The 103,004-nt window shown below is 31.6% G+C and overlaps 12 protein-coding genes and 3 long non-coding RNA genes across 35 annotated transcripts; 9 read left to right on the forward strand and 6 right to left on the reverse strand.

Moving 5' to 3' along the window:
* Positions 1 to 2,413: 2,413 nt before the first annotated feature.
* Positions 2,414 to 3,303, forward strand: LOC108452346 (uncharacterized). Its single transcript, XR_001866376.2, has 2 exons — positions 2,414 to 2,660; positions 2,948 to 3,303. It is a non-coding gene; the product is annotated as an uncharacterized LOC108452346 (long non-coding RNA).
* Positions 3,304 to 10,508: 7,205 nt separating this feature from the next.
* On the forward strand, positions 10,509 to 11,930 carry LOC108449908 (uncharacterized). The gene is made up of 3 exons (XM_017747286.2): positions 10,509 to 11,100; positions 11,190 to 11,422; positions 11,513 to 11,930. Exons 1-3 carry the CDS (start codon positions 10,630 to 10,632, stop codon positions 11,760 to 11,762), a joined length of 954 nt encoding a protein of 317 aa, XP_017602775.1. The 5' UTR covers positions 10,509 to 10,629; the 3' UTR covers positions 11,763 to 11,930.
* A 1,126-nt stretch (positions 11,931 to 13,056) lies between these two features.
* LOC128286667 (uncharacterized) lies at positions 13,057 to 15,667 on the forward strand. Its single transcript, XR_008277287.1, has 2 exons — positions 13,057 to 13,230; positions 15,412 to 15,667. It is a non-coding gene; the product is annotated as an uncharacterized LOC128286667 (long non-coding RNA).
* A 4-nt stretch (positions 15,668 to 15,671) lies between these two features.
* On the reverse strand, positions 15,672 to 18,236 carry LOC128286668 (uncharacterized). The gene is made up of 3 exons (XR_008277288.1): positions 18,080 to 18,236; positions 17,521 to 17,607; positions 15,672 to 15,920 (listed from the first exon to the last, which is right to left on the reverse strand). It is a non-coding gene; the product is annotated as an uncharacterized LOC128286668 (long non-coding RNA).
* Positions 18,237 to 23,635: 5,399 nt separating this feature from the next.
* Positions 23,636 to 26,644, forward strand: LOC108449909 (uncharacterized). Its single transcript, XM_017747287.2, has 3 exons — positions 23,636 to 24,248; positions 25,192 to 25,424; positions 26,227 to 26,644. The coding sequence occupies exons 1-3, from the start codon at positions 23,778 to 23,780 to the stop codon at positions 26,474 to 26,476; spliced, it is 954 nt and encodes a 317-aa protein (XP_017602776.1). The 5' UTR covers positions 23,636 to 23,777; the 3' UTR covers positions 26,477 to 26,644.
* Positions 26,645 to 28,205: 1,561 nt separating this feature from the next.
* LOC128286678 (stomatal closure-related actin-binding protein 1-like) lies at positions 28,206 to 29,990 on the reverse strand. Its single transcript, XM_053024044.1, has 4 exons — positions 29,884 to 29,990; positions 29,282 to 29,416; positions 28,826 to 28,975; positions 28,206 to 28,704 (listed from the first exon to the last, which is right to left on the reverse strand). Exons 2-4 carry the CDS (start codon positions 29,399 to 29,401, stop codon positions 28,660 to 28,662), a joined length of 315 nt encoding a protein of 104 aa, XP_052880004.1. The 5' UTR covers positions 29,402 to 29,416; positions 29,884 to 29,990; the 3' UTR covers positions 28,206 to 28,659.
* A 1,102-nt stretch (positions 29,991 to 31,092) lies between these two features.
* On the reverse strand, positions 31,093 to 41,007 carry LOC108453579 (stomatal closure-related actin-binding protein 1-like). 3 transcript variants are annotated; one of them, XM_017751766.2, is made up of 14 exons: positions 40,770 to 41,007; positions 37,274 to 37,581; positions 36,340 to 36,468; positions 35,246 to 35,338; positions 34,994 to 35,134; positions 34,655 to 34,723; positions 34,260 to 34,343; positions 33,828 to 34,008; positions 32,855 to 32,971; positions 32,668 to 32,726; positions 32,066 to 32,200; positions 31,616 to 31,762; positions 31,423 to 31,494; positions 31,093 to 31,164 (listed from the first exon to the last, which is right to left on the reverse strand). In XM_017751766.2, the coding sequence occupies exons 2-12, from the start codon at positions 37,559 to 37,561 to the stop codon at positions 31,709 to 31,711; spliced, it is 1,350 nt and encodes a 449-aa protein (XP_017607255.2). In that variant the 5' UTR covers positions 37,562 to 37,581; positions 40,770 to 41,007; the 3' UTR covers positions 31,093 to 31,164; positions 31,423 to 31,494; positions 31,616 to 31,708. The 3 variants fall into 3 exon arrangements, with proteins under 3 accessions (XP_017607255.2, XP_052880003.1, XP_052880002.1); XM_053024043.1 differs by having other exon boundaries at positions 31,135 to 31,494; positions 37,274 to 37,390; positions 37,493 to 37,581; XM_053024042.1 differs by having other exon boundaries at positions 31,135 to 31,494; positions 37,274 to 37,565.
* A 1,883-nt stretch (positions 41,008 to 42,890) lies between these two features.
* On the reverse strand, positions 42,891 to 45,100 carry LOC108449939 (60S ribosomal protein L7-4). Its single transcript, XM_017747331.2, has 7 exons — positions 44,946 to 45,100; positions 44,440 to 44,618; positions 44,227 to 44,324; positions 44,083 to 44,140; positions 43,699 to 43,778; positions 43,516 to 43,618; positions 42,891 to 43,334 (listed from the first exon to the last, which is right to left on the reverse strand). The coding sequence occupies exons 2-7, from the start codon at positions 44,614 to 44,616 to the stop codon at positions 43,119 to 43,121; spliced, it is 732 nt and encodes a 243-aa protein (XP_017602820.1). The 5' UTR covers positions 44,617 to 44,618; positions 44,946 to 45,100; the 3' UTR covers positions 42,891 to 43,118.
* Positions 45,101 to 46,293: 1,193 nt separating this feature from the next.
* On the forward strand, positions 46,294 to 51,415 carry LOC108450628 (uncharacterized). Its single transcript, XM_017748343.2, has 16 exons — positions 46,294 to 46,551; positions 46,651 to 46,779; positions 47,259 to 47,318; positions 47,452 to 47,565; positions 47,773 to 47,860; positions 48,094 to 48,239; positions 48,325 to 48,426; positions 48,573 to 48,644; positions 48,730 to 48,829; positions 48,909 to 48,991; positions 49,506 to 49,583; positions 49,678 to 49,776; positions 49,861 to 49,911; positions 49,998 to 50,054; positions 50,174 to 50,215; positions 50,938 to 51,415. Exons 1-16 carry the CDS (start codon positions 46,387 to 46,389, stop codon positions 51,019 to 51,021), a joined length of 1,470 nt encoding a protein of 489 aa, XP_017603832.1. The 5' UTR covers positions 46,294 to 46,386; the 3' UTR covers positions 51,022 to 51,415.
* A 680-nt stretch (positions 51,416 to 52,095) lies between these two features.
* LOC108489976 (elongation factor 1-beta 2-like) lies at positions 52,096 to 54,896 on the forward strand. Its single transcript, XM_017794752.2, has 6 exons — positions 52,096 to 52,458; positions 52,563 to 52,679; positions 52,764 to 52,833; positions 53,381 to 53,498; positions 53,639 to 53,752; positions 54,486 to 54,896. The coding sequence occupies exons 1-6, from the start codon at positions 52,373 to 52,375 to the stop codon at positions 54,647 to 54,649; spliced, it is 669 nt and encodes a 222-aa protein (XP_017650241.1). The 5' UTR covers positions 52,096 to 52,372; the 3' UTR covers positions 54,650 to 54,896.
* A 1,578-nt stretch (positions 54,897 to 56,474) lies between these two features.
* LOC108452935 (NADH dehydrogenase [ubiquinone] 1 alpha subcomplex subunit 2-like) lies at positions 56,475 to 58,701 on the forward strand. Its single transcript, XM_017750749.2, has 3 exons — positions 56,475 to 56,671; positions 56,762 to 56,868; positions 58,279 to 58,701. The coding sequence occupies exons 1-3, from the start codon at positions 56,586 to 56,588 to the stop codon at positions 58,380 to 58,382; spliced, it is 297 nt and encodes a 98-aa protein (XP_017606238.1). The 5' UTR covers positions 56,475 to 56,585; the 3' UTR covers positions 58,383 to 58,701.
* Positions 58,702 to 58,861: 160 nt separating this feature from the next.
* On the reverse strand, positions 58,862 to 73,119 carry LOC108452934 (E3 SUMO-protein ligase SIZ1-like). Of its 7 annotated transcripts, none has more exons than XM_053024248.1 (19): positions 72,813 to 73,119; positions 72,616 to 72,653; positions 71,931 to 72,011; positions 71,527 to 71,569; positions 70,912 to 70,984; positions 70,322 to 70,484; positions 69,380 to 69,510; positions 68,539 to 68,607; positions 68,268 to 68,355; positions 68,104 to 68,179; positions 67,776 to 67,849; positions 67,439 to 67,546; positions 66,148 to 66,309; positions 65,057 to 65,161; positions 64,899 to 64,979; positions 63,633 to 64,827; positions 63,410 to 63,500; positions 63,158 to 63,283; positions 60,569 to 60,921 (listed from the first exon to the last, which is right to left on the reverse strand). In XM_053024248.1, exons 2-18 carry the CDS (start codon positions 72,637 to 72,639, stop codon positions 63,280 to 63,282), a joined length of 2,568 nt encoding a protein of 855 aa, XP_052880208.1. In that variant the 5' UTR covers positions 72,640 to 72,653; positions 72,813 to 73,119; the 3' UTR covers positions 60,569 to 60,921; positions 63,158 to 63,279. The 7 variants fall into 7 exon arrangements, 6 of the variants coding, with proteins under 6 accessions (XP_052880208.1, XP_052880209.1, XP_017606236.1 ...); XM_053024249.1 differs by having other exon boundaries at positions 72,808 to 73,119; XM_017750747.2 differs by having other exon boundaries at positions 63,158 to 63,500.
* Positions 73,120 to 75,998: 2,879 nt separating this feature from the next.
* On the forward strand, positions 75,999 to 87,203 carry LOC108453018 (E3 SUMO-protein ligase SIZ1-like). Of its 13 annotated transcripts, none has more exons than XR_008277464.1 (18): positions 75,999 to 76,311; positions 76,471 to 76,508; positions 77,106 to 77,186; positions 77,676 to 77,718; positions 78,310 to 78,382; positions 78,533 to 78,713; positions 79,507 to 79,637; positions 80,412 to 80,480; positions 80,649 to 80,736; positions 80,827 to 80,917; positions 81,162 to 81,235; positions 81,425 to 81,532; positions 82,672 to 82,833; positions 83,801 to 83,905; positions 83,983 to 84,063; positions 84,133 to 85,336; positions 85,508 to 85,837; positions 86,951 to 87,203. XR_008277464.1 is itself a non-coding variant. In XM_053024438.1 (17 exons), exons 2-17 carry the CDS (start codon positions 76,485 to 76,487, stop codon positions 85,645 to 85,647), a joined length of 2,655 nt encoding a protein of 884 aa, XP_052880398.1. In that variant the 5' UTR covers positions 75,999 to 76,311; positions 76,471 to 76,484; the 3' UTR covers positions 85,648 to 86,146. The 13 variants fall into 13 exon arrangements, 9 of the variants coding, with proteins under 9 accessions (XP_052880398.1, XP_052880399.1, XP_052880400.1 ...); XR_001866497.2 differs by having other exon boundaries at positions 76,000 to 76,311; positions 78,551 to 78,713; XR_008277465.1 differs by having other exon boundaries at positions 76,001 to 76,311; positions 78,551 to 78,713; positions 80,827 to 80,902.
* Positions 86,815 to 90,802, reverse strand: LOC108453019 (uncharacterized). Its single transcript, XM_017750894.2, has 7 exons — positions 90,479 to 90,802; positions 89,530 to 89,585; positions 88,519 to 89,438; positions 88,159 to 88,357; positions 87,878 to 88,060; positions 87,409 to 87,782; positions 86,815 to 87,074 (listed from the first exon to the last, which is right to left on the reverse strand). Exons 1-7 carry the CDS (start codon positions 90,664 to 90,666, stop codon positions 86,934 to 86,936), a joined length of 2,061 nt encoding a protein of 686 aa, XP_017606383.1. The 5' UTR covers positions 90,667 to 90,802; the 3' UTR covers positions 86,815 to 86,933.
* A 1,985-nt stretch (positions 90,803 to 92,787) lies between these two features.
* LOC108451843 (protein transport protein Sec61 subunit beta-like) lies at positions 92,788 to 93,449 on the forward strand. The gene has a single exon (XM_017749532.2). The coding sequence runs from the start codon at positions 92,890 to 92,892 to the stop codon at positions 93,211 to 93,213; it is 324 nt and encodes a 107-aa protein (XP_017605021.1). The 5' UTR covers positions 92,788 to 92,889; the 3' UTR covers positions 93,214 to 93,449.
* The last annotated feature ends 9,555 nt before the right edge of the window (positions 93,450 to 103,004 follow it).

Raw genomic sequence — 103,004 nt, forward strand, 5'->3', positions numbered from 1 at the left:
ACTACTTCATCTCATCATCCCAGTGACTCCATAATTCTTTCAACTCCTGAAGATCGTTCTGAACCACACTAATGCGAGTAAAGTCCCATAACTCTGACGTGCACTCCTTTGTCAAACTGTCACCTTTCTCTAACTTTGCATTCTCCGACCATCTTTGGACAAACGCGTTGTCTTTCACTTTATCAAGGAATTCATTCTTCATGGCAAAACTTTCTATTAGTAACCTAACCGTATATCGACACCTCCTTTTATGATGAAAATGATATGCAAACTCTATTAAAGAAAGAAGTAAAAGCACAAGTCAGAATCATGCGTAAGAATATAAATCAAAGCAATCAAGAAATTATCAAACGCCTATTCGGGAAACCACTAGGGCTAGGTGTAATTCTACCTAACAGGTTCCTACAGCTCACTATATATGGTTTAGTTCTAGAGTAAAGGTACCTGAACCGCAGATTCCTCGACCTCGCCCATTATAGGTTCATATGGATCAAGTTAAACTCTGGGAATACATTTCCTTATGCCTGCGTGAGGTGAAAACCTCACGAAGACATAAGTACAGATGTATTCCGTAAGCGATCCCCTAGCCCATGCGGAGGTGAAAACCTCACGAAAGCATAGTTTCTCACTCCCACTTAAAAGGTGCGACCACAACGGTCATGCAAAATGATGCAAAAATATATCGAAAGACTCGACAAATAAAGTAAAACCCACATGATAAAAACTGACAAAAACATAGAAAATACAATGAGAGGATCGTAGATTTAAAAACCAAATTTCCAATTTTTGACAATAAGATAGAAAACAATCAATTTACAGCTCGACTCTCTGAACTCCCCAGTGGAGTCGCCAAGCTGTTTAAACCGTTTTTTTGAAAATGGGAATCGACTTTTGAAAACGAAAATTGGGAGTCGCCACCAATCTTTTCCAAGGTGAGATTGGGCCACCTTAAAATCAATCGTTTTAATAAAACATTTGGGCCTATTAAAACAATAATTCTTTTTGGTCTGCTAAGTTTGAGAAAATGGGCTCGGGAGTCGATTACGTACGAGGAAGGATTAGCACCCTCGACACGCCCAAAATTGGTACTTGATTGATTATCTAGTGTCTTAATGTCGAAAATTAAAGATTTGGACAGAGTTCAAAATGCGATCCTCCTTTTATTGGCTTTTAAAACATTTAGGTAAGTCAAATGTGTATTAAAGACCATCTCACCTCAAGGTAAAACATTACATCCAGTACGTTAGGGCACAACATTTTTGACCCTCAATTGTGAGCTTGCCTTTAAAACGTGCGTTTTAGCCTTAAGAGGATACTCGAATATGCAAAACAAACAAAGAAAGCGAAACCCAGTATGTTAGGGCTCGATTCTTCGAATTCTTTAAATACCGAACATTGCCTTTATTTTGAAAATTTCAAATGAAATGTAATAAGTAAATTAAATGTATTTTTATAAAAAAAAAATAGCTTGATAACATAAGGAATAAAACGCGTGGCAATAACATCTCATGAATAATGTAAAATAATAGGAAATGCATAAGAAACCAATTTTAAAAGAAGTTTCAAATAAATCACTCAAATAAAATATAACAAATTTTTAAAATAAAATAAAATAAAATAAATAATAGGAAAAATAAAATTTGGAAATATAACTATATAAACTATAAGAAAATTTTAAATAGGTAATAAATATAAGAATTTTAAAAAAATAAATAGGGAAAAATAAAAGAAATAATATATCATATAGTAATGTACAAATGAATTTTAAAATAAATATTACAAAGTAAATAATTTGAATGAAAGCTTGAACTGTATCAAAATAAAAAATAAGGGAAAAAATAATACATATGCATAAAAGATTAAAAATAAATAATATGAAAAATATGGAGGTATTTAAAACAAACAAAATATACAATCAAAATAGGATCCCCAAAGAAACCAATTATACATGAATAAAAAAGGGGGGATACGTATAATAAATTTAAGAGGGAAAATATATATATATAATAAATATAAAGAGAACATTTATATAGAATAATATGAAAGCAATAATCTATTTGACACAGAGCTAATTTTATCATAAATTATATATGTATAATAACACATAAGAGCTATTTAAATGTAAAATCATACAAAATTTAAAAAAAACCTCCATCGAAACAAAAGCGAAATCTAGAGGATAGTTTTAAACAAATTGAATTATTAAAACAAAATCAAGGACTTGAACTAGATACGCACAAACAAGAAGGAACCAAAAATGCAAATTCCCCAAGTCCCAAAGCGCTTCACCTAGACGTGGACTAAACTGGAATAACACGCAAGTTCTAGGAATAAATTTAAATAATCAAAGAAAGCATAAATAGGGCCCAATTGACCACTGGCACAAAGGGGGGGCTCAACGCATAAATTCCCCATCTTGAATCAAAGTGTGTGGGTCTAGCACCAAACGGTGCTTTTCATTTGCCAATTAAAAGACAAAAGCCATTGAATGGCATTTCTTCAGCAAAACCCCACCCTTCATTTTCTCTGCCATTTTTAGAAAAAGAAAATAACACCCCCCACCTAAATCTCTACTAGGATTTCAACCCGAAGCGCCGCAAATGGAGGGTCATCGGCACTTCCATGCCATCGCCTCTAGTGCCGATCCACGGCGAACCCAGGTAAGCTTCGTTACTTCTGATTTTTATTTTAAAAAAACAAATTGCAAAGTAAAGAAAAAGCAAAAAGGGAAAAATGCGAAACGAGAAAGAATCAAAAAACAACCTTCTGAGTTTTTGATCTCTTTTATTGCTATCACTTGCTTATGTGTATTCTCTGCTGTAGTCTGTGAAAAAAATCGAAAGGAAAAAAAATCCCCAAAAAAAGAACCCCCCATTACAGTGTTTTCAATGGCTTTTTATAGCCTAGAAATAAAATGAAAATCTTCTACTGTTGTTTGCCCTTGCAGATATCTCGGAGGCGTGGGAGCGTGGCATGAAGTAGAGCACGATTCGGAAGCTTGGCGCGCGTCGTACTCTACTTGGACTCGAAGCTTGCGGCGCCGATTTCCTTCTGCTGCTAGGGTGTTGGGTTGGCTCTATGTTTTGTGTATTGGGCTGAGAGATGTGGGTTAGGTTTTGGGTAATCTGTTGGGCTTTGGGTTTGTTTTAAATTTGGTCCTACAGCTATCATATTGATTATTCTTCATCCATGATTAGGAAATTGATAATATTTTTAGATTGGTGGAATTTGATTGTTATCTTGTTAGTTGATTAAACGAATTATCTTATCTCCATTCATCAATCATAGTAACTCATACATGTATATTATCTCGTGTTTTTATTTCATTTCCGGTTAACAAATATCACTCTATAATTTCTAACTCTTTAAAATTAATTATTTCATTTTATTTTAAGTCAAATTAGTGCATTTCAAGCTGGTTTTATAATTATTTGTTTAAAAATTCCTTAAAACGAAGGTAATATTCAATGTTTGGCAATTCGGGAAATCGTGCCCTACCGTGCTGGGTTGCAATTTCCCATTTGTTCGAAACGATTGAATATTCCTTCGGTATTTCATTCATGTCTTTAAAAATTTTCTTTAGAACAAAGGAAATGCTCGATGCTTGGCAATTCGGAGAATTGTGCCCTATCGTGCGGGGTAGTAATTTTCCGTTTGTTCAAAATAATCGAACGTCCCTTTTGAATTTCACTCATATTTTCTAAATCCTAAAACAAAGCAATGCTCAACGTTTGGAAGTTTGAAGAATTGTGCCTTACCGTGCTGGGTTCCGGTTTTTCGTTGGACTAAATAATCGGACATCTTTTTGTAATTTTCGGGGTATAAATTTTTGGAAGCCCAGATTTATAGTGTTCTCAAGGGAATAAAGTATCGTGTCCTATCGTGTTGGATATGATGCTGCACTCCTTTGAAACAAGATAATTTTGGCGACCAACTTGAGCTATTCAAATTTTTTAAAGAATCATTTTTCAAAAATAGTTTCAAATCTCAGACATAAGGACAGTATTTAATCAATTTGGTACCAATTTTGGGCGTATTGAGGGTGCTAATCCTTCTTCATACATAATCGGCTCCCGAACCCGTTTTCTCAAATTTACGTTGGCCAAAATTGATTTAAATAGAATAAAATATTTTATCAGGTGAACCAATCACACCTAAACAAAAGATTGATGGCGACTCTACGATTTATTTTCAAAAATTGAATCCCCATTTTAAAACAAAAAAATGGTTTCGACACTGGTAAAGTTACTTTTAGTTAAGAAGTAGTCAGGTTGTCTAAGTACTGTTTGTTTTCAGTTTCTAATTTGTATTGGTTTGTTACTATTTATTTTTCCTATAATCTATTTTCGAGGCAACGTGTAGTGGTGAAGGTACAAGGGTTGACAGGATTCTGACTCTCTTAAAATAATTTTTTTATTTAAGTCTATTTATAATTTATATTGAAATAATAAAATTTTGATTTAAATCTATAAAAAAAAAATTCCAAAGAAAACAAGGAAAATGCTGGGTGAAGGACTCAAAAAACAACGTCTTCTTTGATTTGTCAAAAAGGGTGGCTGTGTTTTTCCTTTTGGTTTGAAATTTGTGGTGGCTTTGATTTATTGGTGTTATATATATATATATATATATATATATATATATATATTCTTTTATTTTTTATGTAAGATAATTGGATCCCTGTTTTAAAACACAAAAAATGGTTTCGACACAGGTAAAGTTACATTTAGTTAAGAAGTAGTCAGGTTGTCTAAGTACTGTTTGTTTTCAGTTTCTAATTTGTATTGGTTTGTTACTATTTATTTTTCCTATAATCTATTTTCGAGGCAACGTGTAGTGGTGAAGGTACGAGAGTTGATAGAATTATGACTCTCTTAAAATAATTTTTTTATTTAAGTCTATTTATAATTTATATTGAAATAATAAAATTTTGATTTAAATCTATAAAAAAAAAATTCCAAAGAAAACAAGGAAAATGCTGGGTGAAGGACTCAAAAACGTCTTCTTTGATTTGTCAAAAAGGGTGGCTGTGTTTTTCCTTTTGGTTTGAAATTTGTGGTGGCTTTGATTTATTGGTGTATATATATATATATATATATATATATATATATATATATATATATATATATATATATATATTCTTTTATTTTTATGTAAGATAATTGGATCCTGTTTTAAAACACAAAAATGGTTTCGACACGGTAAAGTTACTTTTAGTTAAGAAGTAGTCGGGTTGTCTAAGTCTTTGTTTGTTTTCAGTTTCTAATTTGTATTAGTTTGTTACTATTTATTTTTCCTATAATCTATTTTCGAGGCAACGTGTAGTGGTGAAGGTACGAGGTTGACAGGATTCGACTCTCTTAAAATAAATTTTTTATTTAAGTTTATTTATAATTTATATTAAAATAATAAAATTTTGATTTAAATCTATAAAAGAAAAATTCCAAAGAAAACAAGGAAAATGCTGGGTGAAGGACTTAAAAAAACGTCTTCTTTGATTTGTCAAAAAGGGTGGCTGTGTTTTTCCTTTTGGTTTGAAATTTGTGGTGGCTTTGATTTATTGGTGTTATATATATATATATATTCTTTTATTTTTTATGTAAGATAATTGGATCCCTGTTTTAAAACACAAAAAATAGTTTTGACACAGGTAAAGTTACTTTTAGTTAAGAAGTAGTAAGGTTGTCTAAGTACTGTTTGTTTTCAGTTTCTAATTTGTATTGGTTTGTTACTATTTATTTTTCCTATAATCTATTTTTGAGGCAACGTGTAGTGGTGAAAGTACGAGGGTTGACAGGATTCTGACTCTCTTAAAATAATTTTTTTTATTTAAGTTTATTTATAATTTATATTAAAATAATAAAATTTTGATTTAAATCTATAAAAAAAAATTCCAAAGAAAACAAGGAAAATGCTGGGTGAAGGACTTAAAAACAGTCTTTTTGATTTGTCAAAAGGGTGGCTGTATTTTTCCTTTTGGTTTGAAATTTGTGGTGGCTTTGATTTATTGGTGTATATATATATATATATATATATATATATATATATATATATATATTCTTTTATTTTTATGTAAGATAATTGTGTTTTATAGAAATTATGAGTCTATTTATTTCACTGAAAAATATTTTATGTATTTTCATGTGTTTGTTTTATGAAGATTAATTTATTTAACGGAAGATAACATATAAGTTAATAGAAAATAAGTTATTTGTCCGGTAAGATGATCTATTCTCTTGAGAAACATTAGTCATTTTTGAAAAATAGTTTATTTATAAATAACTTTATTTTTATATAAAAATTAACTTAAGTCAAGCTTAATATTATTATATTAATTAAAAATATTTAAAGTTAATAAAATATTAATATAAAATAGTATAATTTTCAATATTATTAAAGATACATATTTAATTTCCTGTATCTAATCATATAATATATTATTATTTCTAATATATTATTTTTATTTTAATAAAAATTTAAATAGTACTCTTCATATATTATTGAAAAGTGTTCAATTTTATTACAATTATAAATATATTAATAATAAATATTTTGTAGTATAAATGTTAAAATATGTCATAAGTCTATATACTTTTCATAAATTTGAAATTCAACCCTTGTACTTTTATTTTCTAGAATTTAGTCCTCCACTTTTCAGATTTGAAAATCAAGTCCAATTATTAATATTTTTCAATTTTTAATCAATTTTTTTATATTACATTTTTAACTAAAAAGTACTCCCATTTATAGATTTCCTCTAAAGGTTAGAGCAACGCGTCTTAGAACAGTGTCATTTAGTGAACCATAAAATTTTGGGAATTATAGTTGGGAACCCAAATTTAAAGGAAAAGAAAAAAAAAGTGAAAATAATGTGGGGAAGAGTACAGAAAAGAAAACAGTGGAAAAAACATGGAAAAGAGGAAAAAAAAGAAAAAGAAAAAACATGGATGGTTTGAAGAAGAAAAAAGAAAAATAGAGTAAAGAGTAGAGAGAGAATGAAAATAAAAATATTTTAATTTTAATTTTCTGTGAATGATGATGTAGGGACCATAATGGTTACGGAATTATAGTTTACGTATTAGTTTGACAAAAAAAAAAGGTATAATTTATGAATTAAACCTTATGATTATAGGGTAAATTATGCTAGTTGTTGCCCAATTATTGTAAATTTCTTTTGTGGTCATTAATTAGGGAAAGTTACAAAATTGTCATCTTAGTCAATTTCTTTTTTGGTCATCAAACTATCAAAAGTTACAAAATGATCACCCAACTATTAATTTTTTTCTTTTTTGGTCACCCAGTTATCATGATTTTCAGGTGTTTTCATTTTTACGTCAGCTAATTAGTGACAAAAAAGATAAAATTTAATGGTTAAATTCTACAATTAGTCATTGTGCTTTGAAAAAGTTATGGATTTTAGTCCCTATAATTTCATCAATTTCAATCGTTGTACTTTTCTAATTGATCATTTGTAGTTCATGTACTTTTCAAAATTTGAAATTCTAGTCCTGACCCAAACCATAACAGTTGAATTTGTTTGGTTAAATTCAATTACTAGCCTTGTACCAGGCATACAGTTATAGATTTGATCCATATTCTCCAATTAAATCATTCTAAGCCTTTATACCTTTTGAAATTTGAAATTTTAATATTGATGCAAATGGAAATCGTTAATCCATTAAAATGATTTTTAGTGAGTAATATGTGGAAATAACAAATTGACATGGCACTACACATATGATAATATTCAGCGCACCAGATTTTGAAAAATAGTATAATTTAATGAATTTATCAATTTGGTTAATAAATAATTTTTTGTTTTGTTTTATGATTTGAGTGCGATTTTAGCTATTTTAATAATTAAAGACTTGTCGTAAGGAAATCAAGTGGCTCATCTCTTGGCAACTGAAGGATTTAAAGGGGAGAGAAATACTCATCTTCTTGAATGACTGTCGGAGTTTGCAGTGGAGGTGGTGGATAAGGATCGTTGGGGGATAGCATCATCAAATTAACCCTAGGTATTTACAGATCGGAAGCCAGTTGTTGTCTGAGCTTAGATCGTCGAGGACAGTGAAGAAAATATGAAGGCCAAAACCAAAGGTAGAAATTGTGGTTTAAAGGTTATTGGAGACCGATTCAATTCCCAGAAGAAAACAAGATTTGGTTTCCAGAAAGGAAATGTTTTGGGAATGAGCTCCTGAGTTTTTATTATCTGACGTTTTGGTGTTGGGAGTGTCCATTTATTAGGCTAGGGTAAAGTTATTTTTAGTTAAGAATTGATCAGATTGTCTAGGTACTGTTCGTTTTCAGTTTCTAATTTATTTTAATTTGTTACTCTTTATTTTTTCTATAATTTATTTTTGAGGTAGCGTGTCGTGACAAAGCTACGGGAGTTGACAGCGTTCCGACTCTCTTAAAATATATATTTTTTCATTTAAGTACATTTATAATTTAAATTGAAATAATAAAATTTTATTTAAATCTATGAAAGAAAAATTCCGAAGAAAACAAGGAAAATGCTGGGTAAAGGACTCAGAAAAAACAACTTTCCTTCTATTAACGTATTCTTTGATTCGTCAAAAGGGTGGCTTTGATTTATTGGTGTTATATATAATATATATATATATATATATATATATATTTATTTTATTTTCTATGTAAGATAATTGGGTTTTATAGAAATTATGAGTCCATTTGTTTTACTAAAAATATTTTATGTATTTTTATGTATTTGTTTTATGAAAATAATTTACTCAACCAAAATGATATATAAATCAACAGAAAATAAGTTATTTTCCTAAAAATAACTCATTTATAGATAATTTTATTTTATATGAAAATTGACGTAAATCAAGCTTAATATTATTATATTAATATAAAATATTTTTAAAATATTTAAAAATAATAAAATATTATCATTTTAATATTATTAAAGATACATATTTAATTATCTATATCTAATCATATAAAAACTATTGTTTTTAATATATTATTTTTATTTTAATAATAAAATTTTAAATAATATTCTTCATATATTATTAAAAAGTATTCAATATTAATAGTTTAATAATAAATATTTATTACAATTATAAATATATTAATAATAAATGTTTTATAGTATAAATGTTAAAATATGCAATGAGTCAATGTACTTTTTATAAATTTGAAATTCAATTCCTGTACTTTTATTTTCTAGAATTTAGCTCCTCCACTTTTTAGATTTAAAAATCAAGTTCAATTATTAACATTATTCAACTTTTTTATCAAATTTTTGATATCACATTTTTAACTATAAAATACTCATATTTATAAATTTCCTCTAAAGTTTAGAGTAACGCATCTTGGAACAGTGCCACTGATTGAACCATAAAATTTGGGGAATTATAGTTCGGAACCCAAATTTAAAGGAAAGGAACAAGAAAAAAAAAGTGAAAATAATGTGGGGAAGAGTGCACAAAAGAAAAAAATAGAAAAGAAAAATGAAAAATGGGAAAAAAAAGAAGAAGAAGAAGAAGAAGAAAATGAAAAGAGAATGAAAATAAAAATAATTTAATTTATATTTTTAATTTTAATTTTAATTTTAATTTTATGCAAATGATGATGTATGGACCATAATGGTTACGGAATTATAGTTTACGTGTTATTTTATGTATCTAATTATAAAAAGGTATAAATTATGATTTAAGCCTTATGATTATAGGGTAAATTACACTAGTTGTTGTCTAACTACTGTAAATTTCTTTTGTGGTCACCAATTACAGAAAGTCACAAAATTGTCATTTTAGTCAAATTTTTTTTTGTCATCAAACTATCAAAAGTTACAAAATGATCATCAAATTATTGAATTTTTTTTGTCACCCAACTATCTTAAATTTTCGGGTGTTTCTATTTTTATGTCAGCTAATTAGTGACAAAAAAAGATAAAATCTAATGGTTAAATTCTACAATTAGTCATTGTACTTTGAAAAAGTTATGGATTTTAGTCCCTATACTTCATCAATTTCAATCGTTGTACTTTTTTAATTGATCATTTGTAGTCCATGTACATTTCAAATTTTGAAATTTTAGTCCTGGCCCAAAACATAACAGTTGAATTTGTTTAGTTAAATTCAAATACTAGCCTTGTACCATGCATATAGTTATAGATTTAATCAATATTCTCCAATTAGATCATTCTAAGTCGTACACCTTTTGAATTTTGAAAATTTAATATTGATGCAAATGGAAATCGTTAATCTATTAACTGAATTTTTAGTGAGTAATATGTGAAAATAACAAATTGACATGGCACAATACATATGACAATATTCAGTGCATTAGATTTTGGAAAATAGTATAACTTAACGAATTGAGAAATTATAGTAGGTGATAATTGATATTTTAAAAATTGAAAAGTATAAGGACTAAAAAATAATAAAATTAAAGTACATGAATTAAATTCATAACTTTTAAAACTACAGGGACTAATAATAAAATTTAACAAAAATTAATAGTTGGCGTGGTTGGGTGACGGAAGAAAATTCATAGTGAGGTGACAGTCATCGTACCATCCGTACTATAAAAAGAACACACGAAGAAGACGATGTAGAAAACCAGAAAAATCAAGGTATTTACGAGAATTAAGCAATAACAATGGAAGGGATAGAGCACCGAATGGTTAAAGTGAATGGCACAAACATTCACATAGCTGAAAAAGGTGAAGGTCCAGTCATCCTTTTCCTCCATGGCTTCCCTGAGCTTTGGTATTCATGGCGTCACCAAATCCTCGCTTTATCTTCCATGGGTTACCGAGCCGTTGCTCCCGATTTGAGAGGCTACGGCGACTCGGATGTTCCCGACTCAGTCGACAGTTACACTTGTTTCCACATAATCGGCGATCTAGTGGAGTTGATAAACGTGGTGGATCCGGATGAAGGGAAGGTGTTTGTGGTAGGGCATGACTGGGGAGCCATACTAGGATGGTATTTGTGTATGTTTAGGCCCGATAAAGTGAAAGCATTGGTGAATTTGAGTGTGCCGTTTTTGAGGTTTCATCGGGAAATCAAGCCTGTTGATTTCTGGATATCTTATTATGGCAGTGATCATTACATGTCTAGATTTCAGGTAACTTATTTCTTGTAGTTAGATCGAACTGTTAGGAATTATACGTGCTCATTTTTATGAACAGTATGAATATATGTATATGATTACAGGAATATGGAGAAATAGAAGGTGAATTTGCAGAGATTGGAGTGGAGAGAGTTGTGAAGGAATATTTGAGTGATTTTCCAGTATTATTGCCAAAAGGGAAACTATTTAAACGTCCATTAGATGAAGCAATTACATTGCCTTTTTGGTTATCTGAGGAAGAAGCCAGTTACTATGTCACCAAATTCCAGAAAACTGGTTTCACTGGTCCACTGAACTTCTACAGAAACCTTAACAGGTATGTGTGTATATATACACATGTATGTATATATAAAATTTTGGGTCGTAAGCAGTGTTGATGTTTTGGGGTGTTGGGTTTTGATGGCAGAAACTGGGAACTATTGAAACCATGGGTGGGCAGTAAGATCAAAACACCAGCCAAGTTCATAATGGGGGATAAGGATCTGGTTTATGGTGTGCCTGGTATGAAAGATTACATTCACAATGGTGGGTTCCAAGAAGATGTGCCATCTCTGCAGCAAGTGGTGGTGATGGAAGGTGTTGGCCATTTCATCAACATGGAGAAACCAGACGAGATCAACCAATACATTTATGACTTCTTTACACAGTTTCATTGAACCCAAATAACAAAAAGAAAAATAAAAAGTCCTTTCCTTTGCAATGTGAAAAAAAAATCAATAAAGTTCAGGGGTTAAATATGTTATTATCCCAAAAGTCAAAACTAGTTTGGAGTGCCTGTGTTATTTTTCGATGATATATTAAATTTATACATTTGATACCTAAAATTTAGGATGTTAACTTTTTAGTGTTTAAGTGTTTAATATAGGTTTTAGAATTGATTTCATGAAAATTCATAATTAACAAATAAACTCTAAAATCTCGAATTAAACCACATTCATTAAATTATATTTGACAAATAAAATTTAAAATTAAACAAATTCACAATCAATACTAAATTTATTCTATTAACAAAATAATAAAAGTTCAAACATAATAATATCGACAATTAACTTTTTTCAAATCAACGTTAAAACTCAAACTAAATACTAAAAAGTTAACACAGTTATTTTTAAGAGCAAAATATATATATAATTTTATCAAATATGGATATCATACTAGACCAAAATAACACGGGTAACACATTTGAAAAAAAGTGTAAAATTCAGTTACCAAATTATATATTAAATCTTTTTCTCTTAATCATTTTTAATTTTGATATAATGATAAATTTAGCTCTTAACGTGTGTATATATTCTCAATTTGGCTGTTATTATATTTTTGAGCTAAATTTGGCCCACAATATTTTAAAAACAGTCAAATTATTATTTTTTAAAAATAAATATTGATTAATATGTTAAATTTTTAAAGATGATAGCATGTTAGAGGTGTTCATGGGCCTGACCCAACCAAACTATTAGGCCCGTTTGTTAGGCCCAGACAAAAAAGGGCCTAAATTTTTGTCCAAGTCCAGTCCGGATAAAAATGTTAAAACCAGAACCCGACTCATATTAATATTTTTATATTATTTTTTATATAAATTTTTTAAAAAAATATATAATACATAAAAATACTAAAAACATTAAAAATATATATATGTTACTTAAATAATACTAAAATTGTAACAGCCCGATTTTGGGCCTAGTCGGAACAGTAGTTTTGGGACCACTATTCCGAGGCCAGAGAAAATTATTTTAGTATTATTTTGTGTTATAATATAATTTTATAAGTGCATGTAAATTTTGGTAAGTTAATTTTAGCGATTTCTAGTCCAATTTCGAAAAAGTACTAAATTACGTAAAAGGTAAAAGTTGAGTTTTAATACCTAAAGGTGTTAAATTGCTTTGTATTTTAAATTGGGGGTCTTTAAAGTGAAATTAGGCCATTTAAAGAGTGATGGCCGGCCATGAGACAAGGAATGAAATGGTCAAACCTGTTAGGTAAGTGTTGGGTGACTTTTTGACAAATAAGTAATAAAATAAAGAAAAGAAAATATCATCTTTTCTTCATCTTCTCTCCACCGAAAAAAATGGCAGCAAAGAAAGGGTTTAGAAGCTGGAAACTTTCAGTAAAGAAACTCCCTTTATAGTAAGTGATTTTAATGCTTTTTCTTGATGATTTTTACATTTTTGGAACTCCTAAAGCATGAGCTTTCATATGAGGGGTCTATTTTGCAAAATGATGAAGAGTCTAGGGTTTTGCCATGAGAGTAAATGTGTTGTTTGCTGTGTTTTTATGGAAGATTATGAGTCCTAGTTGTCTAATAAACAACTTTTGTGAAAGAAATTGCATGAAAACACCTTAAAAAGGGCTAGATTGTTAGGTTGTAAAATGAGTTGTAAATGTGTGAAATAGTTGAAATTATGAGTTGCTATAGTTATGAAAATGGTTCATTTAGACTCAAGGAGTAAAGAAATGTGATAAAAATTATTTTACGAGCCTAGGGGTAATTTGGTAATTTTGGCAAAATATAGGGGCAAAATTGTAAAAATTTGCCCAAGTGTGTCAATGGACTAATTTGATCAGTACATTATTTTAATAAGTTGAATGTGATATTTTAGATGATGAAAATCGAGATTTGGACCTAGGACGGAAAGAAATCGATTAAGGGATAATTACGTCTTTTTTTTCACCTTTGTGGTATCGAGTTAAGTTCATGTGTAAATAATGTAGCATAATTGTTATTTTTAAGTTATTGATGCTAAATATATGATATGCTGATTTTATCATGAAATATATGCTTTGTGGTTATTTTGAATAAAATGCAAGTTATGTGTATTATCATTAAATATAAAGTGCTACCGAGTATTGGTTTCGGTATTTTACGGAAGATGGCAAGGATATGTGTTCAAAGAAAATCCCGTTTGAACCTTAGGAATAGATTAGGATACAAGTGACATGTCACTTGGATGGTTGAGCATCCGAACTCGTTGAGTTGAGTCCGAGTTCACTTATGGATGCGAATGTTCAAACTCGTTGAGTTGAGTCCGAGTTCGTGAGATGTAACTAGGCATTCGAGCTCGTTGAGTAGAGTCCAAGTTCACTTATGGATGCGAATGCCCGAGCTCGTTGAGTTGAGTCCGAGTTCACTTATGGGCGGGTTACATGGTAGCTTGGCTACATATGTGGCACTTATGTGCAAACTTTCCATGTATCCGAATTATATTCCGATGTATTCAACGGGTAAAATTCTACTCAAATGGAAGAATACTCGAGATGAAAGGGACGTATTGGTAAATGTTGTGAAATAGATACTTTGAACAGGTATGTACTTAACCCTCGGGTTGAAAACTCGACATAACAACAATATGGTAAGATGGTAAATGAAAATGTGATATGAATGTCTCGGTGATGATTATACAAACGATGTTGTATTAATTTTGTGAACAATGATCATGAATGAGTAATTTAGCCTTGACAGATTTGAGTTACTGCAGTAGTGTAACTTTGAAAATACACTAAAAATAGTGGAAAATGAGTTAGAGGCAGAATAATATATGGGATTAAATCTCAATGAGTCTATTTTCACATTAAAGAAATAGGGGAAGAAAAAGAATTCCATATTGTGTGATATTTGAATTCTTGTGAAACAGGGTCTGAATGAATTCGAGATCCCCTGTTTTGACTTTAGAAATTCACCAAAAATTGTAAAAAAATTATTAAGAGTCATACCTTACATGCATGGATTCCTTATTGAGTCTATTTTTAGAGAAAATAAACGCCATGGTCGTTGGAATTTCGTACAGGGAGAAATTCGGTTTGTAGTGCACAGGGGTCAGAGTGGTCATACCCTGAAACAAGGGAGAATTTAACTAATAAACTGTATTAATTGGCCCAACCAAAAATTCTAGAAAAAAATTAGTAAGTATACATATGAGTATAGTTTCAAGAGAAATATACGAGAACATTATTCGAGTCTTGTACTATGAGATAATTGAACTTTAGTACAGAAGGGTCAGAACTATCAGACAGTGAATCAGGGGTAACTTTGAGGAATAAACTGTACTATTTGGCTTAACCAAAAATTCTTAAAATTTTATGGAAGAAAGGAAAATAAGTCTAGTTTCATGTAAAATTAACGGAACTTAATTTGGAGTTTCGTAGCTCTAGATATAAATAATTTAGTGACTATTGCTCAGAAAGACTGCTTGTAGTGAACTTGAGAATATGTTGTAAACATTGATAAAACAAGTTAATGAGTGCTTATTGTTTTCATATGAACTTACTAAGCGAAAGCTTACCCCCCCTCTTCTTTCCCATGTTTTCTAGAGTTTCCAAGTTAGCTCGGGTTGGAGGCCGTCAGAGATATTATCACACTGTCAAGCTAACGCTATTGGTGTAGTGATTTCAAGTACTTTGAGCCTATGGCATGTATAGGAGTTTAAATATTGGAGTATGTGATATGCTTTAACCATATGTATTGGCCTATTTTGATTATGGGGTTGTAAATCTATTTTAATTATGCATGCATGTGCTATGGTGTTATGTGATGAGTTTATAATGATTATAGTAAGAATGTGAAAAAGATGTGAGTAAAATCTATGATATCTATTGCATGTGAAATTGCCATAATCATGACATGCATAATTAAAATAGATTTACAACCCCATAATCAAAATAGGCCAATACATATGGTTAAAGCCATATCACATACTCTAATATTTAAACTCCTATACATGCCATAGGCTCAAAGTACTTGAAATCAATACACCAATAGCGTTAGCTTGACAGTGTGATAATATCTCTGACGGCCTCCAACCCGAGCTAACCTGGAAACTCTAGAAAATATGGGAAAGAAGAGGGGGTGTAAGCTTTCGCTTAGTAAGTTCATATGAAAACAATAAGCACTCATTAACTTGTTTTATCAATGTTTACAACATATTCTCAAGTTCACTACAAGCTGTCTTTCTGAGCAATGGTCACTAAATTATTTATATCTAGAGCTACGAAACTCCGAATTAAGTTCCGTTAATTTTAAATGAAACTAGACTTATTTTCCTTTCTTCCATAAAATTTTCAGAATTTTTGGTTAAGCCAAATAGTACAGTTTATTCCTCAAAGTTACCCCTGATTCACTGTCTGACAGTTCCAACCCTTCTGTACTAAAGTTCAATTATCTCATAGTACAAGACTCGAATAATGTTCTCGTATATTTATCTTGAAACTAGACTCATATGTATAGTTACTAATTTTTTTCTAGAATTTTTGGTTGGGCCAATTAGTACAGTTTATTAGTTAAATTCTCCCTTGTTTCAGGGTATGACCACTCTGACCCCTGTGCACTACAAACCGAATTTCTCCCTGTACAAAATTCCAACGACCATGTTGTTTATTTCCCCTAAAAATAGACTCAATAAGTAATCCATGCATGTAAGGTATGACTCTTAATAATTTTTTTACAATTTTTGGTGAATTTCTAAAGTCAGAATAGGGGATCTCGAATTCATTCAGACCCTGTTTCACAAGAATTCAAATATCACATAATATGGAATTCTTTTTCTTCCCCTGTTTCTTTCATGTGAAAATAGACTCATTAAGCTTTAATCCCATATTTTATTCTGCCTCTAACTCATTTTCCACTATTTTTAGTGTATTTTCAAAGTTACACTACTGCAGTAACTCAAATCTGTCAAGGCTAAATTACTCATTCATGATCATTGTTCACAAAATTAATACAACATCGTTTGTATAATCATCACCGAGACATTCATATCACATTTTCATTTACCATCTTACCATATTGTTGTTATGTCGAGTTTTCAACCCGAGGGTTAAGTACATACCTGTTCAAAGTATCCATTTCACAACATTTACCAATACGTCCCTTTCATCTCGAGTATCCTTCCATTTGAGTAGAATTTTACCCGTTGAACACATCGGAATATAATTCGGATACATGGAAAGTTTGCACATAAGTGCCACATATGTAGCCAAGCTACCATGTAACCCGCCCATAAGTGAACTCGGGCGTTCGCATCCATAAGTGAACTTGGACTCAACTCAACGAGCTCGGATGCTTAGTTACATCTCACGAACTCGGACTCAACTCAACGAGTTCGAACATTCGCATCCATAAGTGAACTCGGACTCAACTCAACGAGTTCGGATGCTCAACCATCCTAGTGACATATCACTTGTATCCTAATCTATTCCTAAGATTCAAACGGGATTTTCCTCAACACATATCCTTGCCATCTTCCGTAAAATACCAAACCAATACTCAAGAGCACTTTATATTTAATGATAATACACATAACTTGCATCTTATTCAAAATAACCATTAAAGCATATATTTCATGATAAAATCAGCATATCATATATTTAACATCAATAACTTAAAAATAACAATTATGCTACATTATTTACACATGAACTTACCTCGATACCACAAAGGTGAAAAAAAAGACGTAATTATCCCTTAATCGATTTCTTTCCGTTCTAGGTCCAAATCTCGATTTTCATCATCTAAAATATCACATTCAACTTATTAAAACAATGTACTGATCAAATTAGTCCATTGACACACTTGGGCAATTTTTACAATTTTGCCCCTATATTTTGCCAAAATTACCAAATTACCCCTAGGCTCGTAAAATAATTTTTATCACATTTCTTTACTCCTTGAGTCTAGATGAACCATTTTCATAACTATAGCAACTCATAATTTCAACTATTTCACACATTTACAACTCATTTTACAACTTAGCAATCTAGCCCTTTTTAAGGTGTTTTCATGCAATTTCTTTCACAAAAGTTGTTTATTAGACAACTAGGACTCATAATCTTCCATAAAAACACAGCAAACAACACATTTACTCTCATGGCAAAACCCTAGACTCTTCATCATTTTGCAAAATAGACCCCTCATATGAAAGCTCATGCTTTAGGAGTTCCAAAAATGTAAAAATCATCAAGAAAAAGCATTAAAATCACTTACTATAAAGGGAGTTTCTTTGCTGAAAGTTTCCAGCTTCTAAACCCTTTCTTTGCTGCCATTTTTTTTGGTGGAGAGAAGATGATATTTTCTTTTCTTTATTGTATTACTTATTTGTCAAATAAGTCACCCAACACTTACCTAACATGTTTGACCATTTCATTCCTTGTCTCATGGCCGGCCATCACTCTTTAAATGGCCTAATTTCACTTTAAAGACCCCCAATTTAAAATACAAGGCAATTTAACACCTTTAGGTATTAAAACTCAACTTTTACCTTTTACGCGATTTAGTCCTTTTTCGAAATTGGACTAGAAATCGCTAAAATTAACTTACCAAAATTTACATGCACTTATAAAATTATATTATAACACAAAATAATACTAAATTAATTTTCTCTAGCCTCGGAATAGTGGTCCCAAAACTACTGTTCCGACTAGGCCCAAAATCGGGCTGTTACATTTTCTAAATTTTTCATGAGTTCTCGGTTGGGTCCCGAACCACTCCGGATGTATGTTTTGGGCCTCGTAAGCCCGTATATGGGACAGATTGTATGTGAAAATAAAAGTTTTTAATTATTTGGGATTTCATGGCCCTGTTTAGTATGGAAGTGTTAGTAAAAGTCAAGTAGCACCTCGAACCCCGTCCCGGCGTCGGATGTGGGCGAGGGGTGTTACAAAAATAGCTACAACTTAACAAGTAAATGCCTCTAAAATAGTAACAAAATTAAAAATAAAACAAAAGTTATACAATAACAATAAAATAGTAGCAACATAATAGTAAAATAGTAGCAAAATAGTGAAAAAAAAACAACAAAATAGCAACAAAAAAAACTACATTTTTTTTTACATATTCGGGCCGGTCTGGGCTCAGGCAAAAAAGGCCTTACTCGAGGCTCGTCCCATTTTCTAAATGGGCCTTGTTTTTTTCCAATTCTATTTTTTGGGCCTATATGTTTACCTAAACCCTCCCACTTTTCAGCCAGGGAGTAAGTCTATAACCTGCTATACTTCATGCTATTTTTAAAAAGAAATATTCATGCCACCGAGGTTGGCAAAGCTCCGACCCTCCTAAAATATTTTTTTTCATTTAAACTCGTTTTATAATTTATACTAAAATAATAAATATTTGATTTAATTATTTAAAATGAAAATTTAAATTAAAAAAAAAGAGGAAAATGATAGGTGAAGGACTCAGAAAAAAACAACTTTCCTTTGATTAAGGTGTTCTTTGAATCGTCAAAAATGGTGGCTTTGTTTTTTTCCTTTTGGTTTGAAATTCGTGGTGGCGTTGATTTATTGGTGTTATTTGATGTACGATAATTGGGTTTTTTGGGAAAATTATAAGAACACCAGAGAAGATGGTAGAATAGGGAGACAATCATTGGGAATCTAACCGATTCACGCTTTTGAATAAAACTTTTATTATTTTTGCTTTTAAGATTTACAAAAAGGTATAATTGTTTCCAAGTCCCTTTGTTAGACTTAGTTGATTCTTTTTGCTAACACATAGTAAAATTGGGCTACGTGGCAAGTAAAGTCAGAATTCAAAGGTATCTCATTCTCAATGATTAATACTAAAATAGCTACAACTTAACAAGTAAATGCCTTTAATATAATAACAAAATTAAAAATAAAATAAAAGTTATACAATAACAATAAAATAATACAATAACAATAAAATAGTAGCAACATAATAGTAAAATAGTAGCAAAATAGTGAAAAAAAACATGAAGAAAATAGCAAAAAAAAACTACATTTTTTTTACATATTCGGGCCGGTCTGGGCTCAGGCAAAAAAGGCCTTACTCGAGGCTTGTCCCATTTTCTAAATGGGTCTTGTTTTTTTCCCAATTCTATTTTTCAGGCCTATATGTTTACCTAAACCCTCCCACTTTTCAGCTAGGGAGCATGTCTATAGCCCGCCATACTTCATGCTATTTTTAAAAAGAAATATTCATGCCACCAAAGTTGGCAAAGCTCCGACCCTCCTAAAATAATTTTTTTTTCATTTAAACTTGTTTTATAATTTATACTAAAATAATAAATATTTGATTTAATTATTTAAAATGAAAATTTAAATTAAAAAAAAAAGAAAGAGGAAAATGATGGGTGAAGGACTCAGAAAAAACAACTTTCCTTTGATTAAGGTGTTCTTTGAATCATCAAAAAGGACGGCTTTGTTTTTTCCCTTTTGGTTTGAAATTCGTGGTGGCGTTGATTTATTGGTGTTATTTGATGTAAGATAATTGGGTTTTCTGGGAAAATTATAAGAACACCAGAGAAGATGGTAGAATAGGGAGACAATCATTGGGAATCTAACCGATTCACGCTTTTGAATAAAACTTATATTATTTTTGCTTTTAAGATCTACAAAAAGGTATAATTGTTTCCAAGTCCCTTTGTTAGGCTTAGTTGATTCTTTTTGCTAACACATAGTAAAATTGGGCTACGTGGCAAGTAAAGTCCGAATTCAAAGGTATCTCATTCTCAAGGATTAACAAATTTAAGGAATATAAATATCAAAATACATTGCTGATTGAGTTTTAGTTCAGTTGGTATTGATATTGTTGCCAATATAAGAGGATATGAGTTTAAGTGCACTGAAATACATTATCCCCTTATTTAAGGGTTGGTGACAAACTATGGGTAATTTTAAGTATTGTATAAAAAATAAACCCAACAATTTAACTTTTTATCTAACACTTTGCAAGATTGGTTGTCTCTTAATCTACGGGTTAACCTAAGTTCCCATGATGGGGAAAACTGGGTGTACCTCTTTGGTTTATTGGTTTGGCACCTATGGAAGAATCGTAACCTCTTCATTTTTCAAGGAAAATTGTGGAGCCCAGAGGAGATAATTAAAACCTTGGTGTCTTGGGCCAAGCATTTCTCCTTGGCAATTAAACAGGTTTCGGACGTTGAAATCGAATTGACCCGTAGAGAACCATTTGCAAGAGAGTGGACTTACCTCAACATAGATGGTACCGTTTGAGTGGACTTCGGGGCTACAGTTGCAGGGGGAGTGTTGCACGACAAAAATGGAGAGTAGATCCTAAGTTACAACATGTGCGTAGGTAATTGCTCGATCCTTAATGCGGAACTTTGGGGCATTCTTGATGACCTAAAACTCATCTAGCGAAGAGGTGATGCCAAGGTTGTAATTCAATCTAACAGCTTAGAGTCAATTAAAGCTATTCACGGAAGTGCCTTGAGTAGAGTGTAGAAAAAAATGTGGGGGAAGGGTGAAGAAAAGAAAACAATGAAAAAACATGAAAAATTGAGAGAGAGAAAAAAAGAGTAGAGAGAGAATGAAAATAAAAATAACTTAATTTAATTTAAAATATATTTTTAATTTTATGAAAATGATGATGTAGGGTCGTAATGGTTATGGAATTATAGTTTAAATATTAGTTTGACCCTAAAAAAATTTAGGTCCTTAATTAGAAAAAAGGTATAATTTGAGGTTTGCTTATTGAATTAAGCCTAATAATCATAGGGTATACTACATTAATTGTCACCCAACTATTGTAAATTTCTTTTCTGGTCACCAACTACGAAAAATTATAAAATTGTCATCTTAGTCAAAATTTTTGTGGTCAACAAACTATCAAAGTTACAAAATGAACACCCAATTATTGAATTTTGTCTTTTTTGGTCACCTAACTATCATAATTTTTCTAGTGTTTCTATTTTTACGTTAGCTAGATATTGACAAAAAAGACAAAATTTAATGGTTAAAATTTTCTATCAATCCTATACTTTGCAAAAGTTATGAATTTAGCCCCTATACTTTAATTTAATCAATTTTAATCCTTATACCTTTCTAAATGATCAATTGTAGTCTCTATACTTTTCAAATCTTGAAATTTTTAGTCATGACTCAAACCATAATAGTTGAATTTGTTTGGTTAAATTCAAATACTAGCCTTGTACTATGCATATAGTTGTAGATTTAATCCATATTTTCCAATTAGACCATTCTAATCCCCTATACCTTTCGAATTTTGAAATTTTAATATTGATGCTAATGACAATCATTAATCTATTAATTGGATTTTATGAGTAATACGTGAAAATAACAAGCTGACATAACATTGCATATATGATAATATTCAACTTGTTAGATATTGGAAATAGTAAAACTTAATGAAATTAACAGTTATGCTTGGTGATGATTAAAATTTTAAAGCTTGAAAAGTATAGGACTAAAAATAACCAAATTAAAGTATATGGATTAAATTCTTAACTTTTGCAAACTATAGGACTAATAGTACAATTTAACCAAATGTAATAGTCGGTGTAGGGGAGAGCAAAACTCGATTCGACTCGAACAAATCGAAAAAAAAATCTAAATTTTGAGTTAAACGAATCGAGTTATTTAAATTTTTTTTGAATTTTGAGTTCGAATCAAGTTGAATTTTCGAATTCAAATAACTTGAATAATTCAAATAAACTGAATATCAAACTATAATATTTTACTTTTTTACCCCAAATCCCCAAATATTTTTACTTTTTCTACAAAATTTTTACTCATTCCCACCTTCCCTCAAAACTTTTACCCCCTCTCATCCCAACCCACCCCCCATCTACCCCAAATTCATTTCTTCCCAATTTTTTAAAAATATTTTCCCCAAAAATTTTACTCTCCAAAAATCCTCAAAACTTTTACTCCCCTCTCATCTCAACCCACCTCCAATCTACCCCAAACTCATTTCTTCCCAATTTTTTTTAAAATATTTTCCCTCTAAAAATTTACTTTCCCCAAAAATTTTACTCTCCAAAAACCCTCAAAACTTTTACTCATCTTCTATCCCACCCCCATCTACCCTAAACCCATCCCACTCCCCCCTTAATTTTTTTTTTTAATATTTTCCCTTCAAAATTTTACTTTCAAAAACCCCCAAAAATTTTACTTCACACCCTTTACCCCAAATCAAAAATCAAAATCATCCAAAAAAATCCCTAAACTCAAATAATAATAGTTTTATTTATATATAGTGTTGTAACTTGAATTTTGATATGAATTATCCTAGTGATATCCATAAGATTGTTATTTCGGATGTAATTTAATTGAGGTCATTTTATTTATATATACTATTTATATTATTAAATTAAATTTAACATTTTATACTGTTTATATTATTGAACTTTTAATCATATTGAATGTTTATATTAAAATTGAATTATTTATGATGTCATAAAATATCTATGTTAAAATTTTTATGTTGGTATCAATTTTACATTTTATCTTTAAAATAATTTTTATTAAAATTTATATTTTTATATTTAATATATTTTTAATTTCAAAATGCATAATGATAAGAATCGAAGATAATTGAAGCAACTAGTAAGCAAAGAAGCTAACCCAGTATATAAAATATTAATAAATAAATTATGAGGTGATGAAAGTTAATAATAAATTTAATTACGGGTAACAGTGGTTACAAAAAGTTAAAAGTTTTTTTTTTAAATTTAACTTGAACAAATATATTCGATTCGATTCGATTCGAAATTTACGTCACTCCAAAAATTTTAAATTGAGTTAATAAAAAGAAAATTAATGGTGAGGTGAATAGTTTACTCGTTATTATAATATATAGTTTCTTCCATCGTATTATCAGTACTATAAAAAGAACACACGAAGAAGACGATGTAGAAAACCAGAAAACTCAAGGTATTTACAAGAATTAAGCAATAACAATGGAAGGGATAGAGCACCGAATGATTAAAGTGAATGGCATAAACATTCACATAGCTGAAAAAGGTGAAGGTCCAGTCATCCTTTTCCTCCATGGCTTCCCTGAGCTTTGGTATTCATGGCGTCACCAAATCCTCGCTTTATCTTCCATGGGTTACCGAGCCATTGCTCCCGATTTGAGAGGCTACGGTGACTCGGATGCTCCCGACTCAGTCGAGAGTTACACTTGTTTCCACATAATCGGCGATTTGGTGGAGCTGATAGACGTATTGGATCCGGATGTAGGCAAGGTGTTTGTTGTTGGGCATGACTGGGGAGCTTACATGGCTTGGTTATTGTGTCTGTTTAGGCCTGATAAAGTGAAAGCTTTGGTGAATTTAAGTGTGCCGTTTAGAAGGTTTGATCGGGAAATTAAGCCCGTTGATGTCCGGAAAGCTAATTACGGCGACGATTATTACATATCTAGATTTCAGGTAATTTTATCAAACACCTTAGATACAGAAATAGTTATTTTACGGTTTTGACCTTTTTTTTTCTATAGAATCTATGTTATCGCTAGATTTGACGAGGATTCTTTAGCACTTGAATTTTGTAATTAGGTTGATTTTGGTATTTGTTTTCTTTTTCACTTTTATTCCTAAACTTGTCATCTAAGTCTAGTTTGATTATCGAACACCTTAGATTTATAAATCGTTTTTTCGCAACCGTAATTTAAATCCCGAATCTAATTTTACATTAGATATGTCCAGGTTTTATATATATAGAGAGAATTAATATAACTTTTAGTCCTTGAATTTAATAATTAGGTTTATTTTGGTACTTATATTTGTTTTGATCCATTTTAATACCTAAACTTGTCAATTAAGTCTATTTTAATTTTTAAATTTGTCAAATGTGACTTGACACTCTTCAGAGTGTCATATCAACAAAATTTTGATGAAATCTAAATTTAATGATCAAAATGAACTTAGTTGTAAAATTCAAGTACCAAAGTGAACTTCAGAAAAATATACAAATACCAAAATGGACTTAATCATCAAGTTTAGAGACTAAGAATTATATTAAACCATGTATATGTACTCCCTCTAGATTTCAACTGTTTCAGCTATGGAGTCAATGTTTATCTTCACTAACTATGTGTCCATATCGGCAACCACAATTTAAATCCCGAGTTTAGTGAGGTTTTATACAAGATTTCAAGTAGAATTATGAAGAATACAAGTTGCATACAAAGTTCTTATTTGTTATTTCGATTTTTTTTTCCTTATCTTAGTTATGATATCTGCATCCACGACAATAATTTAAATCCCGGATTTCAATTCGATTTTGCATTGGATTTGGCAAGGTTTTCTTATTGGAACTGAGAAGACTGTTTGATGTATACATGTATGTATACGTATATGAATATAATTACAGGAATATGGAGAAATAGAAGGTGAATTTGCAGAGGTTGGAGTGGAGAGAGTTGTGAAGGAATATTTGTGTGATTTTCCAGTTTTGTTGCCAAAAGGGAAACTATTCAAACGTCCATTAGATGAACCGATTACATTGCCTTCTTGGTTGACTGAGGAAGAAGCCAATTACTATGTCACTGTATTCCAGAAAACTGGCTTCACTTGTCCAATCAACTATTACAGAAACCTTGGCAGGTATGTGTACGTATATATATGGGATAATTGTTGGTAAAAGTATTATAGGGTAGAGTTCCCTATATTAAGAGTGAAATTGTATTTTATCTCTTCTAATGAAAAAAAGAAAATTAATCATTATACGTTAAATTAAAGAGCAAAACGGTCATTCTGCTAAAAGTTTCATCTATTTCTATTGTTAAAAATAGATTCTTGTATGTCAGAATGAGATATATGAGGCATGCTACATATCACCGTTTGATTTTTTTGTCTACCATACCGGTTTTTAACCGTACGATGAAATTTTTATAAAAAAGGACCAAATTGCTCTTTAAATTGACATGCAAGGATTAATTTGTACTTTTTTTTAGTAGAAGTGATAAAATGCAATCTGACTCTTAAACCTCCATGGTTATTTTACCGATAATTATTCAAGTTTGTGCACCTATAAGCTTTTTCTTTGTTCTCATAGTGTTGGATAAGGTTAGACTTGTCAATTCTGATTCAAGCTCAATCAGATCAATCCAAATTCAAGCTCGACTCAATTCAAATTTACTGTAAATATTAAAAATCTTAAAACTAAAATGACTCAGACTTAAAACAATCCAAATCCAACATGGTCAAAAAGACAACTCATGCTAAATGATTCGAACAAATAACCCTAACTAACCCAATGCTGATCCAAACACGTAATGTCCTAACTCAAAAAATCCAAGTTTCAAATCCATATGAAGTCGAATCCAAAATAGCAATATTGATAAATTTGTTTGTTGAGTAGGTGATGTTGAGATTGTATTTTGGATGTGTTTTGTTTTGTTGGCAGGAATTGGGAGCTCTTGGGACCATGGGTGGGTAGTAAGATCAAAACACCAGCCAAGTTCATTGTAGGTGATAAGGATTTGGTTTATGGTATGGCAGGGATGAAAGAATACATTCACAATGGTGGGTTCAAAGAAGATGTGCCATCTTTGGAGCAAGTGGTGGTAATGAAAGGTGTCAGTCATTTCATTAACATGGAAAAACCAGAAGAGATTAGCAGCCACATATATGATTTCTTTTGCCAATTCCATTGAATAAATAAATAAAAATCTGGTAAAAGTACTATAAAAGTCCTTATATTAGGAGTTGAATTGCATCTTGTTCTCTCTACTAAAAAAATGAGTAAATTAGTCCTTATATGCTAGGTCAAAGAACAAATTGGTCTTTTTGTTAAGAATTTCATCCATTTCTTAGTGTTAAAATTGGTCCTTGTGTAATAATTTAATTATTTTGTTAGCCATACCAGTTTTTAATAATAGAAATGGATAAAAAAAATTTAATTGAAAAAACTAATTTGCTTTTTAATTTAATGTGCAAGAACTAACTTGCTCATTTTTTAGTAAATAGGATAATATGCCATCTTAAACTCTTAATATAGGGGTATCTATGGTACTTTTACCATTAAAAAAATCATGTATTTCAAGCCTTTTGTGTAATAAAAAACTTAGCTAAAATTCAAGTGACCAAAAGTTTATTTATCATTGACGTTAAAACGTGTTATCAGAACTTCGACGTTTTGACTTGTGTTAAAATCTCACTATAAAAAACATGGTTTGATTAAAAAAAAAAAAAAGTCCTTTTTTACTATTGCTTTTGACTTGAAATCATGTTTTAGAAACATGGTTTGATTTGAAAAACCTTAATGTTAATATTTTTTTGGTTAATTCTATCATAAGTCTTCAAACAATAGATTTAATTCTAGATTGATCCTAAAAAACGTTTTAATTGAGTCCTTTTATCGTATTAATTATGCTCTTTTGTCAGTTTAACTATTAAGCTCAAATTTAACATGAAATTACATTTGTTTAATTGTAAAGACCATAAATTAAATCCAAATTTTTAATTACATGACATGAAGCATATTTATACTTAAATTAAAACACTATTTTTATTTACACGGGTAGGGAGTGTTAAGTCGCTTGGTGAATTAAAAATAATTTTATAAATTAATATAATTATAAAATTTACTTTTGTCCTTTTAAATTGTCTATACTCTCCATAGAGTAAGACCTTAGTCAAATTGTTGTAAAAATATAACATATGTCATACCCAACTTGATTGTTTAAAGGCTTAATAACAAATTTGGCCAATAATATTTGTATATTTTGTTAAAATAACCCTAATTGTAAAATATTTTTAATGAAATGTAATTTATTATTAAAATAACTCGATAAAATAATTACATGTGAAAATAATAAAACAAATAAATAATACATTAAATTAAAAAACAACTCTTAACTTAAAGAAAATAAACATAATTATCTAAAAAAATAACTTAGTAAAAAACTTCTCAGTAATTAAACATATGAAAAATTGAAACCTTTTGAAAGAAAAGAAAAATTGAAACCTTAAATTTATTCATTAAATCTGTTAGAAAAAGCAGACTGAAAAAAAAAGTTAATGACTAAAAAGACTCAAATATACAATTAGGATCATTTTGACAAAACATGCAAACTTTAGTAGTCAAATTTATTATTAAACCAAAACTAATCTAAAACCATTTTTTAAGATTAAGAAATAGAAGCATAATAGATTAAATAAATTAAACAACCCTTTAGACAAACTCAATGAATAAAATTAAATTAAAACTCAGATTTGAGTCTGACATATTGAGATTTCCAAGAAAGAAGCTTTGACTTTTTTCCTTTTTTTTAAACCTATAAACAAACAAAGAGTGGGTAGGGATCTTGACTATCTAACTGCTGTTTTTCTATTTATAGTTAAAAAAAAATTCTAAACCTTCCAATCTAAATCTACACGAAATTTAAATCAATTGGTTCATACAAACAACTATCTATCCGTAAAAATGACATTAAGTTTGATATTCGTTCGGTAAGAAGATATCTCAATGGTGGTACATAGAAAAAACCTAACAATGTGGTGCAATAATATACATAACATCGTTGTCATGGCAAACAGGGAATACATAGAACCTGAGGAAAAACTCGAGTCAGGCATGGTCCAAACACCGACATCGACATTCAGACATTGTTTGTCCTAAATAGATTTAAATCGATACAAAAGGCAAACAACAACAACAACAACAACAACAACAACAAAAAAAAAACAATGCCTTGGTAATTTTAAGCGGAAAAAAGGGTGAAAAACACCAATGCAGAATCAAAACAATCATGTCCTACTAGTACAAACTTATGGTACATGATAATCGTTAAAAGCTCGACATACTTACAATTAGTAAAACCCGGGAGGAGGTCTGTTAGGTTTCTAATGAAGTTCTATCGTCTGGACCGGCAAGCATGATCTGGAAGATTTGTTTAGCAGCGGAAAGAAAAACGTGGTGAGCAAATTGAATGGATTTCATTGGTTTGTATTCAAAACATGATGGATGTTTACAAGCAAGAATTTGGAGAACTACTACTTACATTGCAGTCAAAAGCAAATCTCCGGGCAAGCATGATGGCTGCATTTCGATCTCTCTCTGATTCAAATGCTAATACAACCGAAAATCCTTTCTTTGCTAGCCAAAACAATGCCTGAGCGGCTGCGTTTCCGCCACCTCGGACTCCACAGAGCTAAAGCATAAGCATAACACATGAGAAACTAAACAAAGTTATGTGCAACGGATATGAATGTATCAGAAATGTCATGTTTCGTATCGATGTGTTTGCATGCAATTCTCGTTCTATTCCTTTTCTTTATTCTTTATTCGAACTATTCAGTAAATTTCTTCTAAAAAATAAAACCCAATAGAAAAAGGAAACAACGTAAAGGATATACGCAGAACTATCTTCAAAGCGAATATTTCTCCATTTTTCGCTTTTTCCATTAGAGAAACATCAAAGCATTTCTTTTTAATGAGAATTTATGAGACTTGGTACCTGCATTGCGCTGGAATAATATTCTTTAGCAATTGCAGTCTTTACTTTACGTAGCTTCATCCTCATCTTTCCTACATGTAGTACATGAATGGATTCTGATGGTTGATCTACACCATTCATTTGGGTAACAATGACCTACAAAATAGTATAACGGTGATGATATAAAATATTAGAAGCTGAAATAGATTGTTAAAAATCTTTACAGAAGATATGAGAAACATTTTTGCGATCCATTCATTTATGGAACAACTACCTATAAACATCAATAAAAAGCAAAAACAAAGGACTAAATAGTTAAAATTTTCACCAAATACAAGCAACATATTTTGATCTATCCAGTAAGATTATAGAGCCTATTTAGTCAATGAGAAGGGTAATGACAAAGAGGTCTGAGGGATTGCTTATGGTTCAAAATTCAACACTATTTTTCTCAAAATTTTAAGGTTTCAAGGTCCAAGGGATCGTTTAGGGTTCAAATTTCTAACAAGGACAAGAAGTTTAGCTAAAAGAATCAATGACCAAATCCAAGTCAATACTGAAAAATAAAGCCTACTATACATTTAGCTATATACAGGAGGACGTTTTAGAGTAGGAAATCATACATTGAATTCAACATCGTGTTTCCGCACAAGTGCCTCCACATAGTTTCCCAAACCCGCAGCTGCATTCACCAATAAAGAAACTAAAGTTATAAATTTGAACAAATAAGGAGAAATAAAATACAAAAACTTGTAAAACAAGGTTTTTTTAAATAATAATAAAGACCATAAATTAAATCCAAATTTTTAATTACATGACATGAAGCATATTTATACTTAAATTAAAACACTATTTTTATTTACACGGGTAGGGAGTGTTAAGTCGCTTGGTGAATTAAAAATAATTTTATAAATTAATATAATTATAAAATTTACTTTTGTCCTTTTAAATTGTCTATACTCTCCATAGAGTAAGACCTTAGTCAAATTGTTGTAAAAATATAACATATGTCATACCCAACTTGATTGTTTAAAGGCTTAATAACAAATTTGGCCAATAATATTTGTATATTTTGTTAAAATAACCCTAATTGTAAAATATTTTTAATGAAATGTAATTTATTATTAAAATAACTCGATAAAATAATTACATGTGAAAAATAATAAAACAAATAAATAATACATTAAATTAAAAAACAACTCTTAACTTAAAGAAAATAAACATAATTATCTAAAAAAATAACTTAGTAAAAAACTTCTCAGTAATTAAACATATGAAAAATTGAAACCTTTTGAAAGAAAAGAAAAATTGAAACCTTAAATTTATTCATTAAATCTGTTAGAAAAGCAGACTGAAAAAAAAAGTTAATGACTAAAAAGACTCAAATATACAATTAGGATCATTTTGACAAAACATGCAAACTTTAGTAGTCAAATTTATTATTAAACCAAAACTAATCTAAAACCATTTTTTAAGATTAAGAAATAGAAGCATAATAGATTAAATAAATTAAACAACCCTTTAGACAAACTCAATGAATAAAATTAAATTAAAACTCAGATTTGAGTCTGACATATTGAGATTTCCAAGAAAGAAGCTTTGACTTTTTTCCTTTTTTTTAAACCTATAAACAAACAAAGAGTGGGTAGGGATCTTGACTATCTAACTGCTGTTTTTCTATTTATAGTTAAAAAAAAAAAAATTCTAAACCTTCCAATCTAAATCTACACGAAATTTAAATCAATTGGTTCATACAAACAACTATCTATCCGTAAAAATGACATTAAGTTTGATATTCGTTCGGTAAGAAGATATCTCAATGGTGGTACATAGAAAAAACCTAACAATGTGGTGCAATAATATACATAACATCGTTGTCATGGCAAACAGGGAATACATAGAACCTGAGGAAAAACTCGAGTCAGGCATGGTCCAAACACCGACATCGACATTCAGACATTGTTTGTCCTAAATAGATTTCGTCGATACAAAAGGCAAACAACAACAACAACAACAACAACAACAACAAAAAAAAAAAACAATGCCTTGGTAATTTTAAGCGGAAAAAAGGGTGAAAAACACCAATGCAGAATCAAAACAATCATGTCCTACTAGTACAAACTTATGGTACATGATAATCGTTAAAAGCTCGACATACTTACAATTAGTAAAACCCGGGAGGAGGTCTGTTAGGTTTCTAATGAAGTTCTATCGTCTGGACCGGCAAGCATGATCTGGAAGATTTGTTTAGCAGCGGAAAGAAAAACGTGGTGAGCAAATTGAATGGATTTCATTGGTTTGTATTCAAAACATGATGGATGTTTACAAGCAAGAATTTGGAGAACTACTACTTACATTGCAGTCAAAAGCAAATCTCCGGGCAAGCATGATGGCTGCATTTCGATCTCTCTGATTCAAATGCTAATACAACCGAAAATCCTTTCTTTGCTAGCCAAAACAATGCCTGAGCGGCTGCGTTCCGCCACCTCGGACTCCACAGAGCTAAAGCATAAGCATAACACATGAGAAACTAAACAAAGTTATGTGCAACGGATATGAATGTATCAGAAATGTCATGTTTCAGATCGATGTGTTTGCATGCAATTCTCGTTCTATTCCTTTTCTTTATTCTTTATTCGAACTATTCAGTAAATTTCTTCTAAAAATAAAACCCAATAGAAAAGGAAACAACGTAAAGGATATACGAGAACTATCTTCAAAGCGAATATTTCTCCATTTTTCGCTTTTTCCATTAGAGAAACATCAAAGCATTTCTTTTTAATGAGAATTTATGAGACTTGGTACCTGCATTGCGCTGGAATAATATTCTTTAGCAATTGCAGTCTTTACTTTACGTAGCTTCATCCTCATCTTTCCTACATGTAGTACATGAATGGATTCTGATGGTTGATCTACACCATTCATTTGGGTAACAATGACCTACAAAATAGTATAACGGTGATGATATAAAATATTAGAAGCTGAAATAGATTGTTAAAAATCTTTACAGAAGATATGAGAAACATTTTTGCGATCCATTCATTTATGGAACAACTACCTATAAACATCAATAAAAAGCAAAAACAAAGGACTAAATAGTTAAAATTTTCACCAAATACAAGCAACATATTTTGATCTATCCAGTAAGATTATAGAGCCTATTTAGTCAATGAGAAGGGTAATGACAAAGAGGTCTGAGGGATTGCTTATGGTTCAAAATTCAACACTATTTTTCTCAAAATTTTAAGGTTTCAAGGTCCAAGGGATCGTTTAGGGTTCAAATTTCTAACAAGGACAAGAAGTTTAGCTAAAAGAATCAATGACCAAATCCAAGTCAATACTGAAAAATAAAGCCTACTATACATTTAGCTATATACAGGAGGACGTTTTAGAGTAGGAAATCATACATTGAATTCAACATCGTGTTTCCGCACAAGTGCCTCCACATAGTTTCCCAAACCCGCAGCTGCATTCACCAATAAAGAAACTAAAGTTATAAATTTGAACAAATAAGGAGAAATAAAATACAAAAAACTTGTAAAACAAGGTTTTTTTTTTAAATAATAATTAGCAATAGAAAAGCCAAAAGCAAACCTGGATCAATGGCACCAGTAGTAGTCAATTTGATCAGCTGGCCATCATAAATAATCTCAGCCTGCAGGCTTCGACCAATGTCAAAAGGCTCTGGAGCATAAACAGATTTGCAAGCACCTGGATATAGCAAGGTAGATGAACGAAATCAGATCCAAAAAGGAAAAAGAAAAGATCATTCGTTGCCCACAACAGTCGGACATTAGCATCTTGATCTAGTAATGATTACTTCATTAACGTTCTCAATTCATCCATGACTTAGTCTTCTTTCTCCTATGATAAACTATTCGATTTTCAGTATCATAAATAAAATGTTTTCGCATTGGATAATATATGCGTTCAGACCACTTAATGGCTAATGGGATACTTGAACATGGAGAACAATATTTTGCATACTTTACCTACAACCTTAATTAAATAAATCAATAAAAGTTATTTCTACGTCCACAAAGGTGTTTAGCTTCAAGGAATAGGAAGTGTTAACATGACAATTGGCTAACAACCGGTAAAAGTACCCTGGAGGCCATTGTACTAAGAGTCGGAGTGCATTTTGCCCCCTCTACTAAAAAAATAAACAAATTAATCTCTGTATGTTAAATCAAAGACTAAACTGGTCCTGTTAAAAAATTCATTCATTTCTACTGTTAAAAACTGGTCTTTTGTACATTGCCATGAGGTACATGTGGCAAAGCCATGTGTAACTGTCTGGTTATTCCGTCAACTACACCAATTTTTAACAGTAAAAATGGATAAATATTTTAACTAAAAGGACTAGTTGGCTCTTTAATTTAACGTACAGGGACTAATTAGCTCATTTTTTGAGTAAAGGGAGCAAAATGCAACCTGATTCCTAGTAGAGGGACTTCCATGGCACTTTTACTGCTAACAACCTAATTAAATATTGCACTACAGGCAACAAATTTAAACATATTGATTAACGGTAATCAGCAATGAAGACAGCCCCTCCTACCATTACCTGATATAAGCTCTTTTTTGCCACCTTCAGATGAAACACGATACCACTGAATTGAACATTTCGAAAGTTCGGGAGCAATATCAGAGCAAGGTTTGATCTTCAAATATGAACCTAAAGTTTCAGCGCCATCCAATTCAAATAAATTAGATAAATTATCCTTGACTTCCTTGCTTCTTGCTAGCTGCAAAAAAATAGGATAAGGAAAGCAGAAGGTTAAGCAAGTGAAAGATTAAAGAAAAAGAATGGAACTATAATATGTGCCAGTTCATTCCACACAAACTCATTGATTATCTGTATCCGAAATGGAATAACGATATTATGAACTTAGGAGCTGGTGCATAATTCAGGGAAATAATCTACTAAGGATGAATTTTAATAGAATGGCTAAAGAAAACTGAAAAACTAAATGGAATTAAGAGGTAAAAGGAAAACCTCTTTTTGAAGCAACAGGGAACGCTTAGACTTCTCTGCGAGTTGAATCCTTAATGCACGAAGCTCGTGTTCCATATCCATAACCTGCATATGGCTACTAGTTTAATCCATTCACTACTTCAACTAGGAAAAAAGAACGAAATAATCAACTTGCAGAAATGGTGTTAATTTGATCTGCCATGCTGCAAAGCATCCGTATGTTAGATGAGGCTTCTAGACTAGCCACATACAACTTGAATCACGGAAAGAAATTAACCAATGTCCATGGATAAAAAAAATTTGAGACAGCAGCATGCTATAAATACACAAGTGACTTATAGTAATTTGAAAGAAGGTTTTTGAATATTAATGATGGAAAAAAGAGTACAAAAATCAGTAACAGATCTTAGTCAAACCTTGCTTGGTTGGTGCAGCATTATGATCCGTCTGGCCTCTTGAACTTCCTTCATTAATTCTTCCAAATCCTGAAATCCATGCTAATATTTGTTCAAAAACTGCAACACTGCTACATGAGAGCATGACAATAGAACAGCATAAATATGAAATTTTTATTAACAGATAGTCAAATTAACATATGTCTAATCAATAGATATTTTAACAGTTTAATGCAATATGGAATGACAAGAGTATCAGCATAGAGATAGCTGCATTTAGCAGGTTGATCTTTAACAAAGCAAATTTCATATTACAGAACTTTGAAAGTTGATAAACAGAATATTAAAAAAAACAAAAACCTGTTTGCCTGTAGCTCGAGACATCTTCTCATGCTCCTGAAGGGCCTCTTCTACTCTCTGAACAGCTGCTCTTGCATTCTCAATTTCAGCACGAGCAAAAGCTCTTTCCTCATCGACAAGTTTCTTAGCATCTTGAGAAGCCTATTTGGAGACACAAGCATGCAAAAGTAAAGGTTGTCAGGGACGCAGGGTCAAGGCATTTTTGGTAGTTTCAAGAGGAAACCAGCTAGCATTAATCATAAACTATATTACCTGCTTAAGGAAATTTGCTAGTTTCTTTACTTCTGCCTTTTCTTGAATCAACTCTCCTTCTCGTTGAGTCAGCTGAACAGCTAGAGCTTCCACCTGGATTAGCAACCGTAATTCAAAAGTCATTTTTGCCTCACTTGAAAGTTGGCAGGCATTATACATCAATCAACCGGGAATCCAAATAGATAGTTTGAGAGGAACCATGCAAATGGGGAAAGATATAACCAGGGGTCAAAGACAACATTTCAAGCATTCAAAGGCAACGTGCCCCCCCCCCCCCAACCCCAAAAAAAAATGAAAAATTTCAATTCAGTCCCCTTAGAAATAATAAAATTACAAGTAAATCCATGGTAAAATTGCTCTTTGCCCCCCAATATGAAAAAATTATGTTTGGTCCCTTGAAAAATGATGGAATCATAAATTTAGACATGATAAAATTACATTTTGATCTCTCAAAATTTTATAATTCAGTTCCAGCTCCCCCCAAAAAAATTCTGCCTTCGCCCCTGCAAGCATTTTAATATTTTTCCCTTTTGTTTCTTGCCTTTATCCATTTCTCCACCCCAAAGGTTGGGGGAAGACATGCATCCTCAAAGCTGATATATTCAAAGAATGTGAACAATTTTCTTCCAGAAAATGAAGTTGGTTTCATACTACCATACTGTAAATGATAACTTTAGGACTTGAATCATTATTACAGAAGGCAGAAGATAAACATACACTTGCCATTCTTTTTCTAAAACCAAATCCTTCTTTACTACAAGGCAGTGATGGATACAACATATCATATATAAGGGTAAATTAAGTTCCTGCCCTAGTGTTTTACCGATAATTTACAACATGGAACAGTGTTGATACAAATGATAATAACATCTCAGACCTAACAAAGCCAACAAAATACAACAAATTGGCAATCATGCCCTTAAAGTTATGGCATTTTTTTCCTCATCTTTCACCATGGAAGTTATTTCTCAATGCAGGAAGACTGATAGCAAGGTTTTATTGAATTAAAACTTAGTAATACATTTTATGGCATCATTTTTATAACCTTATAGGTAATAAATTCACCGGTAGAAGCAAAAGAGCAACACACTAACCATGGAAATAGCTTCCACTACATCATCCTTGTTTCTTCCAGCCACACGTCCTTTTAAAGATTCCAGGGCATCTCTAAGCTTCTTCAAAAGAACATGTTTCTCCAGTGAAGCAGCCTCTCTGAGTTTAGCCTGAATCCAATAAAGGACTAGCTTAAATTTCTTCACATGACAATCCAGATTAATTAGAAATAATAGTCCCGAGGCTTCTCAACTGTGAATAGAAACAACAAACACAGATAGTACAATCACTTGCATTAACAGTACTCAGCCACCTAACATGCATAACAAAATGATAATAACCATGAAAAAGAAATTTGCTATTTCAACCAACCTCAACTGTGAATAGAAACAACAACACAGATAGAAGAATTACTTGCATGACCAGATTACTCATTCAACCAGAGGCGACACCGGGGGGGTGGCAGGGGCCTTCCCCACCCCCCCCCCCTTAAAAATGAAAAATATTCAATTCAGTCCCTTTAGAAATAATAAAATTACAAGTTAATCGATAGTAAAATTGCAGTTTGCCCCCACAAAATATGCAAAAATTCTGTTTAGTCCCTTAAAAAAATAATGGAAATATAGATCAATACATGATAAAATTACATTTCGATCTCTCAAAAAATTTATAATTCCGGCCCCCCTAAAAATATTTATGGCTTCGCCCCTCCTTTCAACCCACCTATTTCTTCAATCAGTGATGCTCTAAGATGCATGACAGAATGATACTAACACATAAAACAGAAGTTACTGTTTTTTCATCTTAGAGACACTCATGAAAAACAGAGCTAAGCTTTCGTTATTAAAGTAAAATACAAACCAACTTATAAGTAGATTCAAACAACCTATTCCAAGGATTCATCATAAGGCTAAAATACATCAATCTAATATTAAGCAAACTTGTATAAATAAATGACAATAGAATGAATTTGACCTCTTCAGATAACTTAGTAGCAGCAGCTAACCCTTTCTCGAATTTACTAGCAAGATCACGAACTGAGAGGCGTTGTTGCTGCTCCAACAACAACGCGGTCTCACGTGCCACAACCTCCTTCATAGACAAAACTTTAGGATTTTCTTTGGCATCAATGATCTGATTATTTGACCCAATTCTGTAACTGGGAAACCGACTGGAAGTCGAAGCAAATATTACATTAGCTGAGACAGCTGGAACTGCTTCCTTTTGCATTGTATCACCAAAAGTCCGACTTATCCTTGTCATTGCTCTGAAACTTAAAAACTCTGTTAAGATCACAAAAACAATAATAATAATGTTAGGGTTTTGAAAAAGAAAAAGGAATTTAAACTACCATGAAAGTATTAAGCATGAAAAAAAATCATTACGAAAAATGACTTGTTAACAGCTTAAACCAAAAATGTCAGTCACTATCAAGTATCAACCAACCTAAATTGAATCTATAAGATGAATTAATTATCAAATTAGTTGCCAAACATCTAACTAGAACAAAAAAAAAAAACAATTTTAATCAGATAATTTCAAGTTCAATGATCCCAAATATTTTTTTAAATACATTTTTTCTAAATGCCAACCAAATAAAAACACCACATTAAACACCTACAAAGTAGAGGAAATAAAGGGGAAAGAGAGAGAATATTTGGTTATCCGAAACCTAATTCAAGAAAAAAAGTTAAAAAAGAAAGGGAAACTTTGAGAATTGGAACTTACAGATCATGAAAATGTGAGGGGAAAAGGGGAAATTACATAGAGGAACTAGATTGTTGGATCAAGCAGATTGAAATGGAAAGGAAGCTTTGGATTATCTACAAAAATAATATAAATAATTGACAAATAAAATAAAAGGAAACTAAATAAGAGTTGCAGGTTTTTTTCCTGCCTTTTTATAAAAAGGTGAAAGCAAAAGACGAAGAGAAGAAGTTGCCGTCCAGTCTACGGCCCTCACTTTTTAGGTTAAAATATGCTAATATAGTACCTGTACTTTGATAGAATTTTAGATTTAGTCCCTATAATTAAAAAGTTAAAATTTAACTCTCTTTTTAAATCTCAGTCCAATAGTTGAAAGCCTAAGTATTTTTCATCAAAATTTGTATAGCTGATGGACAATAAACATATTAAATTGATTAGTTTTAATGAAAATTATCATAATACTTGGACTAAATTTTTAAATTAGAAAATAAAAAGATTAAAAATTTAACTTTCAAAATTCATGGATTAAATCTCAAATTTTATAAAAATACAAATATATAATAGCATTAGCTATAAAATATATATTATTTTCGTTGTACTTGCCAATAATATATATTTCTTTTTGTCATCTAATTATTAAAAGTTACAAAATTATCATTTAACTATTCAATTTTATCTTTTTCTCTCACGGGCCTGCTAATGGTGGCATCCTTTAAAATTTGTATAATAGCATCTTTAACCCTTAAATATTTATAAATTATGTCAATTTAGTCTTGATTCTAAAATGTTAACTCTCAACATTTACACTTTGTTATTTTTTCTTTTACAATTTTGCTCTATTTTTTTGTGACATTGAATGTTAAATTTATAAGAATGAGAAACAATGAAAATTATTATCGTAGATATTTTGGATGTTTTCATTTTTCTTTGTATATTATCAACCAAATTAGCTAATAAATTTATTTATTTTTAGCTTTTTAGGTGAAAGGTTCATCCAAAAAAAAAGCATAACTGCAACAATGTTTAAATTACATAATGTGTAAATGTTGAGGGTTAAAATTTTTAGAATCAGTACTAAATTAATACAATGCATAACTGTTGAGGGTTAAAGTTGTTGTTATGCCAATTTTATAATTTTGTAACTTTCGTAATTGGATGATAAAAAATTATTAATAATTGATTTACTACTATTAAAATTTAAATTGGGAATGTAAATAGATTATTTAATATAAAGTTTTGAAAAGGAGAGTAAGAAAATAGTATACCATATATATATATATATATATATGTTTAAAAATATCTTTGACTGATTGAGTTTAACTTAGTTGACATTAGTGTTGTTATTAGTGCAGGAGGATATAAGTTTAAACGTGTTAAAAGCGTTTATTTTGCTATTTAATAGTTAAAATGAATTATAGATAATTCTAAGCATTATATCAACTTTAAAATATTCAGATTATTTCACATTGCCAAATTATTTCAAATTTCAAGAAAGTACAATTACAAATTTAATTACTAAAATTTAAAACAATCATTTAGAATGCAAATTTGAATTATTCAAAATATTTTATAATTATTTGAGAATTTAAAATATATTAACTTCTAAATATTTATTTATTATCATTGGTTTTAATTCGAATCCCTTAAAAAATAATGGAAATATAGATCAATACATGATAAAATTACATTTCGATCTCTCAAAAATTTATAATTCCGGCCCCCCTTAAAATATTTATGGCTTCGCCCCTCCTTTCAACCCACCTATTTCTTCAATCAGTGATGCTCTAAGATGCATGACAGAATGATACTAACACATAAAACAGAAGTTACTGTTTTTTCATCTTAGAGACACTCATGAAAAACAGAGCTAAGCTTTCGTTATTAAAGTAAAATACAAACCAACTTATAAGTAGATTCAAACAACCTATTCCAAGGATTCATCATAAGGCTAAAATACATCAATCTAATATTAAGCAAACTTGTATAAATAAATGACAATAGAATGAATTTGACCTCTTCAGATAACTTAGTAGCAGCAGCTAACCCTTTCTCGAATTTACTAGCAAGATCACGAACTGAGAGGCGTTGTTGCTGCTCCAACAACAACGCGGTCTCACGTGCCACAACCTCCTTCATAGACAAAACTTTAGGATTTTCTTTGGCATCAATGATCTGATTATTTGACCCAATTCTGTAACTGGGAAACCGACTGGAAGTCGAAGCAAATATTACATTAGCTGAGACAGCTGGAACTGCTTCCTTTGCATTGTATCACCAAAAGTCCGACTTATCCTTGTCATTGCTCTGAAACTTAAAAACTCTGTTAAGATCACAAAACAATAATAATAATGTTAGGGTTTTGAAAAAGAAAAGGAATTTAAACTACCATGAAAGTATTAAGCATGAAAAAAATCATTACGAAAATGACTTGTTAACAGCTTAAACCAAAATGTCAGTCACTATCAAGTATCAACCAACCTAAATTGAATCTATAAGATGAATTAATTATCAAATTAGTTGCCAAACATCTAACTAGAACAAAAAAAAAACAATTTTAATCAGATAATTTCAAGTTCAATGATCCCAAATATTTTTTTAAATACATTTTTTTCTAAATGCCAACCAAATAAAAACACCACATTAAACACCTACAAAGTAGAGGAAATAAAGGGGGAAAGAGAGAGAGAATATTTGGTTATCCGAAACCCTAATTCAAGAAAAAAAAGTTAAAAAAGAAAGGGAAACTTTGAGAATTGGAACTTACAGATCATGAAAAATGTGAGGGGAAAAGGGGAAATTACATAGAGGAACTAGATTGTTGGATCAAGCAGATTGAAATGGAAAGGAAGCTTTGGATTATCTACAAAAAATAATATAAATAATTGACAAATAAAATAAAAGGAAACTAAATAAGAGTTGCAGGTTTTTTTTCCTGCCTTTTTATAAAAAGGTGAAAGCAAAAAGACGAAGAGAAGAAGTTGCCGTCCAGTCTACGGCCCTCACTTTTTTAGGTTAAAATATGCTAATATAGTACCTGTACTTTGATAGAATTTTAGATTTAGTCCCTATAATTAAAAAGTTAAAATTTAACTCTCTTTTTAAATCTCAGTCCAATAGTTGAAAGCCTAAGTATTTTTCATCAAAATTTGTATAGCTGATGGACAATAAACATATTAAATTGATTAGTTTTAATGAAAATTATCATAATACTTGGACTAAATTTTTAAATTAGAAAATAAAAGATTAAAAATTTAACTTTCAAAATTCATGGATTAAATCTCAAATTTTATAAAAATACAAATATATAATAGCATTAGCTATAAAATATATATTATTTTCGTTGTACTTGCCAATAATATATATTTCTTTTTGTCATCTAATTATTAAAAGTTACAAAATTATCATTTAACTATTCAATTTTATCTTTTTCTCTCACGGGCCTGCTAATGGTGGCATCCTTTAAAATTTGTATAATAGCATCTTTAACCCTTAAATATTTATAAATTATGTCAATTTAGTCTTGATTCTAAAATGTTAACTCTCAACATTTACACTTTGTTATTTTTTCTTTTACAATTTTGCTCTATTTTTTTGTGACATTGAATGTTAAATTTATAAGAATGAGAAACAATGAAAATTATTATCGTAGATATTTTGGATGTTTTCATTTTTCTTTGTATATTATCAACCAAATTAGCTAATAAATTTATTTATTTTTAGCTTTTTAGGTGAAAGGTTCATCCAAAAAAAGCATAACTGCAACAATGTTTAAATTACATAATGTGTAAATGTTGAGGGTTAAAATTTTAGAATCGATACTAAATTAATACAATGCATAATGTTGAGGGTTAAAGTTGTTGTTATGCCAATTTTATAATTTTGTAACTTTCGTAATTGGATGATAAAAAATTATTAATAATTGATTTACTACTATTAAAATTTAAATTGGGAATGTAAATAGATTATTTAATATAAAGTTTTGAAAAGGAGAGTAAGAAAATAGTATACCATATATATATATATATATATGTTTAAAAATATCTTTGACTGATTGAGTTTAACTTAGTTGACATTAGTGTTGTTATTAGTGCAGGAGGATATAAGTTTAAACGTGTTAAAACGCGTTTATTTTGCTATTTAATAGTTAAAATGAATTATAGATAATTCTAAGCATTATATCAACTTTAAAATATTCAGATTATTTCACATTGCGCCAAATTATTTCAAATTTCAAGAAAGTACAATTACAAATTTAATTACTAAAATTTAAAAACAATCATTTAGAATGCAAATTTGAATTATTCAAAATATTTTATAATTATTTGAGAATTTAAAATATATTAACTTCTAAATATTTATTTATTATCATTGGTTTTAATTCGAATAATGAATTTAATAAACATTTTATTTATTCCATTCACGGATCAAATAGTTAATCCTATATTTTTGACCCTGACTACATTCTCCAGGTAATAATTTTGCTCTTTCATAATTTCATTTATACTTGAATTTAAAATTGATATAATTTAATATATTTTACAATTTTATTAGTTTATTTAAATTAATTAACATTAATTATTTCAATATTGATGGATAATCTAACTGATCAATCGATCAAAACATCAGCTGTTTATTCAACTTTTAAATTAAAAATACTAAGGGAAAATATAAAAGAACATAAATATCATTTTATAAATCATAAATAAAATAAATGTTTAAATTAACTTAAATTTGATAACATTATTAAATATTTAGATTAGTTTAATATTATTTAATTAAATATTTAAATTAGTTTAAATCAAAATTTTAACCAATTGAAGGTACCTTTTTTTTTTCAAAAATCACCTTATATAATTATTTGAGCTAGAAGGGCAAAAACCATAAATTGACCAATAAATAACATATTAGTTATAAATTCTAAACCAGAAGAACTTTGAGAAAGCTCTGAGTCACAAAGTATAACACTGGCAACACAAACCAAAAATATCCATGTCTTTGATAACAAAAAAGTGATTCTAACTTCCAACAGAAATTAACATCAGAATCCCTTACAAAATAAACCAAAAAAGACATCAACCACTAGTTTTTTAAAACAAAACCCAAGTTTAGTTTTTTAATTCATTCTCCTAATTAACTCGTTGATGTAATTCTCACGGTTGCCGGCATCTCCACCTTCGACGTAATGGTTCCTCTTCTTCTTCAGACCACCCAATGGTGCCTTGAGCTTAAATGGCCAAAGGAAGTTGTTGGCTTCCTTGAAATGAGGTCCCACAGTCATTATCTCGTGGATGAGATCTTCAACACAAATGATGCCGAACTTGCCTAGTGCCTAAAAACAACAATTTGCGATAAAAAGCATGCTTAGTGTCATCGTTTCTGTTAGTATATGGCACACATCCAATCATGGATGCAAGGATATGTGACGATAAGTTCTACCAAAAACTATCCAAATACACTCACATCCAAAAACAATCCAACATGAAGTTGTGAATGCAAAAAAAGATACAAACCTGCTCAACAATTGCATTGTCGGTCAAGGCAACTCGCTGCTTGTTCAACTTTCCAAAACCTCTTTTGTAAACGAGTTCCCTAACACTCTTGAGATTCGGGTATCTAGAAGCATACGTTGTTTAGAAGTAAGATACGGCAAGTATATAAAAATACTAGGATAGAAAGAGAGGCTGCTGTTATACCCATAAGTCACATAAGGTTCAACAAGGTGAAGCATGTTCATTGTTGCCTTGTTCACTTTAAGAAAAACACCATTGAAAATCTGTATTTGATAAAAGAGCAAACACAACAATTCAGATTCAGGTTTTGTTATAAGAAAATTTAATTTCTGAATCCATTAACAACTGTAAGTTCATATCAAAATGTGCTAGTCTGACGGCAAGTTAGTAATTACAAGCAAGCACATTAAATTTGCGTCAACACAATCAAAATGAGAAATCATCCAAAGTATCAACCACTTCGAACTATACGAACATCGTAATCATGTTTAAATATCAAATCAAGACACGAGAAAAATGGGAAATTGATTCTCACAAACCATATTTCTCTAAAGTTCCGGTAAGTACCTGTCTCAAACGTAGGAGCTGCAAGATCTTTCTGGTCCTTGGGTGCATGGCATTGATACTGAAAACAAACATTCACATAACATGTTAATATTTAAAGTTTCGGTAAATAAAACCCAATGATAAAATGCCACAAGAAACACGTACCCGCGGATTCTAACAATGAACAAAAGCTTAGCTTCTGGATCAACATAGAATCCTCCTTTCAACTTTGCCTCCCGCTTCAATTGAATCAACTCTTTTTCCTAACAATTACCAACCACACACACAAAAAAAATGATTCAGACACTTCAACGGTTTGATGGAACATATATTTACATAAATCCGAAACAGAACATCATGAATTCATAACATATATACCTGAGCCTCGTACTCCTTTGCATATTGCTTAGCCCTGTTGAAAATCAACTTCCGGTTCTCGACATTCTTCTTCTTGGCGGCTTCGAGCTCCTGCTTTTTGGCAAGCTCCCATTCTTCATTCCTCTTGTTCTTCTTCAACAGTGACTCAGGAACCAAAGCCTTTACTTCCTCACCCATTGCTACACACAAAAAAAGAAATCGCATTAGAAACCAAATTCCACATAATATCTAATAATTCCAAACAATAAAAAGCTCAAAACATAAACCCTAAACTATAATCAATAAATAGGTTCTCTTAATTTATCTTGTCAAGGAATGAAATCTTATATATATATTTATATGAACAGATAAAACCTATTTCAACTAATAATGGAAATTGAGGGAGTGCCGAGTGATTTCATTAACTGATAAAGCAATATCAATGTAGAGAGTAATGAATAGTTAATAAGATTTTAAACATTGAATCCATGGAGGGTTTAGTGAGATAAATGGATCAACGCGAGTACCTGCGATGTGGAGTGTCGGATCTCAGCTGCGGCAGCTCAAGAGGATTTTAGGGTTTTTGCGTAAAATGCAACTAATATAAAGAGTTGCTGGTATTAGGGTTATTAAAAGTACTGTGCGAGGGACAAGCGGCGGCCATTTTTGGGCTGGGATTGAGCTTTTTGGGCTAAATAGGGGAAAAGGACAAGGATTTTATGCTATAGTCCAACTCAAAGTTTCTTCTTTAAAGCCCAATTGCTTTTGGCATCTGGTATATATATAAATATAAGTGAAAGTATTGATGAGGTCCCTCTAATATGGGATCGAATCAAATTAGTCCCTATATTATTGAAAATAATTAAATAAAAACTAAATTATCTTTTACGTTTGTGGTTCAGCTTTAAACAAAAGATCTCATCTCTGCACTCATAAAAAATTTTAAAATGTTAACTTCAATAATTTTCATCAAATACTCAAGCTATCATCAAAGTTGAAAGCATGGTTGCCCACAAATTCCAACTATGATGTAGGGCATGGGCTCAAACCGCAACTAAGTGCATCTCCACATTTCATTAGCAAGTAGTCGTGCACTGTGTATGGTTGGTCACGATGAGACACTCTTAATCCGTTGAATTTACTTCTTATTCAGACAGCCACAAGCACTCGGGCTATTTTCAAAATTAGGAGATAAAATCTCAATTGATGACGATTTTTAAATATTTTTTAAACAGTAAAATGAACTTTTAAAGTTTAATGGGTTGACCCTAAATCATGTTCAGACTTGAAATTTATTTTAAAACTAAGATTGGCCCATAATCACGTCTACTTTTCACACATATGAAATTTAGTTCATTTAATCTTAAAAAAATAATTCCTATACTTATTTCGATTTAATAATTAAAATCAATTGATAACATTGTCAAGAGATTTCGCTTAAATGTATTACATGACATTTTAAAATTAAAAAAAATTATTTATGTGACCAATATTACACGCATAGGAGGCAAACTAAGTAAATATAAATGCTGGCCTTGCGTTTTAAACTTTTCACTTCTAAATTTGGGATCAAAATGAGTGTACAATAACATTGAATATTTAGTAAAGTTGGGTGACTAAAATAAAAACGATTGTTAATGGCATTGCTCAATTTGTAATTTATTTATTTATTTTTGGAGCCTAAAATGAAAATTTACGAAAGTTAAAGTAATTAATTCTGTAGTTTAACCTAAATCAAAAGAGCATATGGATTAAATTTTTGGAATTAAAACTAAAAAGACTAAATATTAAAGTTGCAAAGAGTACAGGGACTAGTAGCGAATTGCACCCAATCAGATTAAACAAAAAAAATTGTGATTATTTTTCAATATCCATTTTTAACTAATCCAACGTCGTCACCAGCGCCGATATGTATGATTTTTAAATATTCATTTACTTATTTATTTATTTTCAATCCTGGAAACCAGCATGAGCTTCACTTTGCCGCGTTACTTCCTCAGATTCCATTTCAATTTCACTGCAAGAACCGAATCTACCAGAGCTAAAAACAACCATGGCTATCTATTCTTAGCTCCCAAGGCCAATACAACGAAATTTACCACAGCTTCCATCCCGGGAGACAAACCCCAGAAAGTAAACGAAACGTTTTTGCTGTACTTTTCATTGTTTTTTGTCAGATTTGTTTTTCTTTTATTGGGTTTTTCTTAAAGTTTTGATTTTTGATATTGAAAGCTAAGTGCGGAGGAGCTGTTGGTGGTTGTGGGTGGTGGAGCCGCCGGAGTTTATGGGGCAATTAGAGCTAAAACTGTTGCTTCCAATCTTAATGTTTTGGTCATTGAGAAAGGAAAGCTTTTATCAAAGGTTTTTAGTCTGTTTTAATGTCTTCTTTCTTTTGTGTGTGAAAATAGGGTGTAAATGAAATATAGGTACTTACATACTTCTCGGGTTTGTCTCGAAAAGAAACTCGAATTCTGATATTGTGATTATCTAGCTGAGCTGACCTGAGCTTGAGCAATCGGTTAAGCTGAATTCGAGCTTCGTAATATTCGACATGAACGGCTCGTAAGCCTTATTAAGCTTAGTAATTATTGAGTCGAACTCAAATATGCATGAGCTTAATCAAGCTTGAGTACGAAAATTGATAAAAGGAGCTTAACTGAGCTACTTGGCTCTATTATATCTCGAGTCGAGCTAGAGCTTAAAAGTAGATGTTCAATCGAGCTCAAGTTGAGTATCGAGCTCCGAGTTTCGAGTCGAGCTCAAGCTCGACTTAGCTCAATTACACCCATAGATAAAATGTGCAAAATTTCAGCTATTGACCTGTTTATGTTTGTTGGCAGGTTAAAATTTCTGGGGGTGGAAGGTGCAATGTCACCAATGGCCATTGTGCTGACAATTTAGTAAGATATATATATATGTATGTATGTATGTATATTGTTTTTTATCAGTTGAGTGAGGAATTTGCAGGTTTAGATTCTAGACAGATTATTCTGTTCTGTAATAAATGATGAGATTAATTTAACCCCTTGAAAGGTTTTGGCAGATCATTATCCTAGAGGTAACAAAGAATTGAGAGGCTCTTTTTTCAACGTGCATGGCCCTACAGATACCATGTCTTGGTTTGTTGATAAAGGGGTGGATTTGAAGGTTATTACTTCTATTTTTCTTAAACTATTCGAGTTTGATATCGTGTTACATTAATATTTGGACCAAATATGAGAACGGAGGTATGCCCCTTTCTAAATACATGGAAAAAACTCGAAGAAAAATTGAATATGCCCATGTTGGATGCGTATCTGTATTGGAAAGTTGCTTGTCTTTCTCACATTTGTAATGTATATGTATTTGTCACAGACCGAGGATGACGGAAGAGTGTTTCCGGTCAGCAATAATTCTTCTTCGGTTATTGATTGTCTTTTATCCGAGGCAAAGTGTAGGGGAGGTATGTCTCTTTGCCTGCTAACCATAATAACAGGCTATCTTGTTCCTGTTTTTCATTTTTCTTGGAGTATCCATGTTCCGGCACATGTCTAGCCACGAGTAAAGGGCTATAACGCTCTAATGACCCTTACATATGCTGGTATCTGACACTCACATCTAAGTCCAAGTAACATAACATCTTATGGCATATTAAAGTAGCTGTATATGCTAAAACGGTACGTTTCCATGGACCAGTTTCTTTGCAAACCGGGAAGCTTGTGACCAGTGCATCAGCTAGCGCTAGTGGAAAATTCCTTCTCAAGATAGAGAAGCGTACACTCAAGTCTGTTGAACTTGTAGAAGCTGATTATTTGTTGATTGCTAGTGGAAGTAGCCAGCAGGTGTGGATCAATGGATGGATGGTTATTAACATGCTCATCGTAAAGCCTCGAGTTTCCTGATAAATGATTTTTGCTCATGTTGCAGGGTCATAATCTTGCCGTCCAGCTTGGTCATTCGATTGTAGATCCGGTGCCAAGCTTATTCACTTTTAAGATCGAAGATGCACAATTGGTAGAGTTGTCAGGGGTAACTTTCTCCATGAATTGGAAAACCCTTAATTATGCTATTCTAGATTTCAGTATAAACATGCATGGTATTTGTCATTGATGTCCATTATTGTATTTTCTTGCAAGCTCAATTCGTTATTTCATTTTCATTTTCTATGTGCTCAGGTTACGTTTTCAAAGGTTATTGTGAAGCTGAAATTAGAAAATGTTCAAAGGAACATACCTCAACTTACCCAGGCATGTTTTCTTCTGATTTTTTTGCGTGTTAATGCTCGATAATTTGTATTGTATTAACTACTAACTGGTATTTCTGGACTATTAGGTTGGCCCTATGTTAGTCACTCACTGGGGTCTTAGTGGACCGGCAATTCTTCGGCTATCTGCTTGGGGTGCTCGATACCTGTATAGCTCGGGTTACAAAGGTGAGTACATTTTATTTTGCCTGGCCCCATAATATAAAATTTACGGTTGATCTCCTAAGTTGATAGTGTTTTGATGCAGGGAAACTGAGTGTGGATTTTGTACCTGATTTGCATGTAGAAGATCTAAAATCCATGCTGAGTCAACAGAAAAATAGGTTTCTGGTAATTTGAATCCATATATTGTCTACCTTTAGGCATATAGTTGGAACCATGAATCAGTTCTGTTAACATTTGATCTTATTCCAAGGTCTGAATAATTAGTCAAGTCGAGCTCAGCTTGGTATATTGATGCCATGCTGAGGCATGTAGACTTTTTATCTACAGCTTGAACCAGGATAATAGCATAATCTATACTATCCAACATAACAGATCTTTGTCTTGAATGCTTGGTATTGCAAAAGTAGCCGTGTTCGACATAACAGATCTTATCCAACATATCAGAATATACTTCCTTTTTCTCGAACTACCTGTGTCCACAGCCATATCTGACGCTAATCTGGACATGGGTATAGGGACATGAAATCATAGAAAAATTGAACCTACCTATGTCGAACACTTAGATTAAAGTTGATATATTGACTTATCCGATGTAACTTATGATCCTGTGGGCTTGATAGTCTATAGTAACAGCATGCTTAATAGAAATTGTTTATTTCTTTATCGATTCTTTTTCCAGAAACAAAAGGTGCTGAATTCATGTCCTATGGAATTACAACTCGTTAAGAGATTTTGGAAGTATATATTAGACCGCGAGGTTCGTGAATGTTTTGATTCGAAAGTTTATAGCTTGTCTTTTATATCCGTTGTTTTCGAGTTGAACTCATAAACAATACCCTTTTCATTCATAGGGTTTAGTCGGAGATACTTTGTGGGCTTCGGTTTCGATTAGTTCTATAGTTTCTATTGCTAATCTCTTAAAGCATTGCACATTTGAAGTGAAAGGAAAGGTATGTCTTAAACCTGTTAAATCTGTTCGGTTTTTTTGTTGTTGGTTATTTTTCTGAGTGAACGTATCTGTTGTTATAATGAAGGGCCAATTTAAGGACGAATTTGTCACTGCCGGAGGAGTCCCGTTGTCGGAGGTTCACTCTTTTTGTCTTTCTTTATTCTCTGTCCCTTTCCTGTATATCTCAGAAATATGACTTTATTTTTTCTTGCTTGTTCAAAGATCCATCTGAATACAATGGAAAGCAGAATTCAACCGAATCTATACTTTGCAGGAGAGGTAATTAAACTACATGCATGGTTCTGAAGATTCGAGTCCTTAGTTTTGTGAGTCCTGTGTTTGTGTCGTTAAATTTTGAGGATGTTCTTGCGCTGATTAAATTTGAAACTTGATTGCAGGTACTAAACGTCGATGGGGTGACTGGTGGTTTCAATTTCCAGGTGAGGAAGCTAACATTTATATTCAGAGTAGCATCTCTAGGGGACCTAATAACATATTGTAAATGCAGAAGGTAGATTTTACCATTGTAGTTGAGCTTTGAACAAATTGAAAACTACATCTAAAGTAACTTTAAAGCCGTCAAGCTGACACATGGGTATGGAGATATGACTAATGAATACACAAAAAAAATTAGAAAAATCTGACCATACTTGTGTCAAACACATACATCCTATGCTCTCACTTGTGTTCTAGTAACATAGGCCGAGGCATTTTGACCTCGTCAAGGTTATGCTTGACAAAACCAATTTGATCTTATAAGGTGGGTATTCCTTGAAAACAAGGTTCAGGGCACGATGGAACTTTAAGGATTGGGTTGGGTGGTTTTAGATCAAAATTTCGGGATGGAATGTGTGGGATTAGGATTGAGGACCCCTTGAAAATCGGGTTCAGGGCACATCAGGTCGTTTTTTTCTTAAAACTTTAAGGGTTGGGTAGGGGTGGTTTTAGACCCAAAATTTTGGGACAGAATGTGTGGGGGATAGGGTTGAGGACTATCATGACAGATTTCAGATATGTATACACGGAAGTCGAGTCAGGCTTGGGGTTAGTAAAAAAAAGTCTTTCCCTGTTGTCAACCTAGCGGTGGCCCTCAGGGACGGGGAAGAGTGTGGTCTGTTTTTATTGCATATAATCACGTTGGGTTTGATCGTTGTTTTCTCAGAATGCTTGGTCTGGTGGATATATTGCTGGTTCCACCATTGGTAGACTTGCAGCAGGCAATGCTAATCTAGTGGGAGCCCTATGATTCAATATTGTTTGAGAATTTTGGGTTTATGTACTACAATTTCAGTTGGTGAAGGCAGAGGCTCTAGGTCCTGAGTATCCATACTCGAGATTTATCATGCGCAATTATATACGTACGTCTTCGAGTCCGTCATGTGTGGATTTTAGTTCGTTGGTAGTCTAGATTGTACTAATTCATGGTCTATTTGTGCTCAGATATATATTTATATTTGTATTTCGATTATACTGTTTGTAACACTTTAAAATGTACTAGAATTTCATAGATAACCAAAGTTTTGTATGAAAATATGTATAAATTGGAATTGTTTCAATCACAAAATAGAATTATGTAAAATTTGACCTTTTATAGGAGTTGTTATTCAAAATTTTGATGAATTTTACTGAGATTAAGAAAATGATATATGTTTCATTTAGTCCAGTTTCATTAATTTTATATTTGGTAAAAGCATTATGAAGATTTTTATATTAAGAGTCAAAGTATATTTTGTTTTTTTTTCTTCGAGGAAAATTACCTCTTGAATGTTAAATCAGAGAGCAAATTAGTTTTTTGGTAAAATTTTTATCTAATTCTAATGTTAAAGCTTGGTGTGGTTGATGGAATAATCAAATATGTGTATCTTATCTTGAAGTATATAGTTCAATTTTTAATAGTAGAAATTTGATAAAATTTTTAATAAAATTTGATTTAATATACATGAATTAATTAGATCTAACGATATATAGTACGATTTTTATAATTTTTAATGAAATTTTAAATTGTTCATTTAATTATTATTAGCCTAACGATTTAACCAATTAGAATTATTGAATCTAGAATTGATGTTCGATCGATTAGATTCAGTTATTAAAATATTAGAAAAGTTATTTAAAGTTAAAAAATATTATAAGTTCTTGTACTTTGTAAATTTAAAATTTAATCTTTATATTTTTATTTCTAATAATTTAGATACATTAAAGTTTGGTAGGACTTTTTTAAAGGAAAAAACTAAATTTTAGAAATAAAAATATAATGATTAAAATTTGAATTTGAGAAAATTACGGACACTTAATAAGGCATATTTTAACCTTGATTAAAATCAAAGAATTCAGAATCTGACATCATAGAGGAATAAAGGAACTTGTTCACTATCTATCCCACCACCACCGGCATTAGTGCTGTCTAGTGCAATACTTTGATCTACGGACAAATCTAAGATTTCATCGCTTTGCAGAAATCTAGGGTTTTTGTATCTCATAAATTGACCACATAAATACTCAACCCCCACACTCAATTCTCCTCTCTTTTCAGCTTTGCTTCAAAATTCGATCACATTTCCCCTAAATTCCGTCTTTTTTCTTCAAATTCCCCACAAATGGCCATCACTTTCTCAGATCTCCACACGGAATCTGGCCTTAAATCCCTTAATGACTTCCTCACCGGCAAATCTTACATCTCTGGGTATTTCAATTTTTATCCCCATTTTTTTCCCACTATTTTCCCATATAACCCTTTTTTTTTCTCTAACTTTTATCAATCAAATCTTTATGGGGTTCTTTTTGTAGGGATAAGCTGACTAAGGATGACATAAAAGTTTATGCTGCTGTTTTGAAAAATCCTGGTGATTCATTTCCCAATGTGAGCCAATGGTATAATTGTGTGTCTTCCCATCTCGCTTCTAGGTAAAATTTCTTTTCTTATTACTGAATCTTAAGATTATGTATTAGAAAAGCTTATGTTGTTCTTTAATGGGGATTATGTATTAGCTTCCCTGGGAAAGCTGTTGGCGTTTCACTTGGTGGCAAAGCTGATCCAGCTCAATCTGCTGAAGCTAAGGTGTGTGTCTCACAACTGTGTAAAATTTTGTAAAACTTTTAGGGATGGCAATTGGGTCTGGTCGGGTTTTTGCCCTTTCTGCATTCGATCCGAGAGCTTTATTTTGGTGTTTTAGTAAATAGAGACTAGAGAGCAATGGATCGGTTTGGTTAAAATCGGAAAATTGACTTAATCTACCTAGCTGTGTGTTTTAACTGACTATATCTCAACTGATTTGCTTAGTTTGATTGATTAAGTTGGGGACTACAAGCCAAACTGATTAAAAAAAATAAGTATAGGGGCCAAATTGAAAAAATTAATACAGGTACCAGAGTGATAATTTAGTTATAGTACAGGGGCCAAAAGAGGTATTAAGCCTAGTTTTAATCATGGTTGTTGGAATCAGACCAGTCGATATACCAATCTAGACAAAGGGGTTGAACCAGTTCTTGAGTGAACCATTCGAATCCGGGACAAAAAACGTGATTAAACTAGTGGTTGAACCGATTTTCTAATTTTTTTAATATATTTTTAATTTTTTTTATGAAATTTCCCTTTTTTCTGCTAGTCTCCTGCTGCGGACGATGACAATGATGACTTGGATCTGTTTGGCGATGAAACGGAGGAGGATAAGAAGGCAGCAGAGGAAAGAGAAGCAGCTAAAAAGTCTGCTAAGAAGAAAGAGAGTTAGTACTTGTGTCGATTAAGCTTACGTAGCCTCCGAGTTGATTGAATAAATATATATCCATAACATTTATGTTCGAATGCTATGTTTTGCAATGCATTGATTTTGTCGTATTTTTTGGACATTTTTTGGTTATTTTAGGTGGAAAATCTTCAGTACTGATGGATGTTAAACCATGGGATGACGAGACCGACATGAAGAAGTTGGAAGAAGCCGTTCGATCTGTTGAAATGCCTGGACTTTTATGGGGAGCATGTACGGTTTGGTTTTAAAATTCTTCGTTTTTCTTTAGGGTTATCACTATACGCTTGTAAACTGCGACCTAGATTTTAATTGAAAATTTTAAAATATTAGTATCATATTGATTAGGTCCTTTCGTCGATGTATATGTCAATCTGGGTTTTAAACGCCCATCTAAATCTACCATGGATGGCATGGATTTACCGTGTTAAAATCTAAGTTGTCCATGTGGTAGATAAGCAAATGCTTAAATTTGATCTCAGGTCAGATAGCTAGTGGCAAATCTTGGAATTAAGTTTTTTTTTTTTTGGGGGGGGGGGGCGGAGCTTAACTAAAATTTAGGAGTTTAATTAGATTTTTTCCAAAAAATTGGTGGGTCAGTAATGAGAATTTGGAAAGAAATTTAGTTGACTTAAAATTTTCAAAGAAATTAAAAGACAATGAAATCTTTCAAAAATTTTGGGTGGCTTCCATCACGGTCCGCTACTGGATATCACCCAAGCTAACAGGTAAGTTGACGGAAGAAATTGATTAATACGATACTGATAATTTCGGAGTTCTGAGATAACACCCGACACTTCTATCCATCATAGGTATGAAAGTATGTTAGTCCAATTTAGCCTACTATACATATTCACATCCATATTTGTCACTAACATTTGAATCTGAGTAACATAGTCGATTTCACAACTGATGCTTACAATCCTTTCCTAGCATTAATGCTGAATTGCATAACGAATACTTGCAGCAAAATTGGTTGCGGTCGGATATGGGATTAAGAAGCTCCAGATCATGCTTACAATAGTTGACGATCTTGTTTCTGTTGATACCCTTATCGAAGAACACTTGACAGTCGAGCCTCGCAATGAATATATTCAGAGTTGTGACATCGTTGCATTCAACAAAATTTAGACAAGGACGACCCGGTTTTTCTTCTTCTTCTTCAAGAAATGTTGAAGCGTAAGCCGATTTTCCGCCATGTTTTAACCTTTTTGTTCCTTGCTTTACCCTTATTATTAGTTTTATTTTGCAATCTGAATTGCTACTTGATTTGCTTTAGATTTGAGAATTAGATGTATGGGTAAAGAACAACTTCTTGTTTTTGCTGAAATGGTGGTATTGTGGTATTAATGCTCAATGTTTTGTATTATTTTTAAAAGAGGTTAGAATTGTGTATGGACTAATATCCGAAACATCGGAGCCAAACTAGAATGGTTCTGGAAATCGCCCGATATGGTGGGATATAACCAATGTTTTTAAAATCGAATCGATGATCAAATCAGTCAAGTCACTTACTTGTCAATTCGATCGGTTCAATGAAAAGAATATTAGAAATTCAATAAAAAAAAAGAGTTAAATTGCTTGTTTAACTGATTTTTTAGTCGGTTCAATAATTCCAATTGATCGACCTAGTTTAATTCCAACATCATTGGATTTAAAGATGAGGTGAGAGTTGAACTTGAGTCATTAAAATTTCACGGCCTTAACTTTTGCCTGTGAAGTTGTCGATGTATCATTTTTACTAGAACTAGAACATGAGGTTAAAGGGTGATTTTTTAATTTTTTAATTATTATTTCAAATAACTCAGATGTTGTATGCGTAAAGTGTGGATTTAGTCTTTTAATTTTGTTATTTTTAAAATTTATCAGGTAAATAGGCTAGCATATGCAAAATATATTATGTCACTTACCATTTTAATGCCATACTTAAAATAATTTACATTATTTAATTAATGGATTTAACAACTACTGATTTGAATTAAGATTTTAAATTTAAAAATATAGAAATTAAAAATGATAATTTTAAAATATGAATTAAATACATAACTCAAACATGGTATTAGATTAAAACGAATTTAATTGTTATAATTTGAGTTAAGATTAAAATTTTAAAATTTAAAAAGAATAAGTACTAAAATTAATAAAATTAGAATATATAAATTAAAATTAGATACTAAATTTAACCATAATTATAGTGTAAGGTCACCTGGTAAAACCTATAAAATCAGATCAATCCATAAAAATAATAATTTTATTGCAAATATACAATGTTTTGTTCTCAATATTTTCTCATATTTAATTCATATTTGAATTATGAATTAAATAATATGATTTAATTTTAGTCCTATAATATAATTTTAACTTTTTATATGCGTATTTATAATTTGGAAAATAATTTTCTTATTAAATTTATTAAATAATCTATAATGTCCTATATTTTTTTGAACATTGGATGATATATACTATACACCTTGATAATTTTTTACAGTTTAAAAATAATAATTTGCAAATTACAAAATAAAAAGTCAAAATATATTAGGAGGTTTCTTCTCGTATTTATTAAGTATGATTCATTAATGAAATGTATTAGAGATAATTAAGTGCCACGTGTGACGAGACGTTATCTCTTTTAGAGGTGACACACATCTTTAGTTGCCTTTGGAGTATGTTAGCAAGTAGAGCAACGATGAGAGGTTAGATTTCAAATTAAACATTCGATCGTGTTAGGACGCTCCCAATATATGGCGTGCTCTATATTTTATACGTAACAAAATATATTTTAAATTACTTGATGGAATTCAGGAAAAAAAATTGCCCTCAATACTGAAAACCCACGCTTCCAAAAGTAGAGCCATTTGAAGTGAACAAATTATAGGAATGCTAAATATGCAAAAAATAAAAAAACCTATAGTATAGGGACCTTCCGTAGAATTTGACCTTTTTCTTATTGTATTATCACTCTACAGTCTAACATACACTGTTGGCTTTTTTTTTTATTCTCTGCGTTCAATCGTTCCACCACTTTCACAAACCCTAATCGTTAAATTCCTTCATCAAAGAACTACGAATGGCGTGGAGGAACCAATTATCTCGAAATCTCAAAGAACTACGGATTCTGTTTTGCCAAACATCTCCTGCCAGTGCCCCCGCTAGGTTTATTTCCGCTTCTTTGCTCAATCCAATTTTTTTAATAAAAATTCAAAATTCGTATTATTAATTCCTTTTTTTTTTCTCTTGTATTAGATCGTTCGTGGAGAAGAATTACAAAGATCTCAAGACTTTAAACCCTAAGCTTTCAATCCTCATCCGTGAATGCCGTGGGATTGAGCCCCAAATGTGGGCTAGATATGGTATTTCCCTTTTTTCCCTTCTGAAATTTGCTCTTTTTGTTTCTTTCAAAAATGCATTGTTGAAAAATAGCTAGTTGTCTATACGTATTAGTTCAAAAATGCTTCAAATTCTTCGCCCTGGCTGCAATCTAATGTTGGTCAAAGTACTCCAAGCATTGCTAACTTAAGATGCTAATATATATACTTGTATCATAGGTAGTTTCGATTCTAAATTTTGTTATGGTATCATAAGAATCTTGGATGTGTAATTATGAGATCAGAGAAATTTTAAGGGAGCAATTAGTGATTTACTAGCTCTTTGAATGAAAAATGTTGTGCTTTGTCTATTTTTGTTAAAACACAATAGACTGTTTGGTGGGCATTTGGCTGATATATGACGAATTCGAGATAAATTTGCCAAAGTGGATTTAGTTGGCTTTGGGAAGTTAGGGAGTTTTAGGTTATAGTTGTGGTAGAATGATTTTGAGTTTAGTTCAGTATAAACTATAGATTTGATCACAAAATAGTGGCTGAAAATTAAGAGTGAGATTGTAGGGATTTCATGGCTGCTGCTAGATCATGTGAGCTTTGGATCAATTTGATTGAGCGATTCTAGGGAAAAACGGGTTACAAAACATGAAGAATTAAAGCTTGTGAAATAATATATACAAGAGATAAGGTCTAGGAGTGAATTAAGAGAAGAAAGGATGCAGTCTCGGATAGAAACTTAAGAAAGCATTAGAGAAAGATATGAACTTGAAGAATTTTCCAATCAAGTTCCTGTATGTTTTGATGTAAATGAACATCCTAGATTTCGAACTTCCTTGATTAAAGATATGTGGTTTGAGCATTGTGTGTTTTTGAGAGTGAGTCTGTTGCTGTGTGTACATAAGATAGAAGCAAAGATTCCGTAAACATTGAACAAGTCCTGCGATATTGGGAATTTTAATATACAATTGTATGAAAAAAGACCTGCCTTGGAAATGGAAAATTGGAGTAGAAAAATAGAAAGATAGAAAATCTAATTTTTCTCTCCATAGGTGTGCTCGGTAGGTAAGATGGAAAAAATGAAAGAAAAATAATTTTCTTTTCATTCATTGCTTGGGAGGATTAAAAACTCAAAGAAATGAACTTTTGAAAAATGCATAATTTTGAACTAATATACATCCCTCTCTCATTTTCCCTCCTCTTATATATGCTTTTATGCATTTTGATGAAAAATAGTCATATCTCATATTTTCTTTCCTTCCAAGTGCACTCAACCAAACACACCCTAAGAGACTGGTTTCACCTTGTGTTGTGTTCATGACAATTAAAGTTTCCACAGTATCAGCATGAGATGCTTTCATTGCGCACTCTATACTTTACTCCTAGTCAATTTTGCGCTGTTTGTGGCATCCAATTAACCAATCCTCTTTGATATCGATGTAGATATGGGTGTCGAGAAGGGCATTCGCTTGGAAGGTTTGAGCGAGCCACAGATTTTGAAAGCACTAGAAGACCTTGCCAAAGCAGGGGCATCGACCAAAGCCTAACCATATCGCTACCATTGAATCCAAAAGGTTTGAAATAAAACTCATGTCTTTTGAGGAATTGTTTCATTTTAATGGTTGTTGTGTTCTTCCCTCTGTTTTTAGCCATCATAACTGATTTTGTGAGATGATTGTTGAAAGTTGTCAGTATTTGTGTTCTTTCCCTTGCATTGCCTTTGGCTTGTAAGGTTTCAAATACCCAAGAAACTTCCTCTTGATTACTTGTTTGCTGTTATTTTCCTTTGTCCTTGGTAGCAAACATGTTAATTATAAACACTTATCAATCACCAATAAATTCCAATTTTTTTTATCTTTGATATAATATGATTTTAGAATAGTTTTAATACATAATTTGGTACGACTATGATAATATTTTTCTACATTTTGGTACATAAAAGTAATAGTGGTAATTTTTTATTCTGGTTTTGGAGTTGAGTTGATTTAAATTCATAATTCATAATTATAAATTTTCATCAAATCAATTCGAAAATCCAAATTAAAACACATCTATTATATTGTATTTGACAATTAAACAAATTCATAATTAACGTTAAATTTATTCTATTAACAAAATCATGATAACTTATATACAACTGATACAACTGTACGTCGGACACATGAAATTGAGCATATGGTTTTCTCCAACTTTAGCCCATTAAGCTTCTTTTAGGCATTCGAGTGAATAGCATAAATAAAAGGCTTCCTCCATTTCTAACTGGAACCACTGTTTCTCTTCTTGAGATGTAATTCTCCACCGACCAAAACAAGTACGATAGAAAAGATCGGATAATTCAGCATCCACTTCGATGAGTACATTGCGACTTGAGAGTAAACCGCGAGCCTCGGATCGGATCAAAGAGGATTGGAGTTGTGAGACAATTTTATACATGGGATCAGTACTAGCTTTGGCTTCTGAGCCTTTTCCTTTCCATCTAGGCTTCATTTTTAGTCCTGCAACATATAAAAAAAACTCCTAAATTATTCAGATAGTCACTCAATTATAATTTTATTTTCACTTTAAGTATTTAAAATAAAAGGTTACAATTTAAGCACCTATATTATATAGTTAGATCAATTATATAACGTGGGTAGTTAAATTATAATATTTTTTTATTTTTAGTGTCTAAAATGAAATTTTTTATAGTGGGTGGACTATCTGTGTTAATTACCCAAAAACATTATGTCCAATAGTATGATATTAGGAATTATTATGAAATTATTGATTAAATTTTACATCGTCAACTCAATTAAAAATTTGAGTCGTATTTTTGTAGCTTAAACTTAGAAATTAGGTTGATTTTGATATAGTTGATTTTGTTTGACTTATCTTTATTAGTTAGATTTGATAATTTTGTTTATATGACATTCAAATATCATATTATGTCATTACTTAAAAATTTTAAAAAATAAATTATATTAATTAAAGGTTTATCCGTCCTTAAAAAATTACCTTAAAGCCGATCGAGTCTTAATTGTTACGTTAAAGGACATTATTCTCTTATTTATAAGTTGAAATTTGGGAGGTATTATGGATAGTTTTAGACATTATGTTAAAAATAATAGACATGATCGTAGCCTAAACCTTAAACTTATAAAATTTTATTTTTAAATAAAAACCACCACTCCCTAGAAAAAATTAAGCAAATTTTTTTGTGTGAAATTTTACCATTCCATTTTTTTAAATTTTAACTTTACTTCAATAATAATTCCTTTTAAAAAAAAATCGTTACTTAAAAACAAATTAAAGCATAACAAAGGAAAGGAGAGAGAGACAGAGAGATACCTTAAAAAACCAAGAAGCAGGGGATGCTTCGATTTAGAAAGCTCAGCAGCTTGATTTATGAACTCGCGAACTCAGTAGCGTAACTCGACTAATAAAGCACTGAGTTGATTTGCCGCTGAAATGGGACTCAATTATGGGTTTTAGGGTTTTAAAAAACACACAGCTGGGGAAGAGGAAAGGAGTGAGCCGAAACCTTTAGACTGTTTAGTTTAGGGTTTTTAAATAATTAATAATAATTAATTTTTTCAGGGTACTTGAGTTTTTGTAATTTATTTGAAATTAGTCTCTTTATTTTTATTCCAAATAAATATTATTTTAGCTTTCAAATAGGAGAATTTAAATTTTGAAATCTAAAAATAGAAAGGATTAAATTTCAAATTTATAAAAGTTTGAGGACTTAAACATATTTTAATCTCAAGTAAAAATAAAAGTAGAACTACTAAATTACAAATCTATAAAAAGTACAAACACTTAAAAGAAAATTCAAAGCCAAATCATGCAAAAACAAATAGTAGTTTTCATGTATTTATTTATTTTTGTTTTTACTTCGTTAAAAAGAAAAACTATGCAGCTTTGGCTGTAGTACAAACCAGGCAACTACACGACAGATACTGAAAAGCACTGCCTCCATCATCATCAACCTCGCCTTCCATGATCTCTTCAAGCACTTTTTCAAACCTCCGATCGCTACCGCCGGCTACACCGCTGCTAGATCTTCGCTTTTTCATGGCTTCTGTCCTCCGTTCATGATCTGCCATCCTTTTCTCAAAAAAAAAAAAGTATCATAAGAACAGTGCCTTGAAAAGAAGAAAAAAACAGAAAAAGAAGAGAAGAAAATAAGATGATGAAATTTATTTAGGTACTCTTTGGAGAAGATAAAATGTTGGGTTATGGTTGAAATAGTAAGAGGAAGACCATATGTTGCATTAAGGTTTAACATTGTCTGCATTTTTTTTTCAAAAAAAAGAAATCAATTTATTTTGTTCTAAAAAAGAAGTTGATTCAAAGTTGAGAGGGGTTTTGTGTTATGGGGAAATGGATGGCTCATAGTAATATAATGTAACGTATTTGTTCCCCTCTTCTTATCTCATTATTATTATTATTATTAATTATTGTTGGTTGGGACTTGGACTGGTATGCTAGACTCCGTAATTTTTACCCTAGCGATTTATATCAATTTATTACTTACAAATTTAGAATTTAACCACAACAATTTTTTTAACAATTTTATTATTAATTCGGATCATATTTATTTATTTTTTTAACACAAAATTTAGAATTATTTAAAGACGAAACTAAATTTTTTAAATTAAATTTTAAATTTTAAATTTTAATAATTTATATCTTTATATTTTTAAAAGATTAAATTTTTATTATTTTAAGAAAGCAAAATATAATTTTATCTTTATTAAATTAAAATTTTAAATTTTAAAAATTTAAATAGACAATTTTCATATTAAAAGAGACGAGGTCCCCGCCAACCCTCTTGATACGCCACTAAAACTATCTATAACCCTTCCTCAACTCATAAATAAGAAAATAATACGCTTCATCACATTCGAACCAACTTTCTCTTACAATAAGTATAATGCAGTTTATTGTTTTTTAATATATTAGTTTGACGTTTTAAAATAAAAATACCTAATAACAATTTATAATTAAAATATTAATATTATAAAAATAATCAAAATTTTAAAACTATAAATGTAGAAAAGTTGGATTTCTATAAATAAATGTATAAAAATAAAATTTAAATTTGTAAAGAGTATCGCATATTATAACCTATATACAATTATTTGGGAAAAAAACCGATATAAAATTAAGAAAAAGGTGAAGTCTTTAAATTAAAAAATAAAGAAATTAGAATCAATTATATAACCCAAAATTTGCATAAAAGATCATCATTTTATATTTATCTACTCTACCAAAACTCCCACTTAAAAATCAATTTCTTAATTGAATTACCCGCTAATTTATTATTAACATAAATTACTCGTTACTATTCATGTAATTTTTATAGTAAACTATTATTATTTTCAAAATGAAATTTCCTAAATGAAAATCCTTTAATTTAGACATCGATCCAATTAAAAGAGCATAGTTATAAGAGGAGAGTAAACATTAATAAGTTTGATTCAAACTTTCAAACAAATTTCGACCCTTCAATTTTATATCGAATTCAAGCTTCTAATAAGGTTAAAAAATAATTTAATAAATAAGAAACTCCCTACTAATTTTCATTAAAACCTGTTCGCATTTCTTATTTTTTTAATAGAAAATTACTATTAACTCAGCACAAGTTTTTATAACATATTTTATATTTCCAAAGTGAATAAAGTTAATACAATATTTATGATTATAAAAAAGATAACGACGATCCAAGATTTAATAACATAATTTGAACTACTTTATATTATGATCGAACCAGTCAAACCTGGCTCCCCAATCTAACTAATTCAATTAAATAAATTGTTAAAAGAATCACAGAAGAAAAACGTTAAATTCGGGCAGGTCAACAGGTCTAATGCCTTTCTCCATATCAATAACCCTACTAAGTCTCGGACCATGCTCCACTAACCCCGCTAATAATAATAAAATCAGAGCCGAAGTGTCATGCACCATAACAAAGCTACTCATTCATGTATTCAAAACGTAGCAGCAATGGCAAAGGAAAATTATCAGCCAAAAGGAATAATATTAAAAATAAAAAATAAAAAAAGGGGTTTCTCTATGAATTTAAGTGAATTTACAAAGCTATTTGATCCCAACCATCTTAAAGACCAAAAAATAGACAAAATGGGTGGATTTCTTTTGTGTTCATTTCACCCCCCAACTGCATGCATATCTATTTATCCAATTCCAATTTAACTGTACATTTTTAATCAAAAACGACCTCCCTCACCTGTGTTTTTTAACCCTAGGGTAAAAACTGCTTGTTTTATGCTATCACGCCTAGAATAAAACTAGAATTAGAATTTGAGCATTCAACACTTACAGGTATTAACGGCCTCAAGCTCTGGCCTCACCTTGGAAAAGTCGTCAACACAGCAACGTTGAAGCTGCCCCCTTCTTTTTAATTTGGCGGCACTTTCGTATTGAAAATTTTAATTTCGTGTTTTAACTGAAATGCCAGTCCAGTTCTTCATGAGTGATCACCAAAATTATCCACAAGTTGCAGTTAAATTTAAGCAAACACAATTACTCGGTGTCTGAGTCGATAGAGAGATATAATCTTGGTCGAACTGACCGTTTTTGCCGAGGAAATGAGAAAGGGCTCTCTGTTCTTTGCCTACTTGACTTCCCATTTCTACTGTCGTTCATACCAAGCAACAGAGAAGCTGCAAAAGGAAGTAACAATCAATGCTACAAACTACAAGAAAAAAGAGTAATGCAGTGAATTACGAGTCTATACAATTTCATCTTTCAAATATTTAATACAGCATTTTTTCCAAAAGGGCAAGGAAACTAACCAGCATCCATAGCACGCTCTTTGGAAGGTATCTGCTGCCTCGAGTTCAATCCATTCACAATTGTTGAGTCTCCATGACCACCAGTTGCACCACCTCCAAGCCTAAGGGAGATCCAATCGTCGCCATTCGGTACATCAGCCTGATCTCTCAAATCAGCCTCTGCTGATGCACCTGAAGGATGCGTTGGAAGAAATATCTGAAGTGAGGGATCTTCTCCACCAAAGAAGGTATTGTCAACCAAGCTGTCATTTAGATTTGTATCCACCTGACCAATGGAAGAAGTAGGTACTAGATTTGTAGATCCCATAGTTGTCTCAGGAGCCAATGGATAACCATTCATAGTCGAAGGGCAATTGAGAGAACTACGCTGCAGATCAACTAAGGTATCTGCAACATCGGGATCTGTATTAAATAGTTGAAACCCTGAGCCATCTTGTGTTCCCGTAGGTAATGACCACAAAGGTATGTCAAATTCATCATTGGTTGTAAAAAGACCTAAATTAGCAGCAGGCCCAAGAGGTGGTTCTTCTGAATACGGATGAGAAATTCCAGGAGGTGCAACAGGAAAACCAAGTCCCCCACCATCATTTTGGTTGTGATTATCCTTATACACAGTTGGAGGAGATATCAATATTTCATTCTCTTCATCTGAATCACTAAGAACAATAACTTCTGCATTTCCTGCTGGTGCCGATTGGTTTGGGTCAGTAAATTCATATGCTGCATCTACATTCAGAGACACAGAATCAAGTTCAATCCCGTTGCTTGTAAAGTCATAAGTTCCACCAGCATCCTGATTTACACTGGGATCTTCACCATCCTTACCACTTCCAGTAGCACTGCTGCTCATTGGTATAAGTTTTTGCTCATGACGAAGCCTGTCGTGTAATCTACTAGCAGAAGAGGTGTTCAAGTCTTCAGGTTTGCTAAAATGCCAGTACCCATTTTGATTCTTCTTTATTCCAAGTTTCAAACCTGTATGCCCTTCTGAAGGACCTTCAAGTTTGATCTGCTTTGAAATTTCAGCTGTCGGCTTATCCTCCACACTGCCCGATTCACATAGGGTACTGTCAGGAGTGTGCCATAGTGCAAGATCACCAAGCTCTCTGCGTTCATTCTCACTTTTAACCTTTGCACGCCAAGAACCATCAGGCTTGACCTCAATCTCAGTAATGTCTTCGCCGCAATTTCTCATCTGTATGATAGCTGATCATCAATATCACAAATTGACATCATGGGATAAATATAGAACAACAGGGTACCGACCTTGGATGTGATGCGATTAAAATAAGGATCAATTATAACATGTTCCAGCGAGTAGTTCTTCAGGCAAATTGGGCACTGCCACTGCATTCATGCAAACACTTGTCAGAAAGCCTGAAAGAATTACAAATAATAACAAACACTGTAATATTGTAGCTTGCCTTCCTAGAGCGTTGGTTAAGCTCCACAAAAACTTCAAGATCAAAACAACCCATGTGAACGCAAGGCTTAAACCTTCCAGCGACCTTCATTCTTGAGCCGCTCATCTGTCAAGGATATGCAAATAAAAATGAATATCACGAAGCAACGGTAAAAGGAGAGCACAGTGAAGAAATAGTCCATCCAAATTCTTTGCCACTGAACATTTGCGGGAGAAAAAGAAGAGGTAGTAGAATCATCACCTCTTACATGACTTAAATTAGAATAAATTGCATATTATACAGATTTATATATACAAACACGATAATATAAACAGAGGTCATAAGATAAGCACAAAAAAACTAAGAACAACTGTTGCTATGATAAAGTTAAGTTCTTTATGGAACAAAGCACAAGCATGTGATCGCACATATTCTCCATGAACACTAATACTTCACGTACGCCAGACCATCACCTTTCAGAAAATAAATCTAAAGTAGTATTGGCCCAAACAGTAGAAAGGAAGCATGACGCAGCTCTAAAGCAGAAACCATGATAAATGAGCATAAGCAGTGTTAAGAAAAGAAACAAACCGATTGATTTGACCATTTCAACCAGGAAAATCTGGCCAATCAACTTAGGAACTTCTAATTTATCATATATAAAGCTACATACAAATTATTATAGACTAACAACTTGTATTTAGTATTAATTTAATATCAAAAACATATATTTAACATTAAATTATTTTTAATTGAACATATGTTTAATATGAATTACTTTTGCATCATTATGTATACCTTATTGACCAGGAAGGATAACCTCAGCCAACGTTAATACAACCATGTATTGTACACACAATGAGGTTAGATACCTCCGCTATTGACATTTTACAGTAACTATGCAGACACATAAGTCATGCTACAAGAATTTGATCTACAAATTCAGTAGGGTACAATAACCATCTATTCCAGACGTGCTTCACAAGATAAACTAATTAAACACTTGAAAAATGATGACCAATCAAGTACATGTAATATTTTTAGTATAAAAATCATGCACATCTGAATATAGGCAATAGATAGTTAGCATATTATAAAACTATATAGCTCACAGGGCAGCGTAGGTTGACTCCAAAAAAATCTGCAACAACTTCTAGGTCACTGTCACTATCACCATTGTCAGTTGCAGTTCCGCCACCAACACAACGGCGAACACGAGAAAGAGCATCTTCGAAACATTCACCATCATTCTCCTTGGGAATCATGTTGAGTATCTAGGACAGGCAACATAATAAAGATATGGCAAGTTAGTTTCAGCTGCATAACCATAGAGGGAATTGTAGTTTAAACCATAGTACTAAGCTATATATTATATAATACTATGTGGCCAAAGAAAAAGGAAGTGCCTACTATTGTCCTTAGTAGGACAAAATCCATTATCTCAAGTATAGCTTCATATTATTTGTGCTGAGACTAAAAAACAAAAGAGAATCATAAAAGCATGTCACCCTCATTAACAGCCCAAAACATTTAGATAAATTCAGCCAGATATCTCATTATTTCTTTCCTTCTCAGCTATTCTATTAAAATGGACCCCCATTAGGCAAACCAATAGGCAACAATATGCACAATAAATAAGCCATAAAGGAACAAAAAAACAGACGACCATGGTAATAACGTGAAGAATGAAGCCCTTTACATAAGAAAGATTAAAACCAAATAATAAATATGAAAGCCCCAAATCTGATCTCACAATTTCCTTCTTATCTCTTCATTTCTAGATTTTTCCTCTACTGTAGTCTCTCCATTTTTTCCAGCTCATCAAGTCAACCTTTTAAATTACAGCCATGATAAAGCACCATTCTCTCTTCATTATTCAATCTTTTTCTCTCAATTTACTTCATGGATGATAAAGCATTCTTGTTCATTGTGAAGTACTAAGATTTTTAAAGTAATTGAAGAAAGCAAAAGGGAGAAAATGACCGAATTTAGTGGCATTCTCCGCACTCTATTTTCATTAGATCCCATGCCCATTTCAATGTCATGCTCACACAGGAACCTCACCCAAAATGCAAAGAAATGATCAAATAGGCGGTCAAATGTCTAATCCGTAGTCATTTTTGCAAGAGCGTGAAACATATATCCGACGCATTCATATGAAAATAACACTGTCAACTACGACAGCACTAAATATATTTGCATTCTGTTCTGCTTTGTGAGCAAACCAATCATCACTGCCTATATTAATCAAAGAACTAGCAGGCATTGGGAAAAAAAACATTTTTATTTTGCAAAAAGGAACATATATAATTTTTTACCACAAAAATTCCGAGACAGCAAATTAATCAATCTTGTACTTCCAATGTGTGAACAATCCATAAAGGGTTGATGTTCTGAACATACCTGTTGAACAGTTCGTCGTTTAACTATTCTAACTCCGAAACAGAAGAAGCGAGCATCGCATCCGGTCAAAGTTATCTTGTTAATTCCATCTTTAGTACATGGAGTTATCTGACCAGAAAAAACACAATAAAAAAGTGTTCAGACCATGGATGCTTCTTAGGTAGCCAACAAGAAGTAACAGGCTTTAAAAAGCACATGCAATAACCTGCCAGCAGGCTTCCCCATCCATTCCAATCACATGCACGCACAGGTAAAGGGTAAATTCTAAGAAGCATATGATTATGTATACATGGTGCGAGAAAAAAAAAAAGCTCTTTTATGGGAGGACAGAACTCACAATTGGACCATCATCACGGCCATTAGCCCCAAGCAATTGTGAGCCAGGTCTATTAATAGCACGAACAGGAACACCTGTTTAAAAAACCGTCAGTTACTGATCAAAGTTGAAATAAAAAATTGCATAAAAAATATGTTGAGGTCAAGAAGAATAGAGTTGTGATTAGGAAAAATCTAAGGCAAAAAATGCTAAGCATGGTTCTTTCTTTTCTTTTTTCCCCTTTTAGCTAGATCCAAGTATGTTTCTCAATAAACAGTAGAAAAATAATTAAGCCGTAAAAGGAGCAATAAACTGCTAAGTAGTCAAAGAAAACCATTAATAATCATACCATTGACCTGTAAATCTGCATATTGAGGCCACTGCATCCTGAATGGAACTTTGTCATTCAGAAGCATGCACCATGCCTATTTGACAAGATGGAAAACAAAAATATCAGGATAAATAACAAAAAGAATTATAACAAACTGCACTTTTTATTTTACACTAGCCAACCTGGACATCATACTCTTGTTTTGCCAGCAATTCCCTATCTGCTCTGGTCAGTTGGAATGTTTTCTCAACACTTTGCATTGGATTTGTACTGCAAAATGTAGGATATGAATCACTAAACTAACAAACTACTATGAGCGAGGTCACAAAGCATTAGATATTAAAGTACAAATATAATGACATTCACACCAAAACAACCTGGAAGTTTACTTGGGTTTTTTTTTCTTTTTTGGGGCGGGGGAAGAGCTTTAAAATTTTCATACAGTACACTCACCCATCAGTAGGGATATTTGCAGTCGCCAACTTCACTGGATATAAAGGGTTAGCAATAGTAAGCCAAAAACTGCACATTCAGAACCACATCAGGAATTAATAGGATGTAATGTAAAATAAGGGATAACAGATTTAACAATATTTCATAACTCACTAAAGTTATGCCTAGAAAAGGATACTCTTGATGCATCCAGATCAAATACTTTCTTTTTTATGAAAGATTACAATTCAAATACTTGATGAAGTGTTTACAGTAGAAAACAAATATAAGGTGCAGCGAGCACTAACTGCTTTGACAAATAGCATCGTTCTTCAATGTTAAAGATGATTCAGTATTAACTTTTTGTACATCAATATAGCATTATAGCTACAAATGATTGTATTTTGCAAATTTTCTGAGGTGCTTTTGTAGTCCGGCACTAAGGCACATTGTGCAGGCACACCTAAGCGCACACCAACACAACACTGATTTAATGTGCACTGCAAAAAACTAGTTCCTACATTTCCTCACACTATCAAAAGCAAGTTTATATTTACTAAACTTGCATCCTAATTACACATTCACACTATCAAAGAGGTTTAACAAGTAATTCTTCATTATCCAACCAAACTAAACTACGAATGTCTGCAATGTCAACATTTATAAGGATGGTACACATTCAATTGCATGTGAAATATAAGAAATAATTGGCATATTTCTATATCATGACATTGAACTTCAGCCAATAACCAAACTTAACAAGTACAAAGATTGACCGTCAATGATGAAGTGATCATACATTTTTGGAAGCGCACGGATGCAAACACACACACACACATACATAAACAGAGAAGAGACATACGGATCAGCTCGTTTCAGACGACAAAGCTCACAACAAAAGAAATCAGGAAGTGCCGGATTTCCTTCCATAGGCTTCTCTGGAATTATAACACAACCAATGTGTTGCCGTACTTGGCAAGTCGGATCCTTACACTGAATAGAGAAATGAGAGAAAGCAAAAAATCAATAATTCAATTTGAGATACAAGAAGCACAATATTTGTAGAGTAAAATAAGACCAGGATATCCTCAGGATACATTATCCCTTCTCAAAATGGAGAAAAGCTTATCATACAAATCAGAATTATGAAAAGAAGCAATTATATGTTAATACCAGGATATAATTATAGCAAGAATCACTCAAAAAAGCAGGCAGTAGAAGTAAAAGAACATCAGAAGCATCCCATCTTATAAAATTGCATCAGCGCAAGATTCATATGAAAGTAGACAAACCTAGAAAACTGCATTAGAATACATCTACTGCAGAAAAAGGTCACTGGGAGGACACCTACTTCAGTTTTGAGCTAAATGTCAACCTTGAGGAGATAAATGGTTCCATTGTAAATTAAAGAGCAAGAAGAAAATCTAGGAGGAAGTCTAAAGTGCACAAGTCTATACACTTGTTCAAAATTGATCTGTCTTTGCTATCAAATCCGAAAAAGCAGTCAAACCAGTTATCAGAAAAACTAATGACTTCATGAAGAAAAATATGAAGACGTTGCTTATGTGTGCAAGTCAAGGGGCAAAAATCTAAATCATAAAATGACACCACCAAAAGGAAGTAAGTAATACAAAATGATGTATAATACATCATTTGTATCAAGCAAACACAAATCCCAATTTGAAAAGCCAGAGAATCGATCTTAAATAGGTGGTCACCCCAAAGTCCCAAACATACAATTGTGACATCCATATCATTTGACATAAAATAATGAGGTCAAGAACATTCAGCTCATTATCATTACCCTGATAATGTCGTCAGACTCCGATGAACTTCCGCAGGGGCAACGAACTTTCACATCTGGTTGGAAGGTATCCTCTACTTCTCCTTTAATTTTAACATTACTGCTGTCTGACACACCCTGCCCCTTTGATGCCAATTCCGTGGCACCAGAAACCTGCATCTTCCTGAGGACAAGAAATACATTTTAAAGAGAGGAAATAAAGTAACACATCTGGTTACTTCAAAGCATATAATAAGCAGATGCACTACATCTGGTTAGCCAGCATCATCCTACCTAAAAAGTAAGTCGGTCCTTGTTTGCAGGAGGGGAGAAAAGAAATAGATAATCCAGAACAAATCCCATTATATACGTTTATTTAAATCTTCAACAGAAATGAATTACAAACATTAACACAAACCAGTATGATTGAAAAAATAACACTTTAAGAAGCAATAAAGCAAATCAAATCATATAGCCAGCATCATCTTATCTGAATGGTAAGTCAATATCCTTGTTCACATTAAAATAAAATAATAATCCTGAACTAATCCTATTATAAATTTTTGTATCCAAATCTTCAATAGAAATGAATCATAAATTTAAACATAAACCTGTATATATCATCAACAAGTTTTGCCACATCTTCCTTCCCCACAGGAGTCCTCTTTGCCCACATCTTTGTAACTGGAAAACAGAAAGTAAGCCCAACATAATTATAAAAGCTAAAATCAGTAGTTTCCCAACAGACTTAAGAGCCAAATCTGAATTAATTGCAATCTATGGAGAGAAAATATAAAAATTCAATTGAAAAGCATACAAATTATAATAAAATTAGCAGATCAAAAGGTAAAATGCTGCAATCTCAGCGATCCTGAGAAGCTAGAGCAAACCTAGGCAAAATAACAGGTACCTAATTAATATCCTTGATCATATCCCACAGTCCCACTCCCCACACACCCCCTAGAACACAACCAGACACAAATAACTGAGTGTTACAAGTCCTACCAAGAACTAAAGCTAAAAACAATATACATTTCACATCGAACAGTATAACTGTGATAGAGTCAAAGACACAATCATATCGACAGCTAAATACTAGCACTGTGAAAACATATGTCACAGGCTAGCAAAAGTAATGCTAGAAAGAAACATTTAAAAGATAATATAACCCATAAATATGTATTTCCTTTTCAAACGGAATGAGAGGCTAGGAAAAGAATATTTACCTTGTTCATCAGAGAGAGCACCTAATATCCTCTCGACAAGGTCCTACAAGTGAGATTTACAGAAAGGTCATACATAATCTTAAGTAACGTAAGAACAATTATCACAGCCCCCAAAATTTTTAAGGCCCTTGCTAAATCTGCCAGTAAATAGTTTAAAATTTTAGGAGCAACATACTGGAATACCAATGACCTCACAGACAAACGAGTGAAAACTCATTATTCACCTCTGAACACTCAAAATACCAGAAGGAGCAAACAAAAGCAGAAGCATGAACTAAATATGAGAAGAGAAAAAATCCACCTAACACCTACCCTTTTCAAATAAATAATAATGCGATCTCATCAAACATCGTTAAAAGTTAAAATAGTTAAAATACAGTGCATTATCTAAAGCTTCTGCTAACCTGCTTCTTCCCCTGCTTTGAAAGACCCAATTGAGTGAGAACATCCTTTAGTTCTTTTATTCGAAAATATGCCAATTTATCCTACAATAGGAAAAATATATTGGTATTAGCTCTCCATGCACAATTTCTTTCTAAGATAACCAAAAAAGCATCAATGTACTAGCATCACGCATAACAAGAAGCAACTGAAAACATGTAAATTTATCTATTGACTTTCAGCTTAAGAATTTAGTCTTATACTCTGATTAACAAAGTAATATAATGAGTACAAAATGCCATTATTTAAGAGAAGGTATAAATAAAGTTAGAGAAGCAGCTGTGCACAGCTGATGCTAATTTTCAGCTTATAAAATAACTGAAACCAACAAAAGCATCCATAATGAGCTTACTCACAAACTTAAAACTACTTGATTTGCAGAAGCCACTTAAGAACAACAGGATATCTCCACTATCAAACTAAGTTCAGTATTTGATATCCCCTCTATAATGGATTAATAGATATCCAAACATTAGATTACATTGCAGAAGCCTAGTTGGTTGAATTTGATAAAGAAACAAATAATGATAATATTAACAAAAGTTCAGTTCTCGAACAATTTTCATTAGTTAACTCCCGTATAATTACACTGAAAATGTGAAAAAAAAATGCATCTATATTATTTTATGCAAAAAACGAGAAAAATACCTTGCAACTAGCCACCAAATCCATATTCAGTTCACAATCTGTAGCCAAGCAAAAACCAGTAATCAAAAATTTAAAACTCTCAAAAAAAAAGCAATCGATCTAATCATCAATAACCAAAACAAGACAGCTAAATTTTAAATTAAATTAAATTAATCGATCAATAACCAAAAACATAGAATCAATTTAATAAACCTTACGAGTTCTCCGATTATGAAAAAAAAAAAAGGAAAATTAAAAGAAAACTTGTGATGGATCGAAGGAAAGTTGGGGAAATAGGGTTCGAGCAGTGGAGGTCGCCGACTTTTTTTTCCCCTTTTTTTTCTATTGACCAGAGAGACCCAAGCAGAAGGAACCAATTCTTTTGAAAAATTTTACATAAGTGGCCGGACTTATCGCCGATTATCGAATTCGGTTTTTTGAACGGAACACGTCCGGGTTTAGTTTCGGTGAAGTTGCGTGTTCATTTTGTAAGATACGCCAGCCCTTTTTTATTCTTTTATTTGGGAAATTTCGCGGTACTTTTGTACGTACGTTGACTCTAGCTAGCGGTTGAGTGTGATTCTGCCACGTCAGTGCTTTTCTGGACTGAGAAATGATGGTGGACCTTTTTTAGCCGTTGATATTGCCGTGAATTTTAAGTTTTTCCTTTGGCAAATTTACATTATTGAGTCTTTAATCTAATTTAACTTTAGACTTATTACAAGTCAATTAATATCTTTTATTTTATAAATTAATGTAAAATATTTGTTAAACATTAAAATATATTGTTTTTATAATTAAGAAATTAAACTTTAAATTATATTTTATAGTTTAAATGAATATAATATTTATTGTGTGTATTAATGAAAATATAATTAATAATTTTTTCAACATTTATACTATTATTAAAGACCAAATGTTAATAAAATTATAATAAAGTGTGGGGTTTACCTCATATTTTTGACCGAACAGATGGTGATATCATGATAAAAAACTTCTTAACATTTCAACAATAGACGATATCGAGATGATGCAAATGGGAACGTTGCGACGTGGCAACATGTTTCCCATATAAACCATGTTTCTTCTCTCAATTAAACTCTGCTATCGTTTCTAAGTAAACTCTAATTACTTTAGAGGTATTTTAGTTATTTAAGCCCTTCAAAGGGAGTTTATATCCCTGTTTTAAAAGGTCAATTAAGAGGTAATTAAATATATAGTATTGCAAGGCTTTTTTTGGGAACGACAATATATAGTCATAGATGATTTTTTATGAGAGTTTTAGCAGTAATTACTGTGAGAATTTTGTTTTCGTTTTGAGAAAACTCTATGAGAGTTAGGCCTTTGGTTTCGAAGTTTGGGTTTATATATTTAGTACATTTAAGTTTATTTTCTTCATATTATATTATTATTTGTTTACTCATTTAATGAAAAGTTGATGCCTCATTTACTCGTGGTTTTTATCTTATTTGAAAGAGTTTTTCACATAAATATTTGTGTTTTCGATATTCTCTACCATTTCTATTTTATAATTTATATGGATTAATCCCAACATAAAGTTGTTAAAATTTTCACTAATATATTTATTTTAAACAAATGTAATTTAATTTTATAAAAACATTAACAAAATCTAACAATTTTGTTTTTAATCGTTATATTCATTTAAATTTTAATCACTAAACTGATTTTATTAGATTTTTTATTTTTATTTTTATGATATTTGTATTTGTTTATGACTCTATAAAATACTTTCTCTAAGCAATAACAGATTTTTAACACATCTAAAATGTTTATAATTTGGCGTCCAATTATCAAATTTCCACATTTTTGAATAATGTTAAATTATTGAATATAACTTTTTTTTATCATATTTGGAAATTTTTATTATTTTGGGTTTTTGCCTAAATTTTTGTGATCTTTTTTTCTGTTTTTAAATTAATTAAATGTAGACATTGTAAGGAAATAAGATTTTAATAAATAAATAAATTAATAATGGTAAAAAATATTTAAGATTTAGGATTTGAAGGATGAAATTTAAAAGATTAATAAATCAATGGTGAAATTAAGATTTAGAGTTTAAAATTTTTTAATGTTAAAAGATAAAAGTAAAACAGAAAAGAGGTTAAGGCAAGGGAATATCTAATTTGCTTGTTGATATTTGTAATGCCACTCCCTAAATTAGAAAGTCCGTTACATGGTAGCGTGTTTGCACTCTTAGGCAAATGTCTGCCGATACGATTCTAACTTCTAATGTACAGTGGACTACTTAATTGAAGTCCATTTTGTATTTTGCTTGTAATGACATTTTTGTGGCTAATTCGAATAGATTCCAGTTTAATCAGGAGGTGATAGAATAGATTCTAATATTCGATTTTGTTTGTTTATTAATTAGATTTATAATTTGTTTGGTCTTGATAAATGTATCACATTACATACTAAAGTTTAAACAATTATGATGTGTTATATTATTGACTGATACTTAAAAAGTGACACTTTTTCTTTATTTTTCATATTTTGTGGTTTATATTTGAGGCTTTCTTTTATAAAACAATTAATATATTTTATGTTAAACAAATAAATTACATTAAATTTACTAAATAAAAATATATTATTTGACTTGGAATACGTCTAAAGTTAATTTAGACTCAAAACTCAAATATCTGTAAATTGAAAAAAATATAAATTACATCAAAAATCACTAATTATTAGTAAATTTATGTTTTGAAAAACTTAACTTTAGAAAGTTATAAAATTATCACTAAATTATTTGAAAGTCTTCATTTAAGTCACTAAGTTATTTCAAGTTTTTAGTTATGTCACTGAACTATTCAAATGTTTTTATTTAAGACATTGGGTTATTAAGATTTTTTTTTTAAGTTTGACTTGTAAGTTTTAAGCGATGATTCAATGACTAATGCAATGAATCAGTACTTATCGACAAGTAAAAGAACATATATAAAAAGTCAAAGTCGATCTCATGATTAATGTCAAAGATTAGAGAAAAAAACTATTTGAATTTTGATTTGTAAATTCATAACGTTCAAAATTAGTTAATAAAAAAAAACCTAAATTATAGAAGAGAATAGGAAGAAGAACTTTGAATTGGTACAAGTGATGCAAATAGTAAAATAATTATTTATTAAATAAAATTTATTAAATAGTATAATGATTATTTATTAAATAAAATTATACAACAATAATTTTAATATTCCAGCGATTTAAATAAAATTTATTAAATAGTGCAATGATTATTTTGTAATCTTTTGAAATTAAGTATGTAAAAAGTATACTTACAATTAGTAACTTTTTTGTGTAGTTTATTCATATCCAAAATGAAAAAATCTTGAAAAATTCATGGCAAAATCAACGGCTGAAAACGTCCACCATCACTTCGCACTACAAAATTGCCCGAATAAAAGAATAACAAAGCACGGGCGTATCTTACAAAATGAACACGCAACTGCATCGAAACTAAACCCGGACGTGTTCCCGTTCAAAAAACAGAATTCGATAATCGGCGATAAGTCCGGTCACTTTTGTAAAATTTTTCAAAGAAATTGGTTCCTTTTGCTTGGGTCTCTTTGGTCAATAAAAATAAGGGAAAAAAAAGTCGGCGACCTCCACTGTTGGAACCCTATTTCCCCATTTTCTCTTCGATTCATCACAAATTTTCTTTTAGTTTTCTTTCATTTTAATCATAATCGGAGAACCCGTAAGGTCCATTAATTTGATTCTATGTTTTTCTTTGATGATTGATTGATTAATTTAATTTAATTAAAAATTTTAGTGGTTTTGTTGTGGTTATTGTTGATTAGATCGATTGGTTATTTTTTGAGATTTTTAGGTTGTTGATTACTGGTTTTTGCTTGGTTACAGATTGTAAACTGAATATGGATTTGGTGGCTAGTTGCAAGGTATTTTTCTCAATTTTTTTCGTAGTATAATATAGATTCATTTTTTTTCATATTTTCAGTGTAATTATATAGGAGTTAACTAATGAATATTGTTTGAGAACTGAAATTTTTATGATATTATATGTTTATTTCTTTATCAAATTCAATCAACTAGGTTTTTGCAATGTAATCTAATGTTTGGATATCTGGTAATCCATTATAGAGGGGATATAGAATACTGAACTTAGTTTGGTAGTGGAGATTTTCTGTTGTTCTTAAGTGGCTTCTGAGAATCAAGTAGTTTTGTGAGTAAGCTCATTAAGGATGGTTTTGTTGCTTCCAGTTATTTTTTATGCTGAAAATTCGTATCAGCTGTGCACAACGGCTTCTCTAACTTTATTTTATACCAACACTTAAATTATGGAATTTTTGTACTTATCATTATATTGTTTTGTTAGTCAGAGTATAAGACTAAATTCTTAAGCTGAAAGTGAGTAAATATATTTATATGTTTTTGATGCTTGTTAGGCTTGATGCTAATACATCGATGCCTTTTTTGTTTATTTTAAAAAGAAATTGTCTACGGAGAGCTAATCCCAATATGATTTCCTATTATAGGATAAATTGGCATACTTCCGAATAAAAGAACTCAAGGATGTTCTCACTCAGTTGGGTCTTTCAAAGCAGGGGAAGAAGCAGGTTAGCAGAGGCTTTAGATGATGCTCTGTATTTTACTTGGTTCATCTTCTTGTTTGGAATGCTTCTGTTGAATCTTGTTCTTATTGCCCTCTGTTCATGGTTCACTCTGTTTTTACTTTTTTTCATTTCTCTGCATATAGCTAGTAAATATTTTAACTTTTTAACAGTTTTTGGTGAGATCACATTATTATTATTTTTAAAGGGTAGGTGTTAAGTAGATTTTTTACTTCTCTTTTTCTCTTCATGCTTGTTCTTTTTGTTTGCACCAAATGGTATTTTGAGTGTGCTGAGGTGAATGGTGAATTTTCACTCGTTTGGTGTGTTGCTCCTAAGTTTTTAAACTATTTACTGGCTGCAGATTTAGCAAGAGCCTTAAAAATTTTGGGGGCTATGATAATTTTTCTTTTGTCAGTTATCAGTATTTTTAATATAATTTGCAACCTCATGGTGTAGGATTATGTTTGACCTTTCTGTAAATCTCACTTGTAGGACCTTGTTGAGAGGATATTAGGTGCTCTTTCTGATGAACAAGGTAAAATATTCTTTTCCTAGCTGTTCCTTCTGTTTGAAAAGGGAGCTTGTAGCCTCCATAGTAATTTATGGATTATATTTTCTTTTAAATGTTTCTTTCTGGCACTACTTTTGCTATCTTGTGACATATGTCATCAGAGTGCTAGTATTTAGCTGTTGATATTATTGTGTCTTCAACTCAATCATAGTCATACTGTTGGATGTGAAATGTATATTGTTTTCAGTTTTAGGGTGTAGGTCAGGTGTGGGGTTGCAGGATGCGATCAAGGATAGTAATTATGCACCTGTTATTCTGCCTAGTTTTACTTTTCTTCTAGTTTCTCAGGGTCACCGATATTGCAGCATTTAACCTTTTGATCTTCTAATTTCAGTATAATTTGTTGACATTCCAATGGCTCTTTGTAATTTTTTTTAAGAGTGCAGTGTCTTGGGTAAGGGTTGTAGACGAGTATGCTATTCAGTTGAATTTTCACATTTTCTGATTTTTAGTGTCATTAGACTGCAATTAGTTCAGATTTGGCTCTTTAAGTCTGTTCAGAAACTACTATGTTCTGCTTTTATAATAATGTTGGGCTTGCTTTCTGATTTTCAGTTACAAAGATGTGGGCAAAAAGGACTCCTGTGGGGAAGGAAGATGTAGCAAAACTTGTTGATGATACATACAGGTTTGTATTTAAATTAGTTTGGAATTAGTTTTTTTCCCCCTTCTGCGAACAAGGACCGACTTACTGTTTAGATAAGATGATGCTGGCTGACTGGATTTAGTATATCAGGTTATTTTATGTATTAATTATCTTTATTTCCTCTTTCTGAAGTGAATTTCTTGTCCTCAGGAAGATGCAGGTTTCTGGTGCTACGGAATTGGCATCAAAGGGACAGGGTGTGTCAGACGGCAATAATGTTAAAATTAAAGGAGAAGTAGACGATCCCTTTCAACCAGATGTGAAAGTTCGTTGTCCTTGTGGAAACTCATTGGAGACTGACAACATTATCATGGTAATGATAATGAGCTTAATGTTCTTTTCCTCATTTTATGTCAAATGATATGGATGTCACAATTGTATGTTTGGCATTTTGGGGTGACCACCTATTTAAGATTGTTTCTCTGGCTTTTCAAATTGGGATTTGTGTTTGCTTGATACAAAATAATATATTATGCTCAATTTTTGTACTATTTACTGCCTTTTGGTGGTATCTTCTTATGATTTAGAATCTTTGCACCTTGACTTGCACATGCAAGCTAAGTCTTCAAATCTCTATACATGAAGTTGGTAGTTTTTCTAAAACTCTTGAGGCTGTGGTCTTAATGAATCTAATGACTAGTTTGACTGATTTTGTTGGATTTGATAGCAAAGGCCAATTTTGAACAAGTGTATAGACTTGTGCACTCTAGACTTCCTCCTGGATTTTCTTCTTGCCCTTTTAATTTACGATGGAACCGTTCATCTCCCATAGGTTGACATTTAGCTCAAAATTGAAGTAGGTGCCTTTCCCAGTGGCCTTTTTCTGCAATAGGTATATTCTAATTCAGTTTTCTTTTGTCTACTTTCATACGAATCTCGCCCTGATGCATGATATAGCTTGCTTCTGCTGTTTTTTTTACTTTTATTGTCTACGTTTTATTGTTTCTATTCATAATTTCAATTTGTATCATATGCCTTTCTCCATTTTGAGAATGGATTCATGAATTCTGAGGACATTGTTTTCTTATTTTCCTCTACAAAATTGTGCTTCTTGCATCTTAAATTGAGTTATTGATTTTTTTGCTTTCTCTCATTGCTCGATGCAGTGTGAGGATCCAAGATGCCAAGTAGGGCAACACTTTGGTTGTGTTATAATTCCAGAGAAGCCTATGGAGGGAAATCCAGCAGTTCCTGATTTCTTTTATTGTGAGCTTTGTCGACTGAAGCGAGCTGATCCGTATGTCTCTCCTCTGTTTATGTGTGTCTGTGTTTGCATCCGTGTGCTTCCAAATTGTGTGATCACTTCATAATTGATGATTAATCTTCTTACTGGTTACAGTTTGGTTATTGGCTGAAGTTCAACATCATAATATAGAAATATGCCAATTTTATTTTGTAGTTCAGATCTAACTGAATGTGTTCTATCTTTATAAATGTTAACATAACAGACGTTTGTATATTAGTTTGGTTGGATGAAGTTTGTTATTAGGCTGCAAGATTTGTAAATATTATCTTACTTTTGTACCTTCCGCAACCTAGGGAGGAGAAAGGGGAAAAAGAGATAAGTGTGAGGAAATGTAAGAACTAGTTTTTGGTAGTGCACATAAAATCAGTGTTGTATAGGGGTGCGCTTAGGTGTGCCTGCACATTGTGCCTTAGTGGTGGACAACAAAAGCACCTCAGACAATTTGCAAAATACTGTTATTTGTAGCTATAATTCTATGCCTATATTGATGTTCAAAAAGTTAATACTGAATCATCCTTAATATTGAAGAAAGATGCTATTTGTCAAGCAGTTAGTGCTTGCTGCACCTTATATTTGTTTTCTACTGTGAACACTTCATGAAGCATTTAATTGGTATACACTTGTATGTATCTAGTATCCATCTGGATGCATCAAGAATATCCTTTCTAGGCTTAACATTAGTGAGTTAGGAAATACTGTTCAATCTGTTATACCTTGATTTTATGTTACATCCTTTTAAATCTTGATGTGGTTCTGTATGTGCAGTTTTTGGCTTACTATTGCAAACCCTTTTTATCCAGTGAAGTTGGCGATTGCAAATATCCCTACTGATGGGTAAGTTTATCATATGAGAAATATTAGAGCTCTTCCCCCTCCCCAAAAAAGAACAGAAAAACAATTTCCAGGTTGTTTTGGTGTGAATATCATTATACTGTAATCTCTAATGCTTTGTGACCTCACTTATAGTAGTTTGTTTAGTGATTCATATCCTGCATTGTGCAGTACAAATCCAATGCAAAGCGTGGAGAAAACGTTCCAAATCACTAGAGCAGACAAGGAGTTGTTGTCCAAACAAGAGTATGATGTCCAGGTTGACTAGTGCCAAAAAAAAAGTGTGCAGTTTGGTATATTGCTTTTTGTTATTTATCATGATATTTTTGTTTTTCATCTTGTCAAATAGGCATGGTGCTTGCTTCTGAATGACAAAGTTCCATTCAGGATGCAGTGGCCTCAATATGCAGATTTACAGGTCAATGGTACGAGTATTAAAGGTTTTCTTTGACTACTTAGCAGTTTATTGCTCCTTTTACGGCTTAATTATTTTTCTACTGTTTGTTGAGGAGCATACTTCGATCTAGCTAAAAGGGAAAATAAAATAAAAGAAAGAAGCATGTTTAGTTTTTTGTGCCTTGGATTTTTCCTAATTGCAACTTCGTTCTCCAGCTCGAAATCAATATAATTTTTATGCACTTCTCTATTTCAACTTTGATCAGTAACTGACAGTTTTTTAAACAGGTGTTCCTGTTCGTGCTATTAATAGACCTGGCTCTCAATTGCTCGGGGCTAACGGTCGTGATGATGGTCCTATTGTAAGTTCTGTCCTATAATCGTATGCTCCTTAGAATTTACCCTTTACATGTTCCTGCATGTGTTTGGAATGGATGGGGAAGCCTGCCGGCAGGTTATTGCATGTGCTTGTTAAAGCCTGTTACTTCTTGTTAGCTACCTAAGAAACTTCCATTGTCTGAACACTTGTTTATTGTGTATTTTGTGGCCAGATATCTCCATGTATTAAAGATGGAATTAATAAGATAACTTTGACTGGATGCGATGCTCGCGTGTTCTGTTTTGGAGTTAGAATAGTTAAACGACGAACTGTTCAACAGGTATGTTCAGAACTTCAACCCTATATGGATTGTTCATACACTGGAATTGCAAGATTGATTGCTTTGCTTTCTGGGAATTTCTGTAGTAAAAAATTATATATGTTCCTTTTTGCAAAATAAAAAGCTCAGCATATGATGTTTTTTTCCAATGCCTGCTAATTCTTTGATTACTTTAGGCAGTCTAGATTGGTTTGCTCACAAAGCAGAACAGAATGCAAATATATTTAGTCCTATAGTAGTTGACCATGTTATTTTCATTTGACTGCATCGGATTTATGTTTCATATTTTCTGCAAAAATGACTACAGATAAGACATTTGACTGCCTATTAATTATTGCAATGTCATAGTTGAGGTGCCTGTGTCAGTATGACATTGAAATGGGTATGGGATCCAATAAATTAGACTGGGGAGAATGCCACTAAATTAATTTAATTGGTTTCCTGAGGAAAGCTTTTTTGCCACTTTTTTTTTCCCCTTTTGCCTTCTTCAATTACTTTAAAAATCTTAATACTACCTGATGAACAAGAGCGTATCATCAATGAAGGTAATTAGAGGAAAAGAATGAAGAACAAAGAGAGAATAGTGCTTTATCATGGCTGTAATTTTAATAATTAACTTGAAGAGCTGGAAAAATTGGAGAGATTACTGTAGAGGAAAAAACTAGAAATGAAGAGAAGGAAATTGTGAGATCAGATTTGGGGCTTTCTAATCTTTGTTATGCAAAGGGCTCCATTTTCATTTTATTAACATGGTCAACTGAGTTTTTTTTTTGGTTCCTTTATGGATCGTTTATTGTGCATACTGTTGCCTGTTGGTTTGCATAATATGGGCCCCTTTCAATAGAATAATTGAGAATTTAAGAAGTAATGAGATTTCTGCCTGAATTTATTTAAATGTTTTGGGCTGGTAATGAGGTTTACATGCTTTTATGATTTTGGTTTGTTTTTTAGTTTCGGAACCAAAAATATCTAGTTTTTGCTTGAGATAATGGATTTTCTCCTACTAATGGAAATATTAGGCATTTTGTTTTTCTTCAGTCACATATTATCATATGGCTTAGTACTATAGATTAAACTACAAACCCTGCATGGGTATGCAGCTCAAACTAACTTGCCTATTTCTACTATGCCTGTCCTAGATACTAAACACGATTCCCAAGGAGAATGATGGTGAACGTTTGGAAGATGCTCTTTGTCGCGTTCGTCGTTGTGTTGGTGGTGGAACTGCAACTGACAATGGTGATAGTGACAGTGACCTAGAAGTTGTTGCAGATTTTTTTGGAGTCAACCTACGCTGCCCTGTGAGTTATACAGTTTTAGAATATGCTAGCAATCTATTGCCTATATTTCTGCTGATGTGCACGATTTTTGTTCTAAAAATATTACATGCAATTGATTAGGCTTCATTTTTCAAGTATTTAATTACTGTAGTTTGTGAAGCATCTCTAGAATAGATGGCTATGTGCCCTGCAAAATTCGTGGATCAAATTCTTGTAGCATCACGTATGTGTCAGCTTAGTTACTGTAAAATGTTAATAGTGGAGGAATCTAACTTCTTCATGTGTACATGGTTGTATTAATATTGGTAGAGGCTATTATGCATGGTTATTAAGGTGTACTTAATGTAAAAATTACCTGATGCTACATTGAGGCACTTGTGCATGGTCATTAATGAATAAAAACCGGACTGGAGGTGAAATTGTGACACCCCTGGTTCAACCAGTTGAACCGAAGTGTTCAGTTAAAAATAATTTAGAATTAAACATGTCTTATATTTAATATTCAATACAAATTATTAGTTGATAAGAATTTTTATGTCTTTACATATGATTAATTAGAAGTTCAAATCTCAATCACTTGTAAATAATAAAATTAACAAAAAAATGGTTAACTACTGTGTTAATTCATGTACCTGTCATTAATGAATAAAAACCGGACTCGAGGTGAAATTGTGACACCCCTGGTTCAACCAGTTGAACCGAAGTGTTCAGTTGAAAATAATTTAGAATTAAACATGTCTTATATTTAATACTCAATACAAATTATTAGTTGATAAGAATTTGTATGTCTTTACATATGATTAATTAGAAGTTCAAATCTCATCACTTGTAAATAATAAAATTAACAAAAAAATGGTTAACTACTGTGTTAGTTCATGTACCTGAATAGATATTCAGCGCCAACCAATTTGAATGGACTATTTCTTCACTGTGCTCTCCTTTTACCGTTGCTTTGTGATATTCATTTTTATTTGCATATCCTTGACAGATGAGCGGCTCAAGAATGAAGGTCGCTGGAAGGTTTAAGCCTTGCGCTCACATGGGTTGTTTCGATCTTGAAGTTTTTGTGGAGCTTAACCAACGCTCTAGGAAGGCAAGCTACAATATTACAGTGTTTGTTATTTTTTGTAATTCTTTCAGGCTTTTTGACAAGCATTAGCATGAATGCAGTGGCAGTGCCCAATTTGCTTGAAGAACTACTCGCTGGAACACATTATAATTGATCCTTATTTTAATCGCATCACATCCAAGGTCAGTACCCTGTTCTTTATTTATCTTCATTTTGTCAATTTGTGATATTGATGATCAGCTATCATACAGATGAGCAATTGTGGCGAAGACATTACTGAGATTGAGGTCAAGCCTGATGGTTCTTGGCGTGCAAAGGCTAAAAGTGAAAACGAACGCAGAGAGCTTGGTGATCTTGCACTATGGCACTCTCCTGACAGTACCCTATGTGAATCAGGCAGTGTGGAGGATAAGCCAACAGCTGAAATTTCGAAGCAGATCAAACTTGAAGGTACTTCTGAAGGACAGACAGGTTTGAAACTCGGAATAAAGAAGAATCAAAATGGGTACTGGCAGTTTAGCAAACCTGAAGGCTTGAACAACTCATCTGCTAGTAGATTACAAGACAGGCTACGTCTTGAGCAAAAATTTTTACCAATGAGCAGCAGCGCTACCGGAAGTGGTAAGGATGGTGAAGATGCCAGCGTAAATCAGGATGCTGGTGGAACTTATGACTTTACAAGCAACGGGATTGAACTTGATTCTGTGCCTCTGAACATAGATTCAGCATATGAATTTACTGACCAAAACCAATCTGCAACAGCAGGAAATGCAGAAGTTATTGTTCTTAGTGATTCAGATGAAGAGAATGAAATATTGATATCTCCTCCAACTATGTATAAGGATAATCACAACCAAAATGATGGTGGGGGACTTGGTTTTCCGGTTGCACCTCCTGGAATTTCTCACCCATACTCAGAAGAACCACCTCTTGGGCCTGCTGCTAATTTGGGTCTTTTTACTCCCAATGATGAATTCGACATGCCTCTGTGGTCATTACCTTCGGGATCTCAAGATGGTTCTGGGTTTCAACTATTTAATACAGATCCGGATGTTGCAGATACCTTAGTTGATCTGCAGCGAAGTTCTCTCAATTGCCCTTCGACAATTAATGGTTATCCATTGGCTCCTGAGACAACATTGGGATCTACAACTCTAGTCCCTACTTGTTCCATCGGTCAGGTTGATACAAATCTAAATGACAGCTTGGTTGACACTACCCTCTTTGGTGGAGAGGATCCCTCACTTCAGATATTTCTTCCAACGCATCCTTCAGGTGCATCAGCAGAGTCTGGTTTGAGAGATCAAGCTGACGTATCGAACGGCATCCGTACCGATGATTGGATCTCACTTAGGCTTGGAGGTGGTGCAAGTGGCGGCCATGGGGACTCAACAACTGTGAATGGATTGAATTCAAGGCAGCCAATACCTTCCAAAGAGCGTGCTATGGACACTGGTTAGTTCCCTTGCTCTTTTGGAAAAAGCGCTATATTAAAAATTTCGAAAAAAATGTATATACTTGTATCTGGCACACAAGTTTGAGATTAGTAATTCACTGCATTAGAATTTTTCCTAGCTCCATCACTGTTCTGAAGTTTCTAGCATTGATTGTTACTTCCTTCTGCAGCTTCTCTGTTGCTTGGTATGAATGACAGTAGAAATGGGAAATCAAGTAGGCAAAGAACAGAGAGCCCTTTCTCATTTCCTCGGCAAAAACGGTCAGTTCGACCAAGATTATATCTCTCCATCGACTCAGACACCGAGTAATTGTGTTCGGCAACTTGTGGATAAATTTGGTGATCACTCATGAAGAACTGGATTTGCGTTTCAGTTAAAACACGAAATTAAAATTTTCAGAATGGAAGTGCTGCCAAATTAAAAAGAAGGGGGCAGCTTCAACGTTGCTGTGTTGATGACTTTTCCGAAGTGAGGCCGGAACAGGAGGGCTTCAATACCTGTAAGTGTTGAAATCTCATATTCTAATACTAGTTTATTCTAGGCGTGGTAGCATAAAACAAGCAGTTTTTACCCTAGAGTTAAAAAGCACAGAGGGAGGTCGTTTTTGAGTAAAAATGTACAGTTAAATTGGAATTTTGGGTAAATGGATATGCATGCAGTTGTGGGGGGTGAAGTGAGCACAAAAAGATTCCACCCATTTTGCCTATTTTTTGGTCTAAAAGACAGTTGGGATCAAATAGATTTGTAAATTCTTCATAGAGAAACCCCCTTTTTATATTATTTTAATTGTATTACTTTTGGCTGAAAATTTTCCGTTGGCATTGCTGCTATATTTTTAATAGATGAATGTGTAGCTTTGTTATGGTGCATGACACTTAGGATCCGTTATGATTTTATTGTTATGGGTCAAGCTGTTGACATGTATAATATTGATCAATATCGTATATATTTTGTTTACATAAATGATATCATTATTTGTACAACAGTTTAGGTCATAATGTTTTGCAATTGAGTAAATTACAGCAGTACACTCAATTATGAAAGACTCAACCGCTAGTAAACTTTTTTTATTAAAAGTTGTAAAATGGTGATTTAACTATTTAATTGCCTTTTTTTTGTCATCTAATTATTTTGAATTTTTGGGTTTTTTTTTTTTTTTTAACTTTTATGTTAGTCAGCTGAGTGAGTTTACCCCTTGCAATTTTGGTTTCTAGTATTCATATTTCTTCGAAAAGAATAATGTTTTAGAATTTTTATAAAATTTTGAAACATTATTGTTATTATTATATCATATTGATATCCATTTGTTGTAAAAAATTGCGAAAATTAGTTCTTTTAAAAAGTTGTTATAAAATGTCTTGAAAACTTCATATATATATTTTTAAATTAAAACTTGAAAAAATAATCGAATGATTGTTGTATAATTTTATCTTTCACCTTCGGCTTGTTTGGTAATATAACGTAAAATAATAGAAATTATGTGATCAGATATCAGATAAAATATTTTATCCTAAAACATAAAAGATGACGTTCAAGTTTAGCAAGAAGGAAGAACATGAAACTGCAACAGTAATGTGAAAAAAGCTAACAAAGTCTTAGTCTTCATTTTCAGGTTGAAGAACTGAGAGCAAATTCAACGCTGACGAGCCAATATGCATTCCTCGAACTATGCCTCCATATCCATCTTTTATTCTGTGGCACAATAACAATATTGAATCCCACAGCGCTGTTCTCCCCTGAAAAACATATACACGCCATCAAATTATTTGATGAACTACCGCGGGACTAAAATTCATGTCAGACTCAGCCACTATCCAACACATTACTGAATCCAAGTAATATAGCATCTAACTCGTATGTGTTTACATCTTTCCCATCAACCAAAGATGTCCAAATGAATCTTAACCATCCAACCATGACAATACTACATTTGCAACGAGATTAACGAGAACTGCAATTATTCACCCTTATATCATCTTCAGATGCTGACATGGAATTTCTTTAGTAGTTATTAATAATTATTTCATGCTATTTACTACCTATGAAAAAGTAATTAAAATAGAGCTTCACCTGAAGAGAGAACTGCAATTTCTTGTCCCAGTATAAGGCGAAAATGGGGAGACTCTGTTTCCCTATTGCCAGTATGCAAGCTCCTGGATGAAGAGTCGAAGGAACACCAGATACAATAGCAATGTACTTCTCTGGAATCCTGTCTCTCGGCAAGGTTCCGAAGAACAAGGGGTTCTTACTAGATTGAGCTCCAGCATACGAAGTCGGTTCAACGTGTAACATCCATTTTGGATGCTCTAGAAATGCGCAAAACAGGTACAAGAGTAAGTGAGAATCAGTTGGTAGTTCGTGAGTCCATTTCTTGTTCTTTTTATCGTAAACATCCCCATTTCCTTGATATTCGTAATTCTTCAAACAGGTTCCTTCAGCAAGTTCTGTGCAAACAAATAGTAATTCCGTAATTTAGGTACACTGAAAAGTCTACCAATGCAGAACAGAAACTGAACATTAAAGGGACTGTTGAGAATACCTCGAATTCTTCGTACTGTATAATCAGCTCTCACACTATTTTGTGGCAGCAGCCCCTTCATCCACTCACCTTTCATCAATGAATGAAGCTTTTGGTGTTCGGTAATAGCATCAATACACTCCTGCATAACGGGGATAAAAGGATTTTGTTGAGGGAATTGTAGTTGATTGGCTATAGGCTTAGCTGCATTTTATAAAAAAAAGTACCATTAGCTAAGATCGATAAAACTCAACAAATGTAAAAAATAAAAAAAAATGAAAGACAGCATTGAGATAACTTACGCGTGGATGCCTCAAGAGTTTGAACAAGAGTTGCACGTAATTGATGGAGTAGCCCTTCTTCCTCAAGAGTGAATGATGGTTGCCATTCTTTCGACCTATCAGGCGGAGACAAAACAGCGGGATTTCCATTGGTTGATGGATCATTTCCTACTTGATTAATGGTTACAGAGATATTGAGTTTAGCAGCCGCTTTCATTACCTATAAGCAGAGGATTTGTGAATCTCGTAATTAAATATTTCCTGGGATTCCTCTCAAAATTATTAAAAACATCATAAATCTAAAACAGACAGTACATAACATAACATGACGAGATTATATGGTGAAACTAAAATGATTGCATAGATGAGCGAATGAAAAACCTGAACGTGACTGGTTTCAATTTTGTTCAGTAGAGGGTTTAGTAGAACCGAAGAAAACCATTGTCTGAGTCGATCACGCCAGTGCTCGATTTGAGGATAGATTCCCAAATGCTCAAAAGCTTCAACATACTCTTCCATTGACATCGGAGGTGGAAGCTCGCCTTCTCCTTTCTTTGGAGGAGTGGTAAATTTTTGGGAACCGGGAGACATTCTCACAGGCCTCAGTGGTGTACTTCTTGTAGTTCCAGATGTATTAGCTGAACTTGCAACAGTATTCGGACTAGCTATTCCAAATCCACTGATGGTTGGAGGTGGGGTAGCTAGTTTTCCTGCTGATTCGGTGATCTTCTCATCTACTTCAGCAAGAAACTGTTCAAGTTGCTCTTCTGTTGTAATTTCTTTGGCATAGGAGGACCGCTTAGTGGACCATGGGGTTTTCACTAGAGGCTCTTGTCCCGGTGAAGTTTGACGAGAAGATAATGACGAAGTGGATGCCGGAACAAGATATAATGAAGAAGGGGAGCCCTGAGATCTGGATGGTGTAGCAAAAGGGCTCATCTTATTTCCACCACTAGTATTTGATTTATTAGAGCTAGCTAGAGACTTACGATCTGAGCCACTAATTGATGGATGAAGTGGTACAAGAACATCCGAAGAAGATGATGCTGCCAGGGGTTTGGACTTGGGAGGTTTCTTAGAAGAATCCGGTGCAACTTGCTCAACCTTCGATTTTACTCCTAAAAGCCCCAGCTGACGTTTTGTTAGGTTAGGTTGATTTTTAGTTCCTTTAGAAGGAGATACAAGTGACAAACAACTACTGGTGCTCTTGCTTCGATGCCAAGAGATAGCTTTGAATAAAGCAAAAACCGTTCCAACAAAAACTACAGCTGATGCAACTTGTACTGCCTTGGCAAATATATCTGAAGCACCAATAACACATATTTCAATCACAGGAAATAGAGCACTTAAATTCAAGAATCAAAGGAATTCAATCTGCAAATGATGACTTACAAGCCACTTCGTTAGACAAATTTCCGAACTTAAATTTATCTGCGAACCCATTTCCACTACATCAATGTGAGATAAAATGATTGTGTTAGTGAAATGAAAACACATTCAAATCGAAAGAAAAGTATAGACAAGAAAGATAGACAAAAGTCGGTAGCATTTAAAAGGTTAGTTTTCTCCATTTGAAAGCAGAGTAAAGGAAGAAAAACTCAAATTTGGCTAGAAGATTATTGAGTCGAGCTCAAGCAGTTGACCAAGCCGAACTTGAGTATCCTTATGTTCGATTCAAGTAGCTTGCCAATGTAATAGCCTTTTTAAATTTATCATATCAATACATACTTTGAGCCTAAAAAATCCAAGGTTGAAGTGAAACATGAGAATCAAACTCATATTTACTAAGTAAAGAGCTTAATTGATCGTATTCAAGCAAGTTCAAGTTGTTTGATTTTTATCTCGAATCGAACTCAACCTTAAAAGGTGAAAACAGAACGAGTTAGACACAAGTTTTCGAGGTTCAATTTTTGAACCGAACTAATATTCCTTACTGCTTGAGCTCAAACTCTGACTTCGATTACACCCCTAAATCCTACTAATTACCTAACCCTAATCCTATCTCTACTTATCTCTTACTAAATGATGCATATTGGCCCGCAACAGTCCACAACATATCATCGAACTACCTTTCCATTGATGATTCCCTTACAAACCTCGGCTTTCTTTTAAGTATTCATTGAAACAAAAAGGGTCGTTTAATGCATTTTTCTTCAGAAACAAAAATGCATATCCATCACTAGAGAGAAGAGAAAAACCCTTTTTGCTTAAACCCTCCTTGAACCCTAAAACAACCGCCATATGTATAAAATGTATGTATGTATAGCAGGAAAAGACTTGAAACTACTGCGTTTAATGAAACAAAAGAAAAAAAAAACCAAAAAAGGGTAAAGTAAAGAACCTGTAAATCGTGGAGAGGAGAGCAAATGCAGATGCAGAGAAGAGAGAAATGATACAAAGAAAAGTTGATTTAGAGGGCTTTAAACTTGTCGCCGTTAAAGCGGCGGATAACGTGGGGTTTTGGTAGACAGAGAACTTAGAGGGCTTCAACGGCGGCGAACCCCTGTCTTGGCCGGCGGCAGCTTGCATGTTTTAACCGCGAATTTAGGGGATTTTGAAAGAGATTTGTTTTTTATTCTGGGTTTATGGCACCCCGCTCTATTCTCTAGCTTGTTTTAGGAACATAAGCACAGACTGAACAGACACATTGGTTTCAAAAAAGGGTTAGGGTAAAATGCAACTAAGGTCATGAAATTATTAATAAATTTACATTTTGATCATTTAATTTTAAAAAGTTACAAAATGTTCACTAAATTATTTTGAAATTTTATTTGAATCACTGAACTAAATTATGAAAAAAAGTTTATTTAAGTCATTGAATTATTAGGATTTTTTCTTAAATCTGATTAGTAAGATCCAAACGACAATTTGACGATCAGTATAGTGAATTAGTACCTATTAATAAGTAAAATAACATATCTAATATTTAATTCAATCTAACTGTTAGTGCCGAAAGTTTGAAAAGAAAGTTATTTAGACTTTGGTTTATAAATTCGTGACATTCAAATGTGTCTCATGAAAAAAACTGAATTGTAAAAAAGAAAGGGAATGTGAGCTTTTGATCGGTGTAAGTTATATAAATTGAAAAGGCCATACAACTAAGGGTGTTCAATCGGTTAACCGACCCGAAATAACATTAACCGAATTAACCGACCTTTCAAAATTTTTAACCGTTAACCAAACCGAAATTTTTTAAAAAAAATTAACCGAGCCGAAATTTATATATTTTTTAATTTTTGGTTAAAATAAGTATAAAATTAACCGAATTAACGAATTAATTGAATTAACCAAATTAACGAATTATTTGTATAAAATTATATGTTTTTATTTTTATTTTAGTTTTAGATTTTTATTTTTATTTATTAAATTATTTGTAATTTTTATGATTGGGTTGGGTAATTGAGTTGAGTTAGGTACTTGGGTTAATATATATTAGATTGGATATTTGGGTTTATGTTGGAATGGGTTTGAGTGAATAGTGGGCTATTTAGATATTATAATTTTTTATTAATTTTTTTCGGTTAACCGACCGGTTTCGAACCGAATTAACCGTTAACTGAAAACTCAAAAAAAAATTAACCGACCCCCAATCGAATTAATTCGGTTAACCGACCGATTAACTGAATTCAGTCGATTAACCGAATTTTTTCGGTTTTACCCAAATTTTGCACACCCCTACATACAACAGAGATTTTAACAGTCCTATGACTTCAATCAAAACTTTTAAATAGTTCAATGATCATTTTGTAATTTTTTGAAGTTAAGTGACTAAAACATAAATTTATTAATAATTTAGTGACTTTAGATGTAATTCATCTAATGGGTTAATATAACTTTTAGCCTATTACCTTGGCAATTAGATCACAACTTTTTTAATCCATTTTAGCATTTGAACTTAATGAATAGATTTATTATGATACGTGGATTTGACAAATGTAAAAGTTTAACAATATGATACTCTGCAATTATGGCACATCATTGCTTCAAAATTAAAAAAAATTAAGAGTATCATGATATCAAACTTGATGAATTCAAAGTTCAGGATTAAAATAGACTTATCAAATAAGACAAAAAAAAAGGTGTAAGTAAGAAAATAGACTTAATTGTTATATTTTTCTTAGAGATCAATTTAATCAATAACGACGTTGAGAGAGACAAAGAAATATCTTTTTACGAATTCTAAGGTATATAAATGTATTTTTATATATTAACACAAATTAAATATATATACATCATTTAACTTTACCTTCAAACTAAAATTTTATTTTAATATAATATTTACATTTTAATTTCATTTTTCATATTTTATTACCATATATTAATATTATTATTAATTAAATCAATGTCACAAATTAACTCAATATTAAAAATAACAATAGCACAATAAACAATCGTAATACATTTAATATTATTAACATAATTTATTTATTTTATTTTAATAAATTATATATTTAATACGTTATTATTAATTAATTTTAAATTATACATTTCTTATTTATTATTAATTTCTAGTATTAATATTAAAATACAAATTAAAATATAGAATAAATTATCTATATTTAACCTAATCATATCAATGCTCGAACCTTCTCGAGCAACCTATAAATAACCCTGATCATTAAGTTTATTACCCTTTTACCCTCCCATTTTCTCGCCTTTTATCTTCTATCTAAGAGAAAAAAATAATAAAAGGAGAAAAAGGGCAAAAAAAGAAAAAAAAAATCATTTCCTTCAACCAAAGTACACCAAACCATGCCAAGAGGTTCATCGCAGTCGCAATCCTCCACTTCCTCCTCCACGTCCCGGCCGGGCGTTATGGCTCCTCGCGGTTCCGCGGCCGCAGCAGCCGGTATGCGCCGCCGGAGGATTGTCGGAGGTTCTTCATCGGCTACCGCCTCTGGATCCGTCGGTTCCGGTTCCGGGGGCAACATGCTTCGATTCTACACCGACGATGCTCCCGGATTGAAGATCTCACCTACCGTCGTCCTCGTCATGAGCCTTTGCTTCATAGGTTTCGTCACGGCTCTTCACGTTTTCGGCAAGCTGTATCGCGCCAAAGCCGGAGCTGGACCGTGAGGGTTTTGGCTCGGACCTGATCTTCTTTCTATTCGGATCTCCGATCCGTTACTGAACCGGTAACTGAATTTCCGCTTCACTCCTCTCTTCGTTTCGTTCGTTGTTTGACCGTTTTCGGCGTTTAGTCTCTGTAAATAATGATGGCAAGCTTGTAATTATACAGTACTTTTGAAGGTCGTGAACCTTTTTAATCTGCGTTCAAGTTTGATAAAATGAATATGCTTTTTCTCTTTGAAGTTCTTGGGGCTGTTCCCTCCTTTTGCTAGCTTTAATCCAAAAGTGACGTCTTTCACGCTCGTTTTTTAGTTTTTAAGGTATATGGCTTGGCTGCTAGTTTTCTTTAATAATTTAGGCAAATATCGGTTTGAACATTAAGTCGCGCAATAAATGTCGTATGTGGCTCTTTCAATCACTTTTATTTAAATAAATAAATTAAATTAAATTTTTTAATGATCCGATCCGATTCTGAAAATACTGTTTCATTATTATTTTAGTTTTTTAGGTTTAAATTTTATCGTGTATATTGAATTGATTTTAGTTTTAGATGATGATGAATTTATCATTACACGGTCTTTAAGGCACTGTTTTTAAAATCAAACTCAACTCGCGTCGATGATTAGATCATAAATCGATAATGATATTGATTTTGAAAAAAGTTAAAGATTGATCTGTAAAACGATTGAACTAGATGAATTGATAACTTAACCCGTTTACCATCAATCCAATTCAATTCAAGGATGCGAAATCATCTGTTACATAAAATACCAAAAAACAAAGTATTAGATATTAATGCAGTGATCAGGTATATTAAACTTTTAAGGGAGAATATAAATTTAAATTTTAAAGATAATATTATCGGATGAGTAATTATGAATCTCGAATAAAAGTGAAATATACCTCTTTGATTGGATCAGAAATCAATAGTAGTATTGATTTAGAAAAAAAATTAAACTGATTAATGCGTAAAATGGTTAAATTAGATGAATTGATAACTTAACCAATTTACCATCAATCTGGTTCAAACATGCAAAATCATCTTAAAGTTTGTTACACAAAAAACCAAAAATGGCCTAACAAGAATTTGGATATTAGTGTAAAAATAAGGTATATTTCACTTTTTAAGAAAAAATGTAAATTTAAATCTTAAAAGATAATATTATTAGAAGGGTAACTATGAATCCCGAATAAAATCTTTAAATTGAAAGAGATTGCATGTTTAATGTCACTCGAATTCACTAGTTCCAAGTTGCTACAACAACAACGCTGCGAATAATATTCAATCTACATAGCCGCATTATTAAAAATATTATTTTTAAGTCATATCTTATCATTCGAGTCGACTACAAGCACACATTATTAACCTTAATATTTTCAAACCACTATCATCCGAAGATATCAAAACTATACATTTATTATAAATATTTTATTATTAAGCATTTGTTTATTGACTGATTGATGTATTTTAGGACTTTAATATTTATTAGAAATAAATTTTTATTTCATTTATATCCTTATATCTATTAATATAGATTTTGGAGAAGCATTATAAATATGTTCATTAGATAATAAAAATCTCTTATTTTTATTTTTTAATTTATACATGATTAATTTTTCTCTTTTTGCCCATGTGTTTTCAACCCTTTATTATTTCGTCCCTATTTTAACCCTTTCTTTATTTTCCCAATAGCCCCCCGAGTCTGGGTACCTTCCCGATAACTGGCCTTAAGGATCAAACTTGAGATCCTTAGGAACCAACCCCAATAACTAGCTACTAACCCAAGGCCAAATTAGGGAATTGGCAAGGGCTTCAACCTCTCTTAAAATAATTTTTTATTTAGATCTTTTAAAATTTTAAATTAATAAAAGTAAAATTATTTTTAGCCCCTAAAAATATAAAATATTAATTTAATCCTTTAAAGATTATAAAGATATAGGTTATTAAAATGATAAATTTACATTTATATTATCGTAAAAATTACAATTTAATTTCACTCCTCTGATTTTATCCTTTCACAAACCTGATTTCAATTTTTAATCTTTATGCGTAAATAGATTCTATAAAAATCAACCTTGTTTTTTGAAATAATTGCTCCAAGAATAAAAATTGTTGATTTTATAAGATTTATTCATTCGAGGATCAATATAAGATGTATTCTCCACGATCATAAACACAATATGCAAAGATTAGTAGGGATTTTTAAATATTTTGCTTCTAGATTTATTTTAATTTTAATTTTAATCGATTTGATTAACATGTATTATATGTATCTTTCGAGGATGGTGAAAATTTTGATCCCAACATTGATTTATCAAGCAAAATTTTAGATTGATAAAGAGTTTCGACATATTTTTATTCGTATTATTGTGATTATTGTTTATTTTATATCTGAGTGAATTATCATGATAATTTTTTGTGATATTGATTCTCTTTAAATAAAGAATATATTAGAACGTTTAGAAGTCTATCACTACAGGAAAACAGACTTTTAACGGCGTTTTTTTTACCTTTAGTGGCGTTTTTAAGCGCCGCTAATACTTTTAGCGTCGCTTTCCCAAGCGCCGCAAAAAACGTCGCTATATGCAACGCCGCAAAATTAGTAGCATTTTTTGAAAAAAACGCCGCTAAAAACCATGACCTTTAGCGTCGCTTTTTTTGCACCGCTAAAAACCATGACCTTTAACTGCGCTTTTCTCACAAACGCAGCTAAAAATAATGATATTAAAAAATTTATTTTATTTTAATTAAATAATATTTATTTCTATGTTAAATATTATATTATGTTTAATTTTGAAATTTAAACTTTAAACTATATACATTTAAGGATAAATAAAAATATTAATTAAATTAAATTTTTCATTAAAATTTAAACTTCAAAACTAAATATAAAAATTAATGAACTTAAATTTAATACATAAACATTGATTCAATATGTAATTTAATACATAATTCATCCTGGTGAGAAAATAATGCCAAATCATCACCACATCTCATTAATCAAAGGAAAAAGATCAGAAAAGATCTCATTAATCAAAGGAAAAAGATCAGAAAAGAAGAAGAAACAATATACAACAGAGGGCTGGTTCAAGCTTTAGATGACGCCAAAGTATTGCAATGCCTGCATATATAACTTAGCGAAACTAACAACAAAAAAACACAAAATAGACAAACAATCACGCAGCAAAACGAGAGCAAATACAAGAATTTAAAAAAAAAAAAAAGTGATAAATGGCAGCAAAGCTAAAAACAAGTAGCAAAGTCAAACTACGCAGGCGATAAGAAGAAAATAACTAAAATTTTAAAATTTAAAATAGTACAGGGCCTAAAATTAACTAATTCGAAAAGTATTGGTCAAATTAAAATATAAGAACTAAATGCATAACTTTCGCAAAGTATAGGAACTAATAATAGAATTAACCCGATATCTTTCTGTTGATTTGAAGTTTCTATCGACCTTTACCAATTCTCTGAAGCACATACAAGATGGAGATGTCTAGATTTAATTTCGAGTCTTTTACTCTGCTTGGCTTTAAGATGGGAAAGCAGTGGAGTTGGAACATGGGCATCCATTTATTTTAATGGGAGTTGAACCAATGGACAGAATTCATGCATACTTTGTAGTCTCAATTCTAATCCAAATTACTTGATTTGGAAAGACTCTACCAGTGGGGATATAAACTACTGTTGATAGCATACTCAATTAAGGCACCTATGGTTTGCCGATGCAACTAGGGACAACAAGCAAAGTTTGCATTTCAATCACTCTTCAATGCTTAAATTAATAGTTTTTTGTTTAAGAAAATGAATAAAGATAGAAGAAATTTATATTACAGGAGACCCAAAGTAGCAAAAGATTACAGAAAATAAAAAAAGGGTAAAAGAGAAGCTTAACATACCTGAAATAGAAGAAGAAAACTGTGAAAAATCAGTTTTAGTGCTTATTGACTACTGTTGAGTTTGAGACAGGAAAGATTTTAGAAGACCAAACTTTATACAAAAAGAAAGCTGTAAAAATTATATAAAAAGCTAATAAAATTTTAGCTAAAATAAAAACTTCAAGATTTTAATATTTTAGATTTAAGTATATAGTTTCTTTTTCTAAATTTATTCAGGTTGTGTTTTTTAATTTTAAATTTGAAGGTAACATAATAATATGAAAATAAAAATATCAATTACAAATTATATTTAATTTACATCACTGGAAGATCATATGAAGTTATAAATTGAAAAGATTTAACCAAAAAATATATACATGTCACATATAAAGACTGTAGTTCTACGAGTTGCACAACGGCATTATCTAGTTATGCCAGTAAAGAGCTTTCCTTGTTTCACCTTTTGTATATTTCTTCTAGTTACAGGAAACCAAATACCCCAGTAAGAGAGGTGGAAGCGTGAAAGGACAGCATTTTCTAAACCGATTTGAGGACAACTAAAATAACTAAACCAAATGTTTAGTCTCATTAATTATATTATAGTAGCAAAAATAATCAATGTGTGACCGAAATATGATAGATGATATGATATTTTTTTTATTTTATAGTTTTATTTATTTATTTATTTATTTTATTATTTGAAAATAATGAATTTCTTTTAATTTGGAGTTTAAAAAAATATTTTTTTCTTATTTAATATTAATCCATTAAGCATAGCTCAATAGTATTTTTTTTAACATGAATTCCTCTAATATTAGCAATATTTTTGTAGCATAACAAAAAAAAATAGCCTTTGACAAAATGACCCCGTATAATGGCTAGCAGCTAGAAGGGACAACTATCCTAGATAAGAAATCGTGATGATTGGGGAAGAGTACCTCAAAGATTTGCATCAAGAAGGTCTTAATGGACTTGCTCTTGTCGATCACAGTCTCACTACCAACTTCAAGACGGCCGATTTGTTTGGGGTCAATCTTATATTTTGCTAGGAGTGAAGTAACAATTTGTAAACTGCAGATCAAACATAACCACATTAGTAAAATCGAAGAAAGTGTTCATTTCAACCATCCATACAATGCAAATCTTAGTCATTATTATACATCTTGTAAAAGCATATTACGTGATGCTAATAACATATAAGAAGAGTAGATATAAAATGTAGAATTTGTAACCTCATAGAGATAACATCTTCCACTTCTGTACAAAAGGCCATGCAATCTTGTTGTCCAAGTCCAATGGTGTATTTCCCCTTACTAGCACCATCATGAGCCTCCAATGCTTCCTGTTTTGTAGGAAAAAGAAATGAATATCATAAAATTAATCTCATATTACATTAATCTATGAATAAATAACATATCAAATAAAAAGCCATCATTCTACTATAAACTAAAACAAGTATTCATAACCATATGATCATGCAAAACTAGAATTTTTTTTTCTAGGGAAAATTGTAATTAACACCCATTGATCCAGTAAGGAATCAAACATAACACTTTAACAGTAGTTAGACTTCACCAAATTATAAAGTTCAAATGAGATGAACTTTTCAGATATACAATTAAAAATTCTGAAACAAGAAAAAAACCCCAAGAAAATTAAATTTGGAGGCAATCAGTTTATTCACCATAAATAACCAAAAAAAATTCCACCTTTGACCCATTTTTCTCCCTTGAATCAGCTACCCAACCAAAACCCAGAACTCAAAAACTCGAAGAAATTAACAGGAAAAAAAAAAGGAAGAGATGAAATCACCTGTTGAACACAAGTAGGAGGGAAGTAGATTTCCATAGCAAGAATTCCCACATTCTTATCCATTGCGAAATGGATATTAACAAAAATATCCTCAACTGTTGCAAAGCCCTAATTTCTATTAGCAAACTATGTTTATATGCAAATGCAAATGTCATAATTTAAAACCAAATTCCATTCGCGTAAGTAATAATTTAAAACCCCCTGATTTTGCTTCACTTTAAGATTACAAATTGCAAGTGAATTTGAAGTATGAAATCAAATGATTCAACAAAAATAGCCTTAAAGGATAATGCCAAGTCACAGTGAAGTTTTGAGCTATGAAAAGCAAGGGAGTGAAAAGGGTACCTCGGTTTCAACTTCGACAAGACAAGGCGGAGCATTTGAGAATTGCGAGTAGCGGAAGTTGGAGTGTCATCGTCTTCAAAGTCTTTGGTGACTTAACAATCGGTAGCTTTTGTGTATGTCCAATGGGCGTGGCCTAAACGATAGCCTACTCCTTTTTGTTCTTCCTTTTCTTTCACCTCACAGTAGCACTCTCAATCGATTCGGTTATTCCACATCGAAACCAACAAACTAATTAAAAAGATAACAAAGCGAAAATCCACTTAACAATTCAAATTCAAAAGAAGAAAAGGAGGAAATTTAGCACTTGCATTTTCATGCCTTTGGTTCATCCGAAAGCAAACGGAACTGTAGGCAGAGCAATCATTGGTAACAACGGAATTGAGCAACAGGAGATTGAAAAATGGAGAGGCTTACATTGACAAGGGAGAGGTGAAACGGGAGATTCCTAGGGTTTCGTTGCTGCTGCTGCTGGGGCAGGGATTCTGACATCTCTTAGATTGCTGCCCCCAGAATGTCTTCTTTTCGCCCATTTAGTCTTCCCCCGGTTCTAGGAGCAGCGATTGACTATCTTGATGCGGAGGGATCGCTTCTTCATGAACCAAAAGTTATATCCTAAACCAACAGATCCTCTTTCTCACAGCATTTTTGGAGCAGGCTCAGTGCTTTCTTGAAAGCCTAGAATTAAAAGATAACCTAACAGATCGAGAGTAGGGACTAACGAGCGGGTAATAAAAATTTGGGGATTTTAATTCTTCAGGGAATGTTAAGAGACAACGAACCAACATCGATCTTGTTCTTCAACATGGTCTCTTTAACTTATTACAAAAGGGCCTTGGTCGACTACTTCATTTTTTGTGTGTGTGTGTTTTAGTTTATGTGTTTCTACAAGTAGAACAAAATAGATGATGATGAAGATGATAATCCATGGTCATCGTTTGTGTGCTTAAAAGAATGGGTTCAATTAAAGAAGAAATAAATCCGAAACTGGTTGGCTCTTGGTTTGGTGTGGTGATGCTAAGTGATGAGAAAGGGAAGGGAGAGAGGCGACGTTTGAAATAAACCCTAATGTGACTGCCATTTTGCGGTCATCCTTTAACAACAGATAGTATAAGGTCAAATTCGGTTTTGTCCTTCGCTATGTTGAAATTGAATTTAGTTCTTGCTCTTTAAATTTAGCATAATTTACTCCTCTAATTTTACAACTTTATGATCAGTTAATCTAATATTTACCTATTTTTTCAAAATAAAATAAATTTTCCAACAAAAGAAATAGTCTATGTTAACATAATAAGGGTTATTATTATTATTATTATTATTATTATTATCGAAATGTTAGTATAATGAGTTGGAATTGTTGGTTTTAAGGAAAAGAAATATATATTAACATTTTTTTGTTTGAAAAATATGATTACTTGAAATTTAATCTAAATTCTTATGTCCACGATATATAATTCTTGTCACTTAACTAAAAAGTTGTTGGTAATTTATACTACTATTTTACCTATAACTATTTAGATTAACCAATAATATGATAAAAGTGGAGAATAAAATTATGTAAAATTAAAATATAGAGATTAAAATTAAATTTTAAATATAATAGTGGAAATAAAATTACAATTTGACCATAGTATTAATTTTTTTTCCTTACAAATAAACAAAAAGTTTAATAACTGTTAGAGATTGTGTCTGAATTTCACTAAAACGCCATTATAAGATTAATTTTAAATTTTTTTATTTTTAACATATTTTTTTATTTTTTCTTTTGGAATTTTTTTAATTTTGAATATTGAACTTTTAATTGAAATATGGACTAAAATATTAAATATTAAATTTTTAAGTTTTTTATTTTTTATTTTTATTTTTAAATTTTAAATTTTAAATTTTGAGTTTATTTTTATTTCGGTTTAATGTGTAATTGTAGACGTGAAATTCTAATTGTGGTCTAAATGTATAGTTGAAACTTTAATTTTGATTTAATCATACACATTTAAAAAAATACATCAATATATTTTTATATTGAATAAATATAAATATTTATGTATCCATGCAATATATAAATATAAAATGATGTTATATCAATAATTGTGTAAAAGAAAATGAAAAAACGTGGAGACAATATATATTTTAAAAAGAAAATGAGTTACAATTAAAAACGTGGAGACACAAATGAGTGCAGAGAATTTTCGTTCAGTATAAATAAATATATATTTTGATTAATCAGTATAGATAAATATTAAAATAGTATAAACAAAAATTATTAATAAAATTTAAAGGTAAACTTATCATTTAAAACATTTTCCACAAATTATCCCTTCAATCCATTAAACAATATAACACCTTATTAATATATAAAAATATTTTTTATCAAAATCAAGATATCTATTATCGATAACAATAGTTAATTATAGGGTTTAAGATTTAATTATTGAATATGATTCACTTGAGATTAACATACTATATACCCATGGCCATTAAACCTTAAACCATAAAACCCTAAACCATAGACCTTAAACCTTAAATATTAAACCGTAAACCAAAAATAAATTTAATCAATATTAAGCATTGCTTCCATAATTTATTATGAACATAAGCTTTTACATTAATATATATATGTATATACACATCAACATACATGTGACATTTTTTGGGGTTTAGGGTTTTAGAAGTTATGGTTTAGTGTTTAAGGGTTTAGTATTTTAGGAGTTATAGATTAGTGTTCATGATTTTTTTGGGTTTAGGGTTTTAGGGGTTATATGACTTTTAGCGGCGTTTTACCAAAAGCGCCGCTATTGCTCTATGTTTTACAATTTTTGCGGCGTTTTATCATAAAACGCCGCTAAAAACGCCGTTAAAACCCTATTTTCCTGTAGTGTATCCTATTAGACCTATTGTATTCCTTGCAGTAAATGCAAGCATAACAAATTTTGATTAGAGCATCATAAGATTTTATATCATATATGTGATATTAAAATTTGGTATAATGTGTATCGAGATAATTTTCAAGCATGATGAACCGAAATTTCATTGTTTTATAAATCGTCTTTACTATTAATTTATAAATGTTATTATGAGTAAAAGAAAATTTTGATTTTATAAATGGTTTTCTACTATTAATTTATAATTGTTATTATGAAAGCAATGATGTTTTAATACTTGTAATTGTGCTTCTTATAATAGTTAGGGTGATAACAATGATATTAAATATCTTCAGGTATATTTTAATATGATTTATTTTATTGTAATATGTTTCCTTTTTATAATTGAAGATTAATCATGAAATACGTAGAATTTGGAATTCATATGAAGTTCTCAAGAGGGGGAGTAAATACGTGTTGTACTCTTCTCCCTTTAACCAATGTTTTGTCTCGTTGGATTTTCCTGATAAAGTTTTTAATGAGATAACATGTTATGCGCATTATAAATATGTGCACTTTTTTTCCTTCATTAGGAATTTTTTTATACAGTGATGAGACTTATTATCTACCAATAAACATTCAAAGAGAAATGTTATGGAATATTTTATTATTTACCGGATACCCAACAATATCAAGATAAGCTCGATGTACTTCAAGACTCTAATATTTGTTAGAAGTAAAATTTTATTTGATAAATCAGATCGGGTTAAAACCTATTAGATTCAGATTGTTTTATCAATTTTATTTGCCAAACTAAAGAAATTCGTCGTGAATATATTAAATAATAATTTAATTTTAAAAATTAAAAAAAAAGTTTTAATTAAGAGTGAAGGAAAAAAGGACAGG

This window comes from Gossypium arboreum, chromosome 13 (assembly GCF_025698485.1).
Source record: "Gossypium arboreum isolate Shixiya-1 chromosome 13, ASM2569848v2, whole genome shotgun sequence".
NCBI classification, from domain to species: domain Eukaryota; kingdom Viridiplantae; phylum Streptophyta; class Magnoliopsida; order Malvales; family Malvaceae; genus Gossypium; species Gossypium arboreum.

Coding starts and splice junctions, on each gene's coding strand:
- LOC108449908 (XM_017747286.2), top strand. CDS start 10,630: ATGGAAGGGATAGAGCACCGAATGGTTAAAGTGAATGGCACAAACATT. Junction 11,101..11,189: donor ATTACATGTCTAGATTTCAG/GTAACTTATTTC, acceptor ATATGATTACAG/GAATATGGAGAAATAGAAGG. Junction 11,423..11,512: donor TTCTACAGAAACCTTAACAG/GTATGTGTGTAT, acceptor TTTTGATGGCAG/AAACTGGGAACTATTGAAAC.
- LOC108449909 (XM_017747287.2), top strand. CDS start 23,778: ATGGAAGGGATAGAGCACCGAATGATTAAAGTGAATGGCATAAACATT. Junction 24,249..25,191: donor ATTACATATCTAGATTTCAG/GTAATTTTATCA, acceptor ATATAATTACAG/GAATATGGAGAAATAGAAGG. Junction 25,425..26,226: donor TATTACAGAAACCTTGGCAG/GTATGTGTACGT, acceptor TTTTGTTGGCAG/GAATTGGGAGCTCTTGGGAC.
- LOC128286678 (XM_053024044.1), bottom strand. CDS start 29,401: ATGAATGGTGTAGATCAACCATCAGAATCCATTCATGTACTACATGTA. Junction 28,976..29,281: donor ATTATTCCAGCGCAATGCAG/GTACCAAGTCTC, acceptor CTTATGCTTTAG/CTCTGTGGAGTCCGAGGTGG. Junction 28,705..28,825: donor GATTTGCTTTTGACTGCAAT/GTAAGTAGTAGT, acceptor CAAATCTTCCAG/ATCATGCTTGCCGGTCCAGA.
- LOC108453579 (XM_017751766.2), bottom strand. CDS start 37,561: ATGACAAGGATAAGTCGGACTTTTGGTGATACAATGCAAAAGGAAGCA. Junction 34,724..34,993: donor CTCGAGCTACAGGCAAACAG/GTTTTTGTTTTT, acceptor CATGGATTTCAG/GATTTGGAAGAATTAATGAA. Junction 32,972..33,827: donor CAAAAAAGAGCTTATATCAG/GTAATGGTAGGA, acceptor TGCTATATCCAG/GTGCTTGCAAATCTGTTTAT.
- LOC108449939 (XM_017747331.2), bottom strand. CDS start 44,616: ATGGGTGAGGAAGTAAAGGCTTTGGTTCCTGAGTCACTGTTGAAGAAG. Junction 44,325..44,439: donor CAAAGGAGTACGAGGCTCAG/GTATATATGTTA, acceptor GGTAATTGTTAG/GAAAAAGAGTTGATTCAATT. Junction 43,619..43,698: donor GAACCTTATGTGACTTATGG/GTATAACAGCAG, acceptor GTATGCTTCTAG/ATACCCGAATCTCAAGAGTG.
- LOC108450628 (XM_017748343.2), top strand. CDS start 46,387: ATGAGCTTCACTTTGCCGCGTTACTTCCTCAGATTCCATTTCAATTTC. Junction 48,830..48,908: donor GTATAGCTCGGGTTACAAAG/GTGAGTACATTT, acceptor GTTTTGATGCAG/GGAAACTGAGTGTGGATTTT. Junction 49,912..49,997: donor GAGGAGTCCCGTTGTCGGAG/GTTCACTCTTTT, acceptor GCTTGTTCAAAG/ATCCATCTGAATACAATGGA.
- LOC108489976 (XM_017794752.2), top strand. CDS start 52,373: ATGGCCATCACTTTCTCAGATCTCCACACGGAATCTGGCCTTAAATCC. Junction 52,834..53,380: donor CTCAATCTGCTGAAGCTAAG/GTGTGTGTCTCA, acceptor TTTTTCTGCTAG/TCTCCTGCTGCGGACGATGA. Junction 53,753..54,485: donor TGGACTTTTATGGGGAGCAT/GTACGGTTTGGT, acceptor GAATACTTGCAG/CAAAATTGGTTGCGGTCGGA.
- LOC108452935 (XM_017750749.2), top strand. CDS start 56,586: ATGGCGTGGAGGAACCAATTATCTCGAAATCTCAAAGAACTACGGATT. Junction 56,672..56,761: donor CCTGCCAGTGCCCCCGCTAG/GTTTATTTCCGC, acceptor CTCTTGTATTAG/ATCGTTCGTGGAGAAGAATT. Junction 56,869..58,278: donor CCAAATGTGGGCTAGATATG/GTATTTCCCTTT, acceptor ATATCGATGTAG/ATATGGGTGTCGAGAAGGGC.
- LOC108452934 (XM_017750747.2), bottom strand. CDS start 72,639: ATGGATTTGGTGGCTAGTTGCAAG. Junction 67,850..68,103: donor TGCAGATTTACAGGTCAATG/GTATGATTATTA, acceptor TTTTTTAAACAG/GTGTTCCTGTTCGTGCTATT. Junction 64,980..65,056: donor TTAACCAACGCTCTAGGAAG/GCAAGCTACAAT, acceptor GCATGAATGCAG/TGGCAGTGCCCAATTTGCCT.
- LOC108453018 (XM_053024438.1), top strand. CDS start 76,485: ATGGATTTGGTGGCTAGTTGCAAG. Junction 79,638..80,411: donor CGACTGAAGCGAGCTGATCC/GTATGTCTCTCC, acceptor CTGTATGTGCAG/TTTTTGGCTTACTATTGCAA. Junction 81,236..81,424: donor GTCGTGATGATGGTCCTATT/GTAAGTTCTGTC, acceptor TTTTGTGGCCAG/ATATCTCCATGTATTAAAGA.
- LOC108453019 (XM_017750894.2), bottom strand. CDS start 90,666: ATGCAAGCTGCCGCCGGCCAAGACAGGGGTTCGCCGCCGTTGAAGCCC. Junction 89,586..90,478: donor CTCCTCTCCACGATTTACAG/GTTCTTTACTTT, acceptor ACATTGATGTAG/TGGAAATGGGTTCGCAGATA. Junction 88,061..88,158: donor AACTCTTGAGGCATCCACGC/GTAAGTTATCTC, acceptor TATAAAATGCAG/CTAAGCCTATAGCCAATCAA.
- LOC108451843 (XM_017749532.2), top strand. CDS start 92,890: ATGCCAAGAGGTTCATCGCAGTCGCAATCCTCCACTTCCTCCTCCACG.